A 130,211-nucleotide genomic window follows, 5' to 3' on the forward strand; every position below is an offset into this window, starting at 1 on the left:
GTCACGTGACCCGATTGGATCCTCCTTCTCGTTGGACCCTTACGCTCGTTGGACCCTCGAGCCACAAGCGCTTTGACGCGGCCAGTGTCAACACGAACGCTGTAAGCCCCTGATGCTGCCACACAAACTTTCTTTGAATGAAACATGCATGACCTGCAACACTCATGATAAGCTTAGTACGCGATTGATTACGCAATGTGACAATAAACTTTGAAACTTAGCTGGGTTAACAAGGATACTTGCAAATGCAAATAGAAGGATAGTTGCAAATAGATGCAAATGCAATATAGTTTTACCCAGCTTTGCTCATGTATCGTGTTTTAATGTCTAAACCTTTCTAAAACGATGATTTTAGTTTAATTTTCCTGCTTTTACATAGTCACCAACCATCCCTATTGTCTTTTCATCATAGCTTTGGCACACTATGACCTTAGTTGACCGTGCGTCATAAAAACCTGAATAATCATCATCAACAAGGATAGTGAAAATTCAACGCTCGACAATCGGAAGCCATTAGCCATCCGCTCTCAAATGTCACGCGCGTCCCAAACTGGATGATTGCCTTTTGCGCATGCCCAATTACTCCGCATGTTGTCCTCATACATGCAATGATGAACTCTGAACTCTGCATGTTCAGCCCACGTACTGCGCGACCACGGGTGTAGTTGGCCACCCCAAACCCATCGAGAGGAAAAAAATAGGTTCTTCAGCGGTGTTCTGTGACACCACCGGGAGTACAGAGCAAGCGTGGGGTGTATAGCACGTCTCAAACTAGCTGAACAAAACGCGAAGCAATAGCAAAGCATGAGCAAAACACGAAAGCAAAACTGCTGGCGAACAATGTTTCACGAGCACGTTCGGCGAACACCCTCTCATACTGTGGAAACACGCGTAGGACATACGAACAAAGCAAGTGTTTTGCCAGTGTGATTGAAATCATGAACGAAAACATGCATGGCGAACATACGCGCCGAACATAAAGCTGTGTTTTGGACATTGCTCGATTTTCGGAATGCAAAGCACTGCTGTCCACAGTTTGCCTTGCAAGCCCTAGGGAACTTCCCTGGATCTAGAGAATTTGAGGTTGCTTCGAGCAAACACAGGATGCTGGAAGCAATGTTTACCACCCCCACATTGCTACCACTTCTGCAAGAAGTATTGTTTCAGCGAACTTCGTGGAGAGCCTTGTTAATGGCCAGTTTTCGTTTAATTTGTGGATCAAACTTGTAGAGAAATTAAATATGGCAGATCTATTGCCACTGTCGCCCGTTGCACTTCTAATTAGGTCAAGGAGAAAATTTCGCTCATGTCGTACCATGTCATGTGGTATATGGTGTATGTGAGTGTTCAACGAAGTCACTCTCTCAGGAGAACTGTTGCAGACAATTTATTTGCACCTGTTCTTGTAGCGGCAGCTTGTAGCTGGTCTTGCAGCAAACGCTCGGCCACTCACTACACCTTCATTGAAGAAATATGCATTGAATGTGTCTCGAACTGCAGTTGCATCACATGAACATTTGCAACTAACTTTAATAAGTGACCAGAGAGCCTTCTGTGCCGTCTCAGTTTCGTGCGATGTCCCCTTGTCTATTTCCCCTTAGTATGAAGATTTTACATGGGTAACACGAAGCATTTCGCCTTTAGCCTTTAGCAAAGTAGTTGTACTCGACTTACCTGTAGCAAGGTACCTGGGCCCGCTTGCACGAAACAAACTTAGTGCAATACTTAACGAGTTTCCCACTTAGTGTAGTGCCGGAGCCGCAAGTGGCTTGCACGAAATTTCTACAACACTAAAGTGGTGGCGCTCGCTCCGCGCAATTTAGGACGCTGGCTAAGGGTCCTAGGAGCACCCTAATCTTCCGCACTAGAGCTTAGGACTAACATGTCAGCCGCTATGAACCGTGTAGTGTGAGATTGTACAACCCGACGGACTCAGCCAAATAGCTCACACAGACGCACACAGAATCGGCACGCAAGGATCAGATAACGCGAGCCGACAGGCATCCGGTATTTTAAAGGGACTCTGACCAGAAGTTCGACAAATATTTCGTTTGCATCTATTACGAAGGTATAATATGCCTCCAAGCCACACGCGAAATATTTTGGCTGTGCGCGGAGGCAAAGTTTGCCAAACGGGGAGCTGAAAACCGGCTTCGCTTTTCCTCCTCAACTCGCGCAATCGGGGCCGAAATCTAGCCTCTTTGCAGTGGACATCCGCCAATTTCCGTGTGCGTGACGAAATCACGAGGGCCACGTTTCATTGGGCGCCCGGACCGGAAGTTCTGTTGTTAGTGAGTTTGTGAGAGCACCGGCATCCGTCCGGAAAGCGATCTTCAATATGGACGTCGAAGGAAGAAATGCGGAGACTTCGAGCCCGGAACTTCTTTCTGCCTTTCTGCGATCGAGAAGAAAATTCTGCGTGCTGAACAGCTCGGTAGGCTTTCGAAACGTCGCCGATGCCGCGAATGCGAGACGAAGTTAGAGCTCTACGAACATCAGTCACAGATGAAGCAAACAGCATGAGTCGCCTGTCTTCAGGTAAGCGATGAGCTTTTTAACGCACACTGTGATCGAACATGTAAACGTTCTCAGAAATTTCGTGTTCTGATATCTAATGCGCACTTGCTGTTCATGGTGCCGGTGTGGCTGGTGTGTCATAATGCCGAAGGAGATCGAATGCTTGTGCTGCAAGGAGCTCGAAAACACTGCCGAATGACTGCAGTATGAGTGCATTACAACCCACAAAGATTTCCAAGTTCTGTTCTTTAATATGACTGTACTGAAGGTCGCATATTGAACTCCGTGGGCAGCGCGAACCTATGAGCGACTATATTCACAAGTAAGTCACATGTGTCCTTGTCGAACGATGTTAAAATTTGGGCGCCCAAAACTGTTCTGGTCCTGCAATAAAGTCGTCAAAAACTCCAGTACAGGGCGCAGCACATAAAAAGGCTATACAGTACACAACTCTGAACTGGAGAAAACCAATATAGGCAATTTTGTAATTGTCAGTGTGCTGTGTCCTGAGTCACGTTTTTATGTATTGCCCTGTGCATAAGGTTTTAGCGTAGGTTTTTAGCGATAGTGAGTGTTCTTGATTGTCGATTCAGTGAAAAGTAAAACAATGTTGGGTTCTAAAAGAACACAGCATGTGTAGTAATGTACAAGGTGTGGGCAGGTAAACTGCAGTTGCTCTCAGGTACGTGTAGAAATGACATTGCACACATACTGTACTGTAACCGGTTACCTATTTGCCTAAACTATATTTTATGTACATCTGTGTAGACGATGCAGATACACTGCGTATCGCCAGTTTGCAAGGTGAGTGTGGCACAAGCTTGGGAAAAACAAGATCATGGTCATCCCAGCCTGTGCAGTGAAGAGGGTCTGTCAGCCTTTCCCACAGAAAATGCCACAGGCTTCAAGTACCCAAGATCCTAACTGGGGGTACCTCTTCGCACATCTCGTCTATCACATTTAAAATAATTCAGCATCTGTATTTAGGATGATCTATAGCTCTCAGGATGATGCATGGTTCATGAGTTCAATATGTTGTGTTGAAACACAACCCTCGTCCTTTTTAATTAGTCTTGCGGAACGATAGATGAGCACTCCTTTCGTGACATTGTGTACCATTGCTACAGTGACCAATTTCTTGAGCAAGACTGATGAACGGACGAAAAATAGTCTTGTCTTCCAAATATGTATGTTCCTTGTGACTTCCATATTTGTTAAGTGACCCATGTTGATGTCCCCCCTCATGTAATGCCTGCGATGGCCTTTGAGATATATTCATAAATAAATAAATATAAAAACCGGAAAAAGATGTAACACTAATCCTCTCTTTGTGTGAATGATACATTAACATTCTCAGAAGATTTGTACATAGTCACACTTTGCCTCATTTTGCATATGGGCCTAGTCCCACCTCATACATCATCTCCACATCTTCAATCTCCAAAGCAGTACAAGGCTAACGTAATCAGCTACTACATAAAAAGAAGGAGGGGAGGAAAACAAACGCTGGCACATCTAAAATTCGAAGAAACCCTGGTGCTTTCACGGGGCTACTCACGGCTCTGTGCTGGATCAGATCCCGATGGAAAACAGCTTTTCTGAGCCTCGGTGATAGATTCCCTTGATTGCACTGACTGTGAGGCACAACTCATTGGCTTGGTGGCAAGTGGGCTTGCGTCTGATAGTAAGATTTGGAATAAAGGGAGCAAGGAACATCTCTCTATGGTCTTAAGAAGGATATCAACATTACCTGTCAAGGTACAGCATTTCATGTTGCTTTCAGTAAGCACAACACTCCTCATAGCAGTTACCATTCGTGTTGGGAAAGCATGCTGAAGTTAGCTCAGGCAGTGCATCCAGATCTGTGAATCAGGTTCATAGAGATCACCTGGTGAGAGGGACAGCAACAGTGTCCAGTAAAGACTCTCCAGGAATTTTGTGCAGGTTTGGGGGACACAGCTTTTAATAGTGTTGATGGAAAGCAGGGTGTGTGAAACACTGACTTCTGGTAGATGAATTCTTGTTATTTATAACCAGGTACCCATGTTCTAGTAATCTAGAAAAAGCCTTGGCTCTCTTGGAGGAAATTGCTAATGAATCTGAGTGTCTTTTGTGGAAACAGGTTGTAACTGCCTTTCTATCCACCCTTCTTAGTTGCCCTAGCAAAAGCAAATATGTAATGCTGTACACCATATCTGATGCTAGCACACTAATTTGAGTGTTCTAATTTTGTGTTTGAACACTTTGAGTGTTCTCAGGCTTCTGAAATGGAGCTACCTCGTACATACGCTGTGCCATGTCGGCAAGAACATAAATCAGACTGCCTTTACTTTTTAAATTGGCCCTTCAGTGCTTCATGTGACTGCAAGAATGGCACCCCCAAAACAATAGGCAACGAGAATGATTTCTGGAATTTAAAAAAAGAAATTGACAGACTCAACTTGGTTGACAACGTGGTAGTACATGATGTGCTCCATTAGTTTACAGGAAACCCTAAAAAGTGGAGTTGGTTAATAGATGGAAGGAGCATAGTTGTCACCTCTTCTGAAGACAGGAATTAGCTTGAGACCTATGTCCTCGACTCGCACACATACTAAGAACATTTGACACATATTAACGTATCTTCGTTCCAGCTCTTTCACTTTCAGATGTTCATCTCTGTTGAGTGGTCTGTCATTCTTGTAATACAGATTGGAATTGAAATGCAGGTGCATAAGGGATGCTCTGAAAGAAAAGTGTTTGGTTTTAGTCCTCTTAATGTTTCCGAAAACGAAAACAAACTTCACAGTGACTATTCTTCTGAAATGAGCAATTCCAGGATGACAGCAAAAAATATATCTCGCCATATCATTATATCCACCTGGCACTTCAATTGAATAATGGCAGTTGAAGATGATTCAATTTAATGGCGCATAATCAACTCGGGCTATAGTGCGCCAAAACCATGGTAAAACTGTGACTTGTTAAATATCAGACGATTATACTAAAATAATATACTTTGTTGGCTGGTAAATTGAGATATAGACAAAAACATGATATGATAAAAATAAGCAATTGAAGAAAAGGCAATTGTTGGCTTTGTGTGACTGATGTCGAGTTTGCCACACTATGTGTTGAATAATAATGTACGCTGATACGCTGTAGCATATAAAGTACAATCATACACACGCTCAATATGTGGTGGATATGTGAAACCAGTATACACATACTTACATTTCAAACTTTCTTGAAAAAGGCAGTCCAAGTCTGTCGGATTTGCCAGACTCTATACAAAGCCAGTAAGCACAGTGTGGAATGACTGATTCATCTTTCGAAGGCAGAGGAGCAGCTACCACGACGCTTCGTCATCTCAATGCTTCGGAGCGGCATAGCCTAGTAAAAAGCCATCAGAAGGATCTCATAAAGATAACTTGGTTGAAAAAGTGGAGGGTTCTGTGGGATATGTAAGAAAGCATACGCGTTACACAACAGCTACAGAATGATCGACTGCACCTGCATGGTTTTCAGTACGTAGACTTGGAACTGAAAAATAAATGTGCTAACCTTGTTGATACTACTTTTCCGTCAGGACCACACGAGAGCACATTTGGTTTCTTTAGTTGAAGGTATCATCAGGTCCCCATGCTCCTTCGAGATGCAGCAGACAGAATTTCGCAGAGGCGAGTGACTGCCGTTGCGGTTCGTCGCTTCGCAGCAGATCAAGAACAGTACACCGCAACGATAGGTGAAACGTTCAGAATATGGTGACCAACTCTAACACCAACCCAATGACCCCAACAAAGAGGATGAACCGGGAGTGACACAAGTTCGCAGTTCGCAAGCTCGGCATACGGCATCCATTACAGCTGACCGGATACGGAAGCATATATCCAACGCCGTGTACAGATTGAAAAGAAAATCGTAGAAACTGTTGCAGGTGATAAATGCAGGGTATACTTTTCTTTTTGAGGCTCTGTAACAAAAACATATTAACGTAGAGATGCCATTTCATGAAGAAAATTGACAGATATTGCGTGACCACGTGACGCGTTTGAGCCAATTGTGGGTGTTGCGAGTGGCCCCCGTGTTGACGTCATCTTGATGGTGGACCGGGGTGGATATTCTATATAAACGTATGTTTTCTCGGTTTGGCGCTAGGCGTGCTGCACTCGGATGAAGTCGAATGTTTAAAATTCGAGTTTAGAGAAACCGTGGGGTTTTAATGCGTGAATTTTCGCATGGAGAGTCCTTGTTGGGTGCTTTATCGACTACAGGTACGAGAGAGCTCCCACAGTTTCTGGTCAGAGTCCCTTTAAACACCTGTGGTCGCTCTTAGCGCGCTCTCAGGTTTCCGGACGGCCGAGGAGAGAATCAGTTAGCGTCTCGGCCTCGAGATATTAAGCACGAGCCATATGCACTCTTTAAGTAAATTGTTAAAGTAAACTGTTCCCCTGCCTCAACTCATATTTGGCGCAGTCGACCATAAGCCTTAGCCAGCCATTCAGCCACAACAGCAAGCCCCTTTGAAGCCTTATCATCGCCTTGCCAAGCATTTGATCTACACGCCAAGCCCCGCCGTTTCAACGCCTTGCAAGGTATCGTTTGGGAACAGTTAGACGCTGCTACAATGTCGCGCTTCAGTGTAGAACTTCTCAGAGAAGAACTGGAAGCACGGCCGTTGGACAGTGCCGGTCCGAAGGATGAACTCGTGCAACGTTTGCTGACAAATATTAATGCGCAACGTGAAGCGTCTCCGCCTCTCGAACAGACGTCTTCAACCAGCACAGGAGCCCCCGCGGTACAATTGGACCCCGCCACGCTACAAAACCTGTCAGTTTTGCTTCAGCATATGCCACGCCCGACGACAACTCTAACTACGCTGCCGGATCTGTCATCATCCATACCACAGTTCGAAGACTCACGGAAGCAAAATGTTAAAATGTGGTTGGAGGATGTTCGCCGTGTCCAGCAACTTGCGTGTTGGGAGGACGCTACGACCCGCCTGATTGCCGCAAGCAAGCTCAAAGGCGCTGCTCGTAATTGGCACCTCGCGTTTGGAAGCCAGTTTGACACTTGGACAACAGGGAGCGCAGCTCTTCAAGAAACGTTTTCTCCGGACTTGACCCTGATTGAGTGGCAAAACCAAGTCATGAAACTGACTCAGGAACATGGTCAGTCTCTCCATCAGTACGCTTTTGCGAAGCTACGGGTCATTGAACGCTGTCCTGTCACTCTCAGCGACGCGCAAAAAATTGACTATTTGCTTCAAGGTATACGTGAGCAACACATCTCCGCAGCCCTAGCAGCCAACAGGCCACAAACGGTTAAAGGCTTTATCACGACCTGTTGCAGTCTCGACAAATGTGCTTATCAGCAAAACAACGCAAGTCCCTCATCGTCGACATCTGCACAACAGAAGCCTGCCACAAAGTCGCCTCGGACAACTAAGCCATCGGAACCATCAACACAAGCGTCAGTTTCCCAGTCGTCAGCAGTTGCATCATCACATTCTCGTCCTCGCATAGCGGACTTGCCAGCAGACCAGCAGGAAGCCAGGTACGAAGCTATTTCAGCCCAGTACGGCGCACCAGCTTTTCGCAGTGATCAAGACCTGTCACAAGCAGTATGGTGCAAGTGTAAAAAGCTTGGTCATCTAGCGTCAAAGTGCCGCAGCAGCCGCTCTTCGGCGCCTTCGTCAGTAAGCACCCCAAGTCCGGCAACAACGTCACAACCCTCTTTGCACGGCACTCCGATGGCCTTGGAGGGATCACAATTGCAATGCCCATTTTTTACTGCGAGTGTCACGGGAATAGGAGAATGTGAGGCCTTCCCAGATTCAGGATCAAAGATCACCTTGATCTCGAAATCTCTCGTCCCTGGTCACATGCTGAATCCTTGGACTATGCCGCCACTCGCTGTCGTTGGAGGTAGCACAGTACTCCCAGCAGGCACAGCCTTGCTGAAGATAGCGATCGGTACTATTACAGGTATCGTCGAAGCTGCCGTTTTGGAACATAATGTTCTTCCCTTCATCATTGGTGAAGATTGGTTCGAATCCGCACATGCCCGTATCATCTTCGAACCCCCTAGGCCAGTCAAGCTCCAGCACGCGGCCTCTGGCGTGATAGTCACCGCAGCTCAGAAGCTAGCTCCACAAATGGCTAATGCCGTCATTCTGACGCACTCAAATTTCGCTGCACAACTGCAAGTTGCGTCACCAGACTGCCTACAAAATGACCCTTTGCCTTCACAAGACCAGCCACTGTGGCGGACTCTGGCTCAGGAAGCTCCGCCATTGTTTTCACATAATGCCAACGCTACGCCCTCAGCTGGCACTCTGCACCTTCCAGTTCATCCAGACCTTCCAGCAGCACACGTAGGAGATCAGTTATCGACCAGCCAGCAGTCAACCATAACGGATATTTTGGCTAAACATATGGAGGTATTCGCACGCCATGAAGACGACCTTGGTCACTTCGCGGGTACGCAGCATCGCATCGACCTCTTGCCCAATGCCTTGCCATATAGCCGCAGCCCGTACAGATATACGACGGAAGACAGACAGTTCATTGAAAACCAGATAAAGAAGCTCTTGAACCAAGGCATCATACTTCCCGCCTCGGGACCATGAGCCTTTCCCGTCGTTGTAGTGTCACGTGGAGACAAAAAACGGCTTTGCGTGAATTACGCGCCGTTAAACGAGCGTACGATCTCTGTCGTGCACCCCTTGCCCATCATAGAAGACATTATCCAAGACGTTGCAAATTGCGCATATTTCGCAACAATGGACTTGAAATGTGCATATTGGCAAGTCAGCCTTCGCCCCCAGGACTACGAAAAGACAGCATTTATTACTCATCATGACACATACATGTGGACACGAATGCCATTCGGTTTGAAGAATGCGCCGTCCACTTTCCAGCGCATCATGCAAACAGTTTTCCACGATCTTGCGCCTCGCCCGGACAAATCTGGTATTCGTATACCTCGATGATGTCCTCATCTACGCTCAGTCTTTTACCACATTTGCCAGCATTCTCCAAGACAGTGGACTAAAGGACTCTCTGGACAAGTGCCGCTTTGGTCTACAGTCCATTAAGTTTCTTGGCTTCGTCATATCAAGCGAAGGTCATCGGCCAGACCCTGACAAAGCCTCTGCTATGAGTCCTATCCCAACTCCTCGCACTCAGAAGCAAGTTATCTCGTGGGTTCAAACTGCCAGCTTGTACCGTCGCTTCATCAAGGACTTCGCTAAAATTTCAGCACCCCTGCAGGCCCTTATTAAGTCCAAGATATTCTACTGGAGACCCGAGTGTGAAGGGGCATTCCAAACGATACGCAGGGCCCTCACGGAGCCTCCACTTCTTGCCCATTTTAATGCCAACGCCCCTACAACAGTTACCACGGATGCATCAGGCTCTGCCATAGGTGCAGTGCTTGCGCAGGTACACCACAACAAAGAAGTTGTTATCAGCTATGCCAGCCGCGCCCTCACGCCAGACGAGTGCAATCTACACAGCAACGTGTGGGAATGTATAGCCGTGCACTGGGCTATTACAGCAAAGTTTCGGCATTATCTCCTTGGCCGAAAATGTATCCTCGTAACAGACAATTGGACGGTAGCATGCCTGACAAAAAGCGTAAAGTCTTCTCGCAGATTCACTTCTATGATAATGGATCTGGTTGAGTTTGACTTTTCAGTTCAGCATCGCCCAGGTCGGCAGAACGTGGTGGCAGACCACTTGTCTCGTTTGTCATGTGCTGCCACACAGTCCTCTCAGTCCCTCTCTACAATGCAACAGGAAGATCCTGAATGCCACGCAATTCTTCTGGACCTTTCCAATGAAGAGGAATCGTCAGAGTTCAGCGTCATAGACAACATTTTGTACCGTCGCACTTCGCAAGGCGTATATGTCATTGTCGCCCCAGCAGCACTACGCCCTGCCGTTTTTCAAGCGCTGCATTCCTCTGCAGGACATTTCGGTACACAGCTAACACTCCAAAAGGTGCAAGCCCGCTACACTCTTAAACCCGTACCTTTTATTGTAACTTTTAGAAACATGTAACTTCTATATAGACGTAGATTTCGAGATTTCTTATAGGTTACACCACTGTAACGTATATTTAGAGGTTAAAAGCGACCAAGGTCATGTCTTTACAACACGAATAGAAGTTACATCTCGGAAAAAACAAAAACAGCTTGTTGTAACTTATAAATGTACCCTCTACTCCGACACTGTAACTTCTAAGCGAAATCTCCAACGATAATTTCTTTGTTAGTTTCTTATCGTTTGTTAAATGTATCGTTTCTTGTCTTATCGTTCGACTACTACATGTTATCAATGCTGTATGAACACAGATTATAAGTTCGCAGTCTGGAATACTGATAGTATGTTTCTTTCTAAAGGGTGGAAAACCATTGTCAATGCCGCAACCACCAAGATTTCCGATTTCGCTGCGTAGCCGAGCCTGGTCTAGGTCTATCCACACTGAGAGCGGTTTCCTTGAAACGCTTAACGCTCGTCATCCGTCCGTTAACAAGTGTAATCTGTTTTAATCAGTGGTTTTCCTCGCGTTTATCATAGTATCGTCAAAAAGAACGGAAAAGCTAGATGTCGCTAGCAAACAAGGATATTTTCGGTGTTCTCAGGGGAAAGTGTAGTGAGTGCGAAGATTGCAAAGAATATATAACCGAAAACGGACGTCACCACCGCAGCCCTAATTCACACACTTCATACACTGGGTAAGTGTACATTTTGTGCTAGGTACGTGCTTAATTTGATAGTAAGAGCTCTTAGCGCATGTTTGTTGTGATTATGGCAAGCGTTTTGCGGTCCTGCATATGAACGCCACTAACGCTTGCTACTTTTCTGCTCTTACTTGCATTTTGCGAGCTGCGGATATATGCATCGAGATATATAATTCGCAGCTTCCTACTTGTTGTGTTCTTACGATATTCTAAGACTCAATCGCGGAGTGAACGCCTTCCCGCATTTATGCTGCTTTATAGCTTGTGCTTTGTACGGATTTGAATGGTTCCGTAAATGTTACTCTCATTGCTCAAACTTTTGTTCCCAGGATCCCACATGCAGGTTCACATACCGTCACCAGCGCAATGCAGTACCTCACAAACTCGTCCCAGAGCGCCTCCAACGCTGATAACGCAGTAAGGTAGTGTCTCCTGCGTTACTGTACACTCATATTCCTCAAGGTTGTGTGCGTTTTATGTAATACTGTATTGCCATTTGCGCTCGCCTGTGCAACACGAATGTGGAATAAATTTTTTTCTGCTGCAATTCTCCATTTCATTGGGTCTGTTCAGCTTGGCAAACATAGGTCAGTTGTTTTGACTCGCTGGCTTCCTCGCACTTTTATGCATTGCTTCTCACTTAGAATATAGTTCTTTTTTTCCACATACATGGTAAAGCGACCATGGTTTCTCCGCACATCAGAATCGCACTTGTGCACAATGTGTCACCTCTTGACAGACTTCTGTTTTTGTAATATACATATGTTCAAGATCTCCTTTTCTGCTGGTTCATTTTGGTACCTTGGTGTGTTGTGTAAAGGTCTGTCCATATCCCACGCACAGGGTGTTTGTTTTTATTCGAATCACACCAGCGCTCATTTGACATTTGGGTTATGTTAATTTTCGCAAATTAACCCATCCGTAGTTACAAACATTTCCGACATTTCCTGACGCATGTGTTTGTAACTACGGATCGATTAATTAGCAAAAATTCACATAACCCACCTGCCAAATGAGCGCTACTCTGTTGCGAATAAAAATAAACATCCTGTATAAAAACCGCACGTTGGCGTAACCTTTACGGGCAGGTGCTGGATTGAAGGCCGTAACCTCTAATTAGTGGGTTTCCTTGTAACTTTTATAAAAGGGGTCGCTCAGAGGGTACCTGGTAGCTTCTGAAATAGAGGGTAAAATATTGCGATTTTTTACCCTTTACTAAAGGGTACCGAGTTAAGAGTGTACTGGTGGCCAAACATGGAACAATCAGTCGAAAGTTATGTGTCATCGTGCCAAACCTGTCAGCAGTACAATCGCCCGACATCACGCAATGTCGGTCACCTTGGCAGGATGCCGACGTCTGACGTCTCTTTCTCAAGCATTGCCATTGACCACGTCACCATGCCGCCCAGCTCGTCTACTAAGTACATTTTAAACGTCATTGACTTTGCAACTCGCTTCATTGCACCAGCTGCAGTTAGCTCCACTTCAGCACAAGACGTTATAAAGCACTTGCATCAGGTATTTTATAACTATGGTACACCAGACCACTGCCTCTCTGACCACGGCTCAGCCTTTGAGTCGACAGAGTTCAAGCGTTTCATGCGACTCCACTGTGTAGAGCTTCACTACTCCACAGCATATCGACCAGAAGGTAATGGCCTTGTCGAAAGAAGCAATGGGACTCTCCTCTCGGTCTTACGCAAAATCTGCGCTCTAGAACCCCTATCCTGGCCCAAGATACTTCACGAAGCTGCCTTCGCTATCAACACCTCAGTGAACTCAAGCACGAGCTTCATTCCATTTCAGCTGTTGTTTGGCTATGTGCACAAGATACCTCTGCAGCTCCATCGCCCCATTAAGCAATCGGACTTTGCTGAACGCATACTGGATGTTGCGACGCAATGGTCCGAAGCAGCCCAGGCTTCACAGCAAGAAATCTATGACCGCAACCACCGACCTCACAACTTCAGTGTGGGTGACCTTGTGTGGGTCAAACGCCAAGTACCCATACAACACGGAAAACTGTCACCTCGTTTTAACGGTGTGTACCGTTTGGTAGAACAGCTGACCCCAGGAACCTTCAAAGCTCTTCGTGTGTCAAGTTATGGGTCACGACTCTTGAACCAACCACGAATGGTGCATGTGTCACAGATCAAGACATACAACCCCCCAGTCTCGCCAGTCGCCATTCCAGAGCCCAACCACGACACACAACCGGCAGATCTTGGAGACACTCAGGCTTCTCCATTGCCTTCTCATTCGAGCAGCGAGCACCGCCCTCAACGTTCCAGGAGACGCCCATCTCATCTTCAGGACTATGAACTTTATTAGTCTTTCGTGCAGCATTTTGCACTTTTGGTCTTCTTAAGCACCGGTGGGATGTGAGATTGTACAACCCGACGGACTCAGCCAAATAGCTAACACAGACGCACACAGAATCGGCACGCAAGGATCAGATAACGCGAGCCGACAGGCATCCGGTATTTTGAACACCTGTGGTCGCTCTTAGCGCGCTCTCAGGTTTCCGTACGGCCGAGGAGAGAATCAGTTAGCGTCTCGGCCTCGAGGTATTAAGCACGAGCCATATGCACTCTTTAAGTAAATTGTTAAAGTAAACTGTTCCCCAGCCTCAACTCATAGTAGCGAAGATTCGTCGTCGGCACCAACTGTATCTCGCAATAGAGTACTCATTTTCCTCGCAATACTAACAACGTCTGATTTTTCTATGCTGTGGGTGCCGTACCTTTTGTGCTTTTCGTTAGCAACATTTCTCAAAATGATCGCCGCGCTACGTGCCTCTCACCGGCACTGCCGGTGGCGATAAATTCCCAATCATCGAGCAATTCGAGACATACTTTGGGCCACAGGCTTTATTTTATTTAACGAAAGTACGCAACAAGTGACCTAACGTGGTCTTGCAGCTACAGTGATATTACAATACCTTACTTTGGTTCTACAAACTGTTTACGTGCGACGGCAGAAGCAGACGACTTCCCACAATCCAAACATGCCGTGACGCACGACTTCCTGGGATGAACTCCGGAAGTTCTCTTTCTACCAATGAGAGCCTCCGAAAACTGCTACTGCTCGTGGCCACGATCCACTTTAGAACACTTAACTTAGGGCGGTCGTCAAAGTGTTCGTGCAAGCGACTTATCTGCAACCCTAAACTTAGTGCACTAACGCGTTAGTGCAACACTTGCCAAGTGTTGCATTTAGGAATGTTTCGTGCAAGCGGGCCCTGAATGTGATGGTCAACCTTCCTCTGGGTTCAATCACGAGACGGAAGGGCGTGACCTGCTTCTACGGTATCACGGAATGGAGAAGCTCCTCACATATGTGTGTCTTAATCCTGATTCATTGCCAATAGTTATCATGGTCTGCTCGAGGTTCTCATAGCATCCCTGCACCTCATGGCAACCACGACCTGACCCACCACCTTCGTTGTCGTTGTTTCTCATCGTTGTCGTCCCTCGTTTCTGATTTGTACAGCGCAAGTGCTGCCAAAATGTCACCATCGTCGTTGCCCATGGAATCATCAGCCACATACCACACCAGTATCGCCGTATCGCCAAAGCGTCCTCCATGATGGATTGTTTTCCTAGCGCTTTTTGACTAGAGCTCGTGCGGTGTGCGTGCATTGCAAAGCACGGGCAGAACATCATATGTTTTGCAAAGCAATGTTCGCTAGCGCTGTTGTTGCTCAGAGTTTTTGTTTTCCCAGTGTGATAAGACCACGAAAGAAATGCAAAACATCTGCGAGTACGTGCTTTTCATCGCGTGTTCTGCTGTTGTTCGCCTAGTGTGAGCAGGCTAAAGTGGTTCCCCAATTACACCCAGAAAACACCTTTTTTTCTTCGAGTGTGCATGAGGTCTTGCATGAACAAGTGATATGGGGGAAACGGATGTCCACATTGATGATTTTTGGTCCAGCGGTGATGACTATTTTCTGTTCATTATCATCATCACACCCGTGCGCAAACCAGGAAAGCCAGTACTCGAGCGCTGTAACAAACCTAATGCTTGCGAATATGGCCTGCGATTCATCGTCTGGGTGCACAGCTGTCACTCATCATCTTCGTTAAGAGCATAGCAGAGCTCTCTTCCTTTTTTCCCCTCTACTAGATCTGGTGTAGCTTGTGCTACGGTGAGCGGGGTCACATCTCCATATTTTTTCTTCTACCACCATCATCATCATCACAAATCTAATCATCTCGATTTTTTCCTTTTCTTGCGTATTTGGGATAAAACGGTGCATCAAAGTACGTTTTTAATTTACTGGTCTACATCAATTGTCTCTTTCAATGAAAAGTGTCGGTGTGTAGTGTACAGCTCCCCGCAACCTTAACTTGAACGCCGCTCGCGAAGGAGGAGAGACACCCTAGTGGGATTCAGCTGAACTATTAGGAAAGCGCGTTTCTGTCTGTTCCACTCGCGTGTAGGGGTGTTTGGTTGTTGCCCAAATACCTCGAAGGCAGGCGGGCGTTGCTTTCTGAAGGCGCAGTTATCGGGATGGCGAGTGTTTGTGTTGCTTATGTTAGATGTACGCTGGATGATATCGGTAATATCGGCGATATTCGAGGCATTGTGTGCACCAGAATGGATTAGCAATGACCAACTCGAGAAGAAATAAACCAGGATAAAACAACTTTATGTTGTGATTGTGATTGGAATGTTTCATCTCCTTGTGTGGCGATGCTTTACACCATTGCTGATGGTAGCATGGTGAAATAAGGATAGAAGTGCATCATACATTTATTTGAGTCAGGGAATAATGAAATTAAGTCAGCCGTAGTAAGTGTGAGCAGTGATCTCCACATTATGACATAGGGTACCGAAACGGCAATTGAAACAGGGCAGCTTGTGCATTTTCATGTCGCTAGACATGCGAGTATTCTTGACAGTCAATACATCGTTGCATAAAGAAGATCCGCATAGATATAACCTGTAGTCTGCATAAACTGCTATAACGTTTAACATAAGACTTCAGAGAGAAAAGTAACACATAGAGTTCCAAAGGACTTGAAGCTCTTCACCAGGCGACGGCTGAACGCCCCAAACTGCTAGGGAGCATCTCAAGGCATGGGCTAGTCCCGGGACAGCCCGAATACGTACAAGGATGTATTGACCGTCAAGAACACTTGCAAATGTAGCGACATGAAAAGGAAAGGCACAAGTTGTCCTGTTTCAATTGCCACCTACTACGGCTGACTTAAATTCATTATTTCCTGAGTCAAAAATAAATGTATGATGCACTTCTATCCTTATTTCACCATGTTACCATCAGCAATGGTGTAAAGCATTGCCACACAAGGAGATTAAACTTTCCAATCACAATCACAACATAAAGTTGTTTTATCCTTGTTTATTTCGTCTCGAGTTGATACAGCATCATTGCTAGTCCATTCGGGTGCACACAATCATTCTTAGCTGTCAACGCGGCCATGCCTCGAATATCGCCGATATTGCCTATATCATCCAGCATATCATCTCACACAAGCAACACAAATAATCGCCATCCCGATAACGGCGTCTTCAGAAACCAACGCCCGCCTGCCTCCGAGGCGTTTGAGCAACAACCAAACACCCCTACACGCGACGCGAGTGGAACAGCCCGAAACGCGCTCTCCTAATAGTTCAGCTGAATCCCACTTGGGTGTCTCTCCTCCTTCTCCGCCACGCGAAAGGGCGTTCAAGTTAAGGTTGCGGGGAGCTGTACATGCCCCTTTCCCTAATCTCACTACTCTTCCTTCCCAGTGTGCTGTGTCCGGTTATGGTAGGTAATTCTATTGAGTGAGTCATGTGGAAGTTCCCAATGACATATTAGTTGTCAGTCCCTCAGCGTTTCTACTGTTGAGCCCTCAAAAGGTCAGCGTCTTGACAGGGAATAAGAAGTAGTACACTCGGCTACTTAATTAGGCTGGTCTCTGTTCGTTGTGGTTCTTCTGCTTATGTGCGACGCTGTCATCGCACTGAGGAAAGGACTTGGAGTCGGCAAGCGAACAACGAACGATCAAAAAAGATAGACACGGAGGACTACTTCAGCTTCAACATGCCTGTGGTCGAAGTCATTGGGAATGATGTTGTGTTGCGGTATACAAAAGCGGTATACCTATCTTGTCCTAGCAATTAACGCTTCCTCTTCAGTTCTGACCAGGTACCCGACTATACGGGAAGTGTTTTTCAGACCTACAGCACGTCATTTCTATCAAGTGCTGCTGTAGAGTGGGTCTTCAGAGCAGCCACTGATATCTTAAAATAGAAAATAAAAACGAAAATACGGCAAAATGAAAGACCACAATCTTCAGCAGTGACTGTGTTAGTGTGTAAATAGCAACGTTATGTGGCTCATTTGTTGAGATATGCAACATATTATTGCTTGCTTCTCAGGCGCAAGTCTTTCGGGCTATTTCAGCTGTCCCAATCACTTGGGAGTTAGGCTTTTTTTTTTCGAGGCACACAGCTAGGGGCGGAAATGTCTGCATGAATTGAAAGTAATGGCCGGAGTAACGCGTTACTTTTATGCTCGTTACTCAATTACATTTTGAGTCGAGTAATTTGAAACGATAATCAATTATTTTTGCTAGAAGAGTAATGGCAACGTAATCAATTACTTTTTTGGAGTAACGGGCACAAACCTGGACTCACAACCACCCTACCACACACGCCCAAGGTCAAAATCATGGGCACATCCCTATCTTGTAGCATTTCCTACATGATTCAGAACTGACAGCAGAAGGGAATCTGATAATTGGCCAAAATAACGGGTGAGAAACAGGAAACAGCGTGAAAAACAAAAACAAAATGCACTTAACGCAGGCGTTCGTCAGTGTTTTGTGCCATGGTTGCTGTTGAGAAGGGGGTAGCCGTAGGACAATCAACAGTTAGTCAATAGGTTTGTGCCCTGCCAAACCTAACAAGACAACAGCAGCTAGATAATGTGTTGACATGGGGAGATTAAAACCTACCAAGAGTCAACTATGCTAGTTAGTCAATGCGAAATGAATGCAAAAAGGCATGCATGCTCATATGGAGGGTGACAAAGGCTCTCCCATAACAAGTGCAGTGGAACTCGCGCTGGGTAGACTATAATTAGATTTCAAAATTCCTTATGGAACGTGCGGTGGTGGCGTGTGCTAAGTCACAAAGTTACCGCAAGAATGTCTTGCCCAGCTGTCCAATAATGAATACTAAACTCGTATAGAAGAACTGACGAAAGTAAGAAATTGATCTTTGTGTTCAGTTTTTGCAGTTGAAACGAAAACGAACATTTCAGGAACAAATGTGGTGTGATGAAATTGATTAAATCTGGCCCTGTGCACGCTATTTGGTTACAGCGTTGCGGGTTACTCGTTACTGGAACTAAGCTACTTTTTTCAGTAAGTTTCAACTTAACTCGTTGCTTTTGAGCTCCAGTAACCTCTTCGGTAACCTCTTCTCATTCCTCTTTTAGGTAACTTTGTCGAAGTAACTTGGGGGAAAGTTCCAAGTTCCTTTTGTTCGATTCTCGTCCACAAACATCGCTTCCCTGCAGTGTTGTACATAGCGGCAGTACTAGTAGCGCTGCTACCGTGAAAATCTTACGCAAATCTACGGTCTCAAGAATGATCTCGGCTTGGCTTGGTTTAGTGTAATGAAAATAAAATTGAAAATGTGGCGCTTATGAACAGAGCCAGCTACTCCAGTTCAATTTAATACCCAATGAAGTGAACAAAATTATAAGTAATGATTTATCTTTTTGATACGGGTGTAGGCCGTTTGCCGGCCGTAGCCCTCGTGACACTGCACCTATGAGATTGACATTGAGGGGAGGTGAGGTGAGGAAAATTTTCGAGAAGGAGGTTGAAGTGAAGCGAGGGGAGGAAAATTTTCAGAAATGGATATTGAGGTGAGGAGAGCCAGCTTGTCTGTTACCAAGGTAGGAAATGCTTTTTAAATGGAGGCAACAACACGCGCTTTTAGTGCATTAAGCGCACACACTGGCATATATTTAGTATTGCCAAAAGTTGACCCATTGAGCTTTTAGTAACCAGTTAGCAGCAGTGAAGGTAGGTGAAAAGGCACAAGAGGTTTGTGTCTTTATAATGTGTAATTTTAAAATTAAGTAAGAATTTAAAATATAAGTTATATAGGTTAGTAAGCCAGAAAGCTCCCGTACCTTATGGCTTCAAAACAGGGGCCTTCTAGGACAATGTCCCCGAATTCCGGCTACAAATGAATACATCTGCTATTGATATAAAGTCATAACAGACAAAAATGCGAAATGTACAAGTAAATTAGAAGTGTAGCCGCACACGATCCCGAAAACGACCTTCACAACTATCATTATCGTTTGAGAGATACTCGATAAAAGCAATTCCTGTTTTGTCAGTATGAAAAACAGAAACAGACCAAAATTGCACGGTTTGTGGAATTTCTCTACCCATATACCCTATGCCCAATTTTTACTCATTATACATGTAGTGGACACTTGATGAAAGAAGGATGAGTCAAGCGACGTAATGAATCTTAATAGTAGGTACGTAATTGTAACATTTTGTCAGGAATCAACCAACAATGGTGCAAAAGCCAACTGACACATTACCTACACCTACCCGCTTCTAATAGAAAGAGCAATTGTGAAGTGAAAACTTTTTTACGGAAGCAGGCTAACGTGAGACGATGCAAAAAAAAAAAAAAATCAGACAAGTAGGTTTAGGTGAGGTGAGGTGGAGACATTTTAGGAATAAGGTTGAGGTGCGGTGAGGTGAGGACGATACTTTAAAAGAAGGTTGCGGTGAAGTGAGGTGAGGAATATTTTCTTTTTAAAATTGAGTTGAGGTGAAGTAAAGAAAATAGTCTAAAAAGGAGGTTGAGGTGAGGTGGGGCGAGGAAAAAATTATCCCCAAATATGGAGGTGAGGGGAGGAAAAAATTCCAGAAAAAAATGAGGTGAAGTGAAGTGAAGAACAAAAAGTGGGACGAAAATTCAGATGAGGGCAAAGATCATGAGGGCATTTGCCCACTTCTGCCTGAGATGCTTGGAGAAACGCGAAGCGAGCAATGCAAGGCTGAGAGACGCCACGGCGCGCGCGAGCAACTCCGTCATGTGACCTTTGTATCCATATCCTCCTCCCTGTCACTGTACGAGGCAGAGCTAATCACTGGCGTCGGCTTCATCGGTTTGTGCGTCTTGGTTCCAAAGGATCAAAGCACGTTTTGTGGAACTTCTACTGGTTTTTCCTAGGTGAGGCCATTGTTGGTTCTTGAATAACAAAATAGTGGTGCCGTGATGTTACACGTAATGTTTCTCGGTACAGCGTCATTCGCCGACACCCGCGTTCGTTTAGGTTTTGACAGATGCGTAGCTCTTTGCTATAGTTTCAGTGATGGACGCTGGCTCTGTGCAATCTGAATTATGCGTCAGAAATCTAACCGTTTTGTGGAACCGCTTCCAAAGGAAATACCGAAAATATTGCTGTCAAAATCACGGCATGTTACAGTTCAAATGATGTTCGTCAGCAGCACACTGGAATTAAGTGTTGGGAGTCCCGGGTCATTTTTACAGTCCCGGGATTTGGGGATTTTTTCCTGGTGAATCCTCGGATCACTGGACGGGATTTCATGATTGAGATCAGACCAAACCAGTGCGCTTACACAAGCTTTAAATGCTAACTCTGATGCTTCCTGTGTGCATTTTGTGTGTGTGTCTCCTCGGCAGTGTCTCTATACATCTAACTGAAAACCTTTGTCGTAGCCTGTTGCATTCTGTTCATTTTAATATGCGACGCTTTTTCTATTCTCAAGAGGGCGGTTTTCCACGAAAATGAATCAGCACAAAAAGTCAGAATGGGAGTTATTAACACATATGGGTATGGGGGTTGACGACACGGCAGTCAGCGCTGCTTTCGACGGGACTGGGCTCTAGTGACAAGAACCAACCAAGCAGAATCTTGAGGAAGTACCCTCGAGCCTGAAAAAACACAAAAGAGAGTATGTATTGTGGAAGGATTTAGAATGGAGGGTACGAATAGTTGAAAGGATCCATAGGTCTTGGTTTATCTGACACTTGCATTTATGAATGAGATAAGATTCCCGCTGTTCCCTGCACCGCTGGGAAGGGAAGCCTGACTGTAGGATAAAAATAGATATGTTGGTGATCGAGTGAGTGTTTACTGAAGTGACGTGACACTGGCAGATTAGGTTTGTTTTTGACGGCGTCAGATTTGTGGTTATTGAACCGCGTTCTAAATGACGTAGCTGTCTGGCCGATATATTGGGCGCCGATAATTCCCCCAAGGTCTCAAGAGGTTCTCAAAGAGGTCCTAATAATTTTCAGTACTTTTGCACACCTCCTGCAGTTCGTGTCGAGTGCACCGTCGGCACACAGAAATAAAACCACACGCTAGGTGCATCCTCTCTGACTTCTGCGGGGAGTCGCCAAACTTCATTTGTTTGCTCATCGTATAAATTAGCGTAGAAGTTAAATTGTCGTCTCCGATCACCGGCCATTGGTTTCCTTTTCTTTTTCCTTATGGTTCACGTGGGCTACACAGTCGGTTCAACGACGCCCATACCTCTCGAAAGCGCAAAACATTGGACGGACGTCCGGCATGTGTCACAGGCGTCGACACCAAACCGGCAAGGAGAGAAATAGGCGTGCATTATTAAAATGGTTGGGAGGCAGCCGAGGACAAAGGATTGTGGATGATTCAAACCAGTGATAGAAACTAAACTACTGGTAATTATTCCACAGCTCTACGTATTGACACGTCATTGTCATGGCTTACTGTTTTCCCGCTATGTCTCCGCCATATAGTCCCGTACAAGCGGACGCTTGAACAACGCCGCAAATCCGAGCCTATATTCAATTCTGATCCCTACCCCTCCGTAAAAAATATATATATAATAATAATAAAAATAAAAAGTAACAAAAAAAATAAAGTACACAAAGGAAGAATAACGATCACGGCACGACAGGTTCTAGGCTCCACTGCATTACGCTGACGTCTTGAGTGGCAAAATTTTCCACCTACGTTACCATACACGTCCAGGACATATATTAGTTAGGGACTTAAGTTATAGTCCATGCAAAGAAGACTTCTGATCGTGCATCACTGTCTACCTTGTACCAGACGTGAGCAGAGCGAATGCCGCATGGTGGTCGCACCTACGGCAATTCCGCGTATTTGAATAGCCGGAACCATGTCTCTCCATCCAAAGGGATCGAATTACATTTGTTGCTCCGCAATTTAATTAATTCGCTATTAAGGGTTTATTTGTTGTTGTAATTAATTCGATCAGCTAAAGATTTTACAAGAGACATAGTCAGTATCAAATGCTCAGTGGCGTTACAGCTCGAGGCAAGTTGCCTCTTCCAGATGCCGTCACTGGGGTGACCTGGAAGATGTAGAGCACGTCCTTCTGCATTGCCGACACTACAAGCCTTCCCGAACCACACTTTCAGGGTCTCTTTGTCAGCAGTACTCTCGTCCCCGCACTTTTTCAAAATGGCCAGCTTGATCCATGCCCAAATCCAGCCGACGAACGTTCTGCCCTCTAAGCACTTCTTACCTTTTTTTGGACATCGTAGGACTTCGGTCCTCACTGTGAGGCGACTCGTTATTCCATTTCACGACATTACCACCAGCAAGGGGGCAGAGTATCGCCCTTCTCGATGAAACTCCTCAATCATAATCATAAAATAAAGTTGTCGTTGTTTGATATCAAAGTTCATTGGGTAAACTGATAGTAGCTCCACGGAAATACCGGGAACAGTTCCTGCACAGCTCGCCGTCTTCAGTCACGGAACTGGCGCGTGCAGGGCCCAGTGTTGCCAGGTCACTTAGGTGGAAATTCAGGAGGTCGGCATCAGAAAATTCAGTAGAATTCAGTAGATGTAATAAAAACAATGGCGAAACGCTCCACGGCGATCTAACTAGTGGGCCATATGATAAATAAACACGAACTATCACGGTATACAGGGTGTTCCATTTAAGATTGACCCCACCTTTAAAAAATGCTGAATCATCGCAGAATAATGAAACCAAGTGCATAGTGTTACAAGTGACCTGGAGCATTTAATAGTATTTTTTGTCGCGCAATTAACTGATTAATTAATTAATTTAATTTTCTAAATTTTTAATTAGGAGGATCACACCGGAGATGTCAACTGTGAAGTTGTGGGCGTTGACATGAGAAAGCGAATGCAGTGTGTTGCAACTCTCTAGCTCATACGAATCTTTTTTTCCCGGGCCAGCATAAACGGCCCGGAGTTCCGAAACCACGACGGAATCAGTTTCCGTCGCGCGAAAAGAGCACTTCATTGGAGCGCTTTCTCACGGCCGCTTGACGAACAAGCATTGATGCCGTCCGTTCCGCCGATGCTGTTATCTGTCACGGGTGTGGGGTCACCAGCAAGGTCACTGCGGCGCTTTATCTCTTGATTCTTTGTTTTTTAGGCGTGAAACGACACAATACACGGGAAGCGGAAGATAACTGCTCACGGCTTACCTTGAACCACGAGCGCGAGATTATTAAATCAACGAGAAAGAAAGAAAAACTGTGGGCTATGAAATTTATGAAGCCGCTCTTTTACACCTTTTCATTTGCACCCACTCTCTGCGTTGTAGCACAAGTTATGTCTTTTCCAACGAAGAGACAGTAGGTACGATGCTTGTCCTAGATGTTGCACAGGGCAAGCAAGAAAGGAAGGAAGCAAGCGAGCATGTATAACAGTAATAATTGGGGGGTTTATGACTATAGGGGGGACAACGGTGATCATGACCGACGCCACGGTAGTCGGCCTGTGAATTAATTTTGCCCACTTGAAGTTCTCTAGCGTGGGTGGAATCTTACACACGGAAGATCGAATGTAAATCACACCAGGAGACGGCATGCCTAAGCAATCCGTGCCTTCAAACAAATTGCTTGCGTCTCCGCCCGCGTTCAGAGCACGCGACCTTGGGAATGGAAGCAGGAAACGCTATTAACCAAGCCATCGTCTTTTTTTTCTTTTCAAACTGGCAACCGAAGTTTGTTCAAGCAAACAAAGAATTAAACGAGTAGATAAAAATAGTATGCCTTCTTTTTCATTCAGCTTATTTTACAGAACATTGCACAGGTATTTTAACATGACCGAAACAATACTATGTACATTCAGAGCAGGTGTTCGAAAAGGTCGCCTTCCTCAGTCACACAAAACATGCATCTCTTAATTGTGTCCTCCATTGCCCTCCGCAACGTGGCCGCGGGGATTCCACGGCACACTTCCGTGATCCTCGGCTTAAAGGGACCGAAAAGTTAAAAATAACCCCCATATTTTTGCCCACTGTCGTGCACAACATCGTTGTTTGATAAGACACAGAAAGCATTACTTCTCAATTCGGCATATTTTTTACGTATAAATATTTTGAAGATTGCCGGAACATGGACGGTGCTGCCAGCGAACGGCGAAAAAGAGCAACTTGGGTTTCAGGTCCAGGGCTCCCAGGGATTGGTCAACCCTTACCACGTGAGAGCTAATTTTGTAGAGAACAAAGCTGGCGCACATTATCGTACAGCTGAACACTATTTTAAAAATGACGCTCACTTCCATAGCTTTTACGTTAATAAAGGATTCAGCTACTTCGCCGCTACGAGCTACGATCCGCCGTGCCAACTGCAAGGTCGTCTGTGTATCGCGTTTATTGTTTACGTCGTGGGCGGTCGTGTTGGTCGCGCGAAGAGAAGTGAATGACACGTTCGTGGTTGTTGTGTCAATTATTCCAGAGACCTACATATGGGTGGTGTGGTTTTTGTGTTCGGGGATGCAAAAATCATGTTCGTTCACCATCGGCGGCAGGCGGTTCTACCACAAGATTCAACAGGAGAGTGCGCAAAAACGAATGTGGTTCAAAGCACTCGGTTATTAGATGTAGCAATCGTGTGGTATGTGCTGAGCTCATTTTGCTGCCGATGACTACGAAGATGCCGTAGAAGGCGAATTGCGAAGACGTCCGAAGCACACTGATGCTCAGTATCCAGTGATTTTGCTTCACCGAGGTGACGAGTTCAACACAACGTCTTAGGTATGTACAGGCGTCACACACGTATAAGTTATAATATAGCGACGACGTATTCCATTTAACTTATGTTATCCTACTTGTCCCGTACTCAACTTTGTCAACATCAACAAATTTAATTTTAGGGGCCTTCCAGTGTTGAAGTGGCGCAAGACTGCTTCGTATGTGTGATCCAGGCACTCAAGTTGACATGACAGAAATAACTGAAAGCAGGTATGCCAAGTCCACAGATGGAAGCAGTAGATTTGTTACGTGTTGCAGACTTTGTGACATTTTTTTCTTTTTTTAGTCTTTGGACAGGTGCAGAACATTAGTATGACGCCAACAAGAGGAGAAGAAACCGATGGGAACTACTAGCTTGTTTGAAGGGTACGAGAATAGTTCCTGTTGAGATGGAGTTATGACTTTATGACTAAGGAACACTAATTAATTTTCTAGAGATGCATCCTCTACACTTGAATACCCAGTGCAACAGCAAACGTTCATTGTCTTTGAAGCCGCAACTACTGGAATTGTTCAATGTGTGTCAGAGCTGCAGTGAGCCATGCAAGGTTACCACATCATATTGGTCCCAAAATTTGCAGAGTTCCCCTATCTCGGACGCAACTGTCATTTCTCTTTATTGCTCTTCCGATCCTACCTTCTCAGAAATGAATATGGTTCACCATACACTGCATGGGCACAGCCTTTCTCTGCTCATGCTTTCTGTTTCTTATTCTGTTGAATAAATCTTCACTTGAGTTTGCAGCCATTACGCTGTCTACTGTGTTTGCCCCTCATCTATATTGATGTGCTCTAACGGTATAGCACATCAACATCCCAACAACCTTCCAAACAACCTTGCCTAGTCCTACTTTTGGGTGGAAACTACACGATGTGGTAACATCCACATATATAAAGTTATCGTCGACGGAGATTTGCTGTTTTTGTACAACCTTCATTGTACATTTATTTTGTCTCACTTAGCATGCCTGAAGAAATGTTCTGATCTTCATCAAGATGACAGTTTTTTTTTATCTGCAGCATCATTTTTCCTGTAATCTTTTCACCAACAGAGAATACAAAAGTGAACAAATGGTAAAATATAACTAGCTTGTTAAATTCAAAAGGGAAAGACGAAACTGTTTATACTTCTCTTGTTTATTTTGTTGTAGGTTTTACAACTGTACGTTCAAGTACGTCAAAACATCAGAGGGCAGGAAGTCCTACTCTATTTCCTAAATCCCTGGACAATAAAAAAGAAAGATATAGTTTGAATTGGGACAAAACGTTGCTTCTGCTCTTATATTATATTTCAATTAAATGTTACGATGCATTTGTAGTGTACAGTGAAGCCAGTTTCAATTTGCAGGGCTGTCAAAAGTACTTTACAAGAGTACATCTCAATTACAGTAACAGAGAACTTATGCAATAAATTATTTAGCCATTTTGGAGTACTATGCACAGCAATGGTGCATTGTTAACTTTGAACCCAGATCAAGGGTTAATAATAGTTGAAGTCAGCCCTCAAGTCCTTCTTTACAAATGTTTGTTGGCGACGTGATAATGAATCAGTTACAAGTACTCCGTTTAGCAAAACAGAGTTAATTAAGTGTTAAATCCCAATCTTGGTTCAATTATTAGTTGACATTTGGAAACGTGGTCACTAAGAAGTATACTAAAAGGTTATGAACACAATTCAGCTGAATGACACTGATGAAAATTGTCTTACTTACTCCTCACATATACAAGTGAGACATGAGTATAACCTACAAATACATCTATGCCCACAGGTTACTTAACCTTCCAGGTACAAACTAGTAATTATAATATGCTGTGACAGCAAAGAAAAAGCAATGAGAAAAACTTGCAGCAAACAAGAAATGAAAATGTGCTGACAACAGTTCTACAGGTGTGCGCACTGATGGGAAAGCATCCCTAATAGCATGCATGACGCAGATCGAGATCCAGTGGAGTATTTTCTATTGTATTTTCACGGAGCACCCCATATCCTTGTGAATCGCCAGCGGGTGGTAAAACGGAATTTCCTGCAGAAATAAGGGTTTTCCGTCCAGTTTGCCGTTCAAGTAGCGCGTAAAGACCACATGGCGCTGCCGTGTACGTTGCCATGCTCTTCGGTTTCTCGGATGTATGTAAAAGACACTGGCAGTACTTCGGTGTCAAAGCACAGTATTTCGGAATATTCGTTAGTTCTGATGCAATAGTCTGTCTGCTTTTCACACGCATTCTCTACCTCTCGGCAGCAAAAACCGTAGTATCCACCGTAGTATCCGTCGGTTTGCATTTCACACATGAACACCTGCACGACGAAAAAACAGCGCTTGTTTCGGCTTACATAAGTGCTTCTCCCTGATACATGAAAATTTCACAAAGCAGTCCATGTTCACGGCACGGTGAGCTACTCCTGAGGACGAATGTGACTCCGATTAATCTCTGGACGAGGAATCTTCTGCTGCGAAGAACACACTTTCCAGCACGCTAACGCACGAACAACAGTTCTGTGTGAGTGGCAGTTCTCGAATGCGGAATTCCAGCGCACTTATGTCCAAGAGGGTCGGCATTCTCGACGTAGAAAGCGGTCACAAATGCCCACTGCCATTTTCGTTTTCGCCGGATTAGCGCCCGGAAGTGCGCGTATTACATGCGTCCTCGACAGATGGCGCGGGGTCATGCCATTGTTGACAGACTGCTCGGTTTCCTACTAGGTCCCTGGACATGCGATTATGGAAAATTCGATTACAGAAAAACTACAGCGATTTCAGCGGAGTTCTTTGACATTTGAACTTTTGAAGGTTCAAGCTTTTCGCTGAACATAAAGTTTCGATAGGTTTATATTCACTTTTCGGTCCCTTTAAGGATTGTTACGACTCCGGGTGTGGTAGCAGGCCGAAGGAGACTCAGCGAGGGAAGATAGAGACGTAGCATTCACATGATGTCAGAGTAGAAATGAGAGAGATGGGCTGTAGTGCCCAATGCTATATAAAGCCTTTGGGTGCGCAAGGTCAACGTGGTTCTCACGCACCGCACAGCTCGGTTCCTTTCATCTTCAACTGGCAGCAGACAATTGATCTTTGACGGCGAAGGTACTGGTGGATCTCAAGTGGATATCTGGCATTTCCTTCGAAGATGACCATGCTTCAAGAAGTCGAGCTGTGAAGCTGAAGCTCTGAAGCTCTCTTGTGCGAAAAAGCTCTGCCGTGCTGCGCCTGGTCTGCAGTAATACCCTCGCTGGTGTTGATGAGACCTCTGCCTAGCAAATGGCCCTGTCTTCCAATCTGTGGCTCAACGTGATAACAAAGGAAGCACAGTGACAGAACAAACAACCCCGAGACACAACCCCGGCACAGACTAATGCTGGCTCTCCCATATAGTGTGCCAGACTTCCATTCTATAGGGCAATTCTTGTTCTCGCTCGAGCTATCCCAAAATCAGTAATTAGCCCCTTTTGTATGGGTTCTAGCCAACTCTTCAAGTGAGATATTTCACCTTCGTCGTTGCTTGAGCCAGACCTTTCTACAACGAAACAAACGTAACTAAAGAAATCAAGTAATTGATCACAGTACTGCTATTTAAAAGTATAGACGCATCTGAAGAGCTCATTTATGCAGCTAGAAACAACGGCTGAGCCCATCAGCATTCCCATTTTCGCTTCCCTTTTTATACCTGATTTCAAAGTTATAGGGCTGTAATGCTCGAATAGGCTCCAACGGAGCAGACGTCCGTTCTTTGATGACATGTTTTGCAGCCAAGTTAATGGGCAGTGGTCGGTTTCGATTACGAATCTTGATCCCGAAAGGTAACACGACAGCTTCTGCACTGCCCAAATCAAACATGCACATTCCCCTTACAAAAATGTGAAATGATTTTCTAAAGAAACTCTATTGTATTGACTCTATAGACACGTTAAATACTCTATAGAGAGTCTATAGAAATTCTAATGAGATCCTGACGTGTCCCTACTGAGTTCTTACGGAATATTGGCCACCGTAATTCTATAGAAACTCCAATGAGCTACTAATGAGAGAGTTTCTATCGCTTTTCTTTAGAATTCCTTTAGAGGTGTGCCGTGTGCTTTCAGCGCCATAAATGTTGCATGCAAGCACATAAAACAGGCATATGAGGAACAAGCTTTTTATTTATACTACTTTTGGTTCCATTGAGAGCAACAAGGGGGGGGGGGCGGCTCCTCTTCAGTTGAGTATCTGATGCAAAAGGGTATCTTCCACATGTCTCTCCTGAAAAGACAAAGCGCATGTACATACATAAAAATGACAATGATTGCAACCTATATTCACAAATATTACCTCAAGTCTAGAAATGACGTTCTAGACATGACAGACATCCACTCTTGGTGCTATAGAAAACTAAAATACAAAAAGTGAGCTGCATACTGCATGCATTTTAAAATGGAAACACAAACATGGATACAAAACATGCAAAAAACAGGATTATTTTCCTTCGGTACAGCGGTTGATCTAAAACCTATGATGAGAGCATTGATGCAGTGTTTGCAGGTGGATTCTACGTCCAAGCAGACTTGCTATTTAGTGAGATATATATATACCAAACCACTAGATGTGAAATGAAAATTCATCAATATTTTCTCATTCAAACTTTTTCGGCAAATCCATGATAGCATAAAGGAGGCAGTCCTTGTTTAAACTAAGCCAATTTTTCCGAAATTCTGCAACTAATGTACTTGGGCTCAGTCGAACACGTACACAAAATGGAGGCTCAACCTCCACGTATATCAAATGGTCTTGTGTTGATTAAATTTCCCAAAATTTGAAATGACTGCTTGATCGAGCTGATTGCAGTTTGACTCTCAACGGCATTGCTACATATCTGGACCGCAGCCAGCTGTTACACCAATCAGGCGCAAATTTTTGTCGAAGCACTTGGCTCTCAAAAAGAACTGGTAGTGTAGTACCTGCACTTCTTCCACCGTTTTGCCTTGCTTTCGGCACTGTAAAAGAAAATTCGCGCCATAAATAATACTCGTGACGTGGTCCAATGAACAAGAATTGCCTCACATTCTGCTGATCTCGGTACAGCCGAAAAAGACCCAATTTAATTTATCAATGTAGTTCAGTAAATCTAATTAATGCATTTTAATTAAGTAGCTGTCTGGCAGTTCTATGCTATCTCACACAAAAGATTTGCTTCCACGTCTATACTACCTCACACAAAATATTTGCTTACACCTGCAAAAACTGCATTTGTAGTATCGCATAAAATTAAACACCATTTGTAAGCAGCATCCTGAAGTGGAGCGCTTCTGATGTATGCAGGGTTTTGAAGGTCACGGCGGTTTGACCGAAGTAACATTCTCAGTATGTGACCTTAGTTCATGACTACCATGTGCACAAGTAGTCACGAATTACTGTATGGCACCGAACTTACTGTGTACCAGTTTCATCAGAAATTTCTTCAACTCAGAAACAGCACAGTATAACTCACGCATATAACATAGCTAAATTACAAAACTGCAATCCCATACCTGACAACTTTTATAATACCTACATGTCGAGAACAGGTTATGACTCAGTATGTTAATGGATGTAATGTACCTTTGTCACACGAAATGAAAATTCTTGGTCCTGGACTTGAGGCTGGAGAGCTCCACAATGTGTTCACAATCCCGGCTGCACCTGTGAGGATAATTCAAAAGCCATATAAAAACTAGTACGTAGACTTGGACAAAGTATAGCCAGCAGCTTTATGTCTGAAGAGCGTGATGAAAACCAAAAGGAAAAAAAAACAGAATGTGATATCGCGTGCTCGTTCGCTATCACAGTGATGATGACGATGTAGATGTCGGCACCTCTAGAAATATTCAACATTCCCCGGCCACCAATGGACGACTCAGTTGTCGACCTTGCTCGGTGCTTCCAAGTGGTAGAGGTTCCTCGTTGCTATTCCTTTGATGACGCCCTTTGTAGTCCTGACTGTGCAGGATCTAACGCTGCCATCGTTTCCTCGGTTTATGGCCTCTACTTGCCCCATCTTCCATAGCAGTCGAGGCTTCTTGCTGCCCACCAGTACTACCTCGCCAACCTCGAACTCTTTCCCACGTCGGGATGATGTCAGATGCGCTGATCGAAGTTCGCCGAGGTACTCTTTTCTCCAGGCAAGCCATAGTTCTCGTAACATCTCCTGTCGGGTCTTCCATACATCAGTGAGATGCGCTGTGCCTCGGTTTTCCACTGGCGGAAGTGCTGTCAGCCGTCGGCCTGTTAGAAACAACGCAGGTGACAAAGGGGTTGGCTCGTTGAACTCACTGTAAGTATATGTCAGTGGTCTCGAATTTATGACCGCCTCCATTTCCGTAAGTATAGTCGCCACCTCGTCGAACTCAAGGAACCTTCTTCCGATCGTTTTCCTGATCGCTTGCTTGATGGATCGTATCATGCGCTCGTAGAAACCACCCCACCAGGGAGCAGCGACGGGGATGAACTTCCAACTAATGCCACTGCAGGCGAGATAGTCTTCGACTTCTTGGCCCTTGATGACGTGCCAAAGCTTCTTCAGCTCTCTGTTGCTTCGTTTGAACGTGGGGGCGTTGTCGCTGTAGACAGTGTTGCACAGACCTCTTCGCGAAGCAAACCTTCTGAAGCAACGCAGGAAGCTGTCGGTCTTCATGCTGGTTACCAGTTCTAAATGAACTGCTCTCGTTGTGGCGCATGTGAACACTGCTATATAGGACTTCATCGGGTTCTCCGGTCCTTTTACTAGCAGCGGTCCTGCAAAATCTATCCCAATATTAGAAAAGGGGCTTGCTTCCGTGATACGGTCCTGAGGCAGGGGAGGCGTAACCTCACAACCGTGCCTTCCTTCGAAACGCTTGCATACCGTACAGGTTCGGAGCACCCGTTTTACGAGCTGTCTTCCTCTTGAAATCCAGACTTTATTCCGTACTTCCATTAAGGTATCGTGTGTCCCTGCGTGCAGGACTGTTCTGTGTGCTTGCCACACAATTAGCTCCGTGTAGTAAGAGTCATTTGGTAGGATGACCGGGTGCTTCTCTTCGTACGTCGATCTTGATTTCTGAAGCCTGCCGGTGAGCCTCATTATCCCGTTCTCGTCTAGGTATGGTGAATACTGGTACAGGAAGCTCGATCGCTTCAGGGACATGCCCTTACGTAACCTTTCTTGATCATGTGCAAAGCTTGATGCTTGGACCGTTCTGATCCAATACCTTGCAGCCGCTGACATCTCTTCAGCCGTTAGCTGACCTTTCATCCTCGATGCTTCGCTGCAGTTGTAGACGAAGCGCATCGCCCATGCCGTCACTCGGTGTAACTTCGTTATGCTACTGTAATTCTTAGCATCAGTGATAGGCTCTATTGATGGTGTGTCAACTGATGCAACTTTACACACAACTTTCTCTTCTGTACCTTCTACGGTAACGCTCGTCACGTCTTGCTTCTTTGGCCATTTTTGTTCATCTTTAGTGATCCAGCTTGGACCCTTCCACCACAGTTCGCGCCGGCGTAGCTGTTGCACAGAAATACCTCGCGTGAGAAGGTCCGCTGGGTTATCTTCAGCAGGACAATGACGCCACTGGCTCCTTGATGTGTGCTCGCGTACTTGTAGCACTCTTGTCTTTACAAACTCTTTCCACTTGTCAGGATTGCCTTTTATCCATGACAAGGCGATGGTTGAATCCGTCCACAGTACGGCATTATCGATGGTTTTGATGTCCGCTAGACTTCTCGTTATGAACGCGAGTAGCCTTGCTGCTGCCACTGCCGCCATGAGCTCCAACCTCGGCAAAGTTATAGCTTTAAGAGGTGACACCCTTGCCTTCGCCAGGAAGAGGGCCGATTTAACTTCCAACGGGCCGTGTAGGACGACGTATGCCACTGTGCCATAGGCACGTGGACTGGCATCGGCAAATACATGCAGCTCCGCTCGTGTGGTTTCCGTCCATTTGCCATACATTCTCGGTACTTCAACAAGCGCAGCTTGTTCAATTTGCCCATACCAATCGTCCCATCGTTGCTTTAATTTGCTGGATAGTACACTGTCCCATTCGATTTGCTCCAGCCATATGTCTTGCATGAGAATCTTGGCAGTGATGGTGTAAGGCACCAGAAGCCCCAAAGGATCAAACACCCTTTGGAGTAACTGCAATGCTTGCCGTTTTGACACACATTCAGTTTGCTTGACCTGTGTTTTGTGACTGAGCGAAATGACATCCTTTTCAGTGTTCCACTTGACTCCCAAAACCTTGATCTCCTTTGAGTCCTTTGTATAAGGCGATACTTCATCGGGGTCTGTCTCGAACAAATTCCTGAGTTTAGCACTGTTTGATGCCCATTTTCTAATGTTCATTGATCCCCTTTGAAAAAGCGTTTTAGCCTCCGCGTATAGAATCTTGGCTGCTTCTTCTGTGTCAGCTCCTGTCAGCAGGTCATCTACGTAGATAGAATCTTTGATCTTCGCACATATCTGCGGATACTCTGCTGCCATAACTTTGAAGTGATGCTGTAACGTGGCAGCAAGTAAAAATGTGCTCGGTTTCGTGCCAAAGGTCACTCGTGTCATCCTCCAAGTTTCCATGTCTGTCTCGCAGTTGTCGCGTCTGGGTATATTCTTGAACCATAGAAACCTGAGTGCGTCGCGATCGTCCGGGGCGATTCGAATTTGCAGAAAGCCTTTTCAATATCCGCGGTCATAGCGACTTCGTGACAACGAAACTGAAGCAGCAGGGTAAGTATGTCGGGGTTTAGATTCGGGCCAGCATGAAGGGCGTCGTTTAGACTTTTGCTTCCGCGTCCATGCGACGACGCGTCAAATACTATGCGACACTTGGTTGTAACTCTATCTTCGCGAATCACGGCATGATGAGGCAGGTAAAATACTGTCGTTCGCTTGTCTACCGTTGACACTTCAGGAACCTTCTCTGCTGAGCCATCACGCAAGTACTGCCTTATTGCGTTGTCGTACATCTCAAGCTTGTGTTGATCTTGCTGGAGATGTTGCACAAGCCGCTTCAATCTACTCATTGCATTTCTCTTGTTATCATCCAGTTCCGTGTCTTGCTGCCATGGCAGCCGAACTTGATAGTGACCGTCTATAAGCTTGATTCCTCTCTGAAAGTCATCCAGAACGGACGTCTCGTCAGCTTGCTTGGCCTCGGTATGTTCCAATCCTAAATTCTCGATCTCCCAGAACTTTCGCATGAGTTCGTCAGCTGCGCACTCCTCGACAGACGTTCGCAAAACTGACACATGGGAAGTGATAGCGTCCTCATGGGAAGCGACACCGTCCTCAACATCGGATCCTGCGTGTCCACTCACCACCCAACCCAGCTTTGTGTTCATTGCGGCAAAGCGCGAGCTTAACCGGTGTATTGTGCCGTCACTTAGCTCCCAGTAGTGATCGGCTCCTACCAAAACTCCCACTGTTTCATCGCCGTCGTCAATATGGTCATCGGTGGCGATACGAACTCTTCGTACTATTTTCCGGAGCTCGCTCTTGGGCATTGCTGGGATGCGCTGCTAGCAAATCTGGTCTGTCTCTAACGCTTCGATAGCTTGGCGTTGGCCGTTGAGGAGACGAAGCCACACTTGAACCTTCTTGAACGACCTTGACGTTGGGTGACCACCGAAACCGGTCACTGTTAAGTCTTCATAGCCCAGGTGGTCGCATTCCAACAGACCAGACAGCTTGACTGTGATAAAACTACGCTGGCTGCCGGTGTCGAATAAAACTCTCGCTCTTCGACTCCGCTGTTTCCCTTCAACCGTGGCCATAATGGTCTGTAGCAATACAAGCTTCCTGGCATTCACGACGCTAGTTCCAATGGTGCCCATTGTCATGGTTGCTTCTGAATTGAGATGAACGCTATCGGAAACGGCCATATTCATAGTCATTCCTGTAACCCCGTGTGATGCTTGCTTATGTCTGTCGTTGGTTGGAAGACGATCTGGATCACATAGCGTTGTCGCGTGCCGTCGTGAACACGTCTTGCAGACTAATCTCGATCTGCAGCGACTTGATATGTGGTTTCTCTTTGTACACCGAAGACATCGATGTGCGGACATTAACTTGCTCCGCTTCTCTTGCAGTGTCATGCTCCCATCGCAGTCAATCGCGTCATGCTGCTCTGATTCACAGAACACACAGGGCTCCTTTATCGGCGGGCCATGCGCCTTTCTTGCAGATGTGGACGATTCCTCGACGGATTTTAGGGTACCTTGAGCAAGCTCTTGTGACTCCGCTCTAAGGCGGATTAAAGTCATCAAGTCCTCCAGTGCCTGTCTATAGTCGGTTACAGAAGGCGAAGGATCAGCCGTGGTGCCGGCGCCAGTGGGAGACTGCTGTGCAGGGGTCCTGCTGCTAATTCCTTTGCTCTTGAGCATTTTCTTGTGATAAGTAGTAACGAGTTCGGCAGGAAGCTTCCGGAGAATTATAGGACATAAAAATGCACCAGCCGAGCAACGACGGTCCAGCAAATTAAAGCAACGATGGGACGATTGGTATGGGCAAATTGAACAAGCTGCGCTTGTTGAAGTACCGAGAATGTATGGCAAATGGACGGAAACCACACGAGCGGAGCTGCATGTATTTGCCGATGCCAGTCCACGTGCCTATGGCACAGTGGCATACGTCGTCCTACACGGCCCGTTGGAAGTTAAATCGGCCCTCTTCCTGGCGAAGGCAAGGGTGTCACCTCTTAAAGCTATAACTTTGCCGAGGTTGGAGCTCATGGCGGCAGTGGTAGCAGCAAGGCTACTCGCGTTCATAACGAGAAGTCTAGCGGACATCAAAACCATCGATAATGCCGTACTGTGGACGGATTCAACCATCGCCTTGCCATGGATAAAGGGCAATCCTGACAAGTGGAAAGAGTTTGTAAAGACAAGAGTGCTACAAGTACGCGAGCACACATCAACGAGCCAGTGGCGTTATTGTCCTGCTGAAGATAACCCAGCGGACCTTCTCACGCGAGGTATTTCTGTGCAACAGCTACGCCGGCGCGAACTGTGGTGGAAGGGTCCAAGCTGGATCACTAAAGATGAACAAAAATGGCCAAAGAAGCAAGACGTGACGAGCGTTACCGTAGAAGCTACAGAAGAGAAAGTTGTGTGTAAAGTTGCATCAGTTGACACACCATCAATAGAGCCTATCACTGATGCTAAGAATTACAGTAGCATAACGAAGTTACACCGAGTGACGGCATGGGCGATGCGCTTCGTCTACAACTGCAGCGAAGCATCGAGGATGAAAGGTCAGCTAACGGCTGAAGAGATGTCAGCGGCTGCAAGGTATTGGATCAGAACGGTCCAAGCATCAAGCTTTGCACATGATCAAGAAAGGTTACGTAAGGGCATGTCCCTGAAGCGATCGAGCTTCCTGTACCAGTATTCACCATACCTAGACGAGAACGGGATAATGAGGCTCACCGGCAGGCTTCAGAAATCAAGATCGACGTACGAAGAGAAGCACCCGGTCATCCTACCAAATGACTCTTACTACACGGAGCTAATTGTGTGGCAAGCACACAGAACAGTCCTGCACGCAGGGACACACGATACCTTAATGGAAGTACGGAATAAAGTCTGGATTTCAAGAGGAAGACAGCTCGTAAAACGGGTGCTCCGAACCTGTACGGTATGCAAGCGTTTCGAAGGAAGGCACGGTTGTGAGGTTACGCCTCCCCTGCCTCAGGACCGTATCACGGAAGCAAGCCCCTTTTCTAACATTGGGATAGATTTTGCAGGACCGCTGCTAGTAAAAGGACCGGAGAACCCGATGAAGTCCTATATAGCAGTGTTCACATGCGCCACAACGAGAGCAGTTCATTTAGAACTGGTAACCAGCATGAAGACCGACAGCTTCCTGCGTTGCTTCAGAAGGTTTGCTTCGCGAAGAGGTCTGTGCAACACTGTCTACAGCGACAACGCCCCCACGTTCAAACGAAGCAACAGAGAGCTGAAGAAGCTTTGGCACGTCATCAAGGGCCAAGAAGTCGAAGACTATCTCGCCTGCAGTGGCATTAGTTGGAAGTTCATCCCCGTCGCTGCTCCCTGGTGGGGTGGTTTCTACGAGCGCATGATACGATCCATCAAGCAAGCGATCAGGAAAACGATCGGAAGAAGGTTCCTTGAGTTCGACGAGGTGGCGACTATACTTACGGAAGTGGAGGCGGTCATAAATTCGAGACCACTGACATATACTTACAGTGAGTTCAACGAGCCAACCCCTTTGTCACCTGCGTTGTTTCTAACAGGCCGACGGCTGACAGCACTTCCGCCAGTGGAAAACCGAGGCACAGCGCATCTCACTGATGTATGGAAGACCCGACAGGAGATGTTACGAGAACTATGGCTTGCCTGGAGAAAAGAGTACCTCGGCGAACTTCGATCAGCGCATCTGACATCATCCCGACGTGGGAAAGAGTTCGAGGTTGGCGAGATAGTACTGGTGGGCAGCAAGAAGCCTCGACTGCTATGGAAGATGGGGCAAGTAGAGGCCATAAACCGAGGAAACGATGGCGGCGTTAGATCCTGCACAGTCAGGACTACAAAGGGCGTCATCAAAGGAATAGCAACGAGGAACCTCTACCACTTGGAAGCACCGAGCAAGGTCGACAACTGAGTCGTCCATTGGTGGCCGGGGAATGTTGAATATTTCTAGAGGTGCCGACATCTACATCGTCATCATCACTGTGATAGCGAACGAGCACGCGATATCACATTCTGTTTTTTTTCCCTTTTGGTTTTCATCACGCTCTTCAGACATAAAGCTGCTGGCTATACTTTGTCCAAGTCTGCGTACTAGTTTTTATACACTACATGTCGCTACAGTTGTATGCTGCATCCACAACACATACCGATTGTGTTCTGCGAGGTGTCCAGCTGGCACTTCAACTCCTGGTTTTCCTTTTTCTGCACACACGACGCACGTCCAGGCAAGAAAACAACAGATCTGTTACATAGAGAAAAACGTGCAAGGTTGCAGAGTTAAAAGGCAGATCTCATTGCACGAGTTTGAAAGCATATGATTAAGGACGAAGTTAGGTTGTGATCATTATATGCCGACACCTGCTAATTAATAAACCAGACCTCGTTAAACCCTAAAATTTCACACTCACCTGGCTAGCTGCTGTGCGCCTTACTGTGCGAATAGTGTCAGAGAGGTTCCTTCGTTGATGTCAACATAGACACACACTCGCACACATCAACGAAAAGTCGCGGCCTACACTGCAACTTGTGTCCTCTTCTTCCCGAGCAGGTACTGCTTGCTAGCGTGTTGCGGCACGTCCCAGTTCCCCCAACGTCGTCTTCTACGTTGTAACACTGGGAAGAGTGATTACTTTTATTAGAGCGACCATACTGGCGTCGACAAGACAGGAAATTCATTCACACATACATAAGCTCACCGAAATTTGGTCCGCAATCGCAGGTTCTTCTTCTCTCCAGCCCGCAACGAGGATACGGCAGCGCTGGCTTTCGATGCCATCTTGATTTTTTCGATTCTGTGAGAAGACTTGCTCCTACTCTGGGTTCCGCTATAGTCCTTACCGGCAAAATATTCCAATGCTGCTTTGCAATCCATCTCATAGAACACATTCTGAGAAACGGCACGCGTGCGAAGAACAGTTTTCTCACGTGCAAACCATGCGAACTGCGAGCCCACCGATCGCACCAAACACCAAAACAAAGATGGCGCCGGAGAGGACTGATTCAGCCACGCATATGCAGCCGTCCGATCGGGACGGCTTTCGTATCCCCATGCGTATCCCTCCAAAATAATTATAATATAGTAAAAAATATTTATATTTTCAGTTCCGATAAAAAGTCTTTAAGTACTTTTTAGTTTATAATTAACTGTTTGAAAACCATTTTTGATCTTATTGTCGCAGTTCATTGCAGTGCATTCTCATGCACAACAAAAGAGACTTCCTTTCCCCCTTTCCTTTCCCTAACCAGTGCACATTGACCTTGTCTTTCAACATTTGACTGTGTCAATGACACTTGCTAATCGCAGGCATGATCCCAAGCAGCAAAATGTACTGAAAGTCGGGTGCAATAGGGGTGGACGGGTAGGTGGAAGGCCTTGAACAGACCCGTGAAACTAAGGAACATCGATAAGACACATACCGTCCACCCCTATTGCACTCGACTTTCAGTACATTGTGCTGCTTGGGATGTGCAACCCATTCTGACAGTATATAAAGAACTGCCCAGGAAGTGTTGCCTTGTGGACGGCACATTTGGCTACATGACTCCAATTGTTTATTGCTCAAAATTATGACGACAGAGAAAGAAAAAAACAACAACAACAGGCGCTCATAAAAACCTAAGTTGTCAGATTTTATCTGTCTCTCTGTGTTTATGGAAATTTTCCTCCGTAGGAAAGTTAGTTTTCACGTGCGTATATCTATTCATGGGATCGCAAAGAAATAGCGTAATCGACAAGTATGGAGTCAGACTAGTCAGACTATGTATAAGCGACGCAACACATGACCTTTGCATTTCAATTGGAAGTCAATAGATAATCTTTTGATATTCCTCATTAGAAATACAATTAGGAAAATCATATGAAATTCTTTTGACTCTCTATGGAGGAAACTCATTAGGACCTGATTTTCTATTGAGTTTCTATAGACTCAATAAGAATACATTTGGCTCTCTATAGGTACTCATTTGGCATTTTTGTAAGGGTCTTTTTCGGACGCGCAATAATCCTCTTCCCGGCCAGTAAGTTTTCGACTTATGTACAAGATCGGCCGTTCTCGTCCTCCTTCGTCTAGTTGACAAAGAACTGCTCCGATTCCCCGGTCGCTGGCGTCGCACTGGACAATGAATGTACGATTATAGTCAGGTGCTTTTAGCACGGGCTTATGAGTAAGCGCATCTTTGAGTGTTCTGAAGGCTTTTTCTTTCGAGTCATCCCAATTGACTACACTCGGTTCCGTCTTTCGGAGTGCATCGGTGAGAGGACTGGCTATGTTCGAGTAGTTCTTAATGTAGTGGTGATAATATCCAGCGAGACCCAGAAACGCTCTTAACTCCGTTTTTGTGGTGGGTGGTGGATAATCTGCTACTGCAGCAATCTTTACATCAGCCAGGCGGCGATACCCTTGCCCAACTATGTGCCCCAGGTAGCTCACTTCAGCCTTCCCTATTTGGCATTTTTCGGCTCGCACTGTCAGCCCTGCTTCACGAAGCCTTTTTAGAACGATCCGCAAATGGCGAATGTGATCTTCCCAACTGTTTGAGAAAATGGCGATGTCGTCCAAGTATGGGAGTGCGAATTCTCGCAGTCCGTTTAGGACGCGACCCATGAGACTCGAAAAACAAAACGGGGCGTTCTTGAGCCCAAAACTGAGCATTCGTGGGCGAAATGTCCCCACTGGGGAAACGAAAGCGGCGAACCGACTAGCGCGCTCCGATAGAGGCACCTGCCAGTAGCCTCGAACTAGATCCAAAGTTGAAATAAACTTTGCTTTACTTATACTCTCCACCCTTTCTTCGATGTTCGGTATAGGATACATCTGATCGCGAGTAATAGCGTTCAACTTCCTATAACCTATGTAGGGTCTATGGTCCTTCCCTGGCACTTCTACCAGTATTAGTGGCGAAGTACAGTCACTCTCTCCAGGTTCGATTATCCCCAGATCCAACATGCGTTTGATTTCCGCCTCCATGATTTGTCTTTGTCGGGGGGATACCCTGTATGGTTTGGAGCGGATCGGCTCGTCACTAATGAGCTCGATGTCATGCTCCACCAATGTAGTTTTACCCGGTGTGCTCGAGAAAACATCCCGAAATTCCGCAAGCGCCTCCTTCACATCGGACAACTGATGTTGGGGTAACGAGTTAAAATCTCCCATCTTGGTAAACAGTTCGTCAATTGTGAACTCTGGGTTTTCCCCCACCGTAAGTATATCCTGGGACATTTCTTCCGGTACGTTTAGGGTTAGGTTCACGATAGCCTCTGGTTCCCTGTAAGGTTTCATGAGATTGCAATGATATATCGTAACCTCTTTGCGCCTGCCTTCCATTTTGACGGCATAGTTTGTTTCCGAAAACTTATGTACAACTCGCGCAGGACCCTCCCAGCGCACCTCTAGCTTGTTCTGCTTGGAAGTCTTTAAGAGCATGACTCTATCACCTGCTTTAAATGTCCTTGTTTTTGCCGTTTTGTCGTAGTAGGATTTACCTTTCTCTTGGGCGGCCTTCATGTTACTTTCCACTATTTCCCTAGCGTTATGTAGACGGTTAGGGAGATCCAGGACGTATTGCGCCACAGTGGGATCTTCTCCTTGCCCTTCCCAAGATTCTTTTAACATGCGCAAGGGTGTACGCAACGTACGCCCATACACTAGTTCGGCGGGACTAAAACCTGTAGTCTCGTGGGCAACCGAACGAAGAGCAAACATCGCGGCTGGGAGACAAGACTCCCAATTGGTCTTGTGTTCAAAGCACAAAGCTCTTAGTATCCGCTTTAGGACTGAGTGCATTCTTTCCACACTGTTTGACTGAGGATGGTAGATAGAGCTGTGAATTATTTTCATCCCACACTTTTCTAGAAAAGTAGTGGTAAGATTGCTTGTGAACACGCTGCCGTTGTCACTCTGTATTTCCGAGGGAAAACCCACCCTGGCAAAGATCGAAAGTAGTGCGTCAACTACTTGAGCTGAACTGAGTTCCTTGAGTGGCACCGCTTCTGGGAATTTTGTTGCCGGACACAGCGCTGTTAACACATAACGATGTCCTTGCTGTATCGCGGGTAACGGCCCAACAATATCTATTACCAGCCTTCGAAAGGGCTCAGTGATGATTGGTACTAGACACATCGGTGCTTTGAGTCTGTTATTCGGCTTCCCTACACGCTGGCAAGTGTCGCAAGACATCACCCAATTTTTGACGTCTTTCCAGCAACCCGGCCAGTAGTAATCGGTCGTCAAGCGAGCTTTCGTTTTTCGAACCCCGAGGTGTCCTGACCACGAGCTACCGTGTGACAAATGCAAAAGGTCCTCTCTGTACCTTTTTGGAACAACAAGCTGCGTATGCACGCTACCCTTCTTGTCCCTGTACTGCCGATACAACAAACCCGACTTTTCATAGAACGTGACATTATCCTTGGAGATGCCCTCTCTAATACTGTCGCAGAGATTTATCATTGACGGATCCCTTCTCTGCTCCGCTATGAGTGTTGCGCGATCAACTTTTGCTAAAGTTTGGAAGCTGCTCGATACCGGCGTTAAAAACGCACAACCCTCGTCCGGATCATCAGCACTTCCTGTGCCTGACCACGATGCGGTATCATCATCAGCACGGTTACTTTCTTCTCTTTCGCTCTGATCACTTGTACCCTTTTGATCTTCTAATCCGCCTGACGCCATAGAATCGGTATCTGGCTCAGCGGTATTTTCCTTACGGTCAAGCCTCACCTGTACAGCAAGTTCGCGCGCCTTCGAGCGTGTCAGCGCCTGTACCGTTTCTACTGAAAAACATTGCCCCCTTTCACGCAGAAGCTGATCCGACTTATTCGAAAACAGATACGGATAGTGTAACGGAAGATTCGCGGAAACCGCTGCTTCTGTAATGAGTATGCCGAAAGGCCCTTCTATTGACACTTTGGCCACTGGAAGACAAACACTGTTTTCTTCTACGACTTGCCTAATCCAGGCACAGTCACCTGTGAGGTCTCCAGGCCTCACGTACGAGGGGTGAACTACGTCCATCGTCGCTGCCGAGTCACGGAGTACACTACACTCTTTTCCATTGACTTTTAGGTTTGTCATGTATGGCTCCAAGAGCTTCCGGATATCTTCACTTTCACTAACGTAAGAAAACACCATCTTCTTGTCGCATTGTGCCGCAATATGAACTGGCTTATTACAATTGTAGCAAACCGTTGGCTTTTTAGCCTCGAATGCCCTAGCGTTCGCCCTGCTAGGCACGTCCGCACTTTCCCTTTTCGGGGTCGTCACCCCATCTGCCAGCCCTTCTTTGCTTGATGCCCTTCGTGGCTCTTCTTTACCTCGTTCTGCTTTCTTTACAAATTCTGCCCGGGTGTCCCTGGTAGTTTATGGCCTACCGGCTTGGTCTTCTCTTAGACCTCTCCGTGTTGAGTACTCTTCTGCTAACTCTGCCGCCTTTTGAATATCAGGTTTCTCTAACCTGTCCTGAATCCAAAATTTGGCCTGTTCGGGAATGCATCGGTAAAACTGTTCTACCGCGAAGCATTCAATGACCTTTCCGCGATCCTCGTAAGCTCCGGCGCTTTTAAGCCACTCAACTAAGCTAGCTTTCAGCTGGTACGCAAACTCAGGATGCGACTCGTTTGCTTTTTTCGATGCGCTACGGAATCTTTGTCTGAAAGCTTCCGTACACAAGCGATACTTCTTTAAGAGTGCAGACTTGGCCTTGTCATAATCTTCTGCGTCCTCCTTGTTCAGCCTGGCAATTACATCAGCTGCCTCACAAGGGAGAAGTGTCAACAACTTTTGTGACCAAGATTCTTTCGAAAATCTGACCTTCTCACATGTCCTTTCAAAATTCACGAGAAAGAGACCTATGTCCTCTCCTATCTTAAAGGCTGCATAAGATCCTTCATTTTGAAAGTTTCAGTCCCCCTCTCATTAGGTGGGGCGGAAGCACGATTGGAACGTTCAACCTCTAGTTGTTTTATCTCTAACTCTAGCCTTTTGACTTCCAATTCATGTGCTTTCTGTTTTTCCTCACGTTCAATCAACAGTCTCTCTTCTCGTTCCTTTTTCTCTGCGTCACGCTTTTCCACAATCAGTTCCCAGCATTCTAGTAGCTCACTATCTTCCGTGTCTGTTTCACGAATGAGCTCTATGATATGTGGCTTTCTTTTCGCCTTCCCTACGCTGATCCCTAATTCCTCACACAGAGCAAAAAGATCTGGCACGCGCAACTTACTTAGATCCATGACGCTCATTTAGTGCCGGCTATACTCCAAACTGTACTGTTTTTCCTGAAATTGACACTTATACGCTTCAAAGAAATCAACAGGTCTCCAACTATCGCTGCAGTTTCACTAAGCGCTGTGAAGCTAATAGTCTGGCAAACCAATGGAGAAAACTGAACACTCATCCGCACCAAAAGTCATGACCCGACGAAGTTCATCTCGACGCTGCCAACCAGTTGTTACGACTCCGGGTGTGGTAGCAGGCCGAAGGAGACTCAGCGAGGGAAGATAGAGACGTAGCAGTTTATTCACATGATGTCAGAGTAGAAATGAGAGAGATGGGCTGTAGTGCCCAATGTTATATAAAGTCTTTGGGTGCACAAGGTCAACGTGGTTCTCACGCACCGCACAGCTCGGTTCCTTTCATCTTCAACTGGCGGCAGACAATTGATCTTTGACGGCGAAGGTACTGGTGGATCTCAAGTGAATCTCTGGTTTCGCTGCAGCGTGTTTTCGCATATGCAGCTGATCTGGTGTCGTCCGGTCTAGCGCCAGTCGCCAAGTCATAACAGGGCGTCAGGTGGTGTTGTCTCCTGGTCGTACACGCGACCCTTCAGATATCCCCACAGAAAGAAATCTAACGGCGTCAGGTCTGGGGACCTCGCAGGCCACGACACAGGTCCGTCCCTTCCTATCCATCGGCTAGGAAATGCCCTGTCGAGATAGGCACGAGCTTGGCTAGAGCTGTGGGCGGGTGCGCCATCGTGCTGAAACACAGCTTGCCAAGCCGTGCCAGTGGAACGTTGGCGCAGAACTCTTCCACGGGGCCCAATAGAATCTCATTGAGGTACCTCACCGCGGTCAGTGTCCCATCAAGGAAGACGGGGCCAATGAGAGTTCCGTCGTAGATACCGCACCACACGTTGAGCGACCACTTATACTGGTGGCGCATCCTTCCAAGCCAATGCGGATTAGCAGCGCTCCAGTAATGAGCGTTATGCAAGTTCACCTGTGCGTCACGAGAGAAATTTGCCTCGTCAGTCCATATGACATTTCTTAGAAATTGGGGGTTCTCATAGACGATCTGCAAAAGCCAGTTGGCGTAGTTCAACTGGCTTTCAAAGTCCTTTTGTTCCAACCTTTGGTGAAGTTGTATGTGGTATGGATGGAGGCCTGCTTCTTTTACCACTCTAAACACCGTAGACAACGGGACGTCTGTCTGCCTGCTCGTTTCGCGGAGGCTAGCTTCAGGGTAGGCCTCAAGAAATGCCAAAATGTTGATGCGAACATCGTCGGACAGCTCCGCTGGCCTACAACGCTCCTTGATGAACCTGCCATATTGCTTCAGCGCCTCGTATTGACGGACAATAGTCGATGGGTGTGGTCTTGTGCCAGGGTGCCACCTCTGAAATATCTTGACTGCCTTTTTCTTTTTGCCCCCTGCAGCACCTAGGGCAAGGACCATGTCCGCTTTCTGTTCGTTGGAGTAGGGCATTGTTTGTCACTCAGAGCGTTCAACAAAGAATGTCGACACAGTGATAGCCCACAGTTTTTCTTTCTTTCGTATTGATTTAATAATCTCGCGCCCGTGGTTCAAAGTAAGCCGTGAGCAGATATCTTCCGCTTCCCGTGTTTTGTGTCGTTTCACGCCTAAAAAACAAAGAATCAAGAGATAAAGCGCCACAGTGACCTTGCTGGTGACCCCGCACCCGTGACAGATAACAGCATCGGCGGAACGGACGGCATCAATGCTTGTTCGTCAAGCGGCCGTGAGAAAGCGCTCCAATGAAGCGCTCTTTTCGCGCGACGGAAACTGATTCCGTCGTGGTTTCGGAACTCCGGGCCCTTTCTGCTGGCCCGGGAAAAAAAGACTCGTATAAGCTAGAGAGTTCCAACACACTGCATTCGCTTTCTCATGTCAACGCCTACAACTTCACAGTTGACATCTCCGGTGTGATCCTCCTAATTAAAAAGTTAGAAAATTAAATTAATTAATTAATCAGTTAATTGCGCGACAAAAAATACTAGTAAATGCTCCAGGTCACTGGTAACACTATGCACTTGGTTTCATTCTTCTGCGATGATTCATGATTTTTTAAAGGTGGGGTCAATCTTAAATGGAACACCCTGTATAGGCGATAGAATAGGTAAAATGTACATTTTATATATGGTGTACACAGTAAAAACGTGCTTGCACACCGACATTCGATCACGTACTCTGGCTCACCCTCCCATACAGATATGTACATTCAGTTTCTACTAAGTCACAGTGAAGTTACAGCAGTTCTTGTCTCCTATCAGTCGCTCTGTGTGCTGCAGTCCAGTGATAGTTTCTGTCGAAAGCTGTTTCGTTTTCATGAGGTTGACCTCAGAAAATATCCGTTCCACGCACGCGCTCGAATGCGGCAGACAGAGGAGGTTTACAACGAAACTTCCTAACGACCGAAGCTCGTCGGAACTAGACATGTTTAGTATGTTACCGGGTGTCCTGTAGAATATGCATACTTCTGCAATGTCTTTGCGATAAATTGTTTTACTTGGGCAGCCGCTCGCGTTTTTAAAGGTGACTGCTTGCAGATGCCAGATAACACGTAGACGCCTCACTATGTCAAAACGACATTTCTCACTCCTACTCGGGCTACAATGCAACAAGACAGTGCGAGCAGACGTGAATTGAAGTTCGCTATGTACAACCACGCTTCTAGCAAAAAATTCAGTAGATTTAAGCGCGTTTTGTTCTTTTTTCAGTATTTCAGTAGACCGACTCGAAGTCCAGTAGATCTACTGAAATTTGAGTAGACCTGGCAACACTGGCAGGGCCCACAATTTTCTTCACTGCAGCCATGTCCAACAGAAGCACTTACAAAGTCACACTAGTTGCGTTTACATGAAGACGGCAGAAGGCGACGTAGCCACAGAAGGCGACATACGGCTTGCATGTAAACGGTTGCAAAATGACTTAACTAAGCCGTCGATAGGACGCCTTTGAATCGACAACGTTGGGGGGGGGGGGATTTGTTTATTAAGAAAAAGAAGGGAAGGAACGTTGGGTAGTTTAGGTGACAGCTGTCGACTGCATTTCTGCCATGTAAACCGGCAAAGACGACTTTGCAAGTCCTATTCGCTACGTCACTTCCACCCCACCAGTGATTTCCCTTCTCGCAAGAAGCAACATGGCGGAAACGGGAGCTCCTCGCCATCAGCAGACGTGTCTTTGCAATAAAGAGAGCACGGATTTCATGCTGTGTATCATCCTGGAAATCAATACTGCATCACAACTTGACTCCAAACCATCGAATGTTTGTTGTCGAACTTGAAGAGATCTTCCATCCGATAAGTCGTTCGTAAGTCGCCTGGCGTGTGGGATTCATTAAGTCGCCCAGCCTCCCACATGTAAACGAGTAGAAGTCGACTGGGCAAGAAAAGTTGACTAACACGTTTAGTCGACCTATGTGTGCATGTAAACGCGGCCACTGTTTTAGTATGCGCTTATTGTGTCAGAGACTATATGGCCCGCACCACAGGGGTGACACAAACCCGCCATTGTTGTAACTGGGTACGTAGTTTCATTTTAAATCGAACAACGTGTGAAAGTCGTATTTTTTAATTCGCCCAGAAAAAAATATACAGCTCAAACGACGCAAATCGTGCCACGTGCGACGCTCGTGCGTGGAGTAGTTTCCGCGTGGAAGAGGAGGAAAGTCTGAGGCTGCTTGAGCGCGCTTTCTTCTGGACCGACTTTGACGGGATCTAGCACCGCTGATTTTTTGCCTACGAACTGGCGGTTTTTTGTGATTGTAGGCTGCACCATAGACACTGTCGACAGCCACCCACAGAACTCTGAGGGCCACAGATTTTCTGTTAAAAATGCCAAACTTAACGCAAACGTTCGAAAAGGCCCAAATTTTGTTACCAATTTGCTTCATGACAGAACGTCTGAGGACATCGAGCTTAGTGCCATTCGATAGGACGTTGAAAGACCTTTCGTGCTGTATAAAGTTCATTTTTTCTGAGTCCAGTGCTTTCTCTGTTATTAGCTTGAGAATCGCACATGGTAGGCGAAAATTGCCAATGTTGCATCTCAGTTTTCTTAAAAATGCCATCTTCGATTTCCTTGATTATTTTTGAAAAGGTGGCGTCATGCCTCTACTTTAGAAGCCAAGTGAGACAATCTTTTATTTTTACCCGAGAGACGCACAGCGATTTTTTTTTGTCAGGCAGGGTCCACGAGGCTGCGGCCTTGCGCGCCCCACCTACGAGCACGCGACCTTCAACCTCTTCTTTGCTACAGGTCTCCCGCTGACGGAGAAATGAATGACCACAGTGCGTGAGATTGTTGTAGTGCCCCCAGAGCACCACTTTACGTTTACCCAATGGTCTCCCAGTTCCGTCAGGCTCATTCAAACCGTCGGAGAGTACATGAGTTGCCTGTGCGCCCTTGACGAGAAGCCCCAGTCCTCGAACATACCGACAAAGTAGTGAGAAGGAACGAAGCGCTTCGTAAAGATCTTTATGCAGTGGTAACATCGTAGCTTTTGTTTCAGGTTGCCACCAGTCCCCCAAGCAGTGTGAAAGTCACGTCCTTTTCATTGGTAAGAGAACGTTGTGGAAGTTTCGCAAAACGTAAAATGTGCCGATTGCGAGACCCCTGCAGGTGATGGATGCAACCATTGGATTAGCAACATCCGATATGTTTAGATATGACCTTTCACATGATATAAAGTGACTGGGTTCACGCTCATGGATGCCAAAAGGATTACTGAAGACCACACCGAGGGTTTAAGGTACCTACGGCTACCGGAAACGAGGGATTTTAGTTGTGCGTTGTTCTGTCGGAAATTTTGATTCCCACGGTGGCACTGACACAGCTCGTGGAGGGCGAACGTCTTATACTTGAGAGCAGCAACATACTGTCATCACAGCAGTCTTACGGGCTTTGTATATAGTACTCGCCGTGGTTCCGAAATAACGCTATGGGGCGTAAAACTACTTAAAGGTAGCATGCACAGCTTCGGAACTATCACTTATTGCGCCCAAGCTAAGAGACGGCTGCAACCAGGCGGCCACAAATTTGTATTCTCACATGTTGTAACTTTCTGTCCCCTGTGGCAGTAGTTCTGCCTTCCTAATAGTAACTCGCCCGACAGCCTCATAGCGTGCGTATGTGCATTGCCTCAAGCATATGTGCGGGAGAATAGTGAATATGCGCACGTGCGTACGTGCAACTCCCATGAAAGTGCGTAATGGCAAGTTCAAGGCGCCCACGAAAGTATTGCCCTGCGTCTCCAAAGGAAAAAATAAACATACGTACCATAGGTGCAAAATAAGTACAGAATGCAACATCTGGGCAATAAATTACAAAGCAAAGACTACGAAGTAAAGCGCGCTCGTAAACATACAAGGAGCGCCTTTGTGTGGAAAAATCGCTCCACGGAAAGGTAGCCCAGCGTCTCAATCAAAAAGAGAAAAGGTACCTACCTTACCAGCAGCGCAAAGTACAGGCATAATTCTGCCCCTGTGGAATAAATTGTGAAAAATATTCTGGCGTTTTTGAAGAAATTAAGGTCGAACATGCAAAATTTTCGCCTACCACTCGTGGTTTTGCTATACTAGGCGGACGAAAAATGCACTTGAACCCAGTCACTTTATATGTGAAAGGTTCTGTAAAACTTTCGGATGATACTAATCCAATGGTGGCAGCCACCATCTGCAGGGGTCTCGCAATGGGCACATTTTACGTTTTTCGAAACTTCCACAACGTTCTTTTACCAATGAAAAGGATGTGAATTTCACACTGCCTGGGGGTCTGGCGGCAACCTGAAACAAAAGCTACGATGTTACCACTGGATAAAGATCTTTACGAAGCGCTTCGTTTCTTCTCACTACTTTGTCGGTATGTTCGCGGTCTGGGGCTTCTCGTCAAGGGCGCACAGGCAGCTCATGTACTCTCCCACGGTTTGAATGAGCCTGACGGAACTGGGAGACCATTTGGTAAACGTAAAGTAATGCTCTGGGGATACTACAACAAGCTCACGAAGTGCGGTCATTGATTACTCCGCCAGCGGGAGACCTGAAGCAAAGAAGAGGTTGAAGGTCGCGTGTTCGTGGATGGGGCGCGCAAGGCTGCAGCCTCGTGGGCCATACCTGACCAAAAAAATTGCTGTGCGTCTCTCAGGTAAATATAAAAGATTGTCTTACTTGGGGTATAAAGTAGAGACATGACGCCACCTTTTCAAAAATAATCAAGGAAATCGAAGATGGCATTTTTGAGAAAATTGAGATGCAACACTGGCAATTTTCGCCTACCATGTGCGATTCTCAAGCTAATAACACAGAAAGCACTGGACTGAAAAAAATGAACTTTATACAGCACGAAAGTTATTTCAACGTCCTATCGAATGGTACTAAGCTCGATGTCCTCAGACGTTCCGTCATGATGCACATTGTTAACAAAATTTGGCCTTTTTGAACGTTTACGCCAAGTTTGGCATTTTTTAACAGAAAATCTGTGGCCCTCAGAATTCTGTGGGTGGCTGTCGACAGTGTCTATGGTGCCAGCCTACAATCACAAAAAACCTCCAGTTCCTAGGCAAAAAATCAGCGGTGCTAGATCCCGTCAAAGTCGGCCCAGGAGAAAGCGCGCTCAAGCAGCCACAGACTTTCCTCCTCTCCCACGCGGAAACTACTCCACGCACGAGCAGCGCACGTGGCGCGATTTGCGTCGTTTGAGCTGTCATCTACCAGACATTTTTTTCTAGGCAAATTAAAAAATACGACTTTCACACGTTGTTCGATTTAAAATGAAACTACCCAACTACCCCCAAGCGGGTACTTTTGGCAGAACTGCCATCTTGTCCTGGTCGCACGTAATAGAAAACGTCATTTTGAGATCATGTGACTTTGTTTACATGTCACTTTGCCGCTTACCGACATATTTTCGTCGTCATAACACCAAGAGATGAACGTAATTTGCCAGCGTAAACTATGCGGTGCTTCTTCCGCAACATGGTAGCCCATTTCGCCTTAGTTTAAGTACATCGCATCGGCCCGGTGAGTCTTAACGCGCGGTCGTCGTCACATCTTTGGAAGTTGTCCACAATACGAGGCTTTATGTTTAAAACTGCGCGATTTACTGCGCGATTATTGAATAAAAATAATTACCGTGATCGAAAGACACCAAAAACGTCGTGCAGAAACAACAACCGCATTGTTTACAAACGGTCTGGCCGCCGATCACGGGCGCCGCCACCTTTAAGGTCACGTGTGCCTTGACGTTTGCTGTGACGTGCGACGAGCACCTGTCCAGGATGCATTGCGTTCGCCCGGCACGCTTTCGTCTACGGAGCAAATCATTGGATGCCACCCCTGTGGCCCGTACAATACCCACGCTGGTACTATAGATATACTGGCAGCCAGAGTTGCGGAACGGGATCTCCCATTCCGTTCCAATTCCATTCCTAGGAATGGAGACTTGCGATAATTCCATTCCTTTCAATTCCTCGGAATTAAAAGGTATGGTCAGTTCCCACTCCTGGAATGGCTTGGCAACCCAATTCCATTCCGTTAATATCCTCAATAAAAGAAAAGGACCGGTAACCATACTGGCAGGTCCAGCAGTGCTATAGGAGGTTGACATTACCAAGCACGGAAAAAGCACAAAGACAGGGTTATTTCACTCTTGACCGTGTGCAGGTGCGGTGCAAAGGGTACGAAGGCAGAAACCCAGTACGTTGAAACCAAAACTGCCACCGGGGCACCCAGACCATTCCATTCCCATTCTTAGGACAGTTTTCGCCATTTCATTCCATTTCCATTCCGGGCTCTGCTAAATCTGGAATGATTCCGAAATCAACTCCGGAGTGGCAACCCCGCAACCCTGCTGGCAGCCATGGGCGATGCACTGCACGTTACACTCAACACAGATGTTCGTTTAATTATACAGAGTTCGTTCAAACATCATGGGAAGGTCACTTTTGTTAGTTTCCCTTCGTCCTCTTCGAAGTCGCAGTGGGAAAGACAATTTTATTTGTGGTACTGGGACCACACTAACGAAAACAACCTTACGTGATGCCAGCGGTTTGCACCGCTGTGCGTCGGTGTTCACGAAATAGGGATACGTTAAGGCAGAGTACGCATCTTACATTTTACGATTTTAATCAGCAAGTGCGTTTCGGTAAAAGTAATAGCGAAGAGAAGCGTACGTTCATAGCAATGCACATGGCCTCGCTTGCACAACCCTGAGAGAAGATTTACACAACGTTCCTTATTTTTGATAATCCGAAGCGAGTGCTGAAGCCAGTATTCTGCATATGGTAATGTATCTGACAACGTGTCACTCAACTCAACATAGCAGCGTATACTGGAATGAAGTCTAACATCGCCATGTCTTGTTCCTCGTTCCTTTTAAATGCGATAGCATTTCTTTATAGCCTCGCACTCTTAAAAATTAACTTCACTGCATAGCACGCTTCTAGCCAACCATCATCTCGAATGATATCGTTATTCTGCCCTGATTTGTTAAAAACGGGAGGCGTACGCCTTTTTTGTGACACTTTTGCTGTTCATAATTGTCACAAAAAAGGCGTACGCCTCCGGTTTTCAACAAATCAGGGCAGATAACGATATCATTCGAGATGATGGTTGGCTAGGAGCGTGCTACGCGGTGAAGTTCATTTCTAAGAGTGTGGGGCGTTAACCGCTTTAACGCATTTCTGGGGCTTGGAAGCCTAGCGTCAGTGGAGAGGGACACTTTCACTCTCGCGATTCGTTATCTCCCCCTCTTTTGTTCCTTCATTGCGCGCCTCGGCTGATAAGGAACTCTTCGGCGGGCGGGGATTTAGCAGATTCGAATCTCTTCATGATAGTGGTTTCTAAAAAAACGATAATCCCGTATTTCTCTGAAGTGACTGGCATCATGTTATGGATCTCTGTTTTAAAGGGACGGTCTCGTACAGCCGGGGCGATTCCGAAACTTAGCCAAAACTAGCTCCACGAGTACTGTACACATACAACCGTGAAAGTTTCATTCGGAATAACCAAGTCGTTTTCGAGGAATTTGTCCAAACGTGCCGTAAGAACAGACGACGAAAGCTGGGCTTCTCTCATGCATACGTCACGTCTGACGTCGGCCTGCGGGTGCGTCGTCGTTGTCATGGTAATTGTAACTTGCAGAAGCACCTTGGGTTGAGTAATCCCCTTTGCCCTCGAAATGGGGACACTCAGGCATGTACCTCCGCGAGCGGAAAATGTAGTCCGAGCATTGACTGTGGGGTGTCCCATAATGTGGCGCACAACTGGATACGTGGAAGCTAAGTCACGTGTTTCCTTTCCGCGAGTATTTAATGCGGTTTTTAAATAAACATACTCCTTCTCCATGTACGTCGTCAGCGACACTTCATTTCGAAGCATGATCAGTGTACAACGGGGAGTGTAATGGAAGCGCGCGTAATATATTTTTGGTCGGAGCTGTAATGCGACCGCGCGCGCCGATGGCCAGCGACTTCGGTTTTGTGATTGTGGATGGGGTTGTTCTGTGACTTTTAACTTGTCTCTGAGGATTAACATAGTTGTTCTGAACCACCATGCTTGCCACTACTTAGAATGCGCGTTTTTCACCTGAGAACTGAAAGAAAATGTACGAGAGTTGCCGCGGTGCCCAGTAACTTCTGACAGTCGTCTGCTCACGCCGATGCACTAGCGCGCGCAAAAGTAGACGATTTCTGTATCCTATCACGGACTTACCCGCAGGGCGACGTGGCTGTTCTTATTGTTGCCAACACAGATCGCGGCATGCTCTGCAATCTTTATCAATTTAATTCGGTTATTTAATAACTGTGGCGTGTTTTGTCGGGTAAATTAGCAGTATTCCGTTTTCAACAAAGGGCAATCGAATGGTACACTTTATGAAAGGGGCAGGGGGTACGAGACCGTCCCTTTAACAGCCTCCTTTATAGAATCGCTTTCGTAGAGCGCTTGCGACCTGCTGAGACCCCCTAGTGACTGCGTGACCTCGTTATGTCGCCAGTATCGTTCGACACCACTGAGTTACAGTGTAAACGACGTGATCACGACAAATGTCGACGTGCACGACGGCATCGTTAACATCTTCATGGGGACTCTCCAATTCATCGAGAACGATGGAGTAGGTCGCATCGTCCGTCTATGGCTCCGGTTTGTTGGTGAAGTAACGGGCCACAGAGGTAAAATCAAGGCCGCCTCACTACGTGCCATCCACCCTCGTCTCAGTCCAGACAGGGTTTCCACCAACCTGAGAGCGGTGGCCACAATGATGTCCAACAAAGCGTGTGTCGCCTGCAAACTCGTTCACTTCCCTCTCGTCTAGGCCAACGCCATGACCATTAATACATTTCAAGGTGCGTCCTACAGCAAGGTAATGTACTCCTATATAGTAAGTCACAACCGTAACACCTCGTCTATGTGGCCATGTCGCGCGTTGCCATGTAGCCTCGAGAGCCTGTACATCAGTAATGTCGACGGAGACCTGATATTCTGTCACACCAAGCGCAACGCGGACAAGCATCTGCACGACGAGTTTCGACGACTCGAGCGCCAGAGGCCAGATACCGCTACGCGACGCGCAGAGAAGCTTCTCAAGTCGGTCGCAGATGGCTAAAACAAGCGCTCCTGGCACGATCGTAACTCTGAGCATGGCCGTAGCGAACCTTCAGATTTTGTGGACACGCAGAATGGACGTTCAGGGTGATGCAATTCTTACGAAGGAGCATGTGCTCGGGTTGACGGAAACGCGGACTGATGATCCGTGTGAGACAAGCGGATGCGGGTGCATGTCGTTCCGCATGCGCCAAGAGAGCAGAGCGGCTGGTGTCGCACTTTACGCCAAGCAAGGGAAAAGTGCGGTCACCCCATGGCATCCGCCCATCAAAACGAAACGAGAAGCGAGAGACCTGTGCGCAATCGAGGGCACTATCAATGGTCATAGAACCATTATGCTGCTTACCTCTCGCCAAACGTTTCACGAGACCAAATCAAACCTTTCGTCACTTGGAATCTTTTGCCATGAACTCCTAAAACGCAACTAAAGTTTTCCTGGGTAAAATCGGCGCACTGTACCCAAGTGCCGCTCATTGTTTGTGGAGACTTTAACGTTAACGTCAAGGACGGCAACATAGGGTTGGTTATCGACTATATGAAGAAGACGTTCAAGTTGGACATCATGGGTGTTGTGAACGGCCGACCATACGCAACGGCACAACGATAGACTGCCTTCGTGAGAAGTGCGTGTTAGTGTGCGTTATATTGACTACATATCCTACTACAGTGTCCACAAACGATCACGTTCCCCCCCCCCCCCCCCAAGTCTTCCGAGCCCATTTTTATGCTCTGGTAGACGCGAAGTTTTCTACCTCTGCCGCAGCATACACCGATGGCGCATCTCGAAATGGCAGGTCCGCGTCGGCATCCGTAATCCCATCCCAGCGCTGAAGTCTTATAGCGTCAAGAAACATGCACACAATCAAGGCTCCCTCTATCGAGTGGAAACCTAGTCAATCATCTTCTTAGCCTTGGGGAGCACTTCGAAATGGAATATTGAATTCCGATAGTAAATATATTATTAATTAATATATAGTCTTAAAACTAATGGCTAACTATATGGCATCCGAAGGTGTAGTGGAAGGACGTCGCCTTTCGCATCAAACCTCATCCACATCTGCGGAACTCTATGCCATACTTTTCTTTCTGCAGCACATCGTTCACTTCACCCCACGGAATTGGGTGGTCTTCACTGACTCAACATCTGCGCTGCAAGCAATTGAAAATTCTGGCATCCGAGGCTCATCCGCACCGTTGGTTGTGGATGTGTTAATGACCTACAGACTTGTCTACGAAGCAGGGCACAGGCTGGTTCTCCAATGGGTTCCAGCCCATTGCGTTGTCGAAGGCAATGAGCAGGCCGACAGCGCCGCAGAAGCAGCTCTCTCGTCTCGGCTACGGACACGTATTGCTCTGCTGAGAGGAGACCGTCGGTCCGTACTTCGACGCCTAGTGACTCCTCTGGCCCTTATGAAAATGGATTTTGCCTTTCTACAGACTTCTTATGTACTCCTTGTTTCCTACATTGACAGTCTGTTAACTTTGACTTCTTGCTGATCAAGTCAACAGGAATTTCTGTTGATTATGTGTGCACTACCTGTGGGCTATATTACGTGTACTTTCTATGACGGAACTTCCGTTGACAACGTGTACAAAGCTTGTTTACTGCAATTATATTTACTTTATGTAGACAGATCATACAGGAGGTCCTGTTGAAATTCTTTTGACTTGCTGTGCGATTATCTAGCAAAGCTAGGGTTGACCCTCCCAGTTTTCTTTTCACAGTGAACAGACCAGAGCCAACAGAAAAACCAGATTTTCTATAGATTTTTTGTTAACTTTGTGCTGACATGATATGTTTACTTGCTGTTGACTTAGAGACGGTAAGTTTCTGTAGATCACTCAAAACAGAGATGCAGTATGTTTTTCTATTGAATTTACAGATACTTTTTGCACATTCCTTTCAAAAATGGCTGTTCGTTTTTGTTTACAGTCAGCAGACCAGAGTCAACAGAAGCAGCAGATTTTCTTGAGGCTTTTTGTGAACTTTCTGCTGGCACAGTGATTTCCCCAGAAATTTACTGCTGGGGGGGGAGGGTGCCGAGCTTTCAAAAGGTGGGGTATGCTTGGTGAAGGTTCCACTTACGGAATTTTTCTTAGACACGGAAAGAATCGTGGCACAGTGGTGGCATATCCGCGCAGCTTTTCCGTTTTATTTTACATGTTATTGTGTTAGAACACCGTACATTAGAACACAGATTCATTATGAACGGCATTTCAACATTAAGGTGCATAATCACACGACCGACAAAGAAAAAAGACTAGCAGCTTGTCTCTCGAAGCTCAATGAATACCTAGCAACCAACGGTGAAAACCTTAGACGAAAAAAGCAGAACACCTCGCTTGATTGAGTTGGGCGCAAATTGTTCTTGATTATCCATATTGAGTTTGCGTAGCTGCACGCATCTTTGTTCGTATATGCGCGCAATATATGCATTGAACAGTCACTTTCAAATGATTTTGGACAAATGCATGGTACGATCATCTGCATGACTGTGGTCCTACAGCCCAAGTTTGACAGTACAGGATGTAATTCGCTGTGCGGGGTCACTACCAGAACGTGTTGGTGGCCGAGCTGGGTGGGGTCACCTGAGAAATTTCCGGGGGAGGGGGGGGGGGGTTGCAAAAAATGCAGGGAGGGTGTACATCCGCCGCCCCCTCCCTCTGGGGGGATGTAGGGAAATCCCTGTGCTGACATCATATGTTGACTTATGGCGTTTAAACTTTCTGTAGACCACTCGCAACAACAAGAAAGGCAAGATGTTTTTCTTTTGAACGTGGCAGACTTTTTGCATAGGGAACAACGTGAAACCAATAAGGTAATTTAACCTGTTTGATTCACTGTTGCATAAGTATAGTCTATTCTCAATAAGCGAGCAAGACCACTTTGTGCTACGAGCGCCCTTCAAAGAGCGAGATCTTAGCTGCACACGTCCCTTATGAAAATGAATTTTGCAGGTTTATTGACATTTTTATATCCTTTGGCCTCTTTTTCATTTGTTCCCACTTTGATTTCCTGTAGGTTATTGTAAAACAAAACGGATATAGACGCCCTTGGCATTTTATTTTTTCCAAATGACCAAATAGGTCGACAACAAGAAGTATCTAAACTTTATTTGGATTTCCTTTTTCTTCATTTTCAAAAGGCAGCATAAAATAGAAAATCAAAAGACGTGCCTTGTTACATGGAAACCTGTTGTGCCAAACTGCAGAGCATCAATAGACAAAATACGAGGTAGGGTATCGCTTGCATGTAAACTGTATATACAGATGTCCTTTGAACAGGTGTAATTCTATTCGTCGGCTTTCCTTTGGCTATTTGGCACGAACTTTCTGTAGACATCCGTTCAAAAGAAAATCGATAGAATATTTGTCTTTTGTTTCTGCATAGAACTTACTCTGATGAAAACTGTTATAGAAATTCCGTTCAAGTGTATCAATATAGCCTATAAATTTCCTGTTGACAAAAACTATATTTTCTATCGCCGGAGCTATACACATAGTACTGCCGATGTTGAAAATTGGCCACCTCGTCCCTCTTGGAATTCTGTTGAGTTCCTGTTGTGTGAAAGTGTATTGATGACTTATTTAACCTGTGTTGAAAAGCAACACGTGGCCATTATTGGCACACGTGTGGGGACATCGAGGATAATCCTCTGCGCAATTCACAATAGCCTAATTTACCAGTGCTTTCACGATGTCCACTTCTGAGCAACTTGCATGCAGAAGGGGTGTTTTGGCATCGAGGCGGAAGACCAGTGACAAGGACTGGCTCCCATATAACTATTTCAACAAGCTAGGACTAAAACTAGAACTAGTGCAATGGCAACTCCTGCTTGTGAAATCACGTCTCACAGTACTACAGCTTGTCTTGCCAGCTTCCGCAAATTCGAGACTCCTGCTTGCCTCCTAGTCAGAATGAAGGGTGAGGTGTCTCAGCTTAATTCAATTACGCATACATACAACACTGAAGTGGGGAATTCCTTGAAGTATCAACTCACCATCAAGATAACGTCTGCGTTTATAATTGCAAGCTTTCACATCAGCGCGTAATTTGCCATCCAGGTTCACTTGATGTAAATGGAAATGGCCATCTCACAGCGCAGACAACAAACAATCAAACAAACAACTTTATTTGATAATGGTGATTGTGTTAGAAACACAGATGCTATCTTGATGGTAAGTTAATACTCCAAGCATATCCTAACTTCAGTGTTAGTTGTATGGGTAATCCAATTAATCTGAGCCACATCACCCTTCATTCTGACTCACACGTAAGCAGGACTCTCGAATTTGCGGAAGCACGCAAGACAAGCAGTATAACTTATAGTATTTGCATCCCTTAGGAAGGAAATGCCAGAATTGGCCAGGATGCCAATGATTTGTTCCTTAATTTATAACTTTCTCCCACACTGCTGCTCTTATTTGTTTCCAAATTCCGCAAAATGCCCATGCTAAGCCTACTGATCGTTGATTGGTTTACCGTAGCTCCGCTCCTTTATGCTAATTTGTTGGCTCGACCCACCTCACGCTGATTGGCCTATGCTAAACCTACTGACCTTTGATTGGTTCACCATAGCTATGCTAATTACTCGGCTCCGCCCACTTTACGCTGATTGGTGCACGCCGATCGCTGAGCCTCTAAGCTAATTAGCCAGCTCCGCTGATTGGTCCACGCCAAGCCTACTATCCCGATTGGTCCTCTTCTCCACAGACTTCTAAGCCCCCTGATTGGCCTACGCTAAGCCCCCCATAATGGCTAGCAGTCCTGATTGGCCTACTGAACATAGCCTTCACCAGCGCCCGCCAGATGGTGCGCGGATCCCTCGGCAGTGGCTTCAGATGGTTCTGACCCAATTAGGTATCTCTATCTCATACGTCCAAACTTCCCTCATGCCACCAGATGGCGCGACTCAGGTGCATCAACTCCGCGCGGTTCCGCTTCGACGCGCCACACGAGCGAGAGAACTTCGTCGAGATGTGTTGCCACATGTCGCGCTCCCGTTTCACTGCAAACAAGTTGCGGGACATCATACGCGAAATCTTGGACGAGTACCTGTCGGCTTACAGGGAGCAATCACTGCGCGAGCTTCAGGAACTATGTCAGGAAGAAATAAGAGTCCTGGAGACGATCATCAATCGCGCTAGGAGCTATGGATGAAAATAAAGATGAATCACACCTCGCTACACAGTCTGCTCAAGTTATTCCAGGATGCGCATGCAGTTCCAGTACCCTGCTCGAATTCTCATCTCCGGCGCGTCCATCTGTGGCAAGACGGTGCTCACGCAGAATATAGTGAGACACCCCGAGTTATTTAGCATTCCACTGCAGAAGATACTCTATGCACAAAAGTATGCAGCTGGATGGGAAAAGGTCTTCGACGGCGTGGGGTTTATGGACAGGATACCCGCAGATTGAGATGAACAATATCCCACTCTCATAGTTATTGACGATCAAATCACGGAAAAGGGGGTTCTATCGTAAGTACAGTCGCTGTTTGTGCGTGGTAGCCACCATAAGAATGCGTCCGTGATCCTGATCACACAAGCCTTGTTCTATCACAACGCGGCTTTTCGAACGATATCGCTGAACGCCAGTTATATCGTATTGTTCCGGAACGCTCGGTCCGTACAACAGATTGAAACCTTCGGACATCAAGTATTCCAGAAACAGGGGCTCTCCTATTTTCTCGATGCATATAACCAGGCGACGGAGAAGGCGCACTGTTATTTAGTTGCAGATCTTAACTCGCAAACACCTCCTTCCTGTAGCCTGCGACCAGGTACTTACCGCACGACCGGCAGTTCCTGTTACGCCCGCGCAATGACCTCCGATCTTAGAAGACATCTCACGCTCCTCAAAGTATTCGCCACCAGCAAACCGGTGCACCGCACAGAGTTACTTAGAGAGCTCAGCTGTGACGACATTCGAAACCTTTCGGAAATCTGTCTGAAAATTCTACGTGGGAATATCCCACTTTTGACGGAACTTCATGAAAACTTGAAGAAACACAAAAAATCCTCCGCTTCCTCGCTGACACAATCACTTCATAAGTGCCCCCGGCAGTTGAAGAAATATATTAGGGACAACGAGGTGATCTCATTCCCATACTTCCACTGCTCCTCTCAGGGCTATCAAGTCTCGTAGCGGGAGTCGCTGGGCGAGCGATATCCAAAGCCATCGGTCATGGCTCATAGAATAGAAATAGGTGAAGTTCTGAAATCCAACGATTCAGACGACGTAAAGGTGGGCAAAATACTGGAAGCCCTCTAATACTTGCTAAAGCGCGCTCACTATCATCCTCCTCCTCCTCTGGAACCCGTCCATTCGGCACCCGAACCGGAACCCAATCAATTCGATTTTAATCTTCTACCCTCAGGCGTTGATAAAGCATGCGCAAAATCTGTGCTAAAAGAATTGAAGAAAGTTTTTACCTGGCAGGCGGATAATGTGCTAGTATATAGAGGGAAGCGAATCAATCGCTCAAACATTGTAGCCCTTGTGAGCTACTTAGCACGTCGTAGCGCGCTCATCAAGAAACCCAGTGGTACAAAAAAGTATAAAGCGAGTAAATTGCTCGCTAGAGCAAATATGGGGCCCTATAGAAAGATCAAGGAGAAAGGGTTAGGTGGAGTGGATCGGTACCGACGTTATCACAAGCTCCCTTAATATAACACCCTTCACAAGCCTGTGAAGAAAAAATTTAAGCGGCGCTCCATCATCGCAACTCACGTGAGGGATTTATATCAGGTAGACCTTCTGGATATGCGTAAATATCAGAAATTTAACAAGGGCTATAAGTACATATTAACGGTCATAGATACGCTATCGAGGTGCCTGTGGTCCCAATTCGCACAAAGCACCCGCAAGATGTAAAAAAAGCTTTCCAACGAGTTTTCCGTCATGGAATTCCGAAGAATCTCCTCACAGATCGTGGAAGCGAATTTTTGGTTCCCCCATCCGTCAGTATTTTCAGTCGCTACTAAATCACTATAGCACACAAAGTGAAATGAAGGCGGCCTCCTGTGAACGCGTGCAAAGGACAAGCCGAAAAACGTGAACGCCGGAAATGAAGTAGCTCTGTTCAACAGATTGAGTCGTAAGGCGACCCCGCGCGAGAGCAAGTATAAAGTAGGGGAGCAGGTGAGGCTCGCGTTAGATCGCGGCGTGTTCGCCAAAGGCTACGATCAAAGGTGGACGGCCGAAGTGTTCGAGGTGTCGCGAACGAGAAAGACCGATCCACCCGTAGTGTACGTGAAAGATTCGACGGGAAAAGAAATACTGGGATCATTCTACGAGCAGGAGCTGCAGCCCATCCACCATCCTTACTCGTACGATAAGCGACTCATATCCACTGTGATTAGAAAGAAGAAAATTAATGGGATATTGCACTACTTGGTTCGTTGGTTCGGATACGCGAAGGATCACGATTCTTGGGTGCCCGTCAGTGATGTCAGAAAACGAATTTTACGTGTGTCTGCTCTCGAACGCCAGCATGGACCTGCACCGGTCCAGCATGCTGAATCACTTCACGATGGCGTTAGATAAGCCGTACACCTGGACGATTCCTACGTCGTTGGTCTAGAGGGATTTGCCATTCCCAACAGCTTCCTGAACGTGAACCAGGCGCCGGATAACCTGATAACGCTATCATCGGAGAAGTGGCAAACAAAATAGCTCACGTTCGAAGACACGGACACGCTATTGAATAAAATATTCCCCGAACATGGGATAGAGTGGACTTACGAGGAAGATCACTAGGTGTTTAAGCTACCGTCGCGCGTGCGCTCGGTGAAATTAATCGACAGACCGCCGCATCTCGCCTTTGGAATCGCCGACATCGATGGAGATCACCCGGAGGGCGGCAGAGTACGCGCCGTCCCAAATGTGATACCACTAGCGGAGGAAAGAGCCGTTATGATGCGAGTTTGCCGGGGGATAGTGATCAATAACTATCTAATTTTGGAACCCCGATCGCTAATTACCGACACATTCAACGAATTCTTCAGAGCGACGAACCAGGGTGACGAACCAGAATAAAGGGTGGAATACAAAGACAACACTTACTCGCTCTCTCTCCCGGCGAATTTCAACTTGTCGACGGAGTTCCTGGACCTCACTCAGGTGCAGCACATCCACGTTGAAGGATACGAAAAGCGCATCACGTGTAATCCCATAGTGAAGACGTACCGTATCCACATAAACACTCGAGAGACGGAAAGTCGGCGCATTTCACTTCGACCAAATTACTACGAAACACCCGAAGCTTCCGTGAGCGCCATCCATGAGCGTCTGCAGCCGGAGGCTTCCCTCGCGTACGATGCATGGGCGAGGAAGTGTTCGCTGAGCTTGCGGGAAAACGTGTCGCTTACATTATCCGATTACTTTGCGTACCTACTGGGCTTCGGCGCGAAAACCGTATTTACCGAAAACGATACGGGCGTCGACGAAGTGACCATAGATCTTCCCATTAACTGTATTATGATATACACGGATCTCGTCACGCCCTCCGCAGTGGGAAACGGGCGGCATAAATTAATTCCATTCGCATACTATAGAACGAAAGAACAACTGAGTTTTAGCTTTCTTCCTGTTCAGTACTTGAAGTTAGTGCAGCGCGAAATTTCCTCAATCACCGTCCCTATACGGGACGACAGAAAACGAGGAGAAAACCGGACGTCTTCGACAGCATAAATCACGCCGGTTGCACGGCAACAATTTAGTTGCGAGATGTACACGATTAACGTCGTACATCCCGACACTCCTCTGTTGGATAAGTCGGAAACCCGATTATTTTCCGTGCCGGGAACGCAATGGCATATACTGAAGGGGGAATACGAGGTATTCTACCCGGTCGCTGACATATCCTCCATCATAGAGTTCCAGCTTTCGAATTTGGGGCATCACTATCTCGATTGAAACTCCGTGTACATAGTGACGAAAGTCCGCATCGTACGTGACGATGGTTCGCTACCGGAAACACACGCCAGACAACCTACGACAAGGTCTACCCCGTCAACGCGTTCGCCAGCTCGCTTTTCAAGAACGTAGCCGTCTTCTTTAGTCAGACCATAATTACGAATAATAATTTGTATAGCTATAGAAGCTGCCTGGATATTTTGCTTCACGCCAGCACTACGTAGCAAAATACCGTGCATGAAGCGGCGCGCGCGAAGGACATTTGGAACTTCTTGGAAACTGCATAAGCGAACCCTTTGTTTTTGGTTACAGAAAGCCTGTTTCAGCAATGAGCAGGTGGTCCGCTTTGACGTGGGCTCATAGGGATATTTTTCTTCACATAGACTTGTCTCATCAGGCAGAACAGTTTACTTTTGGTTTTAATACGCGCGGCCTCAGAAAACATGATTTACGACCTTCGACGACACGGCATACGATCTAACAGGGGAGGATATAAGCAACGAAGACTATCAGTACGCGCTGCACGTATTTGAACGTTTTGGATGCTCGAATCTGAGGGATTATAATGCATTGTACCTGAAAACGGATGTCCTGTTACATGCTGACGTAATGCAGCACTTCCAGCGCCTGTGCTATGATGCGCGGATTGGAATTGCTTCATTGCATTTCTCTGGCATCCTATTCGTGGCAATGCGCTCTAAATTATACGCAGGCAAAATTGGAATTGATCATCGACGAGGACATGTACCGAACAATTGAATTGGGTGTTAGAGGCGGGCTCTGTCAGGCGAGCAGGCGTCATCTACGGGCTAACAACCCGCTGTGCAGTGGCTACGATCCCGATAAAGAGGAGGTGTACCATATCGTACATAGATTGCAACAATCTTTACGGATTCAGTATGATAAAGCACCTCCCCGTCGGCGATTTCGAATGGGTCAAGGATTTTAGCTCCGTGGATTTTATGCGTCACCCCACGGATTCGGACGTGGGATACGTGTACGTGTGCGACTTGGAATATCCAGAATCTATCCACGCGTTGATGCGGTACTTCCCCCTGGCTCCCGAGAAGGCGGTCGTCCCGAAGGAATGGCACTCACCATTCCAGCGAGTGCTCCTCGAAGAGTTAATGTATCAGCCGGCGAACAGCAAAAAGCTGCTGCTCACATGCAAGGACAAGGTCGAGTACGTCGTTCATTACGCTCTGCTCGCGCTCTATTGTAGATTGGGCATGAGGGTGACGAAAATTCACCGAATTCTAAAATTTCATCAGGCACCATTCCTGCATCCCTACATCGAGGACAATGTTGCCAGGCGCATCCCCTCGGGCATGACAATTGTTCTCAACAAAAATTCTATAAAATCTCAAATAATGCGGTCTTCGCGCGTACGGTACTAAATAAATTTAATATGCGGGATATTCGAGTAGCGTTCGATGAGGAGACGGCGAGTCGCCTTGGGAGTCGGCCGGAAGCGTGCGAATGGAAATTTTGTCCCCCGATTCTGTCATGTACGAAATGCGCAAGAGAAAAGTGCGATGCGATTTCCCCCTGCAGATTCGCTTCATGATTTTAGAACAGAGTAAGTTAACGATGTACTCGTTCTACTATGAAACCCTGCTGAGTAAGCTTACTTGTCCGGTTATTACCTGCTACTTTGACACGGATTCTCTGATCCTCGGCCTATTCTGTAAGGACTACGAAGATCAGTTACGAGCGATCGCCGATGAACATTTAGACTTGTCTTCCTTCGATCAGGATCATCCACAGTACAGTGAGAGGAATCACGGTAGTCTTGGCGCATTCAAAAGTGAAACGGGTAGCATACCCATAGAGGAAGTAATATGCCTGAAAGCCAAAATGTATTCCATCAAGTTAGCTGGGGGAAACAGATTGCAAGAGCTAAAGGGGTCAAAAAGAACATTGTGCACAAACACTTCTTCCATGATATGTACCACGATACCCTATTCAAGCACGCTGGCGTATCGCAAGAACAGGTGTCAATAGTGGGAAAGAAACAGTGCATGTGTGACGTCCGGTTCTTACACCAATTTCTACGGCTTGGACATTCTCGGAATCACTTAGCGGAGTCACTTAAGTCGTCTCTTGTGACGATTCCGAGAATCACCCATGAGGCAGCTGGCAGAGCGTCGACAAAAGACACTGCGAATCCTCCTTCAAACAGCGACGGATCATCGGGCATTGTGTAAAGTGGACGCTGCGATCTGGGTCGCTTTCTTGGGAGAAGACCTCCTTATCATCCCAAGTCCCCCTCGGGGGCAGAAGAAGGGCGCGACAGCGAGAGTGAACAAAGAGAGTGGAGGCCTTAAAAGTGAAAGTCGGAACAATGAAAACAGTCTGCAGCCCGCTCGAGCCGGACGCTGGAAGGGACCAGGAAAACGCCAGCAGTACGCCCTGCGCGGAAAGCTGTCGTTGGAGCACCGGCCCGGGACGCCAACTTCTGTGAATCGGAACGCCACCCTATCTCTGCATACTTGGCCAGCTGACATCAGCCATCCACCACCCGTCCGGACATCGTGTGTGCCGTGATCTCCGAGGTCCTCTACGAACTGTACTACATCAGTGAGCTCTCCTCATACGTTGACAAGCGTTCCGTGGCACTCCCTGTGTATGTTCTGTATAATAGATCCTTATTGGCTCATCCCTTGCACGCGACGTCAGCATCCTGCTGCTGTACATATTAAACTATTATTATTACGTTCGCCATTGTTTGTGTGCTTTCTCCTTCTTGGTGTTCGGTCCCACACATATTGTAGTTGTGCCTGCGTCCTCCCCTTGGGAGCGTAGTCGTCACATTTGGTGGCAGCGGTGGGATCGCAACACTGAGAATAGCGGGAGACACGACCCTCCACGCTCAGGAGAAGGCAGCCGCAAAAAATGGCGACTGTACCCCAGACGGCCCAGGGGAGCGCGATCGGAGCAGGAGTTCTAGCATTAGGATCAATGCTCCCTGCATTCACAGGTGACGGTAACGGCGTCTCCGTCAAGGAATTTTTTGCGATTCTAGAACAGTTAGGAAAAATGGGCGGTTGGCAAGATAACCAACAGATAGGTATGGCTAGGTGCAAAATGATGGGAAACGCACACAACTTTGCCTGGCTAGACGAGGACGCCTTAGCAGTGTCATCGTTTGAGGAGTTCAAAAAGATGGCTATAAGCCGGTTCGACACAGAGCCGAGGAGCACTAAAATGGAAAGGTTCCTCTCGGCCCGTCAAGAAAAGAACGAAGACGCGCGGTCTTTCGCAAACCGTGTGCGCGCGCTGGGGAAGGACACGATAGGTGATTGTACCGAGGGGTCTGAGAAAGCCAAAATTGCTGGAGAGTTACTAGGAGAACAAATGCTGTCCGTGTTTTTAGGCGGCCTGAGAGATCCCGTTAGGCGCTTCGTACTCTCCCGCGAGCCAAAGACTATGCAGACAGCTATTGAGGTAGCAACGAAAGAGGAATCCAACGAAAAATTGGTGTCACCGCGCGGAGTAATGAGAGGCATATCGGACGGCGAAACTCAAGAGATAAGCGAAATGAAAAGTCGTTTGGATCGTCTCGAAGCATTGCTAGAACAAAGTATTAGGCTAACGCAAGAGCGCGCGGTAGAAGAGACTCCGGCGCAGATAGACCGATCGAATGTAGAGTGCTACAACTGCGGGAAGTTAGGGCATTTCGCGAGGGACTGTCGCGCACGCCGAAATTTTGGCAGGTCAGAGCGCAGGCGGTACAGTAACAGCAACCGCGGGAGAGAGTCAGGACGACGCGAATCTTACACCCCTAGGCAGGCCCAGGGAAACTAGAAGCACCCCCCTTAGCAGAAGACACTGAGGGGGGGAGCCACCAAATAGGAATCAGGTTCTGTGGGGAAACGTGTCCGATTGTGCGTTGCCAAGTGTTAGAAATGCCTTGCGAGTTTCTCGTCGACACGGGGGCAAAAGTGAGCCTCATAAAGGAAAGCGCACTGCAGCTGCTAGGGACGAGCTGGGAAAAGACCCTCGGGGCTGATAAAGGCTATGCGCGTTCTAACCTAGTGGGAATAACGGGCAGCCCCATACAAACGAAAGGGAAGTACAGGATCCCCTTCCAAATCGGGCAGACGAAATTCGAGCATTCATGTTTTGTTTGCACGGACGAAATAATGCTTCCAGCTTCCGGCATAATTGGGCAAGACCTCCTCCGTGCTCAGAGTATAGACATACTCGCCAGTGAGGCCACAATCGTGATTCGGGGCGAAAGCGTTCCTATTGTAAACTGGAAGGAGCCCGCTCGCGGTCGTAATTGGGAGACGGGTGACCCTAATCCCGCTGCTACCGTACGCCTTCTTGGAGAATGCCGCATACCTCCGCAGTCGGAACTGATAGCGACTGCCTGTGTAGACTCCGTTGCTCAGCCAGGGGACGTGGGCGTTGTCGAACCGACGATAGAAGCTAACGGACTCGTCGGCGCTCATCTTCTCGTCCAGGTGTCGGACAACGGGCACGTACCTGTGAGGATCGCCAACTACAGCTTAGCCGAAATGATGCTACCTAAAAATAAGACCGTAGCACTTTTCATCAATGCTGAGTACGCCGACTACGCCGAAACAGCGTGTTGCTGTCACATAGATGAGGCTGAGAGTGCCGAATTCATCGGTAAATTTGACCTCGAACATATAAACGCAAGCGAGCGCGATAGGGTCACGAAGCTCATAAAAAGCAACACCGTCGCTTTCGCGCACAGCAGCCTGGACTTAGGTTGCTGTGGGGTCATTAAGCACAGGATCCCAACGGTTAACGCGACCCCCGTATACCGCAGAGCCTATCGAATTCCATACTCAAAGCGCACCGATCTAGACAAGCAAGTGGACGAGCTTGTCGAAAAGGGCATAGTGGAACATTCCACGTCGCCCTGGGGTGCCCCTGCTCTCCTAGTTCAGAAACATGACGGGTCGTACAGGTTAGTCGTAGATTACAGGGACCTAAACAAAGTTACCCGTTCGGATCCGTACCCGTTACCAAACATCCAGGAGACCCTCTCGACCATGGGAGCAGCGAAGTACTTTTCTGTCGTCGACATGGCCTCTGGCTATTGGCAGATAGAAATGGATGCACAGGATAAGGAGAAAACCGCATTCAATACGCCGTCGGGGCACTTTCAATGGTGTAGGATGCCCATGGCCCTCAAAAACAGTGCGGCGGTTTGGCAAAGAACGGCAGATGTGGTTCTGGCCGGTCTACTGGGGAAGACTTGTCACGTGTATCTAGATGACATTATTATTTTTAGCTCCGACTTTGATCAACGCCTGAAAGACATTGAGCAGATCCTTAACCGCTTGAAGGCGGCCGGGCTGAAGTTAAAGCCATCAAAATGTCAGTTTCTAAAGCCCGAGGTTCGGTACCTCGGACACGTAGTGTCGGCAAATGGTGTCAGACACCCCAGCAAGACGGAGTGCGTAAGAAGTTTCCCTGTACCAAAAAACGTGAAAGAGGTGCGACAATTCCTCGGCCTAGTGGGCTATTACAGGCGTCACATTGTAAATTTCGCGCAGATTGCCAAGCCGTTAACGAATCTAACGTCTAAAAAAACACGATTCATGTGGAATGCCCCTGAAAACACAGCGTTCCAAACTCTTAAAATCAGCTTGACTGAAGCCCCGGTCTTGAGGTTCCCGGATTTCGCGCGGCCTTTCGTCGTCACGACGGACACTTCGAAAGTAGCGCTCGGAACAGTTTTATCTCAGGAGTTCGATGACGGCGAACACCCCGTGGCTTACGCGAGCCGGCAACTAAACAAAGCAGAATCGAACTACGGAGCAACGGAACTAGAATGCCTCGCGGTGGTGTGGGCGGTGAAGCATTTTCGCTGTTATCTGTACGGGAGGCGCTTCAAAATCCTCACGGACTGTCAGGCTCTTAAGTGGCTTATGAATGCCAGAGATCCCAACTCACGGCTAGCTCGATGGAACCTTCTGCTCCAAGAGCATGATTTTGAAATAATGCATAGGCCTGGCGCAAAGAACCAGAACGCAGATGCTCTTAGCCGGGCACAAATACTCGCTATTCAGGACTTCTCACCGTCCCTCGAGGAGCAAAGGTACATAGATGAGCAAAGGAGAGACCCTGAGCTCCAGGGCATCATTCGCCGGTGCGAAGAATCCAGAGACAGGGTATTGGGGAACTACTATCTGGACGGGATGGGCCTATTGAGATATAAGCAGCATTCCCAACGGTCCAAGGAGTGTCATTCCAACAGGATAGTTGTCCCTGGCAAGCTAGTAGGGGAAGTATTAAAGCTCTATCACGACGCACCTTATGCAGGCCACTTCGGCGTGACAAAAACGCGAAAAAGGATCAGCGGGACGTACTTCTGGAAGGGCATGAGAGCTACCATTGAGGCGTACTGCGCAGCGTGCGAGTCGTGCTTAGAGCGTAAGTCCCCTAAGAACCGCCACGTGGCTCCGATGAAGATTTTCGAGGACATCAACCGACCTTTCGAGCGCACAGGGATGGACATCGTCGGTCCTCTCCCGACATCTACGGGGGGGGAATAAGTACATTTTGGTTTTCGTAGATCATCTGACGAAGTATGCAGAGGCAATCCCCATTCCCGACCAGAAGGCGGACACTATAGCCAGGCTTTTTACGGAACAGATTGTCCTACGTCATAGCGTGTCAAAGCAGCTTCTCACAGGCCAGGGGTCAAATTTCACGTCTCGAATGACGAAAGAAGTATACCAATTGCTTGGGATTAAGAAATTGCAAACTACGGCGTATCACCCGCAATGTAATGGCGGCGTAGAAAGGCTTAACCAAAGTATCGTGAAGGTGCTGTCACATTTTGTATCACGTGATCAGAGGGACTGGGACATGTGGATCCCGTACGCTTTGTTCGCCTACAACACGGCCGTGCACGAAAGTGCGAGAGATACCCCTTTCTTTCTTCTGTATGGTCGCGATCCCGTACTCCCCGACGTTATGAGCGAAGCGCCTACCGCAAGCTACGGAACGCTCGAGAACTATCGCGCAGAACTCATGCAGCGGCTGTCTATCGCGCACGAAGCGGCGAAGCGTATATTGAGGTCGGCGGCCGTATCGCGGAAGGAGAGGCATGACCGCGAGTCAAAAGACGCGGCGTACAGAGTGGGGGACAGAGTATACGTTGAGGCCGCCGTCGCAGCAGCCCCCGGCGCCGCCAAGAAGCTGTCACCAAAGTGGACGGGGCCGTTCCGCATCGTAGAAAACTTGTCCGACATAACGGTACGGATCAAAAGCATTCGACAAGGTGACGAAAAGATTATTCATGTCAATCGCCTCAAAAGAGCCTTAGATAACCCCACGCAATATGACGAAGGTGACCAGGGTGCACGAGAGCACTGTGGGGCCGAAAACCAACGCGATCCCTCAGCGTCATCCTGTGGTGAATTAGATAATGGTATTATGGACTTAATGCTGAGTGAAGCAGCAGCTGAAACAGCCGACGTCCCCCTCGATGTGAACCCCGTAGCCGTGCCTTCCCCCGCGCTCCCAATCATTCCTCAACATTCATACAACCTCAGGAGTAGAGGTACCACGGTTACGTAGAAAGAGGCCAGAGCAGAGTTGATGCAATTTCTCTCATTGGGCTGAATTGTGGGACAAAAGCGAATGGGTTATTGGACGCCATATATATTTCTCTTGTAATCACTTGCCTGGGTCGACTTTTCTGAATTGTACTATAGTGTAGCATCTTTGCGGACTGTTTGGGGTGGAGTGCCACAGATGCGTGGAGATGTGTGCTGGAGAGCCCGTTGTTGGTGTGTTGTGTATGATGTGAATTTTCTCAACTAGAAAATTCTCTTCGTGGTGGTGGCGGATGTGACGTCCGGTTCTTACACCAATTTCTACGGCTTGGACATTCTCGGAATCACTTAGCGGAGTCACTTAAGTCGTCTCTTGTGACGATTCCAAGAATCACCCACGAGGCAGCTGGCAGAGCGTCGACAAAAGACACTGCGAATCCTCCTTGAAACAGCGACGGATCATCGGGCATTGTGTAAAGTGGACGCTGTGATCTGGGTCGCTTTCTTGGGAGAAGACCTTCTTATCATCCCAAGTCCCCCTCGGGGGCAGAAGAAGGGCACGACAGCGAGAGTGAACAAAGAGAGTGGAGGCCTTAAAAGTGAAAGTCGGAACAATGAAACAGTCTGCAGCCCGCTCGAGCCGGACGCCGGAAGGAACCAGGAAAACGCCAGCAGTATGCCCTGCGCGGAAAGCTGTCGTTGGAGCACCGGCCCGGGACGCCAACTTCTGTGAATCGGAATGCCACCCTATCTCTGCATACTTGGCCAGCTGACATCAGCCATCCACCACCCGTCCGGACAACGTGTGTGCCGTGATCTCCGAGGTCCTCTACGAACTGTACTACATCGGTGAGCTCTCCTCATACATTGACAAGCGTTCCGTGGCACTCCCTGTGTATGTTCTGTATAATAGATCCTTATTGGCTCATCCCTTGCACGCGACGTCAGCATCCTGCTGCTGTACATATTAAACTATTATTATTACGTTCGCCATTGTTTGTGTGCTTTCTCCTTCTTGGTGTTCGGTCCCACACATATTGTAGTTGTGCCTGCGTCCTCCCCTTGGGAGCGTAGTCGTCACACATGTAAGCCATCAGAAATGTGAAAACAAGTCTGATGGCGTACAACGACAAACGATATGTCTACAATGACGTGGACTCCTACCCGTACGGAAGCTGCGAATATGGTAAGCTTGAGTGGATGACGTATATAGCGGGATTTTACCTAGCATTTTTTGCCCCGCTCAGATAATGCAGAGCATGTGAAGGAGTAGCGTCATTTGGACTGCGTCACTGGAAGGATGTGGTACCTCGTTCTCTTCTCGCTCCTCTCGTGCGCGCTGGCGCTGGACGCCAGCAACTGTACGGCGAGCATCAAGCTGGAGAAGGATAAGCACACGTACGTGCATGAATGCCCGGGAGACATCTTGGCCATCAGAGAGTGGCACGTGATACCTATGCGGTCTGGCATTAACCTGGACAGGAATGCTACTGGACCGCAGCGACGTGCCTTTACTCGCTGGACAGCGACAGCTACGAAGATACCCAGTGCACGTGGAAGTGTCAACTCACGGAGGATGAAATTTTTCTCAGCCGCTGTCCTGGAGACGTCTACATGATCCGTCACTTCCGCGGAACCACGCCCAGCATCAAAGGAATCAACCTCTTCAAGACCGCCATGCTTTTCCTCAAACATGTACTCAATAAACGCTGAAATGTATTTTGTTTCCCTGTCTGTTTTGATCGAGAGCCATCTGAGATAGAAATACCCAATTGGGTTAGAGCCATCTGAAGCCAGTGCCGAGCGATCCACGCACCATCTGGCGGGCACTGGTGAGGGCTATGTTCGGTAGGCCAATGAGGAGTGCTCGCCATTATGAGGGCTTAGCGTAGGCCAATCAGGGTGCTTAGAAGTCTGTGGAGAAGAGGAGCAATCGGGATGAGTACGCTTAGCATGGTTCAATCAGCGGAGGTGGCTAATTAGCATAGAGGCTCAGCGATCGGCGTGCACCAATCAGCGTAAAGTGGGCGGAGACGAGTAATTAGCATAGCTATGGTGAACGAATCAAAGATCAGTAGGCTTAGCATGGGCCAATCAGCATGAGGTGGGTGGAGCCAACAAATTAGCATAAAGGAGCAGAGCTACGGTAAACCAATCAACCATCAGTAGGCTGAGTGCGGACCAATCAACATGAAGTGGGCGGAGCTAATGGCGACCAATCAGATGGCTTTGGAATTGGTTTGCATTAGATTACAACTGGATTGTGTTGTCTTAGAACTGGATTGTGTTGGCTTACAAGTGGATTTTGGCTTAGAATTGGATTAGAATTGGAGTAGAATAGAATTCCTGGAACTGGATTAGAAAAAGGACGTCGTTGTTGGACCTAAGTCCCTACTACTGACCTCTGACATTCTCCACCCCGCCATGCTGAGCACAGTTGATCCAGCGCTCGGTTTCCGCATGCCTCGACGTATCTCTCGTCAAGATGCTGGATTAGTTCATCGAATGCGCCTCGATGTGGCTTTCACAGCACAGCGGCGTTACCGCTTGAGGCAAGTTGACTCTCCCCACTGCAGCCACTGCGGTACTGTTGAACATCTAGAGCACATTCTTCTCCACTGCACACACTACCAACCTTCAAGAACCGTACTCACCCGATCTCTTAACCCGCTAGACTCTCGCCTCCCCCCCCCTTCTCTCACAAAATTGCTTGGTCCCTGGCCACATCCAGCCTACCAACGCTCTGCCCTCAAGGCTCTCTTCACCTGTCTGGACACCATAGGGCTTCGATCCATATTGTGAAGGGGCACTTTATTTCATTCCCCGAATCACCACTAGCAATGGGGTAGAGTATCGCCCCTGGCGAAGAACTCTCCAGTCATGATCTCGTAATAAAGTTGTTGTTGTTTGTGTCCACAAACCTCGCTATCTGCTTCGCTAGAATTGAAGATCACCCAGACGAAGAGGAATCGTCCGAGTGATCGTGTTTGCCTGCACGTTCAGGATCATGGCCTTAGGAATGAATACCCAGTTTTAGCATATCGGAAGTTCTCATCTACAACGCTTCGGAAAATATGATAAGTCAGTCGGCTTACATCACGCTGCTGATGTTTGAGGCTGTTCACAATCTGCTAAAACTTCCAAAAGTATGCTTCTTCCGCATCCAAAATGGAGCCGTCGTCCTTCATCTACTGCAATCCTAGTAATGCTATCGCATTTCATACTTGTTTGGCAGTGCGCCAAACAGTACAGCCAGTTTTTTATTTTTCCTTTTTTGTGAAGGGAATTTGTATCTGAATTGAATTCAATATATTTTCGTTTGAAAGTGAGACTTGTGTTGTGATTCAAGCGTCAGTTATACAGCTGTGTGGCGCAGACATAGGCGGGTAAACGGTAAGCGATAACGTGGCACATCATGTTCGACGAACATGGCGGAGTGGAGCAGATACTAACAGCCGTAACTCGGTATCAGAGCGCTTACTAGAGCTGAATTTTATATCGAAATAAAGCCAAAGCATTCGTCATGAAACACATTTTTTCTTATTTGAATAGAAAATGGCCTTTTTGAGCACGCGCATCGTAAACTTTGACAAAGTTTCCATACTTATGCCAACTCGGGCGCGTATTCCCGGTGAACGGTGTAACACAGGAGCTGTGCTTCAAATAATTAAAAAGAGCGCATATTAAGATTTCGTTTAGTGTCCATTTTATTGCGATGTTACGAAGATGACCGACACTTACATGAAAAGAATAAGTGTGCGAAATTGAACGGGCAGCACTTTTGCATTTTTTTACGAAACGTTCACAGACAATAAATATGGCGCAGAGTTATAGTCTGTCGCACGATAATTATGTACTAAAAGGTCAAAGCGATGGTCATTACCAATACCAAAATAGAACGCTTGAAAGTGGCGAGGAAACTCATCTGAGCGAAAACCGCGTTCTTCCTACCTACGCTCTATATTTTATATTTCGCGTACCGCACCCTTTCGGAAAGCAACACAAACGCCAATGTTCATGCCACAGGCGAGGCTGTCTCATAAAAAATAACGAATAAGATCACAGACTCAAAGGTTCTGGCCCTGGCTGAATCGAAATGAAATCGCCAGGCTTTAATATTTATCTGAAGCGCCGAAGTCCCAGGAGTTCGGGACGTGTAAAAAATTTGCAGACGATCACGGAACCTTGTTGCGATATTCAGCAAATCGCACAATTTCTTTGTTTGTGCGCACGAGTATCTGCGTGTGTGCCTGAGATTATGCGCGCGTGTGCGTCAGCGTGTTACGCAGGGAAGGGTAACGGTAACGGAAACAGAAACGGTGTATTACCGAAATTGTAGATGGTAACGATAACGGAAACGGAAATGCATACCCCTGCCGTTCATTACCGGAAACAGAAACAGAAACGAAAATTATCGTCCGGTATTGAATTCGGGTAATGGCTATTACTGTTGTGCGATGACATTTCAGTGAATTTTCATTTTATTTTTGCATTTTGATGACTCCATTCCCTGTAATGCTCTAAATACTATACGACAGCATGGAAGGAAAGCACAATATTGGCTATCGAGGGTGCATCACTCGCTTTCCTACTCGCGACATTACCTACCTGCATGACATCAAGACATGCGACTTACACAACGTAGATTCCACGCACTCTACTCCACCATAGCACGAGGATGACAGCATAGTATTTTTATTTTATACTTTCTTCAGTTCACCGTGGCTATGGCAGTATTGTTTACTACTAAGAGCGTCCGCCTATGAATGGGACATTGGATGAAGGGTACGTCCATCTTGGGTTGCTGAACTCAGAGTGACTGAAGACAGAAGTTTGACTGAAAGCATGTTCCTACACTTCTTTAAAAATCCTGCAAGATGTGCGCGCCCCAACGATGTAAAATTATTTGTGTACTGTGTACGCGTGACACCGACGCAGCACTTGGGCAAAACAGGGTTCTGACAGAGCCGGACGGGCTGTCTTCCCGCAGCTCAGTAGCAGCCGTTCCATTACCGAAAACAGTAACGGAAACGTAATGGAAACGAAATTAAAAGCTGGTATCAGAAACGGATAACGGAAAGGAATATATAGCAGTAACGAAAATGGAAACAGTAACGAAAATACGTCCGTTATCCTTCCCTGGTGTTACGTGCGCGTGTTCGTTCGTGTCTTTGTGTGTGTGCGCGAGCATGCATATGAGCGTGTCTGTGCGCGCCTGTGTGAGCATGTGTTATACCCCTGTCACACGGGGAAACTGAATGTCATTCCCAACGAACGGCATTCGTAAGAATGTCATTTGCTCAGTGCTACACGGGTACGCAGAATGACATTACACTCGACTGACATTCACCCAGCGAATGTGTTCGAGGAACTCATTCACTTTTCCCCCTCGCACGAACTGCATACGCTGGACGGTAGAGAGGCAGTGAGAAACAACAACGTCAGGCTTTCAGAACGACTGAAATGCGACCGAAAAATTTACAGTAATTAATTTTTGTAAAAATTGTGATATCTGATACGAGGAAAGCAGATGTAAAGTAATGTTGACACGATACTACCCAACTACTCTCGTCCGCTGTCAACACGGACGCCATGCTCAGCGCTATGGCGGACATCATGGCAGGAGTTTCGCATAGAGCCGCTGTTGTTCCAGCTGTATCAGCTGTTGCGCGTGAGGAAAAAGAACGGATCCAGTGGTCAGATCACGAGACAAATCAGCTGTTGCGCGTGGCATTGTTCATAGCCGGCCGCAAAAATCGTTCTCGGCGCGATCAGCCATTTTATTTGGTGACCTCCTCCGTCCAGATGCGTACCTGACTTGGCTTCGGCCTTGTACGACATGCAAAGCACGGACTCAAAGCAAACCGCACGTTCGAAGGCGCGATGTTGAACGCAGTTTTCAGAAGCACGCAAAAGCATATAAAGATTGAGTGCATGCACACTCGTATGAAGCTGTTCAACTATTTCACGAATCGCCATTATCATCAGCACGGAATGTCATTTCTCTTTGTCGTGTAGCTACGCCTAGCCTTTGCGAATAACATTCATACGAATGTCGTTCGTTGGGAATGACATTCAGTTTCCCCGTGTGCCAGGGGTATTAGCGTGTGCGCGTCACAGTTGGCTTTGTGCTACGAACACGGCGATCTTCTGGCATCTTCCCGTTAACAGGTGCCGCTGCAGAACAGCCGGGATCCCGGGATTGGGATCCCAACACTAAATTGGATCAACCTCTCAGTAGGCAAGGTATTGCAGACGGGGAACATTTTGTGCGCTACTCCAGGACTGAAATTCTTAATATGAACACACATCGCAAGAGTACACACACTTTTGCTATGTCACTTCCAAACGCCTTTTGCGTAGACACCTTTGTAGATATAGACCATCTCTCCACATGTGCTGTAGGGGAAACGGTTGTCTAAAATCAGCACTCGGTGGTTTATCTCATCTCAAATCTCCAGGTGTTGCAAGACTATTTCTTGTCGAGTAATAAACACGTGCAGCACATGGTCCACCTTCAAATACGATATTGGCACAACACTTTCAAGCGCAAGCGAGGTAATATGGGACGGCGAAGTACTGACAGGCGATTTTAGATAACCGTGTCCCCAACAGTACATGTGTGTGTTAGTAGATCATAATTTTTAGCATGTAGCTAGCATGTTTTTTTCTATGTAAATGCTACCACTAGCTGACTGCATTGTTACTTCAGTAGTAATTTCAAGGCTCTTGTCCAGCCATAGAGGTAAGAGCATACGTCAATGTATCGCATAAACTGTTAATTGAGTCCCACTGGAGCCGACAGTACTGCTAGATATAAAAGCATCAGAGTGAACATGCGGTGCTTTTGTGTGAGTATAGTGTCTAAACAATGGGCTTGCAGAAAGTGTGTGAAACTGCAGATATAGTACTACCCCTGTAGCACTGTAGCAAAATTATATCAATAATAATTCGGAATTCCAGTTTCCAGTAGAGCCACCGAGGTCACGGTGGTTGGTTCCTGCATTAATTTTGTTTATACCTAACTCTGCAAATAGAAAGCCTTCTCATGGACAAGGTTTATCCGTGCCTCAAGTGGCCCTAACAGTGGGCGAAGTATCCAGTAAACGAAAAATAAGGTACCACGCTGTATTATTCCGTTTGGAGTTTTGTTTAGACAGCACTGCCCTGTTCCTAGCGGGTATGGGACAGCCGCCTCATTGGACACAAAGCTTTGCACATTCAAGCTTGTGTGCGCTTCGTATTTCTTCACATGCGCAACGTTTTGGTCCTGCTATGTGTTTGGTTCTGCTCGGACTGTCGTTCGTGAGGTCCACAATTACTTTTTTTGTGTACGTGCCAGAAATATGGTTGCACATTCAGCCACAGTTCTTTGCAGGGTTCAGCCGCGATGACAACGCAAATCACAGTCAAGGATTTTCCAGAGCTTTCAAATATCAATGTGAGCCTTGTTCTCGACGAGGATGACGTACCACAAGAAATCTGTGCGGGTTGCAGCTCCATTATGCCACTGCTGTACAAGGTCTCCGGTTGTCGGTACCTTTGTGAAGAATGCTTGAACAACGACGCAGAGCTACTTAAAGGCAGGAAAAAAATAACGGTATGCAATTGCTCGTGATGTATTCTGTCTGTGCTGAAAACTGACATATTTCTTCAGGCGTTTAATTTTTCTGTATTAGATTGATAACCCGCGATTCACTGCCTAGCAGGAAACATTGCTGTGGCACGAAGCCATATGAAACTCATTGGATATCAATCCTATATTTGCTTGATGATGGTCAGTTACAGTACTAGGCTAGTTCCATCTCAAATCGAACAATCCGGTACACTTGATGTCTCGAATGAACGGGAAAAAGATATATGTTGAAGCCATAGGTGAGTTAGGAGAAATAAACGCTTTCCGAATTCTCTGCGGCGCGCGGTTCGGGAAATAGGAGAGGAGCAAAAACTGCTTCTCATAAGGCGACGTCGTCGCGAGCGGGTTTGAGCGTTCGCTACAAGGCCATTTCTTCTCGCATTATAGTAATTTCTTGATCTGGCTTTAGACCACTTAGGGCACAATAGGATGCTTCGTTGGCAGTGCTGTACCGGTTTTTGTCTGTCTGCAAAAAAATATCAAAGTTGACTCAAAGTGCCGAAAAACACAATATTCACTGCAGCTTTGCGGGCGATGTACAAAACGGATAAGACTGAGCTTTATGCCGTTTACTTTGTCATTGATAGGGCTATCGAATGATGTATAATTTGTTGCTCTACTCTGTAAGGAACATAAGCGATACCTCTTTTAGTAGCACCATACCACGGAAAAATGACGAATTTCGGAAGCCATTATCTAAAAAAACCCCACCAAAAACTTGCGTCGAAAATTTTAAATGTTGTAGGTAGTTCCTTAGACTATGCACAGAAGCAAAATCGAAATTCGGACTTGATCGGTAAGCGCACTGTGAATTTTTTGCCAGCCCTATACGCAGAGCGCACTCAAGCGGAAGCACCGTGTCCCGCGTGTTGCAAAATCGAATTTTCCAAAGGGACTTTCAACTTCTGTCTTCATATAAAAAGTAATTGCTCTCATTTGAAACCATTCTGAGGTTTCAAGGTTTCCTTTTCAAGGTTCTGAGCGTTTGCGTTCATAACAATGGTGTAATCGCTGAATCTAGATTGTGGAGCAACCAGATGTGCTCGCATTTTTTGCGGGATGTCACACATGCATTGCAAGTGCTGGGAGCCCGGGAAGAACAGAATGATTTTACATCTTTGTAAGAGGCATATCTGTTCAGGGTTATTCTAAACAAGCATATTTACTGTACGCATTATGGCAGCAGGGACGCAGTGACTTCCAGTATTCTTTGAAACATTTCCTTTCCTACGGCCCCATGACCTCGGACGGGGGAAATTGCACTGAGGAAAATGTTGTTGTGTAGTGCCATACGCACACACTCAAGGCTAATTCATGGAGCCTTTTGTGAACCTTGCCGAAACAGCCCGACTGGCGCCGCTGTCCAATATGTTATTCGCTTCGACATGCTGCGACCATGGGAAGGTCCTGATCGCATTTACTCCCTGAAGGCACCTTGCGCAAAGTTTCGCCTACACACAGAAGACGCTTCACTCACTTCTCGACTACAGAAGTGCATGGAGTGCCCTTATGCAGAGTGTGCGACGACATCTGCATTACTGTAGTGTGTCGTCCTGCTTTCACACCTACATCAATGGCCTCTTCGTTGTACAGTGCTGATCGTGTGGATTTCGCTGACTACCGCCTCATACACAAGAAAAAAGTGCTACAGACAAAGGATTTTCGCTTTGCTTCGGAGATCGGCGTAGCTGCCATAAAGACCGTGGTTCCAGCAGATCAAGCCGAAGGCGTTACAGAAATGGGCCAGCTATGCAGAAGCTGCTTCAAGTACTTCACAGCAAAGGTGGATGAATCACAACACGCAGCAATGTTGCCCACATTTGAAAGAAAATCTGACAAGAACCTGCTATCAAAAGTAACATTAACGAAAGTGGCTTCCACAACGGCCTAAAGCAGTTCATGACACGAGCACTCTCATTCACCCGGAATGCTCTGCATAACTTACGTTACCTTCTTACCTTCGTCACCTTGGCTTCTTCGCTGTCAAGTTCTTGTTATTCTGTGTACTGTAAATATGTTTCGATATGATCACCGTGGACAAATATACGTCTTATAAAGACGCAAAAGTATTCTAAAGCATTCTGTTCTTCACGGGTTCCTAGCTCTTGCAATGCATGTGTGTCATCCCGCAAAAAATGTGAGCACATATGGTTGCTCCACAATCTACATTCAGCGATTACAACACTATTATGAACACAAGCGCTCAGAACGGTTTCAAATGATAGCAATTACTTTTTATGTGAAGACAGAAGTTGAAAGTCTCTTTGGAAAATTCAATTTTGCAACACGCGGGACACGGTGCCACGGCTTGAATGCGCTCCGCGTATAGGGCTGGCAAAAAATTCACAGTGCGCCTACCGATAAAGTCCGACTTTTGATTTTTCTTCTGTGCATAGTCTTAGGAACTACCTACAACATATAAAATTTTCGAGGCAAGTTTTTGGTGGGGTTTTTTAGATAAAGGGTTCCAAAATTCGTCGTTTTTCGTTGGTATGGTGTTACTGAAAGAGGTATCGCTTACGTTCCTGACAGAGTAGAGCAACAAATTATATATCATTCGATAGCCACATGAATGACAAATTAAACGGCATAAAGCTCAATCTTATCCATTTGGTACATCGTCCGCAAAGTTGCAGTGAATATGGTGCTTTTCGGCACTTTGAGTCAACTTTGATATTTTTTGTAGACAAACAAAAACGGACACAGGACTGCCAACGCAGGATCCCATTGTGCCCTAAGTGGTCTAAAGCCAGATCAAGAAATTTCTATAATGCGACAAGAAATAGCCTTGTAGCGAACGCTCAAACCCGCACGCGACGACATCGTCTTATGAGAGGCAGTTTTTTCCTCCTCTCCTACTTCCCGAACCGCGCAGCGCAGAGAATTCGGAAAGCGTTTAATTCTCCTAACTCACCGATGGCTTCAACATAAATTTTTTTCCCGTTCATTCGAGACATCAAGTGTACCGGATTGTTCGATTTGAGGTGGAACTAGCCAGTAGTGACTTGATGAAGCCTCAGGCAAAATTACAGATGTGCTTCCTTGCTTTCTTTGTTCCTTTTGTAGTTATGTTAGAGACTGCACAATACGTGCAAAGCATGGCGGGCGACCAAGCCTCCGAATACTCTTGTCTTTCAGAGAATGCTCTCCGCCGAAACCGTGGGCGTAGCTTGGCATTTCTGCCCGTGGTAACTCACAGTCACAATCATCTGATTTCGTCGCGAGTTCAGTTGCACGACGAACTCATGTGATGGCCGATATGACCGATATGGCGCCTTTTATCATTTCGTACTAGCTAGGAAGGGCTTGCGGCAGCCGAAAAAATCAGACTGCTCACTGCACAGACCTTGTACGAATGAATATCGCTTATCGTAAGCTCGCGATTACGATATTGGGGAGTGAGCTCATGCCGCATATTAGCGCACTCACAAAATAACATCACACCTGGAACTACACAGCTCGAGCCGCTGACGATAAACTAAACTTGTCTGCAGCGCCACTGCTGTGATGGAATATGTACACACAATAGCGCTTGTATATAGCTAGCTGATATTTTTATTTATTTATGAAATACTGCAGACTCCGTTGGAGTCCGAGCAGGAGGGGTCTCTGACACTACACAGAAGGGAATGCAAACGAGTATCTATCACAACAAGCAATTCCGAAGCAGTTCACGAGACGAGACAAGACAAGACAAGTGCTACATACGATCGAGACAGGAAAGAAAACTTTCTAGTGATGTAAATGTAACCTGTGGGATATTATTCCAATATTCTATGGTGCGGACAAAAAATGAATTTTTAAATCTACTTGTACGAGCATATATTGGCATTAAACTGTATTCATGACGGTGTCGGGTACTTCTAGACTGACCAGCTCCCGTGGCGTAGTGGTTAGAGTGATCGCTTTCCACGCCGAGACTGGGAGGTGACACGGGTTCGAATGTTCGGGTTCGCTGTCTGAGGTTTTCCCTGGGTTTTCCGAAGACTTTCTAGACGAATGTCGGCACAGTTCCCCTTGAAGTCGGCCCAGGACGCATACTAACACCCCTGTCCCCCACTCCTTCCTGCTGTCCTCTCTCCATCTGTCCACGTCTATACGCCGCTCATAGCCACAGTTGCTTCGCGGCGCTAACACGGAATTAAAAAAAAAAACTTCTAGACTGTATGATGGGTACATACTGGTCAGGGTTGAGCCCTTGTCTACGGGTATACAACATACAGGATGCCCCAGAAAACGTGTCATTGAATTATAATAAGAAAACTACGCCACCTAGAATCATGCGGTCAACAGCATTTGTTCTCATTAGGTTTTTGCCACCTCCTAATGTGAATGTCATGTACTCCAAGTTTAATTATGTAAATATTTGCGAACTGAACTCGGAAATTTGCCAAGTAAAGGTCACTTTTTTACCCCACCGATATGAAGAGCGTGCCGAATTCACCGAAATTCATGATAATTCACAGTGACATTCACGAGCTATCCCATCGGAAAAAATAGCCGAATATCATGCTTTTCGGAGCACCGGACCATAACGCGCGATGACTTTTTGAGCGCAATCGCTCTCAGTGCGACGAAAGGAGGTTCCGAAGCCAGCCCACAGAGTGATAGTAGAAAAAGTAACAGTTCCTAAAATTGGGAGAGGGAAATCACTATCCCAGCGAATGTCGGACGTGATAAGGCGTGCCTGTTTTATCTCTTTCTGCGATGTCGGAGAGGGCTGGGTTTCCAACCTCCTTTCGTCGGACTGACAAAGATTGCGCTGAAAAATTCATCGTGCGCTATTCTGTGCAACCTCCGTAGAGCATGATGTTCGGCTTTTTTTCCGGTGAGATAGCCCCCTGAATATCCCTGTCAATTATCATTAATTTGACTGAATTGCACACGCTCTTCACATTGGTGGGGGAAAAAAGTGACCTTTACTAGGCAAATTTCCGACTTAAGCTCGCAAAAATTTACATAATTAAACTTACGTTACACGACATTCACATGAGGAGGTGGCAAAAACCCAGTAAGAACAAATGCCATTGACCGCATGACACTAGATGGTGTAGTTTTTTTATTATAATTCAATGACACGTTTTCTGGGACACCCTGTATAGATGAATTTTAACTGCGCGCATTTCCTTCTATGAGCTAGAGATTCTAAACCGACATCGCGAAGCATTTGTGTTGGCGAGCTACACCTGTTGTATCTATTAAAAATGAATCTCGCTGCAAGGCGCTGAATCTTTTCAAGTTCACCTATGTCTTTCTGTGTATTGGGATCCCATACCACGGCAGCGTATTCAACCGGTGGCCGAACGATAGATTTATAAGCTGCGATCTTAAGGTCCTTGCTAGTACAGTGAAGCTTTCTTCGCAATAATCCCAGCTTCCTACGCGCCACTGTGCATATATTTGCGATATGCTTGGACCAGGATAATTTATCTGTAATGGTTACGCCGAGATACTTATATTGACTTACTTTGGTTATTGCAGTATCACCTATGTTATATGTGAACACGAAAATATTCTTTCTTGCCGTTATGCTGACAAAAACGGTCTTTTCAAGATTAACAACCATGCCCCACTGGGAACACCACTGATATGAAATGCGAACTGCGCGTGCTAAGATCAGCTGCCATGGAACAACGAATGAGGGAGGGAAATACATCAGGGTGGGAAAATTGCGTTTAATACTCGTTCGCCTTCAACGCATCGGGAATCAACTTTGCAGTTCAGAAATCTCAAAATCGAAACTAAGCGATAACCTGGATACGTCCGCCATGTTGGAGTTTAGATACGCCACCTATAGGTCATGCAAAACGCGAATACGTGCACGCATCAGATTGAATCAGGTTTGACACAGGTTATAGATTACCGCGGTTCCATGCCGCGGTTCCATGAACCCGACAGAAGCAGAAATGAACCCAACAGAAATGGAATTGACTTATCGCACCTCTTTACATCAATCCTTCCTAGACGATTGGTTGACACGGCTTGATGGGAGATGATTTGCTGCGACAAACCAATTCGACCCGCCATTATCGAGTTCACGTAAACACGGCTCCACATGTAAAACCTAGCTGTGTCAAACCTGTATACGATACCTAAAGCACACGTGTGCGGTCCCAGTGCCTCTATAGTTCGAAACAACTACTGCTCCCGACACGGTTGTCTGAAATCTCCAGCCTGTGGCGGAGCGGTCCCCTATCGGCGGTGTCTCGCTCGAGGGAATTATACCAATACCGACTCCGAGGGGAGGCCGCGCGCAGTCGCCAACTGTCGGGAGGAGTAACCCTCGGATACCCGGGTGTCGTCTGATAGCAAGAGAGAGAGAGAGAGAGCAGTGGTGGAACTGCTGTGAAATTGCGCCACAAGGCAGGGCCTGCTACACGCTGCTACAAACACATTTTCTAGTATAATTCTGCGCCATTTCCGAACTTTGAGCGTCGCCAACGTGACGAAGCCGAGAATGAGACCAAAACTGGAGACCACGGCGCTGCAGGCGGCGCTCTTGGACTTCCGGTCACGATTTCCGTTTTTCTCGCTTTCACACCCTCTCTTGTTGGACGCTATGCAGCCTTTGCCGGTCGGATGAAACTTCACGGCCTTGATGAAAAATGCCCAGTCAAAGAGGTAAGGGGGCCCCTGTGTCATTGTGTACTGATATTGCTAAGTGACTGACAAAAGGCATAATAATGTGTCTTAGCTAACACCCACGTGTTAGATACAAGTAACTCCTGCTGCGTGATGTCTCGCAACTAGTTTCAGTTCACTAGATTCATCATGTGTGTTCACGATTGCACCGACATGAAATTCACACGATGTGGCTAAAGATTCAGAGTACTGATTCTAGGATTCACGTCGACAGTTGAGAACGGATAATTTCAAAGATCGTGACGGCGCTACAACTACATGTTTTCTCTTCTACAGGACGGCGCAGCGTCTTTAATGAAAGATGGCTAGACGAGACCGATAGCAATGGTGATCGTATCTCGATATGGTGCAAGAAAGGAGTGAAAGACGAGCAAGGGTATTGCATTTTTTGCAATGTTTCCATCACTGCTGTGAAGAGGCACGCAATGTGCAAGCGTCACATGGAGGCGTGTGACCGGAACAGAGTCGACGGAAAACTGACCCGACCTGCTTCATCGCAAGCACGGCTTGAGACTTGCTTTGCTTCAGTGGGAGGCATATCAGAATTGGATCGCAGAGCAGTGGCTGACGCGTACTTCGTCCTCGGCACGACATTATCAGGAATACCGTACTCCTGGGGTGACATGGCGTCTGCCATTTTTCCAGTGATGTTTCCGGACTCTCCAATTGCGAAGGGCTTTTCGTGTGGAAGGAAGAAAGTGTCCTACATAGTGTCGGACGGGTTGGGTCCATATTTCAAGGACATTGTTGTAACAGAGTTAAACGAGCCCGGTGTCTTCTATACAATTCAGATCGATGAAACACCGCTATCTGAGCAGCGCTGCCAACAGCTTGATTTGTTGGTGAGGAATTTTCCAAGTGAACAAAAGCAGGTTGTTGTGGAACATTTACAGTCATTTCGTCTGGGATCTGCGACTTCGGATATTTTACTGGCAAGTGTGCAGGAAGCAATACAAGACCTGCCCAGGACAAACTGTTGTGTTTTTACAGTGATGGACCAAACGTCATTAAGTGCTTGAAAAGGAAACTGAAACTGCATGTAAACAGTAAGTGTCTTGACATGGGTGAATGGTCTTTGCACAAGGTGCACAATACTTTTGGTCGTGCAATAGCTGCATTCGGAAGTGATGTGGAAGCTGCCCTCCTTGACTGCTACCACTACTTCAATAACTCCGCTGTGCAAAGTGCATGTCTGAAGTCAAGTCAAAATGCCCTTGGCATACCCGAGAGTGTCTTTCTCCGCCATGTCAGTTCACGCTGGTTGACACTTGGTCCTGCCCTTGAACGGTTTATTCAGCAGTTTCCAGCAGTGAAGACAGTGCTGATGTCTGAGTAGAGAACACGCTCTGGTACACTATATAAACGGCTGAAACAGTCCATCAGTGACAAAGCGTTCCTAGCTAAGGTGCTTTTCCTACGGAATCCGGTTGAACTCTTCACCAGCTTCCTTGCCCTCTTCCAACGGAGTGAGCAACTCCTCCACATACTCTTCAGTGAAATGGAGCGCGTAGTAAAAAAATTCTTGAACGCTTTCTTCGTGTAAAGGTGTACAGAGACAAGAGCGGTGAGGAATTAATGCACATTGACGTTGAGAAATCGTCAAACTGACATCGAAATTGGTGCAGACACTGAAGCGGCTATTTCAGACTGGACACCAGAGGAAAAGCAGGAGTTTCGACTTGGAGCTAGGAGCTTTTGTATCAAAGCTGCGAGGTATCTGCTGTGTAACCTTCCCTTCCGAAATGAAGTGCTGAGGGACTACAGATGCCTGCACCCGACCTTTATGAAAGACGATAGTTCTGTGGCGGCACTGAGGAACTTGGCTAAACAGGTACCACAGGTCATTGAACCTCAACAGGTGTCTTCTGTGGTGGATGAATTTTGTCTTGCCACAGGTGAAAAGGTGGACTATGTTCCTTGTGAGAGAGTAGACGACTTCTGGTGCAAGATCCTTTACCTAAAAATGGAAAATGGGACCCCAAAGTACCCATTGCTAGGGAGTCTTGTGAAAGCTCTAATGTGCTTGTCTCATGGAAATGCGGACGTAGAAAGGGGTTTCAGCGAAAACAGGCAGATGTTGCATGAAAGGGCTAGCCTTTCTATTACCAGCGTTAATGGCCTCCGGGCAATAATGTTTTTAAGCAGAGGCACGGTCGGGATCCAGCGCAAATTCCGATCTCAAGGGGACTGATCAAAGCAGTGAAAGAATCCCGTAAAAGACAGTCACAGCGACTCGAGAAGGAACTGAACAGAAAAAGAGCTAAAACAAACATCTAGAGCAGTTGTAGCTGCCAAGTATGCTTACGGGTATTATGCTGCTCATTTAATTTATATATGTGTTTGGATACCACAAATAAACGGTGTGGATGCTTGTGTGTGCATGATGCTGCATTTATTTTGACATACGAGGCAGTCTTTTCGCAGTCTCAGCAAATATTTGCAGCACGTTAAGCGTTTCCTTCGATGAATCGAAGGTTTGACCACTGCTGCTCCAAAAGCACCAAGGTCTGCTCCAAAAGTCCATTTTCCCTGCTGCAGAAGGTGCTACATGCAGCCTACTCCCAGTTCCACCACTGGAGAGAGGGATAGCGGCCTCCCCAAGGAGGCTGTATTGGTATAGTAACTTCGTGTGAGAGAGACACTGCCGATAGGGCACCGCTCAGCCACAGGCTGGAGATTTCAGACAACCGTGTCGCGAGCAGTACACGTGAAATGAATACATTTTTGTTGTTCCCGATGAAGGTTGAAGCTGAGATGCAGTGTAGGAATAAGTGTGTAGAGTAGATGGTGTTCCTCTACATGAGTCCTGACCGGCGATGATGGAGTGTCCCAGCGGGCAGATGGTCAAGCCAGGACGGTGCCGGTAGAACTGGCTGGCAGGCGCAGTGGCGCGCGCCAGCACAGGCACGTCTTCATCGTCGTCCACGGGCCGCCACAAGTGAATGTGTCTATTTTCGAACAAGGGACACCAACTGCATATTGCGACAAGAAAACTGAGGACCTTGGAAATGAATTAGGATGGGGGAGGGCTAAGACAAGGGAACGCATCCCCTCCTAAGCGTTCATCTCTGCGTAGCACATATTTTACATGTGCTGCCTGTGTCGCGTGCTTACTGTCCTTGACTGTCGTTTATTCGGCACGTCGGGGTCCCAAGCAGCACAATGTACTGAAACTCGAGTGCAATAGGGGTGGACGGTATGTCTCTTATCAATGTTCTTCAGTTTCACGAGTCTGTTCAAGGCCTTCCACCTACCCGTCCACCCCTATTGCACTCGACTTTCGGTACATTGTGCTGCTTGGGGTGTTTCGTTACTGATTATCCTCTCCAATTTCGAAGCCAATCAATTTTTCCTTGTCTCCTGAGGAGAAAAATTTGACCTGGGGGTTAACACCGCTGCTGCATTTCCCGATATCAAATCAGTGTGCCAGTTATCGCAAGGACTTTGCCGGTATGAACGAATTCACATCGGACTCATGCCATCGGCGATTGTGATTGTGCGTATCGTGCGTTATCGCGGTCATTTTTTGTCTGGATCTTTTTCGTGTGTGATGTTATCTTGCGGGTACGCTAATATGCGGATGAGCTCACTACGCGATATCATCACGAGTGCTTACGAGTGTGTGATCAGCCATAGCCTCCTGTATTGGGAACGCCTGGTCATCGGCGCCGAGATCAAAGGATGCCGTCCGTCAGGTCTTCTGGCGCTTTCGGCAAGAGGCGCCGCCTTCCTAGGATACTACACAGCGCGGTCCACGTTTAAAGCATGCGTTTCTGCGGTTTGAACGCGCTTTACCTGACCTATTTTGGGAGCACTGCACGGGCTTGAATTTAGCGGTCCGTACCCGAAGCCATAGGGCCTTACCCGACCCTAGCCCGTCCCGGCTGCCAAAATCTCAGCCCGGCCGAGGCCTGACCCTCAACTGCATGGCAGATATGTGGTGCGATCCGTCCGACCAGGTTCAATCCATACGGTAGAGACCCATTATACAGCGTAAACCACACACACGCACCTAGAACGCGAAAGCGCAGCATTTGATGTGGTTTGTTGTACTTGAAGCAACACGTTGGCGTCGAGCCTCCAGCGCCTGTCTGCGGTGCAAACCGCGGGGGTGAAGGCGTGATCCACAACAGAAAGTCGAGAATAACGTTATTTTTTTCTAAAGTAATATTGAGGATTAAACAATGTGAAAGAACGGCTCACAAAAGCTCGGCATGACTCGGTACATCATACAGTATCGTACAGCATGGCGTACAATCGGACGTCGGCAAGTCCCCATGCCATAGTATCTTTGTTTCTGCCTTCTTTGTTTGGTTCCTCTCAGCTTCCGCGTTGGTTTCACCCTATTGAGCGTCAACGTCACGAGTCACACGGCAGGGGAATCTGTGACGTCTTCTGTCATTCTCCGATACCCTCTTTCCAAGAGTAGATGCTCTTTGAAAGGTGTGCGGGACAGAGGACTCGCGGGCGTGGCGGTCATTTGCGCTCGTACATTTTGTTACTGTCTTGTTTTATTGTGTTTTGCAGAACGTGGCGCAGTCAAAAAAGGTATTGTGGATCACCTCCGTGCTTCTTTAGTAACCATCTGCTCTGTCCATCCACTGATTCTCAACGGCTACGATATTTGTTCTTTCGCTTTCGTAGCCGCTAAAGTGGAAGGTGGAATGGGACGACATTGAATACCTTGAGGCACAATGTCCGAACGAAGTCTGCGAGAAGCACGTGCAACTGTGTCGCATGCAGGTAAGGACAGATATGAATACAGGAAATGTCCCAGTTGGACAGACACAGAAGTCGTCCAAGGTGTAACATGAGGTCGTTATCTAGGTAGTTATGTCTTCGTAAGGGCATGCATGCTCGCATCTCGCACAACGAGGAATGCAGCAATGAAACACTATTCCTTAAAGGGACTGTCGCATCCGGAAACGTGTGTATGAGACCTATATGGTAACGTTCGGTATGGTAAATTCGCCCTCTTTTGCTTAAAAGTGTGAGTTCTGACGCGACCATGTTGCGTGGAACACGGGGTTACGCCCCAGGCTGTACGAACACGAACACTAACCAGAATCAACATTCCACAAGCCGATCACGAACACTCCGCGACCAGCAGACGGCGTCCCTCACTTCCGTCGGTCGGTCACCAAGGGCCGCCCAGCCGCTCCCTCATTGGACTTGCCTGAGTGACGTTTCCTCCGATATCCAGCGAGGGAATTTCGGAATACTCTCAATACCCGTAGTCTGCTCTTGCCATGCGTTACATCAAATTGCACAGGAACAACACCACTAATTGGCGTCGGGTTTTCGGCTTTATTTTCAGTGATGAACGCGGGGAAAAAAGGCGCTGTAGTTTCGGGATCGACGCCGACGGATGCGACAGTTCCTGGAAGTGTCATGGTGATGCTAAGTGCCATAGTCTGTATTTGCTGTGTTTATGCTTTATGTGGCCTGGTTCACCTTATGTGTAAATCTTCTCCCAATTATTATTATCTCTATGCCGTAATTTATAATCTTTGTTTTGCAATCGTGATGATATCAATTTTCATCGTAGTTTCACAAGGTTGGAGCCTTTTTTGCCTGCATTTAATCCTGCTGCCGTAATTTTAGCCTACGATTCACGAAACGCAATCCAGGTCTTTGATGCTGTCGAAATGCATTGATAACCGAGTTCAACCTTAGCGGGTCTTATGAACTGTATGTACACTGATAACGGTACAGTAATCCGAGCATAATATTCTACCGAATCTTAAAGTGCATACGGGCGGTTCGCAGGTTGCCCTATCAGCAGGACCCCTCAATTTCATGCTCAACGTAGACGAGGCGCATAAACACCGTTGCAGTATGCGTCCCCTATGGACACCTGCTATTGCAGGGCGTTGTGCTGTGCTATTGCTCTATGCGACACATTGCCATGCTTGGGAAATGCCTGTTGTTCGGTGATGCAAGGAGAAGTCTGAAGCGTTATTGTCTCACGTCCAAATTGATAACAGTACACATGGCGTAGTTTCTATTCAGTACAGATTTTGTATTACAAAGCTATCAGTGCGACATCGACACCCTTTTTAGCAGGTAGATTACAAGGCAGACATTCTCTTGAAGGTTCTATGTAACTTCTAGATGACTAATTGCCGAATATCAAATAACTAGCTTTTCATTAGAGGTTTTTGGGGAAATGGGGAAATAGCAGAATTCAATGCAGTCATTCTTCAGACCCACACTATTTTCTAAAATATCCCGATACGAGCACGTACTTTGATGTATTCATCACGGAATTTTGCGATGCAAATGAGTCGAAAGCGAAACCACGCACATGAGGATCGCATCGCAGGAAGGACACGACCTATGCACAGCCAAAGCGCGATATCGGCCCGATATTGGCGCTATGCTGGTTTCGTTGGGTGCGTTCAATACGCACACGCCCAAACGGGGCATTACACTGCTCTCTTGGTGATGCCGCTTCCTGTCGTCTACTCATGCGATGCTGTCACTTTGTATTGACGACAGTTGGGGGATACACTTATTAGACCAAAAGAAAAAAAAAACGGAGGGAAAGGTCAGCCAAACGGGACAACAGCGGCTTTGATGACAGTTTATTTGAATAGGAAAGGAGACATAAGCGATGGAAATTTATAGACGCCATAGGAGCAATTTTCAATGACGGTACTGCTTGCGCAACATATGTTGCAAGTGAAAGTGACGTTTCCTGCCAGTCTAGCGATCACCGCAGAAGAAGCTGAGAACCTTAAAAGGTCTACAGTCGAACAGAGTAGGTCGGAGCTGTATGGCACGATTGAAAGAAAAATTAGAATTCCCTCAATATCTATTGCAGTATTTGCCAACCACACAATGCGCCTTTTAAATACTCCCGCGTAGTTCAGGAGGTACTCTACCTCGGGAGCTTCCGAAACAATCCAAACGTGAAACATGGAATTGATCACGAGAACGACGCGGTGGATGTAATTTAATTCAAGTATCCACACTTCAGAGCACAGAAGACAAACTAGTTGGCAATCCCGCTATGCCATTTCTATATGTACGAGCCCGGATAGGGCCGGTCCACGGTGATGGGATCCTTGAGATAAGTGTCGTGCCTTTGTAGCGAAACATGACACCATCGAAGATGCGTCGGAGCACCATTCTGTTGGTGTTAATCAGTGCAAAGGCAGGTTGTTTTTAGCAAGGTCTGCAAGTGTTTCTACGAAATACTCGCACAACTAAATATCACAGGGCGAAGGTACTGCAAGGTAGCTACACTGTTAGAAAAAAGGTTTAGTACTTATACCCTTCAGGCGGTAAAGTGCTGTCATATATATGTTAGTCCAAAAAGGTGTTAAGGTTAAACCCCTTGAATGGGTGGCAATATTAAACCCTGTTGGCAGGGTGTAACATTACCACGTTTAGGGCAGCAGCCATTGAGGACTTACCACCCAGACGTTGCGAACCGAGGGGGCGCGCTGCACTCGAGGAGTTAACGAGCAGCGTTAAACCCCAACAAGAGAGGGCGACGCCGTCGAGGCGTTAAACAAGGAGGTTGCCGCATTTTTAAACCCTTCTTTCTAAGGGTGTACGTGGTCCCTGTCTTACATCAAAGTCATTTATATTGGGCGCGATAAAGAATTCTGGCAAAGGCTTCTCCCCGCACTGAAAAAGTTTTACCTGAAATACCTGCTGCCTGAGCTTCTGATCCTCGAATGAAGAGGAACATGAAACTGAAGGACGTACCGAGTCGCCATGATGAGCTATGTGCCGCGATTTAGGCGACGACAACTCTGGACCAATCGTGTGAGGGCGCACTGCGTTGTCGTCTGTTCATGACACGAATACTGCAGACTTTCTGTTCGTTTTTTTTCTTTTCCGTCGTATGCACCGCGGTACTGGTGTACAACGATAAAGCTTTCTTACATACAATTCTTCCAAACAATGTGTAGGTTGCTGGATGAAAATGAAGCGATCAATGATGTACCAGAAAGAAACAGACCGGAACGCGATGAAACGCGATGTATTTATGCTGTGAAAAACTGTCATTCAGTATCTCCTTTTCCACAAGAGTGATGATATCCGGAGACACTACGTTAACCAGTCGGCATTGACGTGCTTTATCTTGGACGTCACTTCTTCACAGACGGAAAACACGGATTGTTTATTGTTGGCGCTTATTTGTATCTCAATCTAAAGGACACGGGCTGTGCAAGAGCCTGACGCACTGTGCTGATGTTCATTTCCTGCAGAGCAACTCCTTTCCTCGTTGAAAATATGATCATTAATGAACTCTCAGGTTTTACCAGTTTGAGGAGTTGGTGACTTTTCGCTTGGGTTTAGCGACTTGCTGCACGTGTCCGATAACGCTAGCACCGTGAAACTTTCAAAGCGTATAAAGCGTATGCATAGGTGGATCACACTCAGAGCATGTGCAAAATGACGAAGCGGAAGTGTGGTACGCTGGAAGGTCGTGCAAGTTACTTCGTAAGTGTTCATTATTTGAGAGACGCGCTCTCAGAGAGAAAGAAGAATAACCAGGCAGTAGGCAAGCAAGTAAAGATGAAGATTTTTTTTTGTCCCGGAGGCGTTTTCACACACACCAAGAAGTTTCTAAAATGGAGATGGCCTTTGTGAGCGTGTGTTACTCTGCCAGTAGCAGGATGTAGTTGCTGTCCTTGTCCGACAATAGGGAGTGAGAAACCAGCAAAGCAATCCAGATGATTAGGGGACAATAACGAAAGCAGGATGCGCTACGCATGTGACGGTCAATGTTGATGCCGATATCTTTTTCAGGAACATCTAACACAATGCGTCTTCAGACCAACTGATTGCACTTTAAGCCCTGAAGATGTTGCGGCTTTACTTCCAATTAACAACATCAGACTTCATTGTGCCAAAACAGCAGTGACATGTTCTCAAGCAATGCTCGTGGAAAAAACAAAGGTACATATTTTTCTCATTAGCACCATACATTTTATACCGTGTGAACAACACAAAACGTATCATGTTGAAACAAAGTACACAACGACATTCATAAGCGCTGTAGTTGTGTCTGCAGTGACGCCATGCAAATGCTCCTTCAAATTCTAGGTCCAGTAAGCAACTGTCCTGAGTCATTCGTATTTTAACGTAAACAAAATAGCAGCAAATCGATACATCCCCTTTGTGACGTGTGCGTGGGAAGAATCTTTCATAAATTAGAGATATCATCTGACGTATCTGAGTGTACATCACTGTCTGATACCTTGCGATGAGGAGAAAGTTATTGCTGGTGGTGATGCGGGGAATGAAATAATGAGCCTCCTCACAATAAGGATCGAAGTCCTTTGGTATCCAGAAAGGTGAAGAGAGCTTTGAGAGCAGAGCGTTGGTGGGCTGAATGTGGCCAGGGACCAAGCAATTTTGTGAGATATGGTGGCGAGAGTCTAGCTCGTTAATGTCTAGATCCGGAGAGTACGGTTCGGGAAGGTTGGTAGTGTGGGTAATGGAGAGATTGGATGTAAGACAAGAGGGCTATGGTGAATCCTTCACATCCGATACCTCCCACTCTTCACATCGGTCGCAGTCGGGGAATACGGCAGCGTTTCACGTCTGGAGGCGTGTACTACATTAGAGGACATCGGATATAAACGCATTTTTAATAATGCTCGTTCCAAATCGGCCTTAGATGTAAGCGAAGAGTACTGGAAACTACCGTACGTTAGTATAGAGATATTTAAGACGCTTGTGCGAGGACCTGCTACTATGTCAACAGGCGCGACCCCTACGATTCCTCATTTGAACTTTCAATCGAGATAACGTACGAAAACGCAGTCCTAGTCACTGTAAATATGAAGCTTCGAGCCTCAGCTTCAGTGCTGCCCAATCCTTGGTCGTACGCAAGTGTTTGAGCTTCAGAGCCCACAGAGCTAGCAGTGGTGGCACTGATGAACCAGGAACAACCAAGGTCCACGTCGACTTCTATAGCTATACTTCCTAGGCGATACTTCCGTAGACCGCCCACGGTATGCTACTGTTGCCACTTGGCCAGTCACATCTTTCGATTCCGTCTGCAGCGACAGGAGGATCTTCGCCGAGAGCAGTTAATGGTTGATGGTTTGTGGCTCGTCCTTATTTAGCCAGTAGCGCACATTTGACTCGCAGCGCTGCTGGAACGCACAGCCTTATAACGCGTAAGTTTACGGTTATAGCAGCACGCGCGCCTCTAAAGACAAACTTTGCAACGAACGGAACGCGCCACATACGAGGGTTACCCCATAAGTTCTCGGCCTGACCCAGAATGACTCAGCTGATGTAAACGAGATAATTTTATTTCTCAACATAGTCCCCCCTGACGTCTACACACTTGGCCGACCAGTTTTCCAGTGCTTGGATCCCCGTAGAAAAAAAAAGTTCCCGAGTTTGGCCCCCCAAAGAGTGGGTCACGGCATTGATGACGTCATCATCATTGGAACACTGCATTCCAGAAAGTTCTTTTATCAGCTTAGGGAACAGATGGAAGTCCGATGGAGCAAGATCCGGCGAGTATAATGAGTGGTCCACCAGAGAAGAGGACACAGGTGGTCCACAAGACACGAAGAGGGGCCCCCGACTCTCAGCGCCCGCTCAGTAGGGATATTTAGACGGTTTGGAAAGCTTAGAAGATATTCGGCAGATTGGAATACTTTTACGATAACGGTTGGGCAGTCATCACGTTGCTGACCTTGGATTTTACAGCTTCCTTCGTAGTTTTCGCAGAGCGCATCCGGTATGCTAAAAAAGCTCCTTCATGTGTGCTTCTTTTTGATTCCTTGCTAGAGCCACGAATCAACTGTGGCTATGTGCGGCACAGGAACGGGGATAGATGGAGAGGGGACAGTGGGAAGGAGTTGGGGACTGGGGGGTTGGTGTGCGTCCTGGGCTGGATTCAGGGGGAACTGCGCCGACATTCGTCTGCAAAGTGCCGGAATCTCATGGAATATCATGGAATAATGGGACTCGTGTCATTTTTAAGGCAGCAATCGTCGCTAGCATTCCTGGATGCATTAGTAAGCCTTCTACTGATCTTCCACGTCCCCTCGCCCGTATCCTCAATTTACAAGTGTTTGGTTTCTGGCCATTAAAATCTCTGCCTGTTTTCAGTCGTGTGCGCTCTCTCGTATGTTTTAGTACCTCAGACTCAAGTTATGAAGCATTTTGATCAGTTACTTTGCCCTAGTATTCAGTAACCTAACTTAAATTCTTTTTTCTAAGTGTCTTGCGCAAGTCCGATTGACAAACAAAAAATACGATTCCTGCAGCAATGGATGCCGTATGCCGCCACATTTTGTTCCCTTCTTATTGCTTGTCTAGTGTGCTTGACGCCTGCGCTGCTTTGCGCTATGTTTTCTTGTTTACAGTATGTAAGTTGAAGGTCGCCCTGTGTTCTGGTCCGACTTATTATTCGGTTTACACGAGTGTGGAACAATAGAAATATGGTGCTTGTAGCACCATGTACGACATGGCAGTGCCAAGAATTAAGTCGCCTGCATGGCACAATGTAGCAGAATACTTAAACTTCACAACGACACAACCACTTAACACAAACTTTGACAAATATGAAGGGCTTATTGCTCGCGTTTCCGTCTCTGCATAGCATACAAATACATAGTTAGATCGTGCAAGGATATCAGTGTTGTGCAGTTGTGATTGCTACAGTATTTTGATTTCTAGGTAACGCCGATCATGTACGGCCGGCGCTTAATTAAAGGAGCTTATAACACAAGGGCTATGACTATTCGAACATGTCTCTCCCAGGGTGTCAACAGTCGCAAGAAGAAAAAGACAGTAACAAAGGCTAATGACCGCGAAGACGAGATCGAGTCCCTGAAGAGGATGGTACTGGAGCTATCTGCAAAACTATCAGCGGTGGAAGCAGAACAAGTAAGTTACCGCCACTTTTCGAGCATGATAAATAAGGCAACTCCGTTCAATTTACCGCATACCAAGAGTAAGTCCGCAATGTTCGATAGAGGTGCAAGTTACCGCGTCAATTGAAACATAGTCTTTTGCAATTCCTTTTGTTTTCAAAATGAGCTGCAAAGGTTTGACGCTCGCCTTACCCCCTGTCAGACAGGCATACTATAGGCCTTAAAAGGATAAGGTGATGCTTGCTAAGGACAAAGATTGTGCTCATCTCAGATGGTATCGATAAGGCTGTCTGAGACAAACGGAGACACAAAAGCAACGGAGTGCCGCAAAATCCGTAACCTGCAAACTGCATTAGTCTCGAACGCAGAAAGAAACGAGATACTCTCAACGGCAAGCACAATTGCGCATCTGTGCTCGTCGTTCTGGCGCTCGAAATGGCAAACTTAAAAAAGAAAAATAACATATTGGATGGAAGGGATCGTCGAACGGAAGCGGAGGCTAGAGCGTTTACAAGTAAATCGGAAGGAATATCAGGTACCGCTGACGCGAAAAACGCTATCAGTAGTACTCTCTACCAGTACGTTTTCGATATATAGGGTGGTTTAGGCATTTTACAGAATGTTATTTACAAAGGGCTATGAGAGCAGCATATATATCGCTTTTGAAGTTGAGTTCTACGGCCAGGCGGACATCACTTCGAAGAATGTGTGCAACTACAAGATGACTAATTACCCAAAAGTTCATTAATTACCTTTTTAATTAGGGGATTTCGGGCAAAAGCGAGATAGCAGTTTGAGAGACTATCGTAGTTGCATGCCATTTCACGTTTTACAAATCATCAAATACGCACGTGCGTTAAAATAGCCATCCCCGAATTTTGGTATGCAAATGAGTCGAAACTGAAACCACGGCGACCAGGAACGCAGGGGCACAGTGCTCATTTCACGTCAGAGGGCCACGTGATTTTGAGTGATGGAGATGACTGGAGTAGGTGCTGGGTCATTCCACGGGGAATGGTCCAAGGTTGTCAATCGACCATCACCAATATGTTTTAAAAAAATAGGGTGCGTTGGGGACACTGTCAGATTAATCGTACCGTATGTCACAACTCGAAATATTGATTCCATGTGTTTTTAGAGCAGGTCAGAGTTTGCGCCAGGCGAGAAAACCATACCACAGGTTTTTGTCCTCTTTTCGCGCGTGCTTGCTTCTATATACGATCCAATGTGGTTTTTATGTCATCCGAGGATTATGCAGCATAAGTTAAGCAGGGCATGCGAAATAACTCTCTCCCTCGCCCTCTAAAGTCGGGCCCAAATGTCGCCGTTTGTGCAACTTTCATGATTTTATTCCGCGTTCCCTGCTTACCTTGTTGGAAAAGTAGGTACGGCTCCCTCTTTACAAGCACATCGGGAACGCTAACAAAATTTTTCGCATGTCTGGGATATACACTTGTTCTGTGAGAACCGTTGGAAAGTGACACACATCAAAACTTTGCATTTTACAGAAGAAGATTTCGAAATGTGGCAGACCACTTAAAAATCGCCGACCTACGTCATTCGATAGCACAATGCTTCAGCTACAACATATAAAAAATCTGGAGAATTACTTTTTGACAAACGCAATAAATGAATTTTTTTCTCGACCATGGTTTGCTTGGCGTTGGGCGCGGAGAAGCACCCTTCCAGGCACATTCTGACGTGTATACTTCCGCGTCACACTAAAAGAGGAAAAAAGTAAAACCACAAGGTGTCGTGCCCAAAACACGCCCTGTCGAAAATTAACGCTCAGCACAGCTATTGTTGTTCTTAGGCCCCTTGCATACCGGGAAAGCTTTCCTCTCAGAAGAAAACGCGATTCTGCCCTCAGAAGTTGGTTCGAAGTGGTGAAACTTTCTTGTCCCAGGCAATGCAATGCAGCGGCTGTGTCTTTCGGCAAGGATGGTCCTTTCGCTTAGCGCTTGCTGGAACTTCTACGCAACATCACACGGCAAGGGGCCGCGCGACGGAGTAGGAGGAACTGTTAAAAGGCTCGCTGCCAAAGCCAGTGTCCAGCGGCCACAGGAGAGGCAGATCCTAACACCAAGGAACTTGTATATGTGGGCAAAGGACGCGCTGAGCATAAATTGCCTGTGGGTATCAAAGGACGAAGTTGCAGCAGAAAGGACCATCCTTGCCGAAAGACACAGCCGCTGCATTGCATTGCCTGGGACAAGGAAGTTTCTCCACTTCGAACCAATTTCTGAGGGCAGAATCGCGTTTTCTTCTGAGAGGAAATCTTTCCCGGTACGCAAGGGGCCTAAGAGCAACAATAGCGGTGCTGAGCGTTAATTTTCAACAGGGCGTGCTTTGGGCAGGACACCTTGTGGTTTTACTTTTTTCCTCTTTTAGTCTGACGCGGAAGTATACACGTCACAAGTGTAAATAAAAGACGAACCGTCGAAAAACCCAGGAAGACAGTACGTACCAAGCATATAAAACGAACCTGTTAAAGGGTCTCTGCTTAACAACGCGTCAGACCAGAATGTGCCTGGAAGGGTGCTTCTCCGCGCCCAATGTCAGGCAAACCATGGCCGAGAAAAAAATTCATTTCTCGCGTTTGTCAAAATGTAATTCTCCAGATTTTTGATATGTTGTAGCTGAAGCATTGTGCTATCGAATGACGTAGGTCGGCGATTTTTAAGTGGTCTGCCACATTCCGAAATCTTCTTCTGTAAAATGCAAAGTTTTGATGTGTGTCACTTTCCAACGGTTCTCACAGAACAAGTGTATATCCTAGACATGCGAAAATTTTTGTTAGCGTTCCCCATGTGCTAGTAAACAGGGAGCCGTACCTACTTTTCCAACAAGGTAAGCAGGGAACGCGGAATAAAATCACAAAAGTTGCACAAACGGCGACATTTGGGCCCGACTTTAGAGGGCGAGGGAGATAGTTATTTCGCATGCCCTGCTTAACTTATGCTGCATAATCCTCGGATGACATAAAACCACATTGATTCGTATGTAGAAGCAAGCACGCGCGAAAAGAGGACGAAAACCTGTGGTATGGTTTTCTCGCCTGGCGCAAACTCTGCTCTGCTCTAAAAACACATGAAATCAATATTTCGAGTTGGGACATTCGGTACGATTAACCTGACAGTGTCCCCCACACATCCTATTTTTTAAAAAAATATTGGTGATGGTCGATTGACAACCTTGGACCATTCCCCGTGGAATGACCCTGCTGCTCAGCTGGCCAGATAAACAGCTTTCCAGCCCAGATAAGCCTTTGTCGGCGAGGGTGATGCGCTCTTCAGGCGCTCGTTTTTGGTTTCGGCTCATTTGCATACCGAAATTCAGCTGTGGATACTTCTTTTCCTAACTGTTAACACGCTCCTTTCTTGCTTTTTAAGAGATGGAATAGATTTCAACAAGGATTGTCACCTGTCCTGTCATCTCGCTTTTGCCTGAGATTCCCTAATTTACGCTTTCCTTACCGCCAGAAAAATGGCCATTTTTGGGTGCGCTGACAAATATATTTTTTGTGGCTGACAGTATCACTTCAAATATGTTGTTATATAGAAAAATGTAGCCAAATGAATGTCCTATCAAATGAATGTCCTATGAAGGAGTAAAACAGAAATGAACATCATAATTTCTGCAGGAAACATTAGTTTCATCTTCAAATTTCCTGTTCTTGTACCACATTTTGCTATTTCACCGCTTTTCTATTCCTCCCGGTGAGTTTTGAGAGAAGAACAGCAATAGTGCAAGCTATACATATCCACACATTCAGGACAAAATTGTTTTATCTAACGCCGTTAGAGTCGTTATTTGCGTTCTAACAAAGGAAGTGGGACGCAAATATGCTTCAAATGCGAGTATTGTGCATTTGCGAAAGAGGTCCGTCGCGAGAACACGCCGCCGCGACCAAGGTAAAATCTTCACACTGCCTCCTTGGCGCAGATCCAGCTTCATAAATCACCACCACGTGGAAAATCTAAAAGTGAAAACGAACCTCATTCTATACTGTTTATAGTACCCACCAAATATCACAACTTGTCCATATCTGCTTTGAAGACAGAGTAGCGCGGCTCGAAAATCGTCGAACACCGGTGATCGACGCTCTATTGGCGGGGTAAGGAAAGTGTTAAAGAGTTCATTATTGAATTTCATGTAATTAGTCATCTTATAGTTACATACTCTCTTCTAGAGGATGTCCACCAGCCCGTAGGGCTCAACTACAAAAACGACATCTATGCTGCTCTCATAGCTTTTTATAAAAAGTCTGTAAAAGCTAAAAAAAAACGCCCTGTATTTCAAACATCGCAGTTAAAGAACGAGGGAGTACGTACCGGGAAAGATAGAAAAATTGGCCGAAAAGAGCAAATATCATTATTGGTGTCTCTGCATGCCTCTGCGTTTTTCTATCAATGTTGTTAAGTACGAAATATGATTTCAGGATCGATGTATCAAGAGGTACTCTTGGTCGATCATGTGTGAAGGAAATTCGCTCAATGTTAGAATGTTTGATGGGCACAGCGAAAGAGTACGTATGTGAGCCTAAGTCGCTGACCTTTCCTCCCGTTCTTTCTTCTAATAAATATGTGCCCCCTAAGTCGCTGCAAACAAGAACGAAGACGAAGTCTATAGAATCCAGTGAAATGAATGTGATTTTGTGATCATACACATGTTGTGTTTTATATTATGGGAATGGACACAATTCCAACAGCAAAACTAGAATGGCAGAAGAAGAGGAAGCAATCCACCAATCACAGATGAAAGCAATTGAAGCTTCCCTCACGCCATGGAGGCATTGATGTGCGCAGCTAGCTTATGGCGGGCTTCTAGCCTTCTAGCCCGCCATAGCTAGCTCCCATACACATTAATTCATGTTGAGGAAGGTGTGGTGTCATGTTGTCGCACCTATCCAATGATATGCCTTGTTGATATGTAATGTTAGGTTTTTTGTCATCCTTCATAGCTATTTTGAAAAGCTGCGAGAGCATATTTCAGAAGTTTTGGCACCGGGCAAAGGAGTACAAGGAAGATAGGACGAGAGGGGTAAACTACACATGTGACAACTGCCACTAGCAACTGTTTAATGAAATGATCAAAGAAATGGGGGAAGACGATCATGATAATGATCATTACATTAAACAGTTGCTACTGGCACTTGTCATGTGTGTAGTTTACTCCTCTCGTCCTGTCGTGCTTGTGCTGCCTTGCCAGTGCCAACACTTCTGAAATATTAACTTATACCGACTAGCCCATGGCTGTCAAGCTTTGTTCTGTGATAGCAGCAGTGATGACATTTTTGCAGGTGGGTTTTGCAGCCAAGCGGACATCCTGTGGGAAAGCACATGAACTACTGGGCTACTAATTAGCTAAAATTCATTGGTTAACTTTTCAATTAAAGGGGCCGTAAACGGGCCGCCAAACATTTCACAAATAATGGTACCCCATGGAAGAACGCAGGTCATAATACCTGAATATCCATTTCGTTCGGCTCGTGCCAGCTCAGTGTCCCATATAACTGCTTTCAAAGATGAGTAACCAGCGTGCCACTCTCCACCACGCATACGTCACATGGCTACGTAGCCTTTTGCCGTCCAATCGGGGGGCCGAGCTCCGAATTGCCAGCAAGTTACCGAGCGAATTACCGAGCCTAAATTTCCAGCCAATAAACAGGCTTCATTATCAGCTGTGATGCGGAGTGCTCAGTTTGTTTGTGCGAACTACATTTTGCGCTCCGTGGTTCCGAAATTCAGCGTCATGACATCTCCAACATCCTCGGCTGGCGCTACTATTGGGCTACTATCATATGACGCTATTCGAACCCGGGTACCTCTCAGTCACGACGTGACATGGCCAGCACGCTAACCACTGTGCCCCGCGAGCTGGTGACTCGATGCCGCGTGGCTGAAACCAAAGTACGGCAGCCCAGTTGTCGGAACCATTCAAAGATGACCCATCGCGCACCTGCCTAAGATTCCGGAACTGTAGCGCGGATATTCATTCGCGCTCGCGAGGTGCAGCGTGCTAATGCGCGGAAAACGTTGTGCGCCTGTGATACATCAATTGAATGCATTTCTTTTCCAGTTTAATGTTGTAACTGTTTCGATTTTGAATAGAAGAAGCCTCACTATCATGTAGTCCATTTCCGCAAGTGAAATAAAATCATACGTGGATACCCTTTATCGTAATTGGTGAGGAACGCGCCACGTTAAAATGACGTAAGGGAGGGGGGAGAGAGCAGCGCGCGTCAGGGAAAGCAGCCTCCATCTTCACGGAACGATAGCAGTGTGTGGAAAATATCGGGGACAGTACTTCTTTACACTGATTAGATACCCGGAAAGGGTGTCGCAGTGCACTGTCGAGGATTTCAACTATTGAGTGGAATCGTGCGAAACGCTATAGTTAGTTTCGCGTACGACATATTGCTCTGAAATATGCCCTGCTGTTGTCTCTCTAGAAGAAGCAGCGTTGCCTCGTCTCTGCAGCGATCAAACGACCACCTTTCTCGTATATCTGGAGCATGAAGTCCTTCAAGAAGTTTAAAGAAGAGGCACTGAAGTCCACAGAAGGCAGCGTCAGTCAGCCTTTCTTTTTCGGAGTTCCTGGCTGCAAGTTCCGACTCCAAGGAAGGCTGTCCCAAACAACGCATGATAACCAAACTGTTACCTGTCTTGGAGTCTTCGTTCAGCTCAAGGTGACCGACCAGGATAGGTTCAGCAAGGTGTATCACCCCAAAATGAAGGTAACTTATGTGCACCTAACTTAGTCGTGCACCTAACTGAGAAAATTTTACTGAATTAGATCTTGTTGCAAACGTTATAGGCTAATTGAGAAAGTTGATGAGCGCTAGACGGGAGACACATCTCCTGTTTATTTATGCCGTATCTATCAAAGCTAGAAATTTATTTTATGTACGAGTAACTTCCGCGTAACAAAGACCAGCAATATTTCGTAGGGATACAAAATGAGATATGTAGATTTTAATGGCGTAAATTACCCATGGTTGTGAAGGAGACATTTCAGCTTGCGCTTTGGTGTGCTATCAAATACTAATTCGACATGGTGGTGTGAAAGAGGAACAGCGATTGTATGTCAATCCATGGTGTGAAAAGCATGAGTATGGGCAACAACTAGAGGGACAGGATAAAAAACAATTACCCTCTAGTTGTTGCCCAGACTCAGGCTTTTTACATCATGGCTTGTCCATCATTTGCCCTGCATGTGTCCCATACTCTTTGTATTTCACATTACGAGCTCTGTACGCTCGCATAAAAAGGATACTTCATTTTCCATGTCTTGGTAGTTGCTGTCGAGAAGTCAGTCTCACCGTTAAGTGGGGCGTACGTCACTATATTTTTCCAACTACTACTACCACCACCACCACCACCAATGCGTATATATATTGAAAAGTCGTATACAGAGTGAATAAGAGGAGAGGGAAGGAGCCGAGAAGGAAAAATTGACATTCCTTTGGACGGAAATTACTCTGAGTTGTGTTTCACTTGGTATTAAAAATCTACTTGTCAGAAAATTACGGTCGACGCTATTTATGTGAGGGGAGTTCTTGCCATGACTTCCCCACACGTTTATCAATTCCCTAGTGAAAAGACCCCTCATGTCTAATGTGTTATGGGACTGAGAGGTCCTCTCAGCCTGAGAAAGCCTCTCAGGCCGAGAGGACCTCTCAGATTGACAGGACCTCTCAGGACCTCTCAGAAGCTAATGCCCAGATCGGACATCGGACCATCAATGTTCAATTTCGCCGTCTACTCTGCACCTGTCGTCGGAGCGGTACAATAATACCGTGCTATGATACACCAGAGATAGATACAGACAAGTACACAAAACTCTACATATATTGAGTTCCTTCGATTGTACAGATACACTCAAGGCATGCACACTGCTATCAGATTATCGAACAGTTATTTCAAATGTCTTGCAGAATTGTGAATATCTAATATTTGTTGAAGGATAGCTCGCAAGAAACTACACGAAACGGTAAATAGCAGCAACAGAAACTAGATTTAGCACTTACACGCCTACGAAAGCATACAGTCATCATCAACACATACTGTCGTATTCCACAAAGCGTGAACTCATGGGACACATATTCGCAATGTCCGTACAGTGGCGATGAAAAATATTCTTGAGGAACTCTGCTTCCTCGGTGATCAAGTTAGTCTGTTTTACGTATATTTGGGGACTCGCGATGCACCGTCTAGTTTCCCTTGCTTGCGTAAGACGCCAACTAACTGGCGAGATTGGCTTCTCACCACCTTGGGTTCTCACCACCTGTTGCTTCGTACGAGATTCATCTGTAAGAAATACAATTTCAAAATGTCAGTGTAAGTCAATGTGTAGGCATCGAAATATATAACATACCCTTTGGCACAAAGCACCGTTGGTAACCTAACGTGGTTGGTAATCTTCCTACTGGCGCTCATAATGCGTGTCTGCGAACAGTGGTAAAAGCGTAAAGTGAACAGGAATGCCTGTCACTAACAAAAGCATATTTGACACATCGTCTACATACCTCAAAAACAGTTAGAATCCCGAAGACAAAACGTAAATTTCTTGAGATCCGCGGCCGACGTCCTCACACTTCAACGTTTCAAAACACACTGATTGAACCGCTGGCGACTGGCCGAAACGCTTCCACTTACGTGCAGTGCAATTATGCACGGATTGCAAGAATAGTAGCTTCAAGGGGGAACCGCAATACAAGGTTATCACGGCACGTGTTCCTTGGAGGAATAATGCACAAACATGTGTAATCTTGCGAACTATTTTCCAAAACGGACGAGGTAGCATGTCCCGCAGCGCGGAAAACATGTAGCAACTTGCTCTCGGAGGTGTTGCACGACGCACTGTTGCAAAGCTGTCTGAGAGGTCCCCCCAAAACCCTCAGGGCTACATGAATGATTCTACAACGTCTTCCAGATTTTCTCTAAAAGGTCCTGTCAGACCCCTCTGTGCTGCCTGAAAGGTCGTACCAGACCTTTCAAGACTTCTTGAAAGGTCCTCTCAGACCTCTCAGGAAATTTGGAGAGGTCTCATTTTCGATAGACCTTTTCACAAGTGCCAGCGCCACCTGTGGTACGCAAGGGCTCATGGGAACTTCGGGGGCCTCAGAGCATTACGAGACGGCCAGAGGTGGAGGTAAAAGAAGAACAACATTCCATTTTTAGCGACAAGAATAAGGACACACGGTTAGACACTGAATAGGAAAGAACAGGTCGCAACTTTCAACCACTTTTACTGCAATGAGCCGAACATGAAACCAAATACAAGCCTCTCATCCGTACCCTCCCCATCTTCTTCCATACCTGGGCGCCGCACACATGCACAACGCCGCACACAGAGGCTTGTATTTGGTTTATGTTCGGCTCATACCAGTAAAAGTGGTTGAAAGTTTTATATCCAACTGTAGGATGGGACAAGCGAAAGCTTGCCCACATCACACTTCAAAAATACTACTGCCCTCGCCTTTAAAACGAAAGGCAGGATCAACTAAAATGCCAATGCCAAACATCCCTCAGAAGCCTTCTTTGAGATCGCAATATTCTGTGTTACAACAGTTACATCCAGCGACAATCGCCGTTGAAAGTTCGTATTGCCAACTGTAGGATAGGACAAGCGTAAGCTTGCCCACATCACGGTTCAAAAATAGTACTGCCCTCGCCCTAAAAACGAAGAGCAGGCATGTACTACATTGTTTCCCTCCACGGCGATCAGTAGATCGATGGGAGACGGCCGTTTCGAGCTAGTTGGCTCTCATCGGCACAGCGCTGAAAGTTTTGTATTGCCAACTGTAGGATGGGACAAGCGTAAGCTTGCCCACATCACGGCTAAAAAATAGTACTGCCCTCGCCCTAAAAACGAAGAGCAGGCATGCACGTTCATTTAAAAACGTTCATTTAACCCAATGCATTGTATTTCAAATACAGACCTGTTCTTTCCTATCTTTAGAAAAAATCTTCCCCGAAACAACACCGCAAAGCGATGCTGCCCCGACGACCGTTTTACGGGCCGCGCATTCTAAGACACGGCTCACCCGGGGGCGGACCGCGTTATCAAGGGGCCCTTCTCGAAATATGAAGGACCGGCTCCCTTTCGCCTCCCTCCACCGCGAAAGATCGAAAGATCAATACGCGGATTTGAAGGGAGACCAGAGCATATCTTTCCTATATATATGTATTGGCATCATTCCTGTGTGTATTGTCATCAAGCAGGAGAGCTACCTATGGAGGTAGTCCCCTTTGGACAGACACCAACTTTACGTTACAGTCCTACAAGCTAGATAACAACACTCTCTAGGAGAGTTTGCTTTTCGTACTGACCATACCAAGCGAACAATCCAAACACGGGAGAGCCGCTGCAGAGTGTAGTACGGTCCTAGCGAGCTGGCTAGAACATGATTTGCCACTCACCCTGAACGTGGCGGAAAAGACGGGTAGACGTCAGCCAGCGGCGAGAGCACTCCAGAAGACCATACAGTGCTTGCTCACGGACAATGTGGCTACGAAGCCCTGACCTGACAGCCTGAAATATAGCTGCGTCTCCGAAGTCTGGGCCACCGAAGGCCAGCCGGCAACGACGGATCCAAATTTGAAAGTTGATCTCGGTAATTAATAAAGCCAATTGTTTACGCTGGACGCGCGGAACAGGCAACGGTTCCAGGAACTGTACAGTGGCCCAGGCGACAGTCGACAGCTGAAATATCTGGGTTACTCTGCGCCACAGCAAAAGAGGAACACGACAACGCCGGAAACAGTGCTCTGCGGTTTCACACACCCCGCAAGACGGGCAACCGTCAGAGCGAGAGATGTGAAAGCGGTGTAGTCGCTCGCGAAGAGGAAGAACGTTGTGGGCCAACTTCCACTGAAGACTGGCGCGGCGTGCATCTAGCCAGCCCGCAGTGATTCGACGCCAAGACAGCTTCGACGGCACCGAAGGAACTGGGGGACCAGACTCCAACTCCCGGATAGCTGTATAAAAATCGCTGACAGCCCATAACTGGAGGTCAGCGTCCGGAAGCTGGAGTCGCAAACGCCGTACAACATCAACACAAGCACTGTATTGATGAGGCAGGACTTCGGACCTAGGCCGAAACCTAGGGCTCTCAACGAACCACCTGGTAGCACATCCCAGAGAGTACTGCACTAATGCGCACGCTGGGTGTTCGGGAGTGTGCAATGCCTCGAAATAAACGCGCGACTGAAGTGCAAGACATTTGTCGAGCACCACCGGCAAGGCTAAGCCGCCCTGGTCACGTGTACGGTGCAAGCGGGATCTCGCGACCCACTCCACCGAACCGCCCCAGAGGAAACGGAACGCGTGCCTCGTGATGGCAGTACGGATTAGTGGTGGCGACGTGGCAACGACTCCTATAAACCACAAGCTACTGTAGTACCAGGCCAGTAGCAGATGAGCACGAAACGTGATGGGCAAATCAACAAACTTAAGCTGCCGTAGGACAGCTCTGCAACGGTTAAACACTCGTGGCCAATTTACGGTAGATATTCCAGTGCAATCAATAGTCACGCCAAGAATTTTGACTTCTGGCCTCACTGGAACACAGAAAGGAGCTCCGCAGGAAGGCTGGTGGTTCAAAAACAGTGCTGCACTTTTTGACCTATTCAGTCTTGCCCCTGAAACGGCTCCGTAGTCCTCAAACGCCTTCAAAACGGGCCCTAGGGAACACTCGCGAGAAACGATCACAGAGATGTCATCCGCGAACGCAAAAACAGGTGGGGGACATCCATTGGGCAGTGGCAATGTAACAGGAAGCGAGCACAGTCTCTCGAGTAGAGGGTTGATGGCAATGGTGTACAAGGCGGGAGAGAGGGGACATCCTTGACGGACCCCACAAGTTACATCAAAGGGGGACGACAGTCCGCCAGCGACAGAGACAACGCTTCTAGCGCCCCTATACAACGTTTCCACATACCTGCTCCAAGCAACGGCGAACCCATATGCCCTCAGCCGAGAGAACAGGTATGCGTGTCGCGATCGAATGCCTTGGACTGATCGAATGACGCCAGCACAGCGGGGGCATGACCACTGTTAATCCAGTGGATGGCATCACGAAGAGCGATTCTATGAAGGTCTGAGGACCTGCCGGGGACGGAGCATGCTTGGCAAGGATGTAACACCTTCTCCAACAGAGGTGAAACGCGCAATAGAAGAGTTTTAGCTAAGATCTTATAATCGCTCGTCAGTAAAGTAATCGGACGATAAGCATCTGGGTCCAGTTTACGAGACTTGTCTTTGCACAGAAGAACAACAACACCATTCTGCATGCTGGGGCATAGCAACCCCTGGGATAAGCAGATGTTAAAAACCCGAGTCATGCAAGAACCAATCACACTCCAGAAGCGCTTGTAAAACTCAACTGGGAGGCCATCAATGCCAGGGCGCTTTCCGCTCGCCATTGAGGAGACAGACGTAAAAACTTCATTTTGCGTGAGCGGCCCTGAGTCAACATGCTCCATTTGTTTCGCCGGCAGTGGGCACTCTCGACTGACAACAGGCTCGTCGTGAGGTGACTCCTGATAAAGGGCCGCGCAATGCTCACGCATTGCTTCCTGAATGTCACCGGGATCAGTCAGAATTGCGCCGTCAGCTGACCGGAGCTCAGTAATTCCGAAGTCCGGATTTTCTGCCACATAGCGCTTGAGCAACACACGGGAGCAATATGACTCCCGGCACCAGCGCACCACATTGCGTTGCGCAACAAATTTGCGCCAGGAGTGCATTCGCAGAGAGGCTAGGCGCCTCCGCACGTCCTCGATATCGGACGCAGATTCAGGACTGCGTGAGTCAGGGTGGCGAAGCACAGCTAACACCTGCCTGAGTGCATCTCTACACTGCCGGTGTTCACGCGCGCGCTGTCTGCCCCAATGCCGAAAACGGTGTGCTGCATCCAGCTTTAGAGCCTCCCGGTGACTAGGCCCGAAATCGGGCGCGGAACAAACATCCGCAAGCCAATTTTTTACGTCGTTTTTAATTTCGGGGTCGTTGAGCAAAGACACGTTCAGGCGCCAAAAACTGGAGCCAGAGCGAAAATTTAACAGGCCAGATAAAGATAATAGAACACCAACATGATCCGTGAGATCCCCAGCAGGTCGCGTCATACAGCGGGTGATGAAACCCGACAGCCATGGCGAGACGTAAGATCTGTCCAATCGGCTGTGGCGACCCCGGGAATCAACCCAGGTGAATTCATAGGCATTCCCGTTGACGTGCGACCAAGCATCAATGAAACCAACAGAATTTACTAAGCGCTCAAGTTCTCTATTCGCTTGTCTGCCGTGCTGTCGGTCTATCGTGCAGTTGAAGTCGCCCGCAAAAAGTAGATTTTGGTTACCATAGAAAAAAGGATCAATTGTGCGAAAGAAATCGGAGCGCTCACTGCGACGGGTAGGGGCGTAAACATTAACAATCCGAAAAGCACAACTGCCGTACTCTAACTCCACCGCCACAACCCTACCTTCGGTGTCTGTGTCGAACCACCGGACGGTACCCCGGAATGACGGCAACACTAGAATACCCACGCCTGCTCTGTGTGGCGAGCCAGGACTGAAAAAAGCTCTGAGCCCATGTGAATCTTCAAGGGACTTGATCGCACGCCCGGAAAGACAACCAGTCTCTTGAAGAAGGATAATGTCCGCACCCGCCAACTTTGCCCAATCGACAACCTCCACCTGCTTGGATTCCCTGCTAAACCCCCGGACGTTTAAGGTTGCAAAACTGAACAGAGACATTAAAAGGGAAGGAAATCCAGCGAGTTGAACACTCGGACTCATCGTCCATCTGAGAGTCATCATGCACTTCGGAGCCGTCCGAGGCCACACGCATACGTTTAGCGACAGAGGCCGGAAAATCCCTATCAGCCACGTGCACTATCTTGGGGTCCTCATCAATTACCAAGCGCTCGGAGTCTGAGGACGCAACACTGTCATTTTCCTCACCGATAGCCTCGGTAATCTGGGAGTTACACCCTGCCACAACGCCACCAACGACAGCACCCGTGCGCTCAACTGGAAGAGCATCTGTTGCATCAAGAGCACCGCCACTGACTACGGCTACTGCTACGGCTGCAACACTAACAGCACAAGCAGAACTTGTAACGGCGCTAACAGCAGAGACACCTGCAACGGTGTCATCGGTATCTGCTCTGTCACCACTAACTACGTCTCCACTACCATTATCGCTGCCAGCACTAACAGCGAAAGGCTCTTCCGCCACACTAACGGTATCGTTGGGCACTCCCACTGAACGCACTCCCACCTCAGCCGTGGCACTCTCGTTCGCGAGCGCCTGCACGGGATTCGCTCCATCGGGAGCAATTGATAGCACACCGCTACCAGAAACACGGGACGCCCAAGTTGTGGCCAAACATTCGGACAAAGCATGATCCCCGCCACAGCGCTTACACGAAGCATCACACCTCTCGTGCCCAAAGTCACCACAGCGAGCACACACTGGGACCACGCAGTCTTTTTTGAAGTGGCCCTCTCCGCCACACCGCATACAAACTCGTTTGATACCGTCATAGTTGACAGTCAAACGCTTACCACGCACACTTATGAAGTTCGGAACTGGGGTCCGCATTTCCATAAGAGCGCGCCGGTTGCCCGTTTCAATACCCTCTAGCTCCTTCTGAGGGAAGGTCTCGCGGGCTACTTTGGTGACAGGACCGTACTCAGTAAGAACGGCCTCCACAGCTACATCAGGGATGCCATCTGGCACCGATATAACTGAAACTGTGACCAAGTTGGACTCTAGCGAGACCAACTCGATCATATTGCCCTTCACTGTGAGCGACCCCAGGGACTCAAGCTTCTCAGCACCAGACCTGGTCTTCACAATCAGATCACATGCTCCACCACCAATGTGGCGCATGCTTTTCACTACTTTCCCTAACTTCTTGACAAGAGGAAGTAGGAAGTCCACTCGTGAGGCAGTGTCACGGAAAACGCTAACGGCCGACTGGCCATACGAACAGGTGGCGAAGACGCCAAAAAACGACACGCCGTTCTCTCCTCACATAGTGAGGCAACCACACAAAGAAATCAGCACACAGAAACAGAAGAAACCACCCAAAAACCAAAAATCACTCACCCGAAATATGGAACGAAGCTACAGCCTGCCGATTCCTATTCATTCCTATCTTTAGAAAAAATCTTCCCGGAAACAACACCGCAAGCGATGTTGCCCCGACGACCGTTTTACGGTGTTTAACCATTCCTTTAGAAAAAATCTTCCCGGAAACAACACCGCAAGCGATGTTGCCCCGACGACCGTTTTACGGGCCGCGCATTCCAAGACACGGCCCACCCGGGGGCGGACCGCGTTATCAAGGGGCCCTTCTCGAAATATGAAGGACCGGCTCCCTTTCGCCTCCCTCCACCGCGATAGATCGAAAGATCAATACGCGGATTTGAAGGGAGACCAGAGCATAACCATTAACCATTCCTATTCAGTGTTTAACCGTGTGTCCTTATTCTTGTCGATAAAAATGGAGTTGTACCAACCGGCCCTACTTTTTCTGTTAAAGAACAACATTCCCGGTGTGCCCAGTAGCAGCGTCAGTGAGTGGAAACCATAACCGAAGCAGACGACAGAGCAGTGTTCCTCAAAGTTCCCATGCTGCTTTGCACCGCGCGCTTGGTGGCGCGCGCATCTTCCTAAAATCGTCTGTTTGAAAATGAATGGAATGGTACCGTGATGTTACACGTAAGGTTTGTCTGCGCAGTGTGACGACATGTTGCACGTGCTGCAGGGTAGGACTGCCGATAATTTGGACTATCTGGGGTTCTTTTGACGTGCGCCGAAAATCTCCGACACATGGTGCTGGAAGCAATGTTTACCTCCTTCTCATTGCTACCGTAGTTTGATGTTTCCAGAAATTGAGCTTTCCGAATTGAAGTCCAACACTTGCCAAGACAACCTTACATTTTTTTTACATGAAACATAAAGCGCATGTCGGATTTTACCTAATTCCATTGCAAAGTATGCTATTCCGAGTGCCATCGTTTCGACGCGCGCAAATTATCGGTCGAGCTTGGTTGTCCGTCGGGTTAATGCCGGATGCGGCGGAAGAAAATGGTGATCCGCCTCTTGGCGTGTCTTCTCACTCTTATTTCAGGCACCTTTGTAACGTAGTAACCATGCTGCTGTTATGAGCAGTGACACGGAAAACCAAAAGTGAAGGGAAAGGTCCATGGCCTCCTAGCGTCCTTCTTGCGGAGATCTGAGCGCGGCCTAATGGAAATGACGTTTCTTTTCTTTTCTTTTTTTATAGCTATTACCATTGTTGTAGGGAATGTGCGAGGGGTGTCCAAGTCAAACCGGGACTTTCAGTCTCCTGAGTGTAGAAATGGCTCGCGCTACTTCTTTTTCGTCGTTTTCACACGCAACAGGGCTCCGCGTACACCACATGGTGGTCCGAAGTTTGTGTAAAACAGAGGACACGTGCTGGACAAGATGGCCGACAACGAGGTGAGCGCACACATCGAACAGCGAATTGTCATTAAGTCTCTCGTGAATGAAGCCGTAAAGTCATCTGAAATTCACAGACGACTTCAGGCTCAGTATGGCCACAATACACTTAGCCGCAGCAAAGCGTTTGAGTGGTGCAAACGGTTCCGAGACGGCCGTACATCAGTGAAGAATGATCCCGGCCGGGGCGGCTCAGAGCCCAGTGTCAGAGTTCCTGAGATCATCCAACTTGTGGAGCGCCTGATCTTCAAGGGCCATGTCTCGAACTGGCTCGAAAGACGGACCTTTCTGTGGGAACGTGGAACGCCATCATTCATGAACACCTCCAGCTTCGGAAAGTTAGTGCCCGTTGGGTCCCGAGGCAGCTCTCTGTGTTTGGCCGGCAGAGAAGACTGGAAATCTCCCAAGAGCTGAGGTACCGTTTCGACACTGAAGGACAGCCGTTCCTTGATTGGATCATCACGTGCGATGAAACGTGGGTGCACCATTTCACTCCTGAGTCTAAACGCACATCAAAACAGTGGAAGCATCCGAACTCGACAGCTCCCAAGAAGTTCCGAAGCATCCCGTCTGCGGGTAATGGCCACGGTTTTCTGGGACAAGGCTGGCGTTGTTCATCTTGATTTTCTGCCCACTGGTACCACCATCAATAGTGCATTTTACAGCCAGGTTTTCAGGGATGTGCATAAGGCGCTGAAGCAAAAGCGCCCGGGCCTCATCACCAAAGGGGTCCTCCTCCTACAGGACAATGGACGGCCGCATATTTTGCACCCTACAGGAACTTGGCTGGGAGTTGCTGCCACATCCCCCTTACAATCCAGACCTCGCCCCCAGCGATTTCCATCTCTTCGGGCAACTGAAGGCGTTCTTTGGGGGCCGCCACTTCAGCTGCAACGACGAGGTCAACAATGCTGCCCGGTCATGGCTGCTACGCACCGGTAAGGATTTCTACGCTGCTGGCATCCAAGCCCTCGTGAAATGCTGGGACAAGTGCATTCGTGCAGCTGGAGATTACGTTGAAAAATAAAACTAATTTCTCGCCTGTAAGTTCATTTTACTTTTGCGAAAACTGAAAAGTCCCGGTTTGACTTGAACACCCCTCGTATCTTGCGATGAAAGTGGAAAGTCCGACATTCGCTTTCTGGGTACGAAAAAAAAGAAAGAAAAAGAAACAAGCAAAAAAAAAAAAAAACGTGGGGTGGACTTGGCAATGAGAAACTGATGTTCTGGGGCTGGGGGAACACATACAGGGTGTCTGCAGAAAAACGTGACCCGCATTTTTACATGTAACTCGTTGTCTACTTATACTTGGAACTTCCGGTGACGTACGATGGCGTATTTATGCGTGCGAAAGCTACAAAAAAATCCTGGAAGCCATACTCAGCCTAAAAAAATAAACAGAGCGCGAAAACATGGGCTTCCATGCATTAGAATAGGGCAGTCATCACGGTGCATGGTAGTGCATTTCAGTCTCAGGAGAGTTATGTGCAGGCACCGCTAGGGGTACTGCCGATGAGCATCCATGTGGGACATCGTTTCGATTCATGCACCTATAGCTCCCCTAGCGGTACTTGAACACAACTCTCCAATGTCCACCATGTTGCCCTATTCTGATGCACGGAGGCCGACGTTTTCGTTGCTCCGTTAATTTTTTAAGCTGAGTATGGCTTCCACAATTTTTCTTCAGATTTCGCACGCATAAATGCGCCATCGTGCGCCACCGGAAGTTCGTTAGTTAGGTAGACAACAAGCTATGTGCCTAAATGCTGGTCATGTTTTTCTGCACACACCCTGTAGAAAGGACAAATACATACTTTCATCATTCTTTCATCATTGACTTGGCAAATTTAGGAGCTTATTCGCAATTTAATTTCTCGCGACTTGTGGCGAATGCTACGCTGATATAAACAGCGTCGACTTTAAATTTCAAACACGTACATTTTAATACCATTTTGTTTGTGGGTTAGGGGAAACACTCTGTAGATTAAGAACGTTACAAGTGATATGTCAAAGAGTTGACCCTTGCCTATAAGTCGTGTATCGTCTTCTGTCTCAGGCCTTGTCCCACGCCTCTGTTTCAAGGAAATGCTACCAAAGTTCAGCTTTGACGTTATCGTAAATATGCATATGGCACCAGTATCTGCTTCTGTTCGAACCACCCTCGTACATGAGCTGCGTACATGTTAGTGAGCCCGACACACGTTGCTGCCCCCGAAGGAATATTTTGCGAAGCCTACAACAGCTACATAAGCACCATGTCGGAACGGTATAAACACTATTGTATTAAGAAATTGATGCATTGTGTGAAAAGGCAGACGTGTGTTCGCGCCAGGTAACGTATGGGCTCCGTGCACTTCGCCAGAGGGCAGCCGGACGCTCTGCCTTTGGCGCCACTCCTCGGCGGAACTGTTCGCAACTGGGTAGGTGAGTCGGCTGCAATGTTGGTAGTTTTGTACGCCGCAGCTTCCAGAATTCTAACTGATCTGTTATGCCACTTCTTCCGAAGTTATAACTTGAAAGAAAAAATGCATAAAACTTGACGAGAGTGGTCATACGTACGGAGTCCGTGAAACTCAGGACACGATAGACGTTGGCCCAGTCGTAATTTCAAACTATGCTACGTTGCGCATACTGGTAGAGATGATTACGGTGTACAGTCGGTGCTGTGTAGATCCAATGTTCCGTTGAAACAGCCTGCACTTCTAGCACGGGATGAAATATTCCTTACGCCGTTGTCTGTGTACTGCGGTCTTTCGGAGCAGTGTTAACCATTACGGCGTCTCCAATTCAACATTATGTATATGATACACGACGACTTTGACATTTTTTTTTACTTCACAGAATAGTATAGTTATGAAACAGATACAGAAAGTGGTCTCATAGTTGAAACTAGTTTTGAGATATCGTGCTACTAACAAGAAGAGAAAAGAGAGAAAGTCTTCCATTAAATGGAATACATTCCAGAATAACGTAGAACACAAATGAAATGCCCTAGTTATGTAGGTAAGAGCGGCGTTGCAGATCATACATCTGTTATTACAGTATAAGTGAATATATATTGGTTTCAGTCTATGCTTTTTCTTTCTTTCTCTCTTGTTTTTCCTTGCGGTTGCACTACTGTGGTGAAACACAGACAAGAATGCTTGCTCAAACTTGTCGCGCTTAGTGTGCGATTAACATGTGTGGGCAAAATTTAATATGCTGCAGTTTACTGGACTTTAAGGTGACGGTACACCAAAGCTCAGGGAGTTGAGAACAGTCTTCCTGGTGTTGGTAGTGAAGAAAGAATCACTCTTCTTCGTGAAATTTAGAATGATATGCTTGCTTTAACAAACAAACAAAAATCTAACCTTGGCGTTTGAATTATTTGGAGTGACAGATACCCAGCGCTGTCGCGATCGGCTTCCCAATTTTGAACGGGGAAGCAGTGAAACTTCAAACGCTTCCCAGTCTCGTTGTCAACATCGCTCTCAATGTTAAAACAATGAACAAAGCAACAGTGTCTCCTGTTGTGACCATCCTTCGTTGACACATTTCATGTTGGGAACTGAGTTTTCCATTGCCCCACGTTGCCACCATATGTTAACCACCTACCCAGTTTGAAACGACCTTCACGGGAGGGGGCGCTAGCAATACTCCGAAACTTTAGTGCACGGGGCCTATATCGGACACAGTGACACCCTCTGACACAGTAGACAGCATCATGCAATTTCTCCTAAGCATAAGCAAACCTCGTCGTATACGCAATTGACGTCCACTAATACAATTCATATGTAACTTCTTATTTAAGAGCTTTCGGCCTTCGGCGACACGTCGCCTTCGAGAGAGGCCTCTCTTACGCAGGTTTGGTTACCGGAAACGAGAAACGTTAAATACCCAAATTCCTCAGGAAACGAAAATAGAAATGGAAACAAACATGTTTCCGTTACCTTTACCGGAAACCGAAACCAAATTCAAGTCTGGAAGCGTTCCTTGCTTCCCAGACAAAAATCGTGGGGTCAGATTTCAGTCCATGCATTTTAGGTTCATTTATCCGGGCTTCAGCTTCCGGATCCGGACAGGAATTTCCACGAACCATTATAGGAAGGTACCCAACAACCGGCGTCTCTTGTCCAGTCGTGGGTCAGAGTCTATGTGGGACCTCCATTTTCGCCATCGCATCAGTCATCAGATTGATTTTGCGAAACATGTGTTGACAGTGCGAATGATTCATGCAGAGAGGTTCCAGCGGGGGGCTCACAAGTTTCACAGGATACTAAAATAATCAGATCCAATCCCCCAATTCGGACAAAACCACAACGCCGTAAGCGCGTAACTAACTGTTGGCTGTGCTTGAGTTTGTGCCGAAGGGTTGCCAAGTTGGTGCCTGAGTCTGTGCCGAGTATGAGTGGTGGGGGAAGATCACATACGTGTTCTGTGCTTTCCGACTTCAAGCATCGCATAGAAAGCACGGTTTGTTACCGGAAATGGAAACGTTTAATACGTAAATTCTGCAGGAAACTAAAACTGAAATGGAATCGAAAATATTTTCGTTACGCTTACCAGACACGAAAACGGAAACGAGAATCCATCGAGGAAACGGAAACCGGTACCGCAAATTGTCTGGAAACAGTAACGGAAACAGAAACGAAAAATTGAATTTCTTAGTTAGCGGAAACACAAGCACTATTATTTTCGTTAACGAACCCTGCTCTTACGTACTGAGTTGAACTAACAATGTTTTCTTTGTGCAGTGCACTGTGGAGATAGCGTCACACAGCCACGCAGCAGACACACTAGTGTTCCCGTTCATGTTTAGCGCTGATGGCAGTGATGATCGCCAAACCCCGGGACGTGCACGCTACATGTGGAACACTTTATTCAGCAAGCGGAAGTTCGTGACACTGGCAGACCTCGAAAATGAAGAGCTGGGTTACGTCCAAGACGATATTCTTCTCATTGAGTTCTACGTGCGAGACTGAGTGTGTCGGTGTGATTTCGCGAGTCTGGCACCAGATATCCTAGCACTTCACGCACAGTGTTTAGAATATCTATTGTATTGTGCTACGAGCAGCCTGATAAGGCTGTAGCTTTCGTAATTGCAAACGCACTACAGGGCTCGTGTCTAATATTACATTTCCTTCAAATACACTCCATGGTTAACGCATAGGTAAGCCGTGAACTATGAAAACTAGGCATATGTGAGAGGAAGTTCCGAAACCGTTTAGCAGAAAGCCTCTGCGTCATTTCTCTTGGCATTCTTGTAGTGTTCGGTTATAATGAACATTGTATTCCTGGGCCCTCCAAGAATGAAAGAAAAAAAAAGAAAGATATATTCTATTGTGATGTCTGCGGTACAGTGTCACCGTATATTTGTGTTTGGAGTCCAAGTTTGGAACAGTACTCTTTAGTCTTTACTATTACGTTTTATATGCTGAAGGTATGTGCCAACGTTACTGTTCATTTCGTGTTGGCAAGGAGGAAGAAATTTGAGCAATTCCGCACCACCAAGCTTTCACTGAGTTCAATGTTAACAACCGAGAGGCGAATGTAAATGCCTGTCGAAAGTATAGCAGGGAAAGCACATGTATCGGATTTCTTTATTCCATACGTTTCGTTGGATGTTGCCACAGTGGAGTCTTCTGGACATCCCGGCATGCCACAGTAAGTCCGTGTCTCACACAGACACACCTACGATGCACATCTCACTGGTGCCACATGCGTCTACCAGAATCCTGACAAATATATCTTTGACATATTACATTTCATGAAGTGTTCCTTGTTCTCGACATCATAAAATAAAATTTATGAGTCAATCTGTGTTGGTCAAGTACTCCTTGATTGAAATCATCCTTTAAAGGGAAACTTCTGAACGATCTTTGAAAAAAATAAAATAAAATGCACGACGCGTTGGTACATATTGGCCCCCAAAAAGCTGGCTGTAGAGGAAAAGCCAGGGACGGATAACTATGGTGAAGACGTTTAACGATCGAAGTCCAAACGAAGAATGAACATTAGCACGGTATCCGTGCTCTAAAACAAAATGGGCGTGATCCCAGCTGATCACTATCGTCTTCCTTAACACCCCACCCATGCCATGACAAGTCATCTGCCATCACTATACGGCCACACTTCAAGACGATGCAGCAACTGAATAGGGCGCCTTATCAATGTGCCACTGGAAGTCCTGGGCGTGCATGACCGGACTAGACCATCACGTCCAGCAGTAACAAAGCCTGTGCTCTGTTACCCTCTTCACTCAACTACTTACCAACATCACTGTTGTTGACTTCTGCCAAGACTGTCTGCAGCTGCTGAAAATCCAGCTTAGTCTGACGCAATGTCCTTCTTGAGGGCTCCTTCACTGAGCGCACCATTCGCTCCCAGAATCCTCCCTACCAGGCGGCCCGTTCTGCGATAAACTCCCAGGAGATGCGAGCTTGCGATGCACACTCTTGTACAGCCTGAAACTGACTGGACATCATAGCGGGGAGCTCTTTCGCAGCCTTCTTGAAGGTGAGGAAGTTGTCTGAGTAAACTTTACTCGATAGACCCCTTCGTGCTACGAATTTCTTCACTGCTACTTACCTTCACGGTTACCAACTCCAGGTGGCGGTGCATGTAAATAAGGCTACATAAGCTTTTAAATCACAGTCCTCCGATTTGTAGTATAATGGACCAGCAAAATCCACGCCAACAACTTCAAAAGGAAGTTGCTGCGTATCTCTAGGTATAGAGGTGCTTCTTGCTCTGTGCAAGCACGCGTCTTCAGACGTCGACAGAAAAGACAATGCTGGACTTCACCGACTGCCGGCCTTTGATTACCCAGTAAATCTCTCTTAGCTGGTGTACAGTGTTTTTTTCTACTCCAGCATGGGACATCCTCAGGTGTTTTCGTAGAATTATCAGCCTTGTTAACCATGATTCTGATGATGGTGGCAATAGTATGGGATGTTTGACATACGGTGTTTGGTCCGAATACTGAAGTCGCAGGACTTCATCACTGTTCTTGTATAGTAGCTAAAATTATTGAGATGCCGCGATGTCGCGGACAAGAATCTTGCCTGCGTCGTCTGAATCCAGAACTTCTCCGTGGTTCTTCTCTTCAGTTCTTTGGGTTCCTTGTTGTTTGCGATCCACGTACCTCCAGCTATGCACGTATTGGAGGATCCACGCGGTGACCCGAATAAGCATACTGTTAAGTCCAGACCTTCTTTAAGCACAGAAGCAGTCATACTGCGGAATATACTTTATTCCGCATATTCGGCCACATGTTGACGGTGTGCAGACATACGCACACAAAAGAGAGAGATGGGAAGGAACACGCGTTTTTACCGGTGCTCCTCGGGGCACCAACCAATAGGAACACCGCACAATAAACACCAATGGGAAGAGTAAACAGTGATAACTTTATCGCAGGAGGTAAACCATGATAAGGTGATATACAGCACTTCTTCCTCCTCAATAAAGACCGTACACTAGCATAATAAATGCGCATAAATCTTAATACACATAAGCAGTAGAATATTGCACAGTTCATAGCATAGAATTTCACTTCAACACTCAAGTATAACCAAAACGTTCCGGTTTCTTCCTGACCATAGCACTACGTATTAATTGCGGTGATCCGTCGTCCGTAACACCGGGTAGATCTTTATCTGGCGTGGACACAACGCTCGGACTGTACACATTGGCCAGTAATTTGACAACTGCTCAGATACACCCGTGTTGGATAAATTTGGTCTGAGGTGATCAAGGTGAACGAACCGTGTTTGTCCGTTTACTTTTACGAGAAAAGTTACCGAAGATTTCACCAGTACGATCCTTCCCGGTAACCAGTTGACTTCACCACGCACAGTTCTAACGAAAACTTTGTCTCTTACACAGTAAACACAGTTGTTTTTTTTGCGTCGTTTCTTATCGGCGCTAGTTTTAATAGCTATCGATTTTTCTTTCATGGCAGCGGCCATGTCAGGTTTCAGCTGGTCTAATCTCGTTCGCATCTTGCGACCTAAAAACAACTCGCTTGGGGACTTGTTTGTGAACGTATGCGGCATATTCCGATAAGAGAAAAAAAAATTATCTACATAGTGCTGCAATGTTCGTTTGCGATCATTAGTTTGATCTTCTAACGCAGCTTTTAAGAGAGCCCGTTTTAGTGTTTGAACGGCACGTTCAGCAGACCCGTTCGAAGCGGGATGATAGCGTGGTGTGAATATATGTTTCACTCCGTTAGAAAGAAGAAACTGTTCAAATTCGTGCGATCTGAACTGCGGACCGTTATCTGATACGAGCTCACGCGGCAGACCCTAAGTTGCGAATATCGAACGTATTTCTTCGATAGTCTTTTCAGCACTGGAGCTATGCATGACACGGATTTCCATCCATTTTGAGTGGGAATCAATCAATATCAAAAAGTATTTCCTCTCTTTCTGCGCAAAGTCGACAAAAACACGCTCCCAAGATGCTGTGCACCATGACCATGGCTGCAGTGGAGCTGCTGGCAATGACGGCCTCACACTTTGACACACTGTGCAATCCCTAACAACGATTTCAACATCTTTGTCGATGTTTGGCCACCAAACCGTTAACGCGCTAGTGCCTTCATCTTGCTTACCCCCAGGGTGCTGTTCATGCAACAATTTTAGAACATGGTTTTGCAATGCTTTCGGTATAACCACCCTGTTGTTCCAAATAACACAGTTCATCTGTACCGACAAATCCAGCCTCCTGTCAAAAAAACGGTTTAAACTGAGGCAGTACATGATTCGACCATTCTGATAATGTCAACTCTCTTACAGTACGCAGTAACTCATCCCTGTCTGTCGCCTTTTGCACGTCTGGAGCACTTATTGGAAGGTGACTAATTGGAGAGAAATAGAAAATTTCCTCCGATTCCTCGACTGAACCTGGTAAGGGCAGTCGCGAGAGACCATCAGCGTTAGCCAAGGTTGACCCCTTTTTATACACCACGCGATAGTGAAAATTGGCCAAAAATGTGAGCCATCTATGCACTCTACTAACCGCTACACAACTGGAGTGCTTGCGAGGGTCAAAAAGCCATGACAACGGTTTGTGGTCTGTGATTATTTCGAACTCACGACAAAGCAAAAATTTTTGATCCCAAAAATGATTGCTAGTGCTTCTTTTTCCAGATGTGCGTAATTACGTTCGCATTTCGTTAAGGTACGTGACGCATAGGCCACAGGCCTTTCCACACCGTTCATTTCTTGAGAAAGTACAGCTCCTGGACCCTGAGAAGAAGCATCGCACGTTAGTCGTGTGTCATTCCTGGGATCGAAAAGTGCTAGCATTTGACTACTGCACAACAACACTTTACACTCTTGAAATGACTTCCGGCATTGCACAGTCCATTTCCATTTTTCCTTTTTACGCAGCATTTATACAAAGGTTCTAAAAGAGTTGCTAAATTCGGCAAACATTTTCCGTAAAATCCGACGAGGCCCACAAATGCTCGCACTTCATTGGCACACGTAGGTTCGGGAGCATTGACAATGGCTTCTACTCTTTTCGTAGAAGGATGCAAACCAGCTCCACTTATGCCATGACCCAAATATTCAATTTCAGATTGGAAGAACTGGCATTTTTCTAAATTCACTTTAATGCCATGTTTTTCGAGCTTTACGAGGTCCTGGTCGACCCTTTCATAGCATTGTTTTGCTGTTTCACCACAAATAACTACATCATCGATGTAACATGCGCATCCTGGCACACCTTTCAAGACCTGGTCCATCACCGCCTGGAACATAGCGGGAGCGCTCGTAACTCCGTAGGGCAGTCGCCTGAACCGAAAAAGGCCGAGGTGAGTGTTTACAGTGCACAGTTCCTGCGTGCTTTCATCAAGCTCGAGCTGGTGATAAGCCGTTGATAGGTCCAGGACTGTACACACTTTACAGTTCGCCAAGGTCGCGAATATGTCATCAGGCAAAGGCAAAGGTAATGGTCTATAGACCATTCTACACCCTCCAAAAAGGGTGTAGTCAGTGGAAAAGGGTGTTATATTACACCCTAAAAGGAGTGAGTTATTGCACTTTTGGATTACACCCTTTATACACCCTAAAGGGTGTAAAAAAATTAAGAGTATACTTTAGAAACCGGGTTAATCGTTACGCGATAATCAGCACAAACGCGAACGGAGTCTCCATGCTCTTTTGGTACTATCACTAGGGGCGTCGCCCATTTGCTACTGTTAACACGGTACAGGATGCCGTTATTTTCTAGGCTGCGAAGTTCCGCTTCGACTTTATCACGCAGGGCGTATGGAACAGGTCTCGCCTTGCAAAAGATTGGGCGCGTATCCTTTTCCAACACAATGCTGCCACTGAAACCCTTGATGTTTCCGTAACCTGGCGCAAACACAGACTTGTGCTTTTGTTTCAATGCGTCCACGTTTATGTTTTGAACAGCTATGTTGTTCACGGTGACGATTTGAGGCCAGTCTAATTTTATTTTCTCCAGCCAGTCCCTGCCGAACAGGGCCGGCATACGCGCACCTTTACAATTCTCAACAATAACGAGAGGCAAGGAAAGCACCTGGTCTTTCTACTGAACCCTGACATCGACAACACCCCGTACAGAGGGAACAGTTCCATTGTACGTACTCGAACGAAATCCTACTTCCCGACACTCTTGAACGCGTTGGAACAACCTGCAATAATCGTCCACAGTCATAATAGAAACAGCTGATCCCGTATCTGTAGTTCCATCGCTACGGTCTTTCCATTAATCTCGACACAGACTTTGTAGCAGTCCGACTATATAATGTATGCAGCTCAATTTCTTCTTCCCGAGGCTGATCACTCGCAACACTTTTTATTTGTTTGGAATCTCATTTTCCAGCGCGCTTTTGCCCTGGACATTTTGGAAATGTGTCCCTTCTTCCCACAATTGTAGTCATTGACTTAGTTTGAAGGGACATTCGGTCGGACATTTATGCAGCTTGCCGCAGCGATAACAATTTTGAAAGCACTGTTTTCCGATAGTTCGTGGTTTTCTTTTACCTTGGATTTGTGATCATTGGTCCTTCCTGTGCACGCTTGCATTTCCCTCGGCGTCGTCCGTCGTAGACGCACCATATATTTCCCGTGCCTGACGTTCTGCGGCCTCCATGGCATCGGCCCGTTCGCACACACGACTAAGCGTAGTATCCTCCATGGCCAGGAGACGACACCGGATGCTGTTATTCCTAAGTCCCGCAATAAACTGGTCCCGCAACGCTTCCTCCAGGAAAGAACCAAATTTGCAGTACGAGGCAAGTGACTTTAAGGAGACTAGAAACTCATTGATGGACTCGTCGTCCCTCTGAATCCTTCTGTGAAACTGGTAGCGAGGGCTTTGGCGCATAGTGTTTCCGGAGTTCCGTCACAATCTCCTTATATGTATAGCCTCACCGGGGTCTTCTTCAGAAGAATACTCCGTAGAGTGGCACATGCTTCTTCACCAATAGCCGTCAAAAATAGCTTCGCCTTCTTCGCGTCCGCTGTATCGTTTGTCTCCACGTACAACTCGAAGCGCTCAACGTATACGTCGAACGTTGCAGAAGCTGGATTAAATTCCTTTAGTTGCCCCACCGTTGCCATGCTGCTACTTTCCGCTGGCAGCTACCCGTTGTCCTTCTCGCTTCCGTTGCTCATGCCAGCCAGGTGTGTGCATCATTCCAACAATCCCAGCTTCGTCGCCACTGTTAAAGGGACCGAAAAGTGAAAAATAACCCCCATATTTTTGCCCACTGTCGTGCACAACATCGTTGTTTGATAAGATACAGAAAGCATTACTTCTCAATTCGGCATATTTTTTATGCATAAATATTTTGAAGATTGCCGGAACATGGACGGTGCTGCCAGCGAACGGCGAAAAAGAGCAACTTGGGTTTCAGGTCCAGGGCTCCCGGGATTGGTCAACCCTTACCACGTGAGAGTTAATTTTGTAGAGAACAAAGCTGACTCACATTATCTTACAGCTAAACGCCATTTTAAAAATGACGCTCACTTCCATAGCTTTTACGCTAATAAAGCATTCAGCTACTTCGCCGCTACGAGCTACGATCCGCCGCGCCATCTGCAAGGTCGTCTGTGTTATCGCGTTTATTGTTTACGTCGTGGGTGGTCGTGTTGGTCGCGCGAAGAGAAGTGAATGACATGTTCGTCGTGGTTGTGTCAATTATTCAAGAGACCTACATATGCCTGGTGTAGTTTTGGTGTTCGGGGATGCAAAAATCATGTTTGTTCACCATCGGCGGCGGGCGTTTTCTACCACAAGATTCAACAGGAGAGTGCGCGAAAGCGAATGTCGTTCGAAACACTCGGTTATTAGATGTAGCAGTCGTGTCGTGTGTGCTGTTCTCATTTTGCTGCCGATGACTACGAAGATGCCTGCAGATTTCCTGCAGAAATAAGGGTTTTCCGTCCAGTTTGCCGTTCAAGCAGCGCGTAAAGACCACACGGCGCTGCCGTGTATGTTGCCATGCTCTTCGGTTTCTCGGATGTATGTAAAAGACACTTGCAGTACTTCGGTGTCAAGGCACAGTATTTCGAAATATTCGTTAGTTCTGATGCAATTGTCTGTCTGCTTTTCACACGCATTCTCTACCTCTCGGCAGCAAAAACCGTAGTATCCATCCGTAGTATCCGTCGGTTTGCATTTCACACATGAACACCTGCACGACAAAAACCAGCGCTTGTTTCGGCTTACACAAGTGCTTCTCCCTGATACATGGAAATTTCACAAAGCAGTCCATGTTCACGGCACGGTGAGCTACTGCTGAGGACGAATGTGACTCCGATTGATCTCTGGACGAGGAATCTTCTGCTGCGAAGAACACACTTTCCAGCACGCTAACGCACGAACAACAGTTCTGTGTAAGCGACAGTTCTCGAATGTGAAATTCATGCGCACTCATGTTCAAGTGGCTCGACATTCTCGACGTAGAAAGTGGTCACAAATGCCCACTGCCATTTTCGTTTTCGCCGGATTAGCGCCCGGAAGTGCGCGTATTACATGCGTCCTCGACAGATGGCGCGGGGTTATGCAATTGTTGACAGACTGCACGGTTTCCTACTAGGTCCCTGGACATGCAATTATGGAAAATTCGATTACAGAAAAACTACAGCGACTTCAGCGGAGTTCTTTGATAATCAAACTTTTGAAGGTTCAAGCTTTTGGCTGAACATAAAGTTTCGATAGGTTTATATTCACTTTTCGGTCCCTTTAAGGCCAGACCTACTTTAAGCACAAAAGCAGTCATACTGCGCAATTTTATTCTGCTTATTCGGTCACATGTTGACGGTGTGCAGTCATACACACGAAAGAGAGAGATGGGAAGAAACACGCGTTTTTACCGCTGCTCCTCGGGGCACCAACCAATAGGAACACCGCACAATAAACACCAATGGGAAGAGTAAACAGTGATAACCTTATCGCAGGAGGTAAACCATGATAAGGTGATATACAACACCTACTAACTGTGCTGAATCGCTCAACTGCGAGCAATGACTCGCAGGAACAACGACTAGTGCTGCATGAGTTTCAAGACACTCGATTTGTTACTCGGGGCAAGAGCACTGTGTAAGAAGTGTCTGTGGCCACGTTTCTCGGTTCCTCAACCCTCGTGGCCTCTTCCACGAAATGTCACATTCTCGTAGCTGATTTTATCGCATCTCGTTAGAAGATCGGCGGGATTTGCTTCACCTTGACAGTGCCGCCAGTCATCAGGAGAGGTTTTTTCATGGATGTCTTGTACACGATTTGCAACGAAAGTCTGCCATCTGGTCATAGACCCCTTGATCCAATGCAGCCTTATCAACGAGTCAGCCCAGAAAGTGCAAGCAGCGCACACAAAGCTGTACAAGCGAGCCGCAAGAGGAGCACCCATAAGCTCCAACCGAGGTAAAATTTGCCGCTTCAGGGAGGCCACCCTGCTCGTGCTGAGGGGGAACTCCAGACTGGAACAACGATCATCCGATGCCTTCTCCATGTAGACCACTGCCCTATATGCTTGTGGACTTGCGTCTGCAAAGACGCGCATCCTCTTTGGCGGTTCGTCGTTGTCACATCTTATTAGTCTCGAAATTGATAGCGGTTCCAGCTTGGCGACACCTGCACACCATTCCTTCCAAACTGACTCGATATCTCCCGGCAAAGGATAATTTTCCCGTAATCGTGAACGGTGCTAGTTGTCCAAAAGTGTCATAGATCCTTGAGACGGACTGTAAAACATGCCTCTTGTCGCTCTTTGTCGCAAGTAAGTCGGCGACAGGCGCCAGAGGACATCAGAAGCGATGAAGCTGCATGTTCCACAGCAATTCCAGTACCTTCTTTGAGTGGTTCTGTCCCGGTTCGATGGTTAAATTTCCATCTTTAAACATTCGTCGAAGGAGGTTGTAGTCGTTCGTTGCCCACCCTGTTGAAAACCTCATATAGCCATCTGTATGAGCAGTCACATAGAGCTCGTATACGGAACGTGTCATTGCATTATAATAAAAAAACTACACCACCTAGAGTCATGCGGTCAACGGCACTTCTTCTTACTAGGTTTTTGCCACTTCCTGATGTGAATGTCATGTAACGTACGTTACATAACATTCAGTTGATGACATGGCATTGACTGACATTCATTAATGAATTTGAGTAAATTCTAAACGCTCTGCACATTGGTGGGGTAGAAAAGGGACCTTTACTTGGCAATTTTTGGGGGGTTTGCGGCATCCTTTCGTCGGGCCGACAAAGATTGCGCTCAAAAATTCATCAAGAGCTATGCTCTTGGTGCCCCGAAAAGCAAGATGTTCGGCTATTTTTTCCGATGGGATAGCTCCTCAATATCTCTCTAAATTATCATGAATTTGAGTAAATTTGGCACGCTCTTCACATTGACGGGGTAAAAAAGTGACCCTTACTTGGCAGATTTCCGAGTTCGCAAAAATTTACATAATTAAACTGACGTTACATGACATTGACATCAGGAGGTGGCAAAAGCCTAGTAAGAACAAATGCCGATGACCACATCATTTTAGGTGGTGTAGTGTTTTTATTGTAATTCAGTGACACGTTTTGTGGAACCGTATGACCGTGTGACCCTGTATGTCTTTATTGTATGAGCAATCGTATGAGCTTCTATGAGCACATATGAGCTATATGAGCACTCTCATACAGCGTATGAGCATTCTTATACAACCTATGAGCCGTATGAGCGTTCACATTCAGTCTATGGGACGTATGAGCATTCTCGTACAGCCTATCCTATGCTTTTTAATGAGCTTTCCCCGTTTCTGTACCGGCACCTTCGATGTCGATGGTTTAACTTCAGCATATTTGACGAAGGTATCTGTTGAAAAAGGAAACAAAATTAGATCTGTGCTTCTGCATATGGAAGTATTCATGTTCCCACAACTTATACAACCGTATGGGTTCATGCTGGAATGGACATGATTAGGGCCTGTTTCTCATCCCAACGAATAGATCACACCTTCAAAGCATTGCGTCCTATTTAGTCAGTCAGAATGACGCACGAGGTCATTTGCCGATTAAAATTGAACGTAACCTTCCAATTCTGGTAACGTCCAGTGAACGCGGTCCTGAAACATTCCAGTATGTTCGCGCAGTGCTTGCTGAACTGAGTGCATATACTTGTTCGCTGGCTACTACAGCAATAGGTTAGTCACACCCACTGTTTGTGACCTGCTTCACTTTGGGGCATCCAAATACACACTTTTGTAGTTGATCGAAATCCAAACGAAGAATGCACATTCGCACGGTATCCGTGCTCTAAAGCAACATGCGCGTGATCCCAGCTGATCACTATGGTCTTCCTTAACGTCGGCTATGCGCATGGTTTCCCTCTTACGCGATGTATTCCCAAGCTGGGGTGGCGGCAACTGGAAAGTGAACTGGTACCAGTTCAAGCTGGGCTGGTGGCAAGTAGGCACTGTGTGGAACCAGTTCAAGCTGGTCTAGTGGCAGCTGGAAAGCGAACTGGTAGTAGTTCAAGCTGGACTTGTGGCAACCGGAAGTGAAGTGGTGCCAGTTCGAACTGGACCAGTTTGCATGTTTGGAGGAAGTTTCGATTTCGGTGCCGGGACAGGTTTCTATATAGGAAGATTGCAAGACGAAGTTATAGGAACAGACAGAATGTAACTTTATAGTAAAAAAAAAAAAGAAAACAAATCATATTTCAATTTTTGGTGAGGTTCGTTAGTATTAACGAAAGCTAATTTGGAATTGTTATATTTGCATTTTTCGCGTTCCTGCTCCCGCGATGAATGATGCGTTAACTGTCCATGTGGGCTGTAC

At 46.8% G+C, this 130,211-nt stretch overlaps 2 protein-coding genes and 1 long non-coding RNA gene across 7 annotated transcripts; 2 read left to right on the forward strand and 1 right to left on the reverse strand.

The window, feature by feature from the left end:
- The first annotated feature begins 12,592 nt into the window (after window positions 1–12,592).
- On the forward strand, window positions 12,593–13,576 carry LOC135384672 (uncharacterized). Its single transcript, XM_064613863.1, has one exon. The coding sequence runs from the start codon at window positions 12,593–12,595 to the stop codon at window positions 13,574–13,576; it is 984 nt and encodes a 327-aa protein (XP_064469933.1).
- Window positions 13,577–20,361: 6,785 nt separating this feature from the next.
- Window positions 20,362–119,726, forward strand: LOC135385452 (uncharacterized). Of its 5 annotated transcripts, none has more exons than XM_064614769.1 (8): window positions 20,362–20,470; window positions 78,661–78,882; window positions 90,088–90,108; window positions 90,205–90,303; window positions 94,330–94,479; window positions 97,312–97,437; window positions 103,879–104,163; window positions 118,661–119,726. In XM_064614769.1, the coding sequence occupies exons 2-8, from the start codon at window positions 78,673–78,675 to the stop codon at window positions 118,886–118,888; spliced, it is 1,119 nt and encodes a 372-aa protein (XP_064470839.1). In that variant the 5' UTR covers window positions 20,362–20,470; window positions 78,661–78,672; the 3' UTR covers window positions 118,889–119,726. The 5 variants fall into 5 exon arrangements, with proteins under 5 accessions (XP_064470839.1, XP_064470841.1, XP_064470840.1 ...); XM_064614770.1 differs by having other exon boundaries at window positions 20,364–20,470; window positions 78,651–78,882; XM_064614771.1 differs by lacking the exon at window positions 90,088–90,108.
- Window positions 29,402–38,959, reverse strand: LOC135383526 (uncharacterized). The gene is made up of 7 exons (XR_010419927.1): window positions 38,680–38,959; window positions 38,392–38,596; window positions 38,131–38,225; window positions 30,857–30,937; window positions 30,217–30,252; window positions 29,591–29,650; window positions 29,402–29,521 (listed from the first exon to the last, which is right to left on the reverse strand). It is a non-coding gene; the product is annotated as an uncharacterized LOC135383526 (long non-coding RNA).
- Window positions 119,727–130,211: the final 10,485 nt, after the last annotated feature.

The sequence above is a fragment of the Ornithodoros turicata genome, chromosome 2 (assembly GCF_037126465.1).
Source record: "Ornithodoros turicata isolate Travis chromosome 2, ASM3712646v1, whole genome shotgun sequence".
Lineage (NCBI taxonomy): Eukaryota > Metazoa > Arthropoda > Arachnida > Ixodida > Argasidae > Ornithodoros > Ornithodoros turicata.

Coding starts and splice junctions, on each gene's coding strand:
- LOC135385452 (XM_064614769.1), top strand. CDS start 78,673: ATGACAACGCAAATCACAGTCAAGGATTTTCCAGAGCTTTCAAATATC. Junction 90,109..90,204: donor ACGTGGCGCAGTCAAAAAAG/GTATTGTGGATC, acceptor TCGCTTTCGTAG/CCGCTAAAGTGGAAGGTGGA. Junction 94,480..97,311: donor TGCTCGTGGAAAAAACAAAG/GTACATATTTTT, acceptor TGTCTCTCCCAG/GGTGTCAACAGTCGCAAGAA.
- LOC135384672 (XM_064613863.1), top strand. CDS start 12,593: ATGCCGACGTCTGACGTCTCTTTCTCAAGCATTGCCATTGACCACGTC.